The following is a 104,448-nucleotide window of genomic DNA, read 5'->3' as shown; positions in this document are numbered from 1 at the left end:
TTCCTGACGGTGGTCCTCGGTCTCCTGAGTTATATATTTGCCTTTTAAACCCAACCCGTTCAGATGGTGCCGATATTAACAGGAGGACGTGCGGTCTATATACAGAGAAGTCATCAGTACCTTCAAAAACCTTCTGCTTCTGCAATATCACTGACTCTGGGGGGGTGATAGGATGCCTTTCCATTCATCTCATTTTAGCCAGAAGTCTCCAAACGTTCGAAAGAAAGGGCCAGTTTATAGTCCTTCGGGGAAGGGGGGGGGTGGACTGTGCCCAGTGGGAGCAAGCAATGCCAAATCTTTGGTATTGGGGGAGAACAGCACCCCATTTCTGGTGTCAATGGCAGGAATGATGCCCCATTGTTCTTTTCATTGGAAGGAAAAGTGCCCCATATTGGTGTCAGTAGCAGGAATGATGCCCCATTGTTGGGATCAGCGGCAGGAGTAATCCATTTTCATCCATTTGTATCCAATTAAATCCGTTTTTGGTCTGTTTACATTGGTTTACATCCGTTTTTCATCTGTTTAGATCCATTTTCATCCACTTGTATCCAATTACATTCGTTTTTGGTCCGTTTACATCCGATGACATCCATTTTTCATCCGTTTACATTGGTTTACATCCGTTTTTCATCTGTTTAGATCCGTTTTTAGATCCGTTTTCATCCGTTTTGTATCCAATTCAATCCGTTTTTGGTCTGTTTTCATTGGTTTACATCCGTTTTTCATCTGTTTAGATCCGTTTTCATCCATTTGTATCTAATTACATTAGTTTTTAGTCCGTTTACATCCATTTTTCATCCGTTTACATTGGTTTACATCTGTTTTTCATCAGTTTTTTCATCCGTTTTCTTCCATTTGTATCCAATAACATCAGTTTTTCATTCGTTTACATCCATTTTTTCATCCGGTTACATTGGTTTACATCTGTTTTTCATCCATTTACATCTGATTTTCGTCTGTTCTGGGTTTTTTTTTGCAAAAGAAAAATAGGGTTTTGTTCCGTTCAAAAAAACGGATGTTAATGGATGTAAAAAAGATCTTCATCTGTTTACATCCTCAAGTCCATAGAAATACATGGGGGGGGTCTTTTTTTTCCTCTGTAATCAGATGTATGGAAGGGTGAAAGGGATGTTATAGGTCTGACTCAGTAGGGGTGTGTCGGACCTCTGCGGAGAGGCCGCTGTTTCCACAAATATATGGCAAGTGTCCTTCTTTGCAGCATGCTGGCAGGGGACAGGATTCTCAGGCTGTGTCTGCTTTCTAGAAAAAAAAAAAACCTGTAAGACCTCGCATACCTTTTGTCATCTTTGCGCACCTAGAATGTATTTAGTGACCTAAATTGAAAGTTCAGGTAAATTTTAATCTTTTTTATTAATATAGAAATCAGGAATGTTTACATTATAGTATTCTGGCGCCAATGCCCATCACTATGAGGAGCCAATGAGTGTCCTACACATGATGACACACATGATGACACACATGATGACACACATGATGATACGCATGACGATACGCATGACGATACACAGGATGATACACAGGATGATACACATGACGATACACATGATCATACACATGATGATACACATGATGACACACATGATGACACACATGACGACACACATGACGACCCACATGACGACCCACATGACGACCCACAGGACGATCCACAGGACGATACATATGATGATACACATGATGATACACAGGATGACACACATGATGACACACATGACGACACACATGACGACCCACATGACGACCCACATGACGACCCACAGGACGATCCACAGGACGATCCACAGGACGATACATATGATGATACACATGATGATACACAGGATGATAATACACATGACGATATGCATGATGATATGCATGACAATACACAGGATGATGATACACATGACGATACACATGATGATACACAGGATGATGATACACATGATGATACACATGATGATACACAGGATGATGATACACAGGATGATGATACACATGATGATACACATGATGATACACAGGATGATGATACACATGATGATACACAGGATGATGATACACATGATGATACACATGATGATACACAGGATGATGATACACATGACGATACACATGATGATACACAGGATGATGATACACAGGATGATACACATGACGATACACAGGATGATACACAGGATGATGATACACAGGATGATAATACACATGACGATATGCATGATGATATGCATGACAATACACAGGATGATGATACACATGACGATACACATGATGATACACAGGATGATGATACACATGATGATACACATGATGATACACAGGATGATGATACACATGATGATACACATGATGATACACAGGATGATGATACACATGATGATACACAGGATGATGATACACATGATGATACACATGATGATACACAGGATGATGATACACATGACGATACACATGATGATACACAGGATGATGATACACAGGATGATATGCATGACGATACACATGATGATACACAGGATGATGATACACAGGATGATGATACACAGGATGATATGCATGACGATACACATGATGATACACAGGATGATGATACACAGGATGATGATACACAGGATGATAGGCATGATGATACACATGATGATACACATGATGATACACATGATGATACACACGATGATAGGCATGATGATACACATGATGATACACATGATGATACACACGATGATACACATGATGATAGGCATGATGATACACATGATGATACACATGATGATACACATGATGATACACACGATGATAGGCATGATGATACACACGATGATAGGCATGATGATACACATGATGATACACATGATGATACACATGATGATACACACGATGATAGGCATGATGATACACATGATGATACACAGGATGATAGGCATGATGATACGCATGATGATACACATGATGATACACAGGATGATAGGCATGATGATACACATGATGATACACAGGATGATAGGCATGATGATACACATGATGATACACAGGATGATAGGCATGATGATACACATGATGATACACAGGATGATGATACACATGATGATACACATGATGATAGGCATGATGATACACATGATGATACACAGGATGATGATACACATGATGATACACATGATGATACACAGGATGATAGGCATGATGATACACATGATGATACACAGGATGATAGGCATGATGATACGCATGATGATACACATGATGATACACAGGATGATAGGCATGATGATACACAGGATGATGATACACATGATGATACACATGATGATACACATGATGATACACAGGATGATGATACACATGATGATACACATGACGATACACAGGATGATACATGACAGACTGCAATGTGAAAACATAACTTGCATTTCAATGTGTCAATCTAAAATCGCAACATGTTTCTAATTCCTAATTTGTTTCATTGTAAAGCGCTGAGCAAACTGTTGGCGCCATAAATCCTGTATAATAATAATAATAATAATAAAATAAGTGATTTATATATATATACAGAAACGCATTAAATGTGATACAGGAAGCCGAGACGTAATGAGATTTGTGCTCACAATGATGTGTTAATAAAATGATTTATTTTTCTTCCATTTCTTCAATGGATTTTTCTTGTTTCTATTGAGCCGACATTTTTTTTGCAGAGCTGTACAGAGGAGGCATCCCTCGCTGGTACACAGGCCAGTGCCCCGGTCAGGTATTTCCAGCTCTCCATTACAAGGAGGGGAACTGCAAGGAATGTAAGAGCCGGGCAAGTCGCACCTTGTTGCCCACCGCACCACTTTGAGCCCGGGGTCACACTGATGCGGTGAGGAATTTGCAATGGTTTCAGTACGAATTCTGCCCCGCATCAGAATTGCACCCCGTTCATGCGAACCACAGCGGGTGTGCATGTCAAGTTAACAACACCCCGAAAGCAGTCTGCAAAATGCGGTGCGATGTGCAGAATCGGATCACATAGGTGTAAATACCCGTGCGATCTGATTCTAGTGCGAACCCAAAAAAAGGGTCCTGCACCGTTTTGGTGCGGTGCAATTAGAGCCATACAAAATGTACGACTCCGATTGCACCGCACACAAATCGCATGTGATTGGCAGAGGAATGCGGTGCGGTTCCTGTAGGAATCACATGCGATATACCTCACCGCACGTACAGTACAGTTGTGTTCAAAATAATTACAGTGTGTTGAAAAAAGTGACTAAAGCTGCAAATCCTTCTAATCCTTTTATTTCCATCCACACAAATGCATTGGGAACACGACGCATTCTATTCCAAATCACAACATGAAGAAAAATACATCAAATTTGTGTTGTTCCTCTAAAAAAATGGAAGAAAAGTGAATATTAGACGGTTCAAAAAAAAATGGCCGTGTTTGTATTCTTCTTTACAAACTCCAACATTCACTATATAAACTGAGAAATGTTTGAAGATTTTGCTTTCCTTTGAATGACTTCATGAATATTTGGTTGTAGTCGCACTGTTTCTGAGAACTGCTGTACATCTGTGTTGCATGGAGTCACCCAACTTCTGGCCCCTGTGATCAGGTATTCCAGCCCAGGATGATTGGACCACATTCCACAGTTCTTCTCTATTTCTTGGTTTTGCCTCAGAAACGGCATTTTTGATGTCACCCCACAAGTTTTCTATTGGATGAAGATCCAGGGATTGGGCTGGCCACTCCATAACGTCCATCTTGTTGGTCTGGAACCAAGATGTTGCACCTTTACTGGTGTGTTTGGGGTCGTTGTCTTGTTGGAACCCCCATTTCAAGGGCATTTCCTCTTCAGCATAAGGCAGCATGACCTCTTCAAGTATTCTGATGGATTCAAACTGATCCATGATCCCTGGTATGCGATAAATAGGCCCAACACCGTAGTATGAGAAACATCCCCATATCATGATGCTTGCACCACCATGCTTCACGGTCTTCACAGTGTACTGTGGCTTGAATTCAGTGTTTGGGGGTCGTCTGACAAACTGTCTCCGCCCACTAGACCCAAAAAGAACAATCTTACTTCCATCAGTCCACAAAATGTTGCGTCATTTCTCTTTAGGCCAGTCAATGTGCTCTTTGGCAGATTGTAACCTCTTCAGCACATGTCTTTTTCCCAACAGTGGGACTTTGCGGGGACTTCTTGCAGATAGCTTGGCTTCACATAGGCGTCTTCTAATTGTAACAGTCCTCACAGGGAACGTCACACCTTCTTTCATCTTCCTGGAGCTGATTGTTGGCTGAGTCCTCACAGGGAACGTCACACCTTCTTTCATCTTCCTGGAGCTGATTGTTGGCTGAGTCCTCACAGGGAACGTCACACCTTCTTTCATCTTCCTGGAGCTGATTGTTGGCTGAGTCCGCCCCATTTTGGCTATTCTTCTATCCATTCCAATGGTAGTTTTTCGCTTTCTTCCACGTCTTTCAGGTTTTGGTTGCCATTTTAAAGCATTTGCCATCATTTTAGCTGAGCAGCCGATCATTTTCTGCACTTCTTTATATGTTTTCCCCTCTCCAATCAACTTTTTATCGCGGTACGCTGTTCTTCTGAACAATGTCTGGAACGACCCATTTTCCTCAGAATTTCAGAGAGAAATGCCCTGTAACCAGCATGTCCAACATTTGCTGCCTTCCTTCCTTAAATAAGGGCAATAATTGCCACCTGTTTTTCAAAGAATGAATGACGTCACTAATAGAACTCCACACGGCTATTATTGTGAACACGCCCCTTTCAATGAGTGATTCAATGACACAGAATCAGCAGCATGCATGTCATGACTGTCGGGTCTGTTGGATTTCTATGACTCTACTACACCTGCTAGGAAATTATTTGCCATGTAGAAATATCATTTCCACCAAAAACAGCGATTGATCCGGTTAGTGATGTCTGACTGCTAGTATTTTCAACACAACTGTATGTTCAGCCGTGCGAGACAAATACATTCTTTACAAATCATACAATGTGATCTCCTGAATTCTGTCCTCAGAGTGGGAATCCCCTGCAATGTGAATGTCAGACCCTCCATGATGGAGAAGTGGGAGAACCTGCAGAATCACAGGGGGTTCAAATACTTCTGTTCCTCCCTGTATATTGGTTACATCTTTTTCTGTAAATATTTTTATTGCACCCTTTTGACCTTTTTAGTAATAAATCTTACTTTCTGAAAGCGTTGAACTGTTTCTAAAGCTCTTTAATGCAAACTCTGAACCCGCCTCTGAAGAGCGATACTGTGTGTTAAATGTCGGTATATCTCTGCCTGCGGTGACCGCGGTGTACAGACGCTTATGCAAACATCCTAGTGTTATCGCTGATATTGCCGAGTCTCCTCTTTCTCTGTACAAAAAGGAGGTGGTGGCAGTGTGAAGCGTTCATTTGGAACAATGGGTGTGCAGGGTGCAGCTGGGCGTGGCATTGTTACCCACGTGACAGCCGGTTTCAGATTGGCTAGTCCTTCGGTCACAAGTTTCATGTTTTGCCAATGTGAACAGCGCTGTGTGCGGCCCCTAGTGTCATTTCCATAGGTGTTTGAGGAGCGTTACATCAGAGTCCCCCTTATATCAGAGTCCCCCCTTATATCAGAGTCCCCCTTATATCAGAGTCCCCCTTACATCAGTATCACCATCAGAGTCCCCCCTTACATCAGTATCCCCATCAGAGTCCCCCCCTTACATCAGTATCACCATCAGAGTCCCCCCTTACATCAGTATCACAATCAGAGTCCCCCCTTACATCAGTATCTCCATCAGAGTCCCTCCTTACATCAGTACCCCATCAGATTCCCCCCCTTACATCAGTATCCCCATCAGAGTCCCCCCCTTACATCAGTATCACCATCAGAGTCCCCCCTTACATCAGTATCACCATCAGAGTCCCCCCTTACATCAGTACCCCATCAGAGTCCCCCCCCTTACATCAGTATCCCCATCAGAGTCCCCCCTTACATCAGTATCACCATCAGAGTCCCCCTTACATCAGTATCCCCATCAGAGTCCCCCCTTACATCAGTATCACCATCAGAGTCCCCCCTTACATCAGTATCCCCATCAGAGTCCCCCCCCTTACATCAGTATCCCCATCAGAGCCCCCCCCCCTTACATCAGTATCCCCGTCAGAGCCCCCCCCCCTTTCATCAGTATTCCCATCAGAGTCCCCCCTTTCATCAGTATTCCCATTAGAGTCCCCCCTTACATCAGTATCCCCATCAGAGTCCCCCCTTACATCAGTATCTCCATCAGAGTCCCTCCTTACATCAGTACCCCATCAGAGTCCCCCCCTTACATCAGTATCCCCATCAGAGTCCCCCCTTACATCAGTATCTCCATCAGAGTCCCCCTTACATCAGTATCCCCATCAGAGTCCCCCCTTACATCAGTATCCCCATCAGAGTCCCCCCTTACATCAGTATCACCATCAGAGTCTCCCCTTACATCAGTATCCCCATCAGAGTCCCCCCTTACATCAGTATCACCATCAGAGTCCCCCTTACATCAGTACCCCCATCAGAGCCCCCCTTACATCAGTATCCCATCAGAGTCCCCCTTACATCAGTATCCCCATCAGAGTCTCCCCCTTACATCAGTATCCCCGTCAGAGTCCCCCTTACATCAGTATCCCCGTCAGAGTCCCCCCCTTACATCAGTATCCCCGTCAGAGTCCCCCTTACATCAGTATCCCCGTCAGAGCCCCCGTAACATCAGTATCCCCGTCAGAGCCCCCTCTTAAATCAGTATCCCCATCAGAGCCCCCCCTTACATCAGTATCCCCATCAGAGCCCCCCCTTACATCACTATCCCCATCAGAGCCCCCCTTACATCAGTATCCCCATCAGAGCCCCCCCTTACATCAGTCTCCCCATCAGAGTCCCCCTTACATCACTATCCCCATCAGAGCCCCCCCTTACATCACTATCCCCATCAGAGCCCCCCTTACATCAGTCTCCCCATCAGAGCCCCCCCTTACATCAGTCTCCCCATCAGAGCCCCCCTTACATCAGTATCCTCATCAGAGCCCCCCTTACATCAGTATCCCCTTCAGAGCCCCCGTAACATCAGTATCCCTATCAGAGCCCCCGTAACATCAGTATCCCTATCAGAGCCCCCGTTACATCAGTATCCCCATCAGAGCCCCCCCGTAACATCAGTATCCCTATCAGAGCCCCCGTTACATCAGTATTCCCATCAGAGTCCCCCCTTACATCAGTATCTCCATCAGAGCCCCCCCCCCCTTACATTAGTATCCCCATCAGAGCCCCCCCCCCTTACATTAGTATCCCCATCAGAGCCCCCGTTACATGACAGGCTGTATAGAGTCATGCAGGGGGTGACCCGCAGTGTGTAGTTTGGTGACCCCGGCTGGGTGACACGAATTCTTCTCTGTTTATTTCCTTTTTTATTTCATACATTTCTGCTTTTATCTGTTTTTAGTACTTTGTTCTGCTGATCTCCCGCAGCCACGGCCTGTCTCAGGTGATGGTGGCCTTTCCCAGGGCGGGATTCCTGATGGTGACAAAACTGGGCCCTTGTAGACTCCATTGGAAGCCAGTGTGACAGGGTGACAACACAGAGGGACAACTGGGTGATGGGCAGAGCGTTGTCACCCTACAACAGGAAGTGCCTGATCTTTGTGGTGGGATCACCGGGGGTGAGGTTGTCTATGAGAATGGTGGAGGGGTGAGGGGGGAGGGGACACACACGGCTGAGGAGGTACATGAACTTATATATTTAAGAGACACCCCCCCGGCCCGGAATGGTTCAGTCCGATCTGTGGACTCAGCTGAAATACTAGGTAACGGAAGATTCCATCTCAGCGGAGTATAGGGGGGGCTGGTGAGAGCACATGTCCAGCCTGGCCCCCCACCCGGCGGTATAGATGTGGGTGTATGGAGGGCGGAGATTATAAATGATGACGGGTGAGATCGGAGGGGTGGGTGTGTCCGGGGTGAGAAGGAAATCCTCTCCATGTGTGCTGGCTCCCCCCGCCGGCTGTGCGGATGGTTGGCTCCCGGGGTAAATGTCAGTCAGGCGGCAGGAAGATCACCGGAGAGGTTCGTCCATTCATCTCTGAGTACGGGGGGGGGACCTTCGGGTGAGGCACTGTGGGGAGCAGTGTGGGGGTGCAGTAGGGAGCGCAGTGAAGGAGCATTGTAGGGGTACAGTGGGGAGCAGTATGGGGGTGTCGCAGGGGTATAGTAGGGTGCTGTGTGGTGATGCAGTGAAGGAGCACTGTGGGGGTACAGTAGGGAGCACTGTGGGGGTACAGTGAAGGAGCACTGTGGGGGTACAGTGAAGGAGCACTGTGGGGGTACAGTAGGGAGCACTGTGGGGGTACAGTAGGGAGCACTGTGGGGGTACAGTAGGGAGCACTGGAGGTACAGTGAAGGAGCACTGTGGGGGTACAGTGAAGGAGCACTGTGGGGGTACAGTGAAGGAGCACTGTGGGGGTACAGTAGGGAGCACTGTGGGGGTACAGTAGGGAGCACTGTGGGGGTACAGTAGGGAGCACTGTGGAGGTACAGTGAAGGAGCACTGTGGGGGTACAGTGAAGGAGCACTGTGGGGGTACAGTAGGGAGCACTGTGGGGGTACAGTAGGGAGCACTGTGGGGGTACAGTGGGGAGAAGGCAGATCAGTATGGGGGTGCAGAATCTGACCCCCTGTACCTATTTATTTATTTCAGGTACTTATATATTGCCATCAATGTACGCAGCAATTTATATATATATTGTACATTCACATCAGTCCCCGCCCCCGATTTAGACAATTCACCTACCAGCATGTCTTTGGAGTGTGGAAGGAAACCGGAGGAAACCCACGCAGGCACAGGGAGAACATGCAAACTCCAGGCAGGTGGTGCCATGGTTGGGATTTGAACCAACGACCCGAGTACTGCCAGGCAGAAGAACTAACCACTCAGCCACTGTGCTGCCCTCTGTGACATGCTCAGTATTTCGGGGTCCCTGTACCCCCCACGTTTTGTATCGATACCTCCCGGGGTTCATACCAAATGCGAGTTTGAAACCTCTTCACTTGGAGCAGCGCGATTTCAGAGCCGCGGGCCCGGCGTGATTTCAGAGCCGCGGGTCCGGTGTGATTTCAGAGCCGCGGGCCCGGCGTGATTTCAGAGCCGCGGGTCCGGTGTGATTTCAGAGCCGCGGGCCCGGCGTGATTTCAGAGCCGCGGGCCCGGCGTGATTTCAGAGCCGCGGGCCCGGCGTGATTTCAGAGCCGCGGGCCCGGCGTGATTTCAGAGCCGCGGGCCCGGCGTGATTTCAGAGCCGCAGGCCCGGGGTGATTTCAGAGCTGCGATCCGGCGTGATTTCAGAGCTGCGGGCCCGGCATGATTTCAGACCCGCAGGCCCGGGGTGATTTCAGAGCTGCGATCCGGCGTGATTTCAGAGCCGCGGGCCCGGCGTGATTTCAGAGCCGCGATCCGGCGTGATTTCAGAGCCGCGGGCCCGGCGTGATTTCAGAGCCGCGGGCCCGGCGTGATTTCAGAGCTGCGATCCGGCGTGATTTCAGAGCCGCGGGCCCGGCGTGATTTCAGAGCCGCGGGCCCGGCGTGATTTCAGAGCCGCGGGCCCGGCGTGATTTCTCACGCACAGATGTCGATGCGAGTCGCACCCGGAATCACCGAGAATAGCGCGGGAACTACTTTCAATATCGCTGCCAGAGTCGCGCCGATTGGAAGAGCTCCGTCCCAGGCATTAGGTTGTGACTTTTGATGCGAACGAATCGCAATGGTGAAATCGCATGACAAGTCGCAGCCGTGTGATCCAGGATGGGCGTGCAGTGAGCGGGGGAGGGGGGAGCAGGAAGCGATGATATCCGAGATAACATTGTAACAATAATTGGATACATTGTATTCCCCACCGGGGGGGCCGCCTCCCACTGGTAGGACATCCGGAACTGCAGGATATCGGGGCTCATTCCAGAACACAGATCCATGATAATGATGTCATAGATGCAGCCAGGGGCGGACTGACAACTCATGGGGCCCCCAGGGAATTGGGGATCATGGGGCCCCTGTGTCCTCGCCCACACTGAAACCACACCCAAAAAAGCCTATGAAAGGTACCAGGGGCATCTCATGGGGCCCCTTACTGACCTCGGGCAGTGCCAGAGTTCCCAAATGGTCAGTCCGCCCCTGGGTGCAGCCAATCAGAAGTCTCTGTACTGATGGTGATCTCTGATTGGTTGGGCTGAGATGAGTCGTGTCATTTCCCCCTCCAGCTGCGTCACTGTGAGGATCGCATGCCTGTACCCCGAACTCCAGGTCAGTCAGTCATGTATATTCAATGATACAATGTATATATATAGAGAGACAGTGGATATAAAAGTCTTCACACCCCCCCCTTAAAATGTCGGGTTTCTGTGATGTAAAAAAATGAGACAAAGATAAATCATTTCAGAACTTTTCCACCTTCAATGTGACCTACAAACTGTACAACTCGGCTGAACAACAACCTGAAATATTTTAGGTGGAGGGAAGTAAACCTAAAACACTAAAATAATCTGGTTGCATAAGTGTTCACACCCTTACGCTCATCCTTTGTTGAAGCCCCTTTTGATGTGATTCCGGCACTCAGTCTCTTTGGGGAGGAGTCTATCAGCACGGCACATCCTGACTCGCCAATATTTGCCCGCTCTTCCTTGCAAAAACACCCCAATTCTGTCAGATTGCGTGTCATCTCCTGCACACAGCCCTGTTCACATCCCCCCACAGATCTTCCATCGGGTTCAGGTCTGGGCTCTGGCTGGGACATTCCAGAACTTTCCTCTTCTGCTGGTGAAGCCATTCCTTTGTGGATTTGGATGGATGCTTTGGATGGTTGTCATGCTGAAAGATGAAGTTCCTCTTCTTGAAACCGGAAGGTTTTGTGCCGATATTGACCGGGATTTGGACCTGATCATAATTCCCTCTACATGGACTAAGGCCCCAGTTCCAGCTGAAGAAACACAGCCCCAAAGCATGATGCTGCCACCACCATGCTTCACAGTGGGTATGGTGTTCTTTTTGTTTTTGCGCCAACAATATCTTTTGGAATTATGGCCAAAACGTTCAACCTTGGTGTCATCAGACCAGAACACATTTTCCTGCATGCTTCTGGGAGACTTCAGATGTGTTGTTGCAGAATGTAGCCGGGCGTGGATGGTTTTCTTCGTAAGAGAAGTCTTCCGTCTTCCACTCGACCCCATAGCCCAGACATATGAAGAACACGGGAGATCGGTGCCACATGGACCACACAGCCAGGACTTGCCAGATGTTCCTGCAACTCCTTTCATGTTGCTGTAGGCCTCTTGGCCGCCTCCCAGACCAGTTTTCTTCACGTCTTTTCCTCCATTTTGGAGGGACGTCCAGTTCTTGGTGTGGTCACTGTGGGTGTGGTCACTGTGGATGTCGTCAATGTTGGTGAGGACACTGTTGGTCTATGGGCTTGCAATTTTGCATTGAAGTCTATAGGTTTGTGATTTTGCATTGAAGTCACTAGGGGGCGTTTTTTGTATGAAAGTCTATGGAGATGCAGTTTTGCACTGAGGTCACTAGGGGGTGTGTTCGCATTGATGTCTATGGGCTTGCGATTTTGCATTAAAGTCACTAGGGGGGCATTTTTGAAAATCTATGGGGACACGATGTTGCATTGAAGTCACTAGAGGGGTGTTTTTTGCATTGAAGTCTATGGGCTTGTGGGTTTGCATTGAGGTCACTATTGTTATTGGCATGGATCTATTATTATGGGGGGTATTGTTAAGGGGGTATTGTTGCTGGGGTGGATCTATTGTTACGGGGGTTATTCTTTGGGGGATTATTATTGCTCTGGGGATCTTCTGTTATTGGGGTGGATCTATTATGGGGGGTATTGTTATGGGGTATTGTTGCTGCAGGATCTATTGTTGCTGGTGTGGATTTATTTCTATGGGGGGTACTGTTGCTGGGGGGTTTGTTGTTACAGGGGGTATTGTTGCTGGGGTGGATCTATTGTTATGGGGGGTTATTGTTCCTTGGGGGATCATTATTGCTCTGGAGGTCTATTGTTATTGGGGTGGATCTATTGTCATGCGGGATATTGTTGCAGGGAGGTTTATTGTTACGGGGGGGGGGGGGGTAATGTTTCTGGGGGATTATTATTGCTGGGGAGTCTATTGTTGCTGGGGTACTACTATTGCTATGGGGGTGTTTTGTTGCTGGGGGGTTATTATTGCTGGGGGGGTCTAATGTTGCTGGGATGGGGGGAGGGGGTATTATTGGTAAGTGGTCAATTGTTGCTGGGGGATTATTATTGCTGGGTGGGTCTGTTGTTGCTGGGGGGTTATTTTCGCTGAGGGACTATTGTTGCTGGGATGGGGGGGTATTATTTGTAGGGGGGTCAATTGTTGCTGGGGGATTGTTATTGCTGTGGGGAGGTCTATTGTTGCTGGTGGGAAATATTACTCGGTGAGTCTATTGTTGCTTGGGGGGGTATATTGCCCAGCGAGTCTATTGTTGCTGGGAGTGATTATTGCTGGGGGGGTCTATTGTTGCGGGGGTTTATTATTGTTGGGGGGCCTATTGTTGCGGGGGGGGTTTATTCTTTCTTGCTGCAGGGGATCTATATTACTGCTTTTCTTTTTATCATGAACACATTCCAAAAACAAAAACCTTAGCACCACAAAATGATACTTGTTTCTGTATTCTCTCTCTAAAAGGGACAGTACATGGGGGAGGGGGGGGTGGTAGGGGACAGTACATTGGGGGGGTAGGGTACAGTACATTGGGGGGGGGGGTAGGGGAGAGTACATTGGGGGGGGAGTAGGGGACAGTACATGGGGGGGGGGAGGTTGGGGACAGCACATGGGGGGGGGGGTGAGTAGTGGACAGTATATGGGGGGGTAGGGGACAGTACATGGGGGGAGGGGGAGTAGGGGACAGTACATGGGGGGGAGGGGGAGTAGGGGACAGTACATGGGGGGGAGGTTGGGGACAGTACATGGGGTCGGGGGAGTAGGGGGCAGTACATGGGGGGAGGGGGAGTAGGGGACAGTATATGGGGGGGTAGGGGACAGTACATGGGGGGAGGGGGAGTAGGGGACAGTACATGGGGGGGAGGTTGGGGACAGTACATGGGGTCGGGGGAGTAGGGGGCAGTACATGGGGGGAGGGGGAGTAGGGGACAGTACAGGGGGGGGTAGGGGGCAGTACATGGGGGCAGGGGAGTAGGGGACAGTACATGGGGGGGGGGAGGAGTAGGGGACAGTACATGAGTACATGGGGGGGGGGAGTAGGGGACAGTACATGGGGGGGGGGGGTAGGGGACAGTACAGGAGGGGGGAGTAGGGGACAGTACAGGGGGGGTAGGGGACAGTACATGGGGGCGGGGGAGTAGGGGACAGTACATGGGGGGGGGGGGGGAGTAGGGGACAGTACATGGTGGGGGTGGGGGACGGATACAAGGGATACAAGTGGTGGCTTGGATGGGAGGAGTACCTGCACCTATTCTCTGGTCATGGCCAGTGGTGGGATTGTCTGTTTCTAAGTTCTTGTCTTCTCCTGCAGATCTTCCGTGACCTGCAAGCCCTGAGGTTGAGGCCATGTGGCTCGTGGTTTCCCTCCTCGGCCTGACCGCCGCCTTGTTCTCCTTGCTGGATGTCTGGTATTTCTTCCGCGCTTTCTTCTCAGTCCTGAGAGCTCGCCTGCAGCCCGTGGTGAAGGATCTGCTGAAGGAACACGCGTTCTCCGGTCTGGTTCTGCCCCATGACCTGGACTTCCTCCTTCACATGAACAATTCCCGCTACCTCCGGGAGGCCGACTTCGCCAGATTGTCCTACTTCACCCGCAGCGGCCTGTTCGGAGCCATACACGGGCTGGGGGCCGGCATGGTGATGGCCGCCTGCACCGTCCGCTATCGGCGCTCGCTGCGCCTCTTTGAGATGTTTGAGATCCGCACCCGTCTGCTCTGCTGGGATGACAAGGCCTTCTATGTGGAACAACGCTTCGTGGCACCAAACGATGGCTTTGTCTGCGCCGTTCTGCTGAGTCGGCAGCACATCATAGGAAACACTCCAGACAAAGTGGTGCAAAGCATGTGCAAAAGAAAGGTGAGTCGGGGAACAGGGATGTGAGGTACTTTAGGGGGGAACTCCAGACATGGACATCTTTATACATTCTCTATGAATGTTCTTCAAAAATTCCAAATAGAAGTCTATGGCAAAGCGCAGCTAACCTCCAAGAATGCTCCAGGTGCCCAGGGTGCAGGTAAACCGCAGCTGTTCAGTGTGAAAGCAGTCTCTTATAGGGGGCTCAGGACACTAAGAGCTCCTTCACATCCATAGTTGAGGCCTGTTTTTACCACACACTCCCATGGGGGGGCACGGGCCTAGTGCATTACCTTCAACCACTTCCCGTCCGGCCCATGTATATAAACGGCCAGATGGTGGCAGTGCAGGGGCGGGTGGCAGTTTATAAATGTCCTCCCTGCTTGTGCGTTCTCCCTGGGAGCGCGCAGCACCACGATCCCGTGCCCGCTGTGTCCTTCAGGACACAGCAGAACACCGATCGTTGTACGGGACCTCTGTACGAGGTCCCGATCATGTGATCACTGATTGGCCAGTCAGTGATCACATGAAGAGTAGTAAGCAAGATGTCACTTCTGACATTATTGCTTACTACGTGTGAAATCTATGAATGATCACAGAGATCACATGGTACAGGGCTATTCACATCAGCCTTGTACCATGTGACAAGCTGTGGCCAATCACAGCTTTCACAGTAGTTCTCAATGGCTGCAAGAATGCAGCCAGAGAGAAGGAGAAATGATTGCTTTTACAGCCTTTATGGGTGTAAAAGCAATCAGTGTAAAAAAAAAAAATCTTCATCACCCCCCACAAGTAGTGCAGTGTCACCATGGTGATACTACTGCTAGGGTGACAGTATGTAAAAAAAATAAATAAATAAAAATGTAAAAAACAATTTTGAAAAATTGTAATTTTTGGTTATAAACTAATTTGGGTTATTTTTTTTTACTAAAAAGATAACTGAATACATTTTGGCCAAGATTTATTATGAAATATTATTTATTTGCAAAATTTTATAAGAAAAACACTTTTTTTCAAAATTTTTGGACTTTTTCATTTATATCGCAAAAAAAAATAAAAATCCCAGCGGTGAATAAATACCACCAAAATAAAGTTTTATCTGTCTCAAAAGATGCTAAAAAATTCCTCTGGGTACAGTGTTGCATGACCGCGCAATTGTCATTCAAAGTGTGATAGCGCTGAAAGCTGAAAATTGGACTGGACTGGAAGGGGGGGGGGGGGGTGTCCGGACTGGAAGGGGGGGGGGAGTGTCCGGACTGGAAGGGGGGGAGGGGAGTGTCCGGACTGGAAGGGGGGGAAAGTGTCCGGACTGGAAGGGGGGGGAAAGTGTCCGGACTGGAAGGGGGGGGAAAGTGTCCGGACTGGAAGGGGGGGGAAAGTGTCCGGACTGGAAGGGGGGGGGAAAGTGTCCGGACTGGAAGGGGGGGGGGGAAAGTGTCCGGACTGGAAGGGGGGGGGGGAAGTGTCCGGACTGGAAGGGGGGGGGGGAAGTGTCCGGACTGGAAGGGGGGGGGGGAAAGTGTCCGGACTGGAAGGGGGGGGGGGGAAGTGTCCGGACTGGAAGGGGGGGGAAAGTGTCCGGAAGGGGGGGGGGGGGAGTGTCTGGACTGGAAGGGGGAGGGGGGAAAGTGTCCAGACAAGAAGGGGGGGAAAGTGTCACAAAGGATGCAATGTGGTCCAAAAACCCCTAAAAGTGGTCTGGTGGGGGACTGTAGACCTCTGGATAGCTGGTGGCAGACACGTTTCGAGGTTGTACCTCTTCCTCAGAGCCCATTGACATTGTGGAGTCCACTGTCCAGCGCAGGAGTACATGCATTTGGTTGCTTTATTCTTTCCACACACTCCCAACCACTGGTGTAGCATCAGGGGTCACAGTGGCAACCATGCTCCAGGGGACCCGTGCGGCCTCCCTGTCACATTCTGTTTTACACCTGGACAGGAGGGGTGGTGGGGGCGGCATATACAGGAACCGATCCTCTCCATTTTCCTCCAACAGCCGCTGAAAGCTGACTTCTCCTCCTCTCCCTCCTGCTGGCATTCAGCGACTGCAGGAGGAAAATGCTCATTATGCTATTCAAAATTTAAAAAAAAATGTGAAATTCTGAACCTTTTCATTTTTATTGTGGCCCGCGACCGGTTACCAAATCACCTTACAGTGAAGGAAATGCGTATTTGCTCCCCCCTGATGCTGAATGTTCGCCCCTCACACAGAAATGATCGGTCTAACAATGGAATGTTCGCCCCTCACACAGAAATGATCGGTCTAACAATGGAATGTTCGCCCCTCACACAGAAATGATCGGTCTAACAATGGAATGTTCGGTGTAACACTGAGAGACAGAATACAACAACAAATTCAGCAGAAATGCGTCTAACAAATGATGACTGATCTGCATGTTCATGAGGGAAAGAAGGATTTGATCCCCTATCATTCAGCAGGATTTCTGGCTACCAGGTGTCTCTCATACAGGTAACAAGCTGAGATTAGAAGCAGTCTCTTAAAGGGAGTGCTGCTAATCTCATTGTGTTACCTGTATAAAAGACACCTGTCCACAGGAGCCATCAAACCATCAGATTCCAAACTCTCCACCATGGCAAAGACCAAAGAGCTGTCCAAGGATGTCAGGGACAAGATGGTAGACCTACACAAGGCTGGACTGGGCTACCAAACTATGGCCAAGCAGCTTGGTGAGAAGGTGACAACAGTTGGTGCAATCATTCACAAATGGAAGAAACACAAAACAAGTGTCAGTCTCCCTAGGTCTGGTGCACCATGCAAGATCTCACCTCGTGGAGTGTCAATGATCATGAGAACAGTGAGGAATCATCCCAGAACTACACGTGAGGATCTTGTCAATGATCTCCAGGCAGCTGGGACCACAGTCACCAAGAAAACAATTGGTAACACACTATGCCGACAAGGACTGAAATCCTGCAGTGCCCACAAGGTCCCTCTGCTCAAGAAATCACATGTCCAGGCCCGTCTGAAGTCTGCCACTGAACATCTGAATGATGCAGAGGAGGACTGGTGGGAAATGTTGTGGTCAGAGGAGACCGAAATCCAGCTCTTTGGCATCAACTCAACTCGCCGTGTTTGGAGGAGGAGGAATGCTGCCTATGACCCCAAGAACACCATCCCAACTGTGAAACATGGTGGTGGAAACATTCTGCTTTGGGTGGGGTTCTGCTAAGGGGACAGGACAACTGCACCGCATCAAAGAGACGATTGACAGGGCAATGTACCCTCAAATCTTGGGTAAGAACCTTCTTCCCTCAGCCAGGGCATTGAAAATGGGTGGTGGATGGGTGTTCCAGCATGACAATGACCCAAAACACACGGTCAAGGCAACAAAGGAACGGCTCAAGAAGAAGAACATTAAGGTCCTGGAGTGGCCTAGCCAGTCTCCAGACCTTCATCCGACTGATATGTGGAGGAGCTGAAAGTTCGAGTTGCCAAACATCAGCCACCAAACCTTAATGACTTGGAGAGGATCTGCCAAGAGGAGTGGGCCAAAATCCCTCCTGAGATGTGTGCGAACCTGGGGGCCAACTCCAGGAAACGTCTGACCTCTGTGATGGCCAACAAGGGATTGGCCACCAAGTACTAAGTCATGTTTTGTGAAGGGGATCAAATCCTTTTTTCCCTCATGAACATGCAGATCCGTCATCATTTGTTAGACGCATTTCTGCTGAATTTGTTGTTGTATTCTGTCTCTCAGTGTTACACCGAACATTCCATTGTTAGACTGATCATTTCTGTGTGAGGGGCGAACATTCCATTGTTAGACCGATCATTCCTGTGTGAGGGGCGAACATTCAGCATCAGCAGGGGAGCAAATACACATTTCCTTCACTGTAAGTGGCCCTCACTCTTCAGAAGCTTGAGCACCCCTGGTCTGTTGAGTGGGGCATGGCCCCCCAACAGGGCAGTGTCACCATACCGGTTATGATGAGAAGGGATTAAAGCAATCAAACCGCTAAACCAATTTCAAAAATAAATGCAAAATAAAATGGATTGAAAACCATTTTGCCTCCAAAAGGGCAGCTATTTGCCAATGGTTTATGTTCCTGTTGTTTTTTTGCGTCCTCAGGTGGAGTCTCCAGAATTCCCGGACGAGGTCCTCCACTGGATCGACTACAACGACAACAGCAGCCAGAAGCTGAGGGCAGAGAGCGGGATGGTTCACAGTAAAGACCAGTAGCGTCCATCGCTGGCCCCCGCCCCCCCCCATTATACGTGCTGACCCTGCCTGGTCTAGTGCAGCTAGTTTAGGATTGTGGCTCCAGTGTAGACGTGTAGTTCTCTGCTCCAGATCTGTAAGATAGAAGCTGTGTCATTCCCGCTGGCGAGCCTCCAGAAGAGCGCTGTGTACAGGTCAGGGGGGGCTCGGCCATCTGCGTCTCCTGGAAGAATTGTATCTTTCGTTTTTTTGTGTTTTTATTTATTTTGCAATAGTGCACGAGCGCCAACCCCAGGCGCAGCAACCCAGCATACAAAGCTTATTTGCACTCAGTCAAGCAACTTCTAGTCTTTGAGGAACTGCAGTTCCAGGGCAAGCTGGAAGTTTGTAGTTTTTCAGCATCTAGAGCAGCCTTTCTCAACCTTTTTTACCCCAGGGGGATCCCTAAAATATTAATCTAGTCTCGGGGAACTCAAAAAACTAAAAAAATATTCATTGGGGTTCAATGGGGAAAGGTCTCCTTACATTTCTGGTCAGTAGGAAAAATGCAACCCTTACAGACAGCTAAATGGATAATTGGGTCATACTGCTGGTTTTGCCAAGTAGCGTTGGTCCAGGAACTATGCAGGCACCATCAGATAGGAAGTCAATCTGCCACAGCTCAGGGAACCCCTAACAACCTCTGGAGGAACCCTCGTTTTCCACGCACCCCTGGCTGAGAATGGCTGATATGGAGTAGTGTTTCTGGACTACTCTCGAAGCTCCATGCATCTTCAGAAACCTCTGGAGGAACCCTCGTTTTCCACGCACCCCTGGCTGAGAACGGCTGATATGGAGTAGTGTCTCTGGACTACTCCTCTCAAAGCTCCATGCATCTTCAGAAACCTCTGGAGGAACCCTCATTTTCCACGCACTCCTGGCTGAGAATGGCTGATATGGAGTAGTGTTTCTGGACTACTCCTCTCGAAGCTCCATGCATCTTCAGAAACCTCTGGAGGAACCCTCGTTTTCCACGCACCCCTGGCTGAGGACGGCTGATATGGAGTAGTGTTTCTGGACTACTCCTCTCGAAGCTCCATGCATCTTCAGAAACCTCTGGAGGAACCCTCATTTTCCACGCACCCCTGGCTGAAAATGGCTGATATGGAGTATTGTTTCTGGACTACTCCTCTCGAAGCTCCATGCATCTTCAGAAACCTCTGGAGGAACCCTCGTTTTCCACGCACCCCTGGCTGAGGACGGCTGATATGGAGTAGTGTTTCTGGACTACTCCTCTCGAAGCTCCATGCATCTTCAGAAACCTCTGGAGGAACCCTCGTTTTCCACGCACCCCTGGCTGAGAATGGCTGATATGGAGTAGTGTTTCTGGACTACTCCTCTCGAAGCTCCATGCATCTTCAGAAACCTCTGGAGGAACCCTCGTTTTCCACGCACCCCTGGCTGAGAGTGGCTGATATGGAGTAGTGTTTCTGGACTACTCCTCTCGAAGCTCCATGCATCTTCAGAAACCTCTGGAGGAACCCTCATTTTCCACGCACCCCTGGCTGAGAATGGCTGATATGGAGTAGTGTTTCTGGACTACTCCTCTCAAAGCTCCATGCATCTTTAGAAACCTCTAGAGGAACCCCCATTTTTGACGCACTCCTGGCTGAGAATGACTGATATGGAGCAGTGGTTCTCCACTACTCCTTCTCTCGAACCTCCATGCATCTGCAAATCCCTTAACCTACCACAGTGCCTCCCAGCTATTATTGTGTCCCCTAGCCTCCCATAGTGACCCACAGTGCCCCTAGGCCCCCTAATGTAAAGGTCACTTTACATTTGTGGTCAGTCGGAAAAATGCAACCCTTACATACAGCTAAATAGATAATTGGGTCATACTGCTGGTTTTGCCAAGTAGTGTTGGCCCAGAAGCTATGCAGGCACCATCAGATAGGAAGTCAACCTGCCACAGCTCAGGTAACCCCTAACAACCTCTGGAGGAACTCTAGTTTGCCACGCACCCCTGGCTGCGAATGGCTGGTATGGAGCAGTGGTTCTCAACTACTCCTCTCGAAGCTCCATGCATCTACAGATCCCTTAACCTTCCACAGTGCCTCCCAGCTACTATAGTGACCCCTAATCTTGCATAGTGACCCACAGTGCCCTTAGATCCCCTAATGTAAAGGTCCCCTTACATTTGGGGTCAGTAGGAAAAATGCAACCCTTACAGACAGCTAAATGGATAATTGTGTCATACCGTTGGTTTTGCGTAGCGTTGGCCCAGGAACCATGCAGGCGCCATCAGATAGGAAGTCAACCTGCCACAGCTCAGGGAACCCCTAAGAACCTCTGGAAGAACCCTAGTCTTCCACACACCCTTGGCTGAGAATGGCTGATATGGAGCACTTGTTCTCAACTACTCCTTCTCTTGAACCTCCAGCCAGCTGCAGATCCCTCAACCCCCCACAGTGCCTCCCAGCTACCATAGTGTCCCCTAAAGTTCCATAGAGACCCACAGTGCCCCTGAGAGCCTCCAGCCACTACCGTGCCGCCCAACCTCTCCCAATGACCCTCAGCCTGCTGCAGAGCCTCCAGTCCTTGATGGTCCCCCAAACCTCTAACAGTGTCCTACAGTGCCTCTGCAGGGCCACCAAGTCCTCCACAACTCCCCATCCCCCTACAGTGACACCCAGTCCCATCCAAAGCTTTACAGCATGTCAAAACTTGTTCCCAATACATTTACTGTGTGAGTATAAACTTCATTTTTGGGGCATAAAAAGGTTTGAAAAGAAGTTACAGGACCCTGGTCTCCAAAAGGTTGAGAAACCCTGGTCTAGAGGAGGCTACGTAATGTACAAACAGGAGGACATTACATTGTGGGACCTGTGCAAAACGTTCCGGGTGCTGGATTTTGGGGTGTATTGGTCTTAATTTTTGCTGTTCATTCATTTGAAAAAAAAAAAAAAACCTTAAAGAGTTACTCCACTTTTGTTGAGGAAAAAAAAAACATTCCCCTCTGGGTGATCTATGTACAGCGCAGGGATTTTAACAAACTTAGTTGCAGATTCCTTCCCTTATGCAGGCCATGCATGCTTCCAATTCCGAACGATTTTTGTCCGAAAATCGAAAACGTTGTTTGCTCGGTAATCCGATGGGCCATCAATTATTTTGAAAATCGGCCGACCGAGTCATAAAGTTCACCCCATATAACAGGCGAAACGTCTGCGTCTTCCAGGTCACGGCTCATGGCGCATATTCTTTTCGGAAAAACAATCGTACGATTTGACAATCATTTGAGTCGAAAGTCTGTCGTTTTTCACGAATTTTCCAACATGCCCGATCACCGAAAAAGGGGAGGAACCACGAAAATGGGCCGGTGCCATTGACCCCACTAACAGATCGAAAATCGGCCGACTTATTCTGTCGAATTTCGACCCATGTATGGCCGGCCTTTGTTATTCTGAAGAAAAAGCTGTTTGTCTGTGTCCATGCGCAGAGTGAATATGAATGGGAGTGATTTTATAATTCGCAATCACCTTCAGGGTTCCAATGAGGAAAGTGGCAGGGTCTGCATCCCTTTAGATGTAACGTCCTGTTGGGAGTATCTCACCAAAAATGACAGACTTGTATCTTTGTGCAGACTTTTGGGAAAATCAGTAAGCCGATTGCACGAGCAGGAAATGATTTTTCTGGGGAGGGGTTCTGTATACTGTCTGTGTGCAGAACTCCTCCAGGCGGCCATATTGCATTTTACAGACAATCACAGCGCTGCAGATTGAAAAGGAAAGATCATTTTTAATAGCTTTCAATTACAATGTGACTTGTGTCGCAGTTGTAAATGCTATATTATTATAATTTTTTTATTTATTTGCTATTTTGTTTCCCCACAAAAGTGGAGTTACCCTTTAAAGCATTGAGCCCAGATGTCGGAGAACATTTGGCTGATTCTGTGTCTGTGAAAGTTGTCACTGATCGAGGTCATGGTCTGTCACGTTCAGCTGGACCTGTTCTGTAGTGTTGAAGACTTTTTACCACTCATCCAAGTTGCTGCTTTTAACTGCTACAGTACAGGCTGGCTGTGCAAAATCACGTGTGTGTATATATACGTGATATTCCTTATCTGGGTAGGGGCACAGGGAGACAAAAACCGGCACATGCTCGCTTTGCAGGCAGACAAAAACCGGCACATGCTCGCTTTGCAGGGAGACAAAAACCGGCACATGCTCGCTTTGCAGGGAGACAAAAACCGGCACATGCCTGCTTTGCAGGGAGACAAAAACTGGCACATGCCTGCTTTGCAGGGAGACAAAAACCGGCACATGCTCGCTTTGCAGGGAGACAAAAACCGGCACATGCCTGCTTTGCAGGAAGACAAAAACCGGCACATGCCTGCTTTGCAGGGAGACAAAAACCGGCACATATAAGGGGCAAGTGCAGTTCAATGGGGACAACTATTGCCAGTTGCCTGGTCTAGTGGTTTTTGCCAGATTGGGGAATTTTACCTGTTTGTGTAGACCAATTCCTGAGTCTACTTCGGAGTTGGTTGGGGTGTAATTATTCCTGGCAGTGCCCCTTTTACTTCTCATTATAGCTGAGGGAACTTCTTGGATGAAAGTTGAAAGGTCTTCAAAATAAGGGGCAAGTGCAGTTCAATTTGGACAACTATTGCCAGTTGCCTGGTCTAGTGTTTTCAGCCGGATTGGGGAATGTTCCTGTGTCTGTAGACCAATTCCTGAGTCTACTTCGAAGTTGGTTGGGGTGTAATTATTCCTGGCAGTGCCCCTTTTACTTCTCATTATAGCTGAGGAAGCTCCTTGGATGAAAGGTCTTCAAAATAAGGGGCAAGTGCAGATCAATGGGGACAACAACTATTGCCAGTTGCCTGGTCTAGTGTTTTCAGCCAGATTGGGGAGTGTTCCTGTGTCTGTAGACCAATTCTTCAGTCTACTTCGGAGTTGGCCGGGTGGAATTATTCCTGGCAGTGCCCCTTTTACCTTTCATTATAGCTGAAGGAGCTTCTTGGATGAAAGTTGAAAGGTCTTCAAAATAAGGGGCAAGTGCAGTTCAATGGGGACAGCTATTGCCAGTTGCCTGGTCTAGTGTTTTCAGCCGGATTGGGGAATGTTCCTGTGTCTGTAGACCAATTCCAGAGTCTACTATGGAGTTGGCCGGGGTGGAATTATTCCTGGCAGTGCCCCTTTTACCTCTTCATAGGCACAAACATGGAACATGCCAATGCCATCTTGAATATTTGCACGAGAATGTTTTTTTTTTTATTGTCTAAGGGCACCTTATATGTCACGCACTTCTCTCAGACTGTACTCCAAGCACCTTTTGTTGGTTTGCAGGTTGGGTGTGGATGTGTGAACACTCAGTCCGACTTGGCTGTACAATGTGCAGGGAACAGGACCGGAACAGCTTTGTCTGGTGCCCAGGGCAAGGATGCGGAACTGCGTCCCCTACCACACTGTTAATGCATGCCATAAATTTGGTTTAGTGCCCCGTGTCCATACACTGCCCCCTTGCTCCTCTGTGCCCAGGGCAGCTGCTCCTCCTGCCCACCCCTTGTCCTGGCCTGCAGGGAAATGTTCACAGATTCCAAATAATGGTCATGTTTTAGCGTGGCATCTTCATGTTTGGAGGGAGAACGTCTACAGCAATTGATGGCAGAGTATCAAAGCCCAGGTAGACCTAGCACCTTGGTAAAGAAGAAGTCTCAGTTCAGCTTTTATCGATGTGCTCTGTTCCTCGAGGGCAAAGTACATGTAGTACTTTGTCCCATCTTCCTATGTGCTGTATAAGGCTAGTGGTCAGATCAGACAGGGCACCCTTCCACCAACGCAACTAGCAAGGAGACCGTTGCTTTGACAGAAGGCACTTTTCTCCATCTCCAGGCACTTGCTTGAGATAGGCATCTCACGAGGAATGCTGGTGAAGGGGGGGCTTGTCAGTTCATTTGTTCCAGGCGAAAGTTCCAGGCAACCGGGAGGGTGCTTGGAGAAAGAGGAATACACCATCTGTCAAAGCAGCTGTCTCCTTGTTAGCGGCGTTGTTGGATGGCCATGGAGGAGTGCCCTGTCCAACCTCAGAGCTAGCCTTAGCCGGGGGTTCCACAGGCCATTTCATTGCAGGCCGCATAAGTATTATGGTTGTCCCCAAAGGGCCAGTTGTATCTGTAAGACTAGATGTCCACAGCACCCCATCAGATGTTAAGAGCGCCCCTACAATGTGAAGAGTACCCCATCCTCCCTTACATCACGGTGCATTCCTCCTTACCTCGTGCTGCTGCCGGGACGTAGCTGGAGGCGGAGGTGGGAAGCAGAAATTGCAGGGTCTGGAGGAGGGCTGGAGTCAGCTGGATGCTGAGACCAGAGGAGGCAGAGATGAGGGTGTGCTGCGGGTGCACAGAGAGGCCCAGGATCTGTAGGAGGCGTTCTGTCCTCCTCTTTGCTGATGACCACTGAGACAAGGGGTGGGGGGCAGAGACAAGCCTCTCCAATGACTGTACAGTGAAGTGCAGGCTCTGTAGGAGGAGTTCTGTCCTCCTCTTTGCTGATGACCACTGAGACGGGGGGTGGGGGGCAGAGACAAGCCTCTCCAATGACTGCACAGTGAAGTGCAGGCTCTGTAGAAGGAGTTCTGTCCTCCACGTTGCTGATGACCACTAAGACAAGAGGGGCAGCAGAGACAAGCCTCTCCATGACTATACAGTGAAGCGCAGGCTCTGTAGGAGGAGTTCTGTTCTCCACGTTGCGACGACCACTAAGACAAGGGGGGGGCAGAGTCAAGCCTCTTCATGACTGCACAGTGAAGCACAGGCTCTGTAGGAGGAGTTCTGTCCTCATCTCTGCTGTCAACTGCTGAGATGGGAGGAGCGGGAGCAGAGATGAGTGTAACGGAACCGGACCCTGACTGCACTAGGGTATTTCCGTTATACTCCCACTTCCCTGTCCGAACACAGATCCACGGACACCACCGCTGACCATACGAGACTAGACTTGAAATAAATCAGGAAATAGACTTCTTTATTTTAACAGAGACACAAGATATATACATTCAAGGGAACAATTCTCCCCTCCCTGCATAATGACACAGGGCGGGGCAAACCAAATCTAGCAACAAGAAACACATCAACAGACAGTCCCATCAGGGGGAAGGGCTACCGGAAACACCCCCCACCAAGCCAATACACAAACACATACATCCCATAATAGTTTGCTCCCAAGCAAGACACACAATAGAACAATGGGATGCACCACATGGCATTAAACAATCACCAACCCCCCACCCCACCCCACCTATACATGTCTATACAATATCAGGACATCTCACCCTGCACCCCTAACAGGCACAGGGTGACTTACACATAAGAGGGATATGGGGAGCTGAGACGGGTCTCCCCACCTCTCCAAAGTGAGCCGTGTTCCATGGGCCCCCCACCCAAAGTGACACCTGTCACAATGAGCCTCTCCGAGAAGCACAGGATTTTTCAGAGGAGTTCTGTCCTGCTCTCTGTTGCTGACTGCTGAGACAAGATGGGGGCAGAGACGAGGGGGGTGCCGCAGCTACAGTAGAGGTGCGAGGACCACATGAAATTCCCTGGAGGGCCGAATTCGGTTTCTTGTGTTTGACACATATACCTTAGCACGTAGGAAGATGGGACAAAGTACATGTAGGCCTTTGTCTCCGGGGGAACATCGCACATAGATAATGGAAATGGAAGTGAGGCTTTTTCTTTAAGTCCATGCCTGCCACGTGGCACATGTCCTGGGAGCATCAAGGAGGGAGGGGGCAACATGGTGCTTTGGCTTTGCAGTGGCTGCTGCCATTCTGGCAGGGTGGTGGATCCTCCAGCTGGAGTCCCCAAGAGGTATTGGAAGCCATCATGATCCATCCCACCAACTTGTATGCACAAATGCCAGATTGGTGCAAAATTGTCCTTTTAAAGAGTTATTTAAAATTTTATATAATTAACAACTCAGGCAAATGACCTTCTGAGTACTTCAGCTGAATTCATGTATTTATTGATAAGTTATGAATGTTTGAATACTCAGATAAGAAAAAAAAGATACATTGGACAACCCATTGTCCCTGTATAGTTGGAGATGTTTGATGGAAGCTGAACGTTCTGGGTCGGTGCTGTGTGGGATGGGTGCTCCTTTGTGCTCCTGTAATTCCCACTTTCTCGTCCCGGCTCAGGAGTCGACTCAGCAGGTACAGGACCCTGGACACTGAACTAGCAGCCAATGGCTGCTACACTCTATTTGAGAAACTTGAACGTCTTGTTAGTTCTTTAGGTGTATAAATAGGAAAGCCGAGGAGCATCAAAATATAGCTTTCAGTATTGGTGTCATAGAAACTTGAAGCTTTTAAACAAAAACTGTGATTGAGCATGTAACCGAAACCACTGGTCCTGTGTACAGGATCCCTATAGAAAAGTGTGGTCATCCCCCTGTCCATGGTTCTCCGAGATCCCATGGGGAGGTGCGCAAGGGCTGCAAGCTCTCCCGGCCAGATGCTCACCTTCTCTGCTTACGTGTAAAAGAATCCCTTTTATTCCAATGGAGAGATTGGAGGGGAATTCTAATTCATCCCATCAGTGGACAGTCTATAGGAATGGATGGGATATGTGGCATGGATCTCACAGGAGCATGGAAAGAGTCAATGTGACCTCACTATGGGAAATCTGGTGGAAGCAGAATCCTGCACGCTACATACGCTCCTCACTCTTTGCAGTATTGTCTATGTTTGCACTATGTACGTTGGTAGCCTAGCGGTTGTCCCAGAGACCACAAATGGCCCCACTGAAGCTCGCTCAAACCTTGTCTTATCAAGGCCCTGGTGTCCTGGGATGCCTGTGTTGTCCCGTCAACCCAATTCTCGCTGTATTTGTGCAGTTGTGGAATATGAAAGGTGAAGCATGTGTAGTTGCTATGGGGAGAACAGACTTGGTCCTTTCTTCGGGTTGAGGTTTTTCAGGCCCAATGTGACTTGTAGAGATTCTTCACGCTGTGCACGCTTAATGCCTCCACCCCTCTCCTCTAACATTTTTGGCACATTATATTTCGCTGGGATCCCCAAGGCCAGGGGTCTCCAAACTTTCTAAACAAAGGGCCAGTAAGCTGTCCTTCAGGCTTTGGCTTTGGCTAGAAAATGCCCTGGCGCCAGTGGGAGGAATAGTGCTCCATCACTGGTGTCAATGGTGCCTTACCATTGGTTTTAGTGGGAGTAATGGTGCCCCATTGTTGGTGTCAGTGGAGGAATGGTGCCCCATCATTGGTGTCAGAGCTAGGAATAATGTCCCATCATTGATGTCAGTGGAGGAATGATGCTCCATTGTAGGTTTTAGTGGGAGAAATGGTGCCCCATCAGGGTTTTCAGTGGGGGAATGGTGCCCTATTATTGGTTTTAGTGGGAGAAATGGTGCCCCATCAGGGTTGTCAGTGGAGGAATGGTGCCCTATTATTGGTTTTAGTGGGAGAAATGGTGCCCCATCAGGGTTGTCAGTGGAGGAATGGTGCCTTATCATTGGTGTCAGTGGGAGGAATAGTGCCCCATCATTGGGTTTAATAGAAGGAATGGTGCCCCATTGGTGGACCCGCTAAGGCCAGAGGTCCCCAAACTTTCTAAACAAAGGGCCAGTTATCTGTCCTTCAGGCTTTGGGGGGGCTAGTGGGATTAGAAAATGCCCTAGCGCTAGTGGGAGGCATAGTGCCCCGTCATTGGTTTCAGTGGAGGAATGGTGCCCTATCATTGGTGTCAGTGGGAGGAATAATGCACCATCATTGGTGTCAGTGGGAGGCATAGTGCCCCATCATTGGTGTCAGTGGGGGAATGGTGCCCTATTATTGGTGTCAGTGGGAGGCATAGTGCCCCATCATTGGTGTCAGTGGGAGGCATAGTGCCCCATCATTGGTGTCAGTGGGAGGCATAGTGCCCCGTCATTGGTTTCAGTGGAGGAATGGTGCCCTATCATTGGTGTCAGTGGGAAGAATAATGCACCATCATTGGTTTCAGTGGAGGAATGGTGCCCTATTATTGGTGTTAGTGGGAGGAATAGTACCCCATCATTGGTGTCAGTGGGAGGCATAGTGCCCCGTCATTGGTTTCAGTGGAGGAATGGTGCCCTATCATTGGTGTCAGTGGGAGGAATAATGCACCATCATTGGTTTCAGTGGAGGAATGGTGCCCTATTATTGGTGTTAGTGGGAGGAATAGTGCCCCATCATTGGTTTTCGTAGAAGGAATGGTGGAACCGCTAAGGCCAGAGGTCCCCAAACTTTCTAAACAAAGGACCAGTTAGCTGTCCTTCAGGCTTTGGGGGTGCTAGTGGGATTAGGAAATGCCCTGGCACTAATGTGAGGAATAGTGCCCCATGATTGGTTTCAGTGGAGGAATGGTGCCCGATTATTGGTGTCAGTGGGAGGAATAGTGTCCCATCATTGGTGTCAGAGGATGAATGGCAGTTCACTGCACATAGGGCAGGTACATTGCCTTGCATAAGTGTGAATGGGCCCTTAATACAGCCCACCAGCTTAAATATTGACCTTCCTCCTCCATCCAGCAATCTTCACCGTTCAACCCTGCCCCTAAACATCTTCATATTGTGCATGCTCGCCAATGTCCCCATTCATCCCTATGGGTAACCCATATGCTGCGGGAGGTCACTATGAATTAATATAAATATATATATATATAGAATACGGACAGAATTGTAGCATTTCAAATATATGTCAATATATTTGGGAAGAATAATTTTAAAATATATTTGAAATTTTTTTTTCTTGCATGAGGGAAGGTTTAGTTCCGCTTTAAAGGACAACAGTTTCAAAAGTACAGTTGTCCTTTAAAGACCGGACACTCACTTGGCGCTTACCCAGGGCTAGGGGGGTTTCCTCCGTCCTGAAGAAACAGCGCTAGGGGGGCTTTCCCCAGCCTGAAGGAACAGTGCTAGGGAGGTTTCCCCCGGCCTGAAGGAACAGCGCTAGGGAGGTTTCCCCCGGCCTGAAGGAGCAGCGCTAGGGGGGTTTCCCCCGGCCTGAAGGAACAGCGCTAGGGGGGTTTCCCCCGGCCTGAAGGAACAGCGCTAGGGGGGTTTCCCCCGGCCTGAAGGAACAGCGCTAGGGGGGTTTCCCCCGGCCTGAAGGAACAGCGCTAGGGGGGGGTTTCCCCCGGCCTGAAGGAACAGCGCTAGGGGGGTTTCCCCCCGGCCTGAAGGAACAGCTCTAGGGGGGTTTCCTCCAGCCTGAAGGAACAGTGCTAGGGGGGCTTTCCCTGGCCTAAAGGAACAGCGCTAGGTGGGCTTTCCCCTGCCTGAAGGAACCGCTCTAGGGGGGTTTCCTCCAGCCTCAAGGAACAGCTCTAGGTGTGCTTTCCCCGCCCTGAAGGAACAACTCTAGGTGGACTTTCCCCGGCCTGAAGGAACAGCTCTAGGTGGGCTTTCCCCGGCCTGAAGGGACAGTGCTAGGGAGGTTTCCCCCGGCCTGAAGGAACAGCGCTAGGGGGGTTTCCCCCGGCCTGAAGGAACAGCGCTAGGGGGGTTTCCCCCGGCCTGAAGGAACAGCGCTAGAGGGGGGTTTCCCCCGGCCTGAAGGAACAGCGCTAGGGGGGTTTCCCCCGGCCTGAAGGAACAGCGCTAGGGGGGTTTCCCCCGGCCTGAAGGAACAGCGCTAGGGGGGTTTCCCCCGGCCTGAAGGAACAGCGCTAGGGGGGTTTCCCCCGGCCTGAAGGAACAGCGCTAGGGGGCTTTCCCCCGGCCTGAAGGAACAGCGCTAGGTGGGCTTTCCCCGGCCTGAAGGAACAGCTCTAAGGGGGTTTCCTCCAGCCTGAAGGAACAGCGCTAGGGGGGCTTTCCCTGGCCAGAAGGAACAGCGCTAGGTGGGCTTTCCCCTGCCTGAAGGAACCGCTCTAGGGGGGTTTCCTCCAGCCTGAAGGGACAGCGCTAGGGGGGCTTTCCCCGGCGTGAAGGAACAACGCTAGGGGGGCTTTCCCCGGCCTGAAGGAACAACGCTAGGTGGGCTTTCCCCGGCCTGAAGGAACAGCTCTAGGTGGGCTTTCCCCGGCCTGAAGGAACAGCGCTAGGTGGGCTTTCCCCGGCCTGAAGGAACAGCGCTAGGTGGGCTTTCCCCGGCCTGAAGGAACAGCGCTAGGGGGGCTTTCCCCGGCCTGAAGGAACAGCGCTAGGTGGACTTTCCCCGGCCTGAAGGAACAGCTCTAGGTGGGCTTTCCCCGGCCTGAAGGAACAGCGCTAGGGGGGCTTTCCCCGGCCTGAAGGAACAGCTCTAGGGGGGGATTTCCCGGGCCTGAAGGAACAGCTCTAGGTGGACTTTCCCGGGCCTGAAGGAACAGCTCTAGGTGGACTTTCCCGGGCCTGAAGGAACAGCTCTAGGTGGGCTTTCCCCGGCCTGAAGGAACAGCGCTAAGAGCCTATCAGCCAATCACGTTAGAGGAAGGGTTGGAGCGAGTCACATGCTCAGCATTGCAGGATTTCTCTTTACTCCTGGAGACCGGGAAGCAAAGGAAATGCGACTGTGAGCTGCTGGTGTGGTTGACTTTAAAGGGAACCTGTCACCTTGTCCCACCCGGCTCATTTTAAACTTTTAGTTTGAGCAAATATACAATTTAAGCTTTTAAAAAAATATATATATTCCTATCTCAGCTTTTGCATATTTATTCTAAATAATAAAAATAAAGAAATCGTGTATTAAGTAAAATGTATCCAATGTACTGTAATAAAACTGTAATTATTCATCAGATCGTCCGCGTCTACGAAGAACAAACAGATCCTGTACATCCAGGGGAATATTTATTGATCTATCGAGGTGTAAATGTGTAATATTAGACGTATATGCTGCGTATTCATCCAATGGGATGCAGTGAGCCAAAAAAAAGAGAAATATTTAACTATTTATATAATTAAAATAAGAATGTAAAAGTAAACATTTCAAGTGAAATCATTTAAAATGTAAAAAAAAAAATCAAATAAAATGGTCAAAATAAACAATTACAATAAAATTTAAAAAAACGTTACAATTATTTAGTAAGAAGTCATTCTGTGATATGCCGCCTAGAGGACTTTATAAAAGTGGAAAGATTTTCATCGTCGTTTTGCCTTCTCTGTGTATTTATTTATATTTATTTCTGGTGTAATTTGATGCAATTTTGTTTTTCATTTCGGAATTTAAGAACGTTTGAAAAAAATAAATAAATAATTGAGAACGAAAGCTTCAGCATTTGGGACAGGTTTGTTCTACAGGTAATTGCTTGCTGCTGTCATAATGGGGTGTATTCCCACCGATTCCGATCTGGAGGATCTATGGATTTGGAATGGCTCCCCGTGCGTCGCCATGTCAAATAATCTGTATGTAAACGCACGGACATTTTGCAGAAAAGCAGAAAACAAACACTGTGGGGGAGATTTACTAAAACTGGTGCACTCAGAATCTGGTGCAACTGTGCATGGCAGCCGATGTGTGGACAAGGTCATCCAGCGCCCAGGGCAAAGATGCCAAACTGCTCCACCCCCCCCCCCATTCATGATGTGCAAGATTTGGGGACTCATATGCCCAGCAGTCACTGGCTTGTCAAAGTCACTGCCACTACTCCCATCAGAAGGAAGGTGCCCCCATATCTGTAGTAAACCATTGCGCCCAGCTGGGGTGGACTGACCATTTGGAAACTCGGGCACTGCCCTAGCGCCCGAGGTCAGTAGGGTCCCCTGGTACCTTTTTCATAGGCTTTTTTTGAGTTTGGCCAAGGACACAGGGGCCCCATGATCCCCTACTGCCCGGGGGCCCCATGAGTTGTCAGTCCACCCCTGGCGCCCAGGGAAGCCGCCCCTCCTGCCCACCCCTTGTCCCGGCCCTGATGATAGCCACTCAGCTTCTACCTTCAGCTTTTTCAGTAATGCAGGCCATACATGGGTCGTATTCCGAAAAACAGATGTAGACCAATGTAAACGGATGAAAAACGGATGTAAATGGATGAAAACACGTGACTGAACTGAAGAAAAAAAAAAACGGACCGCCCGTGTGACAGGACCCTCGTTCGCTCGGTAATCCGATGGTGCCATCATTGATAGAAAATCGTCCGACCGAGTCATAAAGATCACCCCATTTAACAGGCGAAACTGTTCTGTTCCTTCCAGGTCACGGCTCGCGCATATTCTTTTAGGAAAAACAATCGTACGATTTGACCATCATTGAGTCGGAAGTCGGTCGTTTTTCACAAATTTTCCAACACGCCCGATCACCGGAAAGGGGAGGAACCACGAAAATCGGCCGGTGCCACTGACCTGCTAACAGAGCGAAAATTGGCCGAATATTCTTAGGTCTGCTTTTTGGACGAAAAATCGGTCGAATTTCGACCCATGTATGGCCGGCATTAGTCATACGGTATTTTAGTAGTGAGACATTCATTCATGTTCCTGGTGTCAGTGAGGTTCCTGGTGTCAGTGGGGTTCCTGGCGTCAGTGGGGCTCCTGGTGTCAGGTTCCTGGCGTCAGTGGGGTTCCTGGTGTCGGGTTTCTGGTGTCAGTGGGGCTCCTGGTGTCAGTGAGGTTCCTGGTGTCAGGTTCCTGGCGTCAGTAGGGTTCCTGGCGTCAATGGGGCTCCTGGTGTCAGGTTCCTGGTGTCAGTGGGGTTCCCCGCCGACAGCTGAATGGAAAAAAAATTGTTGGCATTGCCTGACAATCCAAAAAAAAAATTTAATGTGTGGGGTCCCCCCTCCCATCCATACCAAGCCCTTCGAGTCTGGTATGGATTTTAAGGGGAGCCTCCCCCCACCACACCAAAATTTTAAAAAATAGTGTGAGGGTCCCCCCAAAATCCATAGCAGACCCTTCTCTGAGCATGCAGGTCAGGAAAATGGGGGGGGATCAGTGAGCGCCCCCCCTCCTGAATCATACCAGGCCACATGCCCTCAGCATGGGGGGTGCTTTGAGAGGGATCCCCCCAAAGCACCTTGTCCCCATGTTGATGGGCGGTGGTTGTGGGGGGCTTATTGGAAAAATTGGTTGAATTTAGACCCATGTATGGCCGCCATTAGTCATGCGGTATTTTAGTAGTGAGACATTAATTCATGTTCCTGGTGTCGGTGGGGTTCCTGGTGTCAGTGGGGTTCCTGGTGTCAGTGGGGTTCCCCGCTGACAGCTGAATGGAAAAAGAATTGTTGGCATTGCCCAACAATCCAAAAAAAAAAAAAGTAATGCGTGGGTTCCCCCCTCCCATCCATATCAAGCTCTTCGAGTCTGGTATGGATTTTAAGGGGAACCCCCCCCCCATCACACCAAAATTTTAAAACAATAGTGTGGGGGTCCCCCCCAAAATCCATAGCAGACCCTTCTCTGAGCATGCAGGTCAGGAAAAGGGGGGGGAGTGTGCGCCCCCCCTCCTGAACCATACCAGGCCACATGCCCGCAGCATGGGGGGGTGCTTTGAGAGGGCCCACCCCCCCAACCACCTTGACCCCATGTTGATGGCCGGTGCTTGTGAGGGTTTGCGGGTGGAGGGCGTATTGGAAAAATTGGTCGAATTTCGACCCATGGTATTTTAGTAGTGAGACATTCATTCATGTTCCTGGTGTCGGTGGGGTTCCTGGTGTCGGTGGGGTTCCTGGTGTCAGTGGGGTTCCTGGTGTCAGTGAGGTTTCCTGCTAACAGCTGAATGGCAAAAGAATTGTTGGCATTGCCCGACAATCCAAAAAAAATGTAATGCATGGGGTTCCCCCCTCCCATCCATACCAAGCCCTTCGAGTCTGGTATGGATTTTAAGGGGAACCACACCAAAATCTAAAAAAAAAAGTGTGGGGGGTCCCCCCAAAATCCATAGCAGACCCTTCTCTGAGCATGCAGGTCAGGAGAAGGGGGGGATCAGTGAGCTCCCCCCCCTCCTGAACCATACAGGCCCCCCAAAACCACCTTGTCCCCATGTTGATAGCCGGTGGTTGTGGGGGTCTGCGGGCAGGGGGCTTATCGGAATCTGGAAGATCCACCACAACTATACCAGGCAACGTGCCCCCAACATGGGGGGGGTGATTTTGGAGGACCCCCCAAAGCACCTTGTCACCTTGTTGATGGCCGGTGGTCGTGGGGATTTGTGGGTGGGGGGGCTTATCAGAATCTGCAATATCCACCAGATCCCCCCCCCCCCCTCCTCCATGTGAATGAGTTTGGGGTACATGGTATTGCTACCCATTCACAAAAACAAAAAAAAGTCCCCCGAAGCAGATCCAACATCAATCACGATGTCACCCCTGAAGGAGCTTCTTGTATGTTCTCCATGGGGTCCCCGTGCTTCTCCTCGCAGCCAGGCACGGTACATTTCTGCAGCCAGGCACACACTCCCGCTTCTTGTCTTCCATGACCAGCCTGGGGGAGGATTTGTTGTTGGAGTTTCATTGTAGAAGAGGGGACTGGAGGGGCTCCAAATCAGAACTCTTCACATAGAGGAAATCTAGGCCCCCCAAAAAACCACCTTGTCCCGATGTTGATGGCCGGTCTTTTTGGGGGTCTGCGGGTGGGGGGCTTATTGAAAAAAATGGTCGAATTTCAACCCATGTATGGCCGGCATTAGGCTTTGACAATAAAACCTGAAAGCTGATTGGTTGCTGTGTAGAGCCGCACCAGATTTTTTAAATAACCCCCCAATACCTTCCAGATCAATTTTCTCCTGCGATCAAATAGAAAAAAATGGAGGAAGGTGTGAATGAGGCCCCCGGACAGCGTCCGTCGGCTGTGCTGTGTACATCAGGAAATGATCTGACAATGTTCTATAATACTCATGTATGATGTCTGCAAATGATTGATTGTCTGCTATTTATTGATCGTTATTATCTGCAACATTGATTTCATGTTTACCAATAAATGTATTGATGATATTGGAGGATGGTGGCTGCTCTGTGTTCTCTATGTTCTGTTTTCTGTGTATGATTCTGTAGAGCCGTGTCCCGGTACAGAGACCACGCTGCGGATTCCCGGTACAGAGACCACGCTGGGGATTCCCGGTACAGAGACCACGCTGGGGATTCCCGGTACAGAGACCACGCTGGGGATTCCCGGTACAGAGACCACGCTGCGGATTCCCGGTACAGAGACCACGCTGGGGATTCCCGGTACAGAGACCACGCTGCGGATTCCCGGTACAGAGACCACGCTGCGGATTCCCGGTACAGAGACCACGCTGCGGATTCCCGGTAAAGAGACCACACTGCGGATTCCTGGTGGAGGGAGAGGAGCATAAATGTCACATAAATGAATTCCATATTACAGGTTGTACCATTTTTTATTTTCGAAAAATTTGTTTTAGTAAATAATATACAGTTAGATGATGAATGTCCATCGCAGGGAAAAGCCAGCCAATAGGAGCTCTTTCATACTAGCTTTTGGTCTCTTTTCACTCGGAAGACTGAAGACCTTTTGTGGTGAAGAGAACGGGCGAGAACGGTAACGTAGTGTTACTGAACCCACAACAGGACAATCAGTCTGTAGAGGCAGTAAGGCATGCTTGTTATACTCACTGTGGAACCTAAGGGGTTAATCCTCCGCATTGTGTAAAAAATCACAATCCTGTCTTCTCTGATCCTCCCCTTCTACTGTCCCCAATCCATCAGCTGATAGTACAGAGCCTTAGGAGTTGCTCTGCACATGCTCACTTTGATGTTTATTGCTAGAGGTTTGTTTTTTTTTCTTGGGAGAATGCATATGATCAGCACAGGGCCACTCAGCACTGTTCAGACAGAAGTCAAGGGTGCTGCATCCTCCTAGAGCAAAATGAAAACTCCTACAAGCTTTAAGCTGGACACTGATAGAAGTAACGAGACTGCTATATACTGCTGATGAGAAAAGGGATTTAGCAGTTTATATTTACTAAAATAATTGCACTTCTATGTTCTGTGTACTGTGGGAGACCAGATATAGTGAATGCGGGGTCCAGGGGGAGCGGATATAGTGAATGCGGGGTCCGGGGAGAGTGGATATAGTGAATGCGGGGTCCAGGGAGACCAGATATAGTGAATGCGGGGTCCAGGGGGAGCGGATATAGTGAATGCGGGGTCCGGGGAGAGTGGATATAGTGAATGCGGGGTCTGGGGAGACCAGATATAGTGAATGCGGGGTCCGGGGAGAGCGGATATAGTGAATGCGGGGTCCGGGGAGAGCGGATATAGTGAATGCGGGGTCCGGGGAGAGCGGATATAGTGAATGCAGGGGTCCGGGGAGGGCGGATATAGTGAATGCGGGGTCCGGGGAGGGCAGATATAGTGAATGCGGTGCCCGGGGAGAGCGGATCTAGTGAATGCGGGGTCCGGGGAGAGCGGATCTAGTGAATGCGGGGTCCGGGGAGAGCGGATCTAGTGAATGCGGGGTCTGGGGAGAGCGGATATACTGAATGCGGGACCCGGGGAGAGCGGATATAGTGAATGCGGGGTCCGGGGAGAGCGGATATAGTGAATGCGGGTTTTATACAAAAAAACTTATTCCAGCGCCAAAACTTTCAAAATAACACTCTAAAACTGCTGCTGTGCAAATCGTGAAAACAAAAACAATATAAATATAAATGAACAGCGCAAAATTAGATTATTAATCACTCATAAAATAAATAAAATAGGTGCATAAATTAATAGTGCTTATCCTTACTCTTAAACAAAACACCCAAAAGTCCATGTGCTGAAATATTTATAGTGAATGAGGGGTCCGGGGAGAGCGGATATAGTGAATGCGGGGTCCGGGGAGAGCGGATATAGTGAATGCGGGGTCCGGGGAGAGCGGATATAGTGAATGCGGGGTCCGGGGAGAGCGGATATAGTGAATGCGGGGTCCGGGGAGAGCGGATATAGTGAATGCGGGGTCCGGGGAGAGCGGATATAGCGAATGCGGGGTCCGGGGAGAGCGGATATAGTGAATGCGGGGTCCGGGGAGAGCGGATATAGTGAATGCGGGGTCCGGGGAGAGCTGACATAGTGAATGCGGGGTCCGGGAAGAGCGGACATAGTGAATGCGGGGTCCGGGGAGAGCGGATATAGTAAATTCGGGGTCCGGGGAGAGCGGATATAGTGAATGCGGGGTCCGGGGAGAGGGAATATAGTGAATGGGGGGTCCGGGGAGAGCGGATATAGTGAATGCGGGGTCCGGGGAGAGCGGATATAGTGAATGCGGGGTCCGGGGAGAGGGGATATAGTGAATGGGGGGTCCAGGGAGAGCGGATATAGTGAATGCGGGGTCCGGGGAGAGCGGATATGGTGAATGCGAGGTCCGGGAAAGTGGATATAGTGAATGCGGGGTCCGGGGAGAGCGGATATAGTGAATGCGGGGTCCGGGGAGAGCGGATATAGTGAATGCGGGGTCCGGGGAGAGCGGATATAGTGAATGCGGGGTCCGGGGAGAGCGGATATAGTGAATGCGGGGTCCGGGGAGAGCGGATATAGTGAATGCGGGGTCCGGGGAGAGCGGATATAGTGAATGCGGGGTCCGGGGAGAGCGGATATAGTGAATGCGGGGTCTGGGGAGAGCGGATATAGTGAATGCGGGGTCCGGGAAAGTGGATATAGTGAATGAGGGGTCCGGGGAGAGCAGATATAGTGAATGCGGGGTCCGGGGAGAGAGGATATAGTGAATGCGGGGTCCGGGGAGAGAGGATATAGTGAATGCGGGGTCCGGGGAGAGAGGATATAGTGAATGCGGGGTCCGGGGAGAGCGGATATAGTGAATGCGGGGTCCGGGAAAGTGGATATAGTGAATGCGGAGTCCCGGGTTTAGTAACACTTTAAAGTGGTAATAAACTCTTTAAAAAAATAAACATTTCTTGCTGCAAGGGAATATCATAGTGTGTTGTATGTATCATATAATAGCACAATAGCAAAGAAAAGTCAGCCAAGCTCTGTGCTATGTGGGAGAAGTAGGAGTGGAAAGCCGGTGATCAGGTTGGAACATTCACTTCAAGGTATATAGTGATTTAGCCGCAGCTCGGTCTCCTCTTCATAGAATCTTTATTGGCACACAACAGAAAATATATAATCCATAAAAGCTAACGTGTTTTGTCTGAAGCCTTCCTCATAGCATTCCTGAGGTTATGAGGAAGGCTTTGGCCGAAACGCGTTAGTTTTATGAATTGTATATTTTCTGTTGTGTGCCAATAAAGATTCTTTGAAGAGGAGACCGAGCTGCTGGTTATATTACTATATGCTATAAAAGACTTACCGTAGAATGAAGCCCTCCATCTGCGCGCCATCACCGCCTTCCTTCTGGGTTCGCGGGCTGCAGCTGCTTGAATGGCCAAGCCGCCGATGACATCACGGGAGTCATTCTTCCCACTGACCACCAATGTAAGGGACATTCTTCCCACTGACCCCCAATGTAAGGGACATTCTTCCCACCGACTACCAATGTAAGGGACATTCTTCCCACTGACCCCCAATGTAAGGGACATTCTTCCCACCGACTACCAATGTAAGGGACATTCTTCCCACTGACCCCCAATGTAAGGGGCATTCTTCCCACCGACCACCAATGTAAGGGACATTCTTCCCACTGACCCCCAATGTAAGGGACATTCTTCCCACTGATCACCAATGTAAGGGACAGTCTTCCCACTGACCACCAATGTAAGGGACATTCTTCCCACTGACCACCAATGTAAGGGACATTCTTCCCACCGACCCCCAATGTAAGGAGCGTTCTTCCCACTGACCCCCAATGTAAGAGGCATTCTTCCCACTGACCACCAATGTAAGGGACATTCTTCTCTCTGACCCCCAATGTAAGGGACATTCTTCCCACCGACCCCCAATGTAAGGAGCATTCTTCCCACTGACCCCAATGTAAGGGACATTCTTCCCACCGACCCCCAATGTAAGGGACATTCTTCCCACTGACCCCCAATGTAAGGGACATTCTTCCCACTGACCCCCAATGTAAGGGACATTCTTCCCACTGACCACCAATGTAAGGGACATTCTTCCCACTGACCACCAATGTAAGGGACATTCTTCCCACTGATCACCAATGTAAGGGACATTCTTCCCACTGACCCCCAATGTAAGGGACATTCTTCCCACTGATCCCCAATGTAAGGGACATTCTTCCCACTGACCCCCAATGTAAGGAGCATTATTACCTCTGACTATCACACTGATGTACCATGAATTGTAGATAGTCATTTTTAGTAGGGGTTCCCTGAGAACGGAAAGTTAAGTCAAGGGTTCCTCTGCGTTGAAAAGGTTGAGAGAGGCTGGTTTAGGAGATATTTATTGTACCTACAGGATGCTTCATTATAGGATTACCTGTAGGTAAAAATGACAACATTGACTTTACTACCACTTTACCATACCATAGACAGTTCCTGCTGAACCGGCCTTAATTCGAACCATATATGGGCAGGCTGAATGCATCGATCAACTTTGGTACAACCAGCCTGCCGGATTGTACATGCGATTTACATGTGATTATAACAGCCATTGGCAATGGTCACTGTGTCTCCTGCCGGGAGAACAGGATGGCTCCTCAGGAGGAACCCCCTGTCAAGTCTCTTTGTGTTCATGGGGGGGATTGAGCGAATTTCTTTCAAGGGTTGAAGGAAAGAAATTGTCACCTTCTATGGCTTGTCATACAGTAGATATAGTGGCCCCCCCACCCTGCCCCCTTCTGCTCCCAAATACTTGGATTCGATATCTGATTAGTTTTCCCTGGAAGGGAATCCCCTCTGTTCACAGAGGCCCTGTCCTGGGTGGAGGCACTCCCAACTTTTTTTATCAATCCCACTCTTCCATTTAGCGAAGGTTCTGGGGAGAACCATTTCTCATAACCCCCCCCCCCCCCAAAAGAGGACTACTATAAGAAAACCTCAGTACATGCTGGAAGGAGAAGGCTGGCACATGCTCATACTAATATGCATGCTCATAATTCTGCGCAAAAGCTCAATACAAAACAGGCATGGTCACACTCGAGCAAACGTATTAGCGTGTGCAGAAAACATGCGCACATGTATGAGCACTGCCGCCAAATGACCTATTTAAGCTTCACTCTGACATGGATGGATTGCTGAGAGGTCTTCAGCTCGTTCCTGCTTTACCTGAGCCTTGACCTTCTATAACTGCTTACCTGTTCATGACCAACCTGTCCTTGGATTTCTGCCTGTCTACTGTGACCTTGGTTTGTATCCTGACTCTGCTCCTGTCCTGCGTTCCTGTACCTCCCTGCCCGGCTGTGTACCGATCCCGGCTTGTATCCTGACCCCGTCTCTGACTGATGTTCCTGTACCTCCCTGCCCGGCTGTGTATTGATCCCGGCTTGTATCCTGACCCCGTCTCTGACTGATGTTCCTGTACCTCGCTGCCTGGCTGTGTATTGATCCCGGCTTGTATCCTGACTCCGTCTCTGACTGATGTTCCTGCACCTCCCTGCCCCGCTGTGTACCGATCCCGGCTTGTATCCTGACTCCGTCTCTGACTGAGGTTCCTGCACCTCGCTGCCCGGCTGTGTACCGATCCCGGGTCGTATCCTGACTCCGTCTCTGACTGAGGTTCCTGCACCTCGCTGCCCGGCTGTGTACCGATCCCGGCTCGTATCCTGACTCCGTCTCTGACTGATGTTCCTGTACCTCGCTGCCCGGCTGTGTACCGATCCCGGCTTGTATCCTGACTCCGTCTCTGACTGACGTTCCTGTACCTCGCTGCCCGGCTGTGTACCGATCCCGGCTTGTATCCTGACTCCGTCTCTGACTGACGTTCCTGTACCTCGCTGCCCGGCTGTGTACCGATCCCGGCTTGTATCCTGACTCCGTCTCTGACTGACGTTCCTGTACCTCGCTGCCCGGCTGTGTACCGATCCCGGCTTGTATCCTGACTCCGTCTCTGACTGACGTTCCTGTACCTCGCTGCCCGGCTGTGTACTGATCCCGGCTTGTATCCTGACTCCGTCTCTGACTGATGTTCCTGTACCTCGCTGCCCCGCTGTGTAGTGATCCCGGCTTGTATCCTGACTCCGTCTCTGACTGATGTTCCTGTACCTCGCTGCCCGGCTGTGTACCGATCCCGGCTTGTATCCTGACTCCGTTTCTGACTGATGTCCCTGTACCTCGATGTCCAGCTGTTGATGACCTTTTGGGTTGTGTCCTGGCTACACTCCTGTCTGCCAAGTAAGTGTCACCGTGTTCCAGTTCCTGGTCCTCAGCTGGCACTACCTGCTACATGAACCCTCGTGATATTCTGAGTCTCCACAATCCTTGTCATCTCTACCAGGGGTGTTGGACAAGAGGTACAAGAGAAGCCCCCTCTCTGACTCGATCTCCACCAGGCACGTGACAGCTACATTGGTAAGACCAGTAACAACTCAGAGGTCAGTAGCAGTGGCACTAACCCAACAAAGAGTCTCAATGGAGCCCAGCTTACCACCTCCTACACGATTCATCCATGTGGACTGTTCCTTATTTCCTTGTGGTCTCCCGACACCTCTCTCTGCCTGCCATGGGTTTTGCTGATGACCTCCAGCATCACACACAGTCCCCCAATACATCCTCCTAGCTGGTGGGCATGGTCATAGTCCGGCAACCAATCACAGTTCTCTCCTCATCTCCAGTCATTTGATCCTGTCGGCGACAGTGCGAAACAGGAGAAGGATGGGGCTGTGCGACTCCAGTGCCTTTAAGCAGCTGCCAGCCAGTACACTTGAGAGGGTTTGGACCCCCGTATCCCTCCCTTTATTTATGCTCCTGCCATCTTCATAAAAAATAATCATTAGGGTGTTATCATTGAGAACATGTGGAATATATAGAAAACAATGGTAGTGTACAATTGTTAGAACAATTATACTTCCTCTCTTTTTGTGGTTGTAACTATACAATATGTTTGGTTTTTAAAGGTTTGTTAAACATATAAATAAGCCAAGAAAGTTTGGCTGGATACCGGGGACTTGGAACCATGCTTTAAATAGCTGAAGATATGGTTATATCAGGGGCGGACTGACCATTTGGAAACTCAGGCGTTTATGAGTTTGTGAAAAGAAAACAGGGGCCCCATGATCCCCTATTGCCCGGGGGGCCCCATGAGTTGACTGTCTGCCCCTGGGTTATATGGCTATGGTTACGGATTAAAAATGTGTCCTCAGCTTTTTATACTTTTTTATATTGTTTAAAAAGCTTTAAAAACATTATTTGCACTATCAGGGCCCCCTTCTCTCTCCACAAGAAACACTGGTGGGATGCGTGAAGGATTGGCAACTGACGATATTGTTTCAGGAGTATGGTGGAGTCAACGATCCTTTGCTGGATACAGGTGTGTGTCCTCCACCAAAAAAGTGCAATGGATCACTCACCAGATAGATAAATCCCAAAGTGTACAGAGGTTAATCGATGCTGATCAGTAGACCATCCACCTGTGATAAAACAGAAGGCTCCTCTTTTCCACCTGAATCCAGCAAAGGTTTGCCAACTCTATCTGAAGCAGCTCCAGAAGCTGCAAATCCTTTGTGTCCTACCAGCATTTCACATGGAGAAAGCAAAAAGGACTCCGGTAAGTTCAAAAACGATTTTAAAACTTTGTATAAAAGTATTAAAAGCTGACCAGCGATACACATGCATATTAGCAGGTAAGTATATGGTCCATGTCCTGAGACCCTGTCCTATGCATTGCGTTCTAGGGGCCCCTGATGGCATCCTTAGCATGATGGAGGTCAATGGAGACCAATGTTCCAGGACTCACTAGTGGACATCTGTAGATGTTTGGGTCTACACATCTGCTGAGTGATCCGTTACACTTGGTGAAATGGATGGAGGACTGGTGGAGAGCTTGGACCACCAAGATCTTCAGAGTAAAGAGGTATCAAATTTGTGGGGACTTACAGTTGCAAGAAAAAGTATGTGAACCCCTTGGGATTACGTGGAGTTTTGCATGAATTGGGCATAAAATGTGCTCTGAACGTCATCTAAGTCACAACAATAGAAGAACACAGTCTGCTGAACATAATACTTCACAAACATTAGATGTTGCCATGGTTTAATTGCACATAACATGTAAACATTCACAGTGCAGGGAGGAAAAAGTATGTGAGGCCCTAGCTGAATGACGTCTCCCAAAGCTAATTGGAGCCAGGAGTGAGCCAACCTTGACTCCAATCAGTGTGATGATATTGGATGTGTTGCTGACAGCTGTCCTGCCCTTAAAAAAAACACACCTGTTTTGCGTTAACTGGTTTCAAGAAGCACTGTCTGATGTGAACCATGCCTTGCAGAAAAGAGCTCTCAGAAGACCTACCATCAAGAATTGTTGACTTGCATGAAGCTGGAAAGGGTTACAAAAGTATCTCCAAAAGCCTTGATGTTCATGTGTCCACGGTAAGACAGACTGTCTACAAATGGAGAAAGTTTAGCACTGTTGCTACTCTCCCTAGGCGTGGCCATCCTGTAAAAATGACTGCAAGAGCCCAGCGCAGAATGCTGCATGAGGTAAAGAAGAATCCCAGAGTGTCAGCTAAAGACCTACAGAAATCTCTGGCACATGCTAACATTTTTGTTGACACATCTACAATAAGGAAAACATGAAACAAGAATGGAGTACATGGGAGGACACCACGGAGGAAGCCATTGCTGTCCAAAAAGAATATTGCAGCACGTTTGAAGTTTGCAAAAGAGCACCTGTATGTTCCACAGCACTACTGGCAGAATATACTGTGGACAGATGAAACCAAGATTGAGTTGTTTGGGAAGAACACACAACTCTATGTGTGGAGAAAAAAAGACACAGCACACCAACATCAAAACCTCATCCCCACTGTGAAACATGGCGGAGGGAGCATCATGGTTTGGGGCTGCTTTGCTGCCTCAGGGCCTGGACTGGATTGTTGTCATTGATGGGAAAATGAATTCCAGAGTTTATCAAGACATTTTGCAGGAAAACGTACGACCATCTGTCCGCCAACTGAAGCTCCGCAGAGGATGGGGGATGCAACAGGACAATGACCCAAAGCATACAAGTCATTCAACAAAACAATGGCTGCAACAGCACAGAATACGCCTTCTGGAGTGGCCCAGTCAGAGTCCTGACCTCAACCCCATTGAAATGCTGTGGCATGACCTTAAGAGAGCGATTCACACCAGACATCCCAAGAATATTGCTACACTGCAACAGTTTTGTGAAGAGGAGTGGTCCAAAATGACTCCAGATCGTTGTGCAGGTCTGATCTGCAACTACAGGAAACGTTTGGTTGAGGTTATTGCTGCCAAAGGAGGGTCAACCAGTTATTAAGTCCAAAGGTTCACATACTTTTTCCTCCCTGCACTGTGAATGTTTACATGTTATGTGCAATTAAACCATGGCAACATCTAATGTTTGTGTAGTATTATGTTCAGCAGACTGTGTTCTTCTATTGTTGTGACTTAGATGACAGAGCACATTTTATGCCCAATTCATGCAAAACTCCACGTAATCCCAAAGGGTTCACATACTTTTTCTTGCAACTGTATATCAGACTTTGTGTGTGCTGTAAATGTATTTTGTGTGATTATCATCTTTTTATGTTAGGAAATTTGTATGAAGCCTGAGGAGGGGATCTAAGGTACCCCAAAATTCTTGTATCTTGATGATGATGTTGGCCTATAATAGGTACGACTTCAGCTCTAAATTTTCCATATACACTCAACTTGTACATTCGAAGGTCTCCTACTTCTGTTTTCTTTAGTTTTTCTTTACTAGGATACACAAAGAAGCTGCAAAGGTAAGGCAGAGGATGTGTTCAAAGTTTCAGGATATGAACCTGTTAGAGAACCTTGAAGGTTGAAAACAAAATACTAAATGAGAACATGGATGACTATAAGGTCATGTTCTGGGGTGCAGCAACCTTTGTTGACCCTAAAGTATACTCTGCATTAAGGGAAAAAGCCTTCCATGTCCAGGATCCCCCCCCCAGCCCCCCTTTATAGTTACCTTAGCCCAATCTCGATCCAGTGCTGTGCATGAGAGTAGTGTCTCTCTTGGCTCTCTCCCTCCTCATAGGCTCGGGAGCCATTGGCTCCTGCTGCTGTCAATCACAGTCAGGAGGGAGCAGGGGGCATGGCCAAGCACTGTTGTCTATGTCAATGGGCTCAGGCAGAGGGGCTCAGGGACGAGCCTGCAGGAGCTTCCCAATGGGGGCACTTTCCAAAGAGGAGGAGCCTTGATTGCCGACGGGGGACCCCAAAAGAGAAGGATTGGAGCTGCTATGTGCAAAACCACTGCACACAGCAGGTAAATATAACATATGCATGAAAGTATAAAAAATACAGTGAGCGCTCCAATGGTCAGCAGCTGAACATTCAAGGAAAACACATAAAAGTCCCAAAAAATATATATATAAAGAAAATGCAGCGCTGTGTGATGTTACTATATTGCGGGCAGATATAAATAATAAATGAAACCAAAGCAAATGAATAAATAAATCAATAAATAAATAAATCACAGTCCAGTAATGGTGCTCGCTGATTCCCAGTGCAAAAGTTAGAAATGCGCACTAACCAGAAATGTATTAATAATACGCATGTGTATATGATATGGAGATTCCCCTCTCTTTTCTGGTCTGGTAATGGGCAGGAGCTGGAGATAGTGTCATGGAAATTTTGTATTATTGGTCGAACTTTAAATGTGTCATATATTCGTGTTATTCATATGTCTCTCGTGTGGCTTAATTAAAGCTCTGAAGGCTGCAATTGGGCCATGCGCATGTACAATGTATGTATTACAGTACTCAGCTTGGTAATGGATGAGATGGCAGATCTGCGCTTATAGACCGGCATGTATACCACCACGGCATTCCATGCGAATGCCGCTGTTAGTATCACGCGGGCCTGTATCCACATATCAGCAGCATGGTACCACGTGGGCTTCATAACGCAATGCGCAAGCGGTGTGAACTCCACGTGTAGGCTTATGCATATCTTACAACCCATTACTAATCTGAACTGTATCTCGGATGGATGTGTTTTAATAAAGATCGTATCGGGCCCATCCAGGTACAGACTGATATTTTTAGGGAGTGCTTGTGCAGAGAATTTTACATACCAATAGAAGCTAGTAGGACAGGAAATATGACCTCAGATGGCTCATAGGGGGGAAGGGGAGGAAGTCTGCTGACCTCAGAAGACTCATGGGGGAGGACCAGTGATAGATAATAGCAAAGGCTATGCTCCAATTGGAATGTATATCCTCTGTATAGGCAATCCCCATTGTATTGTTCGGTGGGAGGGATTGACTTTATTCATGTGGGGGGCATGTGTGTATTCTTAATAAAAACAGAGAGCTGAGCCTAAAGCCGGCCCTTATGTGAGTTGCAACCAGCCTTAGAGTGTCGTGTGATCATTCTAGGGTAACGGAGCTCCATCACCTACAAATAAACAGAACCAAAGTATTTGGATGGGCAGGAATCGTGTAGTTTGGCTGCAGTCGTGGTAAGCGAGATTCGCACAGCTTTATGGGGGATTTCTGCGCATCCAACTGCGAGTACTCACGGTAAGGAGAAATTCGTTAAAGCGAATTTCCAAGACAGTTTGGCGAGCCTGGTGGATACTAACGCGTATTCTTGCGTAGCTAACCTAGAATGAGGGGGGAATGGCCATCATGAACTAGCAAAAAGTATGCCGGCACATTTCAGGTCTCTCTGCCATTAAGAGGATCGCTTTTTGCGTGTTCGTGTGGCTGATTTCGCTCTCTGTTAGCTAACAAGAAATACCGCTTAACAAGGACCTCATTTTTTGTCCTAAACTCTTGATTTGTGGGTGAAAGACAAGGGTTTGTCTCTGCGGAACGCAGCAGAGGGGGGGGTTTTGGTTGGCTGGATTTGGTCAAGTTTAAAAAATCTTCCAACCAAAAATTAAACGGGTATATGTTTTAGTGGGTAAAAGTTGTTGCATAGTGTTAGGTAAGTATTTGCGGGTTGTAGGTACTGTGGTGATTGCTTTACCCCCCTCCACGTGAGGTAATTATTACAGTGCTGAAAGGCTTAGGTTAATTGTTAACTGTTGTAAGATCTGTGTTATGTGGTCTGTACAATGTTTTGTGGTACTACTGCTCCCAGCAAGCATGCAGCAGGGGGTCCTTTTTGTTACATGTGCATGTTAGTGTGATATGTTGGTGTTTTATGTCCGTTCTGTGATTGTGCCCAAATTGTGTTGTATGTGTGCTTCATATTGTTGTGTAATTGTCCAGTGTATGTTCTGTCCAAACGTCTGTTTTATGTAAGAGGCAATTTTGAGGCTAGAGGCTGCCGTGTGCTTCCCTGTGGGGGGCCATTCTAGCGTTACCATGTGCTTCCCTGTGGGGGGTCATTCTAGTATCTGCCATGTGCTCCTCTGTGGGGGGTCATTTTCTTGACTAAACCACATGGACTCCTTTTGTTTGGTGGCCATTTCGTTGGCTACCAAATGTGCAGTAATCTCTATGCAATGTGCATGAAGTTTCCTATATGCATTTGACCCATATTGTGTTTTTAATCCAAATTTTTTACAGTTTCATTTGTTTGCTTTTAGCTTTAAATTTGCGTATTGCCAGCCAATTTAAAGTGTATTAAGCGAGTTTTCCCTTCACGTGTTCCACATTTAATGAGCGCGGTGTAGTCTGGGTTTTTGCACATAGATTTCTTGTATAGTGATTATGTTTTTCTTGTGTTTTTCCTGTTAAAAGTAGTTCCTTATTGTAAAGCGGGTTTGTTTTAAGCTGCTGTGTCGCGTGTTTCACGTCCAGCAGACTTTTTGTGTAAACGGTTCTAGGTGGTTGCAGTAAAGATTGCGTGTATAACGTGGATCGTTTAGCGGTGCTGATAGGAGTGATTTTTGCGTCAGCAACAAGGTTACTTTTGGCGCAGTTTTTCGGTTTACCTCTGTGTAATTGTTTTACTGTGAAACGTCCCGTGTTTTTCATAAGGATCCACTTTGTCCTTTTTAACAGTTTTTCAGGTTGAAAAGAGTTTTTTTTTCTGTGTGTATTAGGAAAGTTTTTTTCTTTACACAAATTTCCTAAAGGTCAGTTAGCAGGTTTCTGCCCAACCAGTGACCCCTAAGTAACATCCAAGAACCCCTCTTTTTGTTTTGACTTGTGTTAGCTACTGTGTGCAGGGAGAGAAAAGCCACTTTCATCATTGTGCGGTGTGGCCTGCCAAACACAGTGGGTGATGAGAACCACATAAATTACGCTGTGCGAGTGGGCGGTCCAGGGAAGTCCTGGTCACCACAAACACTTCGGGTGGTCAGGATCACACAAATTGCGCTGTGGGAGTGGGAGGTGTGCTCTCAGTCTGACCGCCACTTGATGCGCTTCGGGTGATCGATAAGTATCACATAAATTACGCTGTGCTGGGAAAGTGGTGGAATCAGGCCTCTCGGTAGGATCCCACCGAGTGCTCCAGGGGGTAAACAGGTACCCGGACGCGGGATATATACCAGTGACTAGTCACGATGGGCAGTAGTCAGTCCATGAAGAGAGAGGGGGAACCAGCCCTCTTCAGGGTAAGGACAGCTGCACAACTGATGAAGGTGAGTTTGGGGGGGAAGTCTACAGAACCCCTCAAAAGGTGGAATAAATGGTCGAAGGGTACCAGATGGGAAATTCCCCGGGAAGGTACATTTGACGCATGGAGGTGGGAAAAATTCATCTCTGAATTTGGACCACGGATGCAGGCGTCAGAACTAGAGATCGCACAGCTATGGCTTCACAGGTCAATCCGATTAGGGAAGCAGGGCATACATAAACTGGTGTCTGTCCGGAAGAACCAGGTGATGTATACCTGGCCTCCAGAGGGAATAAAACAGGAGGATCCAGTGTCAGAGGTGGAAGAAGCTCTTTCAGGGCTGACTCTACTAAGGCAGGCAGGATCAGGGTCTGCTGGGGTCCCCCAACAACCAACAGTGGCTGAGATAAGTATAACTGCACCTGTCTCTTCTGTTAGTGACGTCACTCTTGACATACCTTCTGTGTCTTCTGTCTCTATGCCTCAGCCTCTGCCTCTACCTCTCCCTTCTCCCTGCTTCACCCCAGCTCCTTCTGTTTCCAACTATGAAGCCTACTCAACAACCGATTTGCAGACTATCTGTGAATCAAGGGGAATAGACACCCGGTTAAAAAACAGGGCGGATTGCATCAAAGCGCTACGAACCACTGATCAGACCCCTGCCCCCCAGCTATACCCTGATCTGAGGGACCTCAAACCTGAAGGTGCAGTAAGCGAGGTGGTTAATCTAAGCCCACCGATGATGCTGGGTCAGCCCTTGCACTCTTCCCGGACCGAGGCCTATCCAGTCAGGGTGCAGCAATTTGAAGGTCCTCCCAATGCACGGGGGGAACGGACTTTAGGGGAACGGGTAGTTTGGCATGTCCCCTTCACCCCGGCAGAGATCCGCACTATTCTGGCTGAGCTCCCGGACTATCGAGTCAATCCGAGAGGATTTGCTCGAATGTTTGGACAAAACCAGTTCAGCTATGGTATGAGCGGGTCAGATTGTGCACAGATCCTACGGGCAAAGGTGGGCATGGAAGTGGCCAGTACAGTGATTGCAGGGTGCTCTATAACCACGCATGAGGAGATGACTTCAGGGGGCAAAGAGTTCTGTACACAGCTAAAGGCAAAGCTTCCAGAAATGTATGGTGCTACCTCTACTACGGACATGATGAAGCTCACCCAGGGTCCTAATGAGGAAAGCGCCTGCTTCTGGCGCCGTCTCAAGCAGACGGCACTGGATGCGGATCTGGAAGTTGGACCTGATGCTCCAACTGAAGGGGTAAAGGTGACCGCGACGCACATTCTGTTGCGGGCCAAATTTTTGGAAGGCATCGATACTAAAATTCGGGAAAGGCTGGTTCTGGCCCGACCCGAATATAATGAGATGTCTATCCCTGCTATCCTTTCCACTCTTGCGGCAATAGAGAGGGAAATGGATAGAAGAAAACAAGACAAGGCCAAAGTTCTTATGTCCCAGACCCCACACGAAAAACCAAGGGATCTGGGTCACAGGAAGGATAGGCCCCCACCCAGGTGCTTCCAGTGCCACCAAACGGGGCACATGAGGAGGAGCTGTCCCCAATTACCTAAAGGTCGGTGGCAGTTCATTCCTGATGAGTCCTCCGCCCCTATGACCACCATGGTAAGTAACTCCTATGAATTCTCATAGGAAGTTGACAAATCGGTGTCGGCCCAGATCCATCTTTTTCTAGAGGAATTAAAATATCCCCTCCCTTGCCTCACTGACACCGGTGCAGCAAGAACGGTCCTGCGAAAACAGGACATCCAAGGCAAGGTACCCCTCTCAGGGGAAAGCCCTCCTAACCCCTACTAACCTCACTATCAAACGATGCACTATTCTTAACCCAGCTTCTCTTCTTCCTGTGTCGGAAGATGAGAAGGGGGGGAGGACAGCAATGACAGTGCTGAATTTTGCAACACGACTAACAATACTAACACCTCTTCTGCTAACATGTCTTCTTTGTCCACTACTAATCTCTCTTCCAAAGGACACGACTGCATTTCTTTGGTGGAACTGGAGTCAGCGGCGACACACCCCATATCACCCCGAGAGTAGCGGTAAGGTTGAACGTCTTCCAATACCCAAAAACCTTGGCCTGAGTGTCTCCCCATTGCCCCCTATTCCATCCGGAATGCCCCTCGGCAACCACATGGGCTGTCACCCTACGAGGTGTTGTTTGGGGGACCTCCCAAAACAGGGTTGTACTTTCCTCAACAGTTGTCGTCTTTGCATTCACAGCTTACAGGTTATGTGCAATCTCTGCAACGGGAGCTGCAGAAGATACACCATCGGGTTCGCGAATCGCTCCCCGATCCAAATACAATAACAGGTGTTCTTTCTATTGAGCCAGGTGATTGGGTCGTCCTAAAGAAACATCAAAGAACCGGACTCGAGCCACGGTTCACCGGACCATACCAAGTCCAGCTGACGACACCTACCTCACTCAAACTCGAGGGACGAGACAACTGGGTGCACGCAAGCCACTGCAAGAAGCTTTTCAGCTACACCAGAGAATGAGGGGTGTCATTTTCCTTTTTCTTTTTGTTTGTATGTCATACATGTGTGTGAACGGAGGAAAAGACGGCAGATACCCCAACCTTTTATTTAAAATGCACCTGCGTTTAGCCAGAACCGCCAACAAAACCAACTGTTGGGTATGCTCTAAGCCCCCACCCAGTCATCACATGTCCGCAATGGCCGCTGTTCATGCCCTATATGACATCCGCGTCGGCATGAAAAAGCAAGGGACCCCTGGTCAGCCCCCACGTAGACATTTGTCGGTAGAACTTAATGACACATTTTTAGCAGGTAACATCAGTTTCAGCACCAATATTAGCTCTAGCTCCTGTAGGGCCCTCACCAGTCCATTATGGGTAACTGGGCAGCTAGGCAGCCCTCAGGTGTGCTTTAACATCAGCTTTGGCACAGGTAACAAGTTTGTTGGGATTACCACCTGCGAGGGAGGTATAACTGTCAATCTGACTAACCAGACTTCCTTTCTGAGTAACCACACTGACCGACCAGACCACGTGTGTTGGAAGGACGGATGTGATGTGCAGACTGAGGGAGCAATCCCCCAGTCTGTGCAACTGTTGCTCAGTACCAGAGGCCGAACGAGGAACTCCTCCTGTTCTGCTCTGACAGGTCCATACTATTTTCTGTGTGGTTCGGCAGCCTATAGAACATTTCCCCAGAACGCGAAAGGTTCGTGTGCCCTCATAAAGCTAGTCCCCGCATCCTATGTAGTGATGGACCATGAAGAGTTGATGGTCCACAAGAAGGTAAGGATGGCAGGGAGAGTTCGCAGGGAGCTGTTCTCTGAGGGCGACCAGGCATGGGCTTGGTTCCCCTCATGGACAGGATGGGGAATAGAACTTATGAAGCGCCTGAACAATTTTTCTGTCATCGTGGATAGTATGTTTAACGAGACCGTAGAGGCTGTCAGAGAAATTGCCCAAGAACAACGGCAGATGGGAATTTTAGTGCTTCAGGAGAAGATGGCCCTCGATTATCTTTTAGCCGCCAAAGGGGGGTTCTGTGAGTTCATCGGAGAGGATTGTTGTACTTGGATAGAAGACACCGATGACAAGGTCCAGGCCCATATGGACAAAGTTAGTGAACTACAGGGAAAAGCTAGAGCTATAGCTAGTGAGGGTTGGAATCCGTTCAAGGGTTTGGGAGGATTGGGAGATTTCCTGTTCTCCATCGGATCTTGGTTGAAGGAAGTGGGAGTGTATATCCTGATGCTTCTCTTTTTCATCTGCCTTTTATATGGCGCGGTGAGATGTTCCTGTTGCCTCATCGACCGTGTAAGCCAAGCTCGGGCAGACGACCACATCTCCATGCCCGCTCCTGGGATCCCACTCCAACCACTGATCGGAGGAAGACCTCACCAACCATCCACCTTCTCTACAGATCACGTCCTGGCTTCCCTCTAATTTATCTCTCTGAAGACCACATTCTCCAAGACCTTCAAGCAAGCTTCAAGCCTCATCATTGTTTGTGTCTGCGATTTGGAAAACCGTCTGGGTCGAGACCAGCCTTGTGTGGCCCCGTCTGCAGGGGCAATTTGAGAATCTGTTGCTGGATCTCCCCAGACCACCGTGGGATCACAAGCTTTATTCATACCACAAGTCTGTTTGTGGTTTTTGCAAGAGCCTTCCTGTAGTGAAGGTTCCAACGCTCTTGAGGATCATCGCTTCAATCAAGCCTGTTTGCGTCGAGTCTGCGTCGGGTCTTGTTGTTTCAGGTACCCCGTGGAGCTTTATTCTCAGGGACAACTACAGGAACTCTTTGAAGTTTGAGACTACACCCATCAAGCTGAAGAAGATCAAGAAGGGACACGAGGAGAATATGATAAAACAGGAGGGAATGTCATGGAAATTTTGTATTATTGGTCGAACTTTAAATGTGTCATATATTCGTGTTATTCATATGTCTCTCGTGTGGCTTAATTAAAGCTCTGAAGGCTGCAATTGGGCCATGCGCATGTACAATGTATGTATTACAGTACTCAGCTTGGTAATGGATGAGATGGCAGATCTGCGCTTATAGACCGGCATGTATACCACCACGGCATTCCATGCGAATGCCGCTGTTAGTATCACGCGGGCCTGTATCCACATATCAGCAGCATGGTACCACGTGGGCTTCATAACGCAAGGCGCAAGCGGTGTGAACTCCACGTGTAGGCTTATGCATATCTTACAACCCATTACTAATCTGAACTGTATCTCGGATGGATGTGTTTTAATAAAGATCGTATCGGGCCCATCCAGGTACAGACTGATATTTTTAGGGAGTGCTTGTGCAGAGAATTTTACATACCAATAGAAGCTAGTAGGACAGGAAATATGACCTCAGATGGCTCATAGGGGGGAAGGGGAGGAAGTCTGCTGACCTCAGAAGACTCATGGGGGAGGACCAGTGATAGATAATAGCAAAGGCTATGCTCCAATTGGAATGTATATCCTCTGTATAGGCAATCCCCATTGTATTGTTCGGTGGGAGGGATTGACTTTATTCATGTGGGGGGCATGTGTGTATTCTTAATAAAAACAGAGAGCTGAGCCTAAAGCCGGCCCTTATGTGAGTTGCAACCAGCCTTAGAGTGTCGTGTGATCATTCCAGGGTAACGGAGCTCCATCACCCACAAATTCAACAGAACCAAAGTATTTGGATGGGCAGGAATCGTGTAGTTTGGCTGCAGTCGTGGTAAGCGAGATTCGCACAGCTTTATGGGGGATTTCTGCGCATCCAACTGCGAGTACTCACGGTAAGGAGAAATTCGTTAAAGCGAATTTCCAAGACAATAGTAGAGAAGAAGCGCCCTCGTGTGGCGAAATGGAGGTCCAGCAGGTCACAGAAATCCTTACAGAAGTGTGTGAAGTGGAAAATTCCTCCTCTCAAAGGCTGGTGCAGGGATCAATCTGGGTCTGCAGAAGCTGAAAAGGCTCATCGCAGAAGACACAGGATAGAACCCATAGTGTAGTAGGTTGATGAAAATGATTTTATTCAAGAAAAACAGGAGTGTTCAGAAAAAAACTCACAATGGTGCCAGGTTTAATCAAATAACTGACCCTTTAAGATTAAGGATGGCCGCCGGGCCTCCACGTGGCACCGGCGGCGTAGTGTCAATGGCGTCCTGGGCTCCACCGACCTGCTGGACCTCCATTTCACCACACGAGGGTGCTTCTTCTCTACTATCTCCAGCTCCTGCCCATTACCTGACCAGAAAAGAGAGGGGAATCTCCATGATATCATATACACATGCGTATTATTAATACGTTTCTGGTTAGTGTGCATTTCTAACTTTTGCACTGGGAATCAGCGAGCACCATTACTGGACTGTGATTTATTTATTGATTGATTGATTTATTCATTTGCTTTGGTTTCATTTATTATTTATATCTGCCCGCAATATAGTAACATCACACAGCGCTGCATTTTCTTTATATAGGTAAGTATAACATGTTTAACCCCTTGACGGAGGCGTCTCCCAGACCTTTAAGGGTTTCAGAGGCGGGGCGGGGTTTTAGGGTCATGTGACTGCCATGATTCGATGTCACAACGGTCACATGATCGGGAAAGGTCCCAATCAAACGAGGAGATCGGGACCTTTCCGTGAGTACCGGACATGTGTGCTGGGAGCGCGCAGGGTGTGCTCTCAGCACATATTTTTTTCTTAATTGCATACAAATGTGTGGCCGCTCAGCGTCAAGGCCCAGATGAAGGAAGGGCGGACATTTGCGTGCGGCCGGCTTGAAGAGGTTAATATTTAAAAGAGGCGTAGAATCACTTTAGCTCTCACAAACCTCTGTGCTGCAACATGTCGCTCCTCCAGCCTTTTTAACTTGAATGGGTCATGTTCTACCATGGTACCGCCCAACAAACATGAAAGGGATTTCATTTTTGCTGGGTCCATGAAGCAAAGCACCATGGCATGTGTACAGCCCACAATGGCTACATCTCCTTGGTCAGGTAGATGGTTGGGGAACAGAAAACTGTGTCTGAACTGCCCACTTTTACCGCCCCCCCAGCCACATGTCTCAACAAGCCCAAATGAGACTCCAGCCAGGCTGCAGGCTGCCAAATTACGACTTCCACAAACAATGGTGGAAACTGTGCCAGGAGTCCCACAATGGCAGCCTACAGCTGGGGGCCAGGTAACAGAAGTACTAACAGGACCTCTTTACAGTGTAAATCAGATGCCACTGTGGTGTTTGCTGTAATCACCAGGGGCGGACTGACCATTTAGGCACTCGTGTGGTGCCCGGGGGTCAGTAGGGGGCCCCATGAGATGCCCCTGATACCTTTCATAGGCTTTTTTGGGTGTGGTTTGAGTGTGGGCAAGGACACAGGGGCCCCATGATTTCCTATTGCCTGGGGGCCCCATGAGTTGTCAGTCCACCCCTGGTAATCACCAACCAGTGTTACAGTGGTTGTAAACCTCAGGCAGAAAATATGAACACAGCATATCCCTTTATAGTGTGTTCTGGTCTCAGTCCAGAGCACTAAGTGTCATTTCGGTCTGCTGCCTCCTTCCTCTGCTATCAGCATGAATTACTTCTGACATGTTTTCCTGACACCAAGAGAAAAATGGTGACGGGACGGAGCTCCAGCAGATTGATAGCCTCTGTTCTTGTGACCTGGGTGGAGGGGGTGTCCCTTCCCTCCAATCAGCTCTCAGAATTCTCCTCACTGAGCTCTGCAGAGGGTAACACATGGGTGCTCAACCTGTGACCCTCTAGCTGTTGTGGATCTACAAGTCCCATCATGCGTCTGCCTTTAGGAGTCACGCTTTTAACCGTCAGTCTTGCAACGCCTCATGGGATTTGTAGTCCCACAGCAGCTGTAGGGCCACAAGTTGAGCACCCATGGTGTAACATCAACTTTTTTCTGAACTTTCAGACAAGCTTTACAAAATTCTGGAGTTCGAACAGCTGTAGAGTAGAGAATGCTACAGATAAACAGATACAACGTATGTAGAAGGATTTGTTTCATCTCTGTGTATCACCCGAGGCCGGTCACTTCACTGAGGATATGGAAGGGTTTACAACCACTTTAATTAAAGGGAAAACCCAGCAACAAAAAGTTTACTTTTATTTTTTTAACAAATTTTATTGTTTTTTTTTACAATCTGAAACAAGAGAAAAAGGTGTTCTGTGTTCCAATGCCTGACATGAAAACATCTCGAGAGGCACACGGCGCAGGAACGTTACACCTTGATTTCAGCAGGACAATGCAAATAATAACAAATACATAAACACAACTACAGGCCCTAGACCATTATTCAGGTGTGGTGGGTAGTTGTAGATGTCTCAATGTGCCACCCAGGGTTTCCTCTAATAACTTGGACTGTACTAACAATTTCTTGGCCACTATACACTCACCGGCCACTTTTAGGTCCACCTGTTTAATTGCCTGGTAACACAAATTGCTAATCAGCCAATCACAAGGTAGCAACTCAATGCATTTAGACATCTAGACGTGGTGAAGACGACTTGCTGAAGTTCAAACTGAGCTTCAGAATAGGAAAGAAAGGGTTTTTAAGTGACATGGTTGTTGGTGCCAAACGGGCTGGTCTGAGTATTTCAAAAACTGCTGATCTCCTGGGATTTTCATGCACAACCATCTTTAGGGTTTACAGAGAATGGTCCGAAATAGAGAAAATATCCAGTGAGCGGCAGTTGTGTGGAGCAAAATGCCTTGTTGATGTCAGAGGAGAATGAGCAGACTGGTTGCTGTGACATACAGATGGTAGGCTCTGAATTTGGCGTAAACAACATGAAAGCATGGATCCATCCTGCCTTCTATAAACGGTTTAGGCTGGTGGTGGTGTCATGGTGTGGTGGATCCATCCTGCCTTGTATCAATGGTTCAGGCTGGTGGTGGTGGTGTCATGGTGTGGTGGATCCATCCTGCCTTCTATAAATGGTTCAGGCTGGTGGTGGTGGTGTCATGGTGTGATGGATCCATCCTGCCTTGTATCAACAGTTCAGGTTGGTGGTGTCATGGTGTGGGGGATCCATCCTGCCTTGTATCAACGGTTCAGGCTGGTGGTGGTGGTGTCATGGTGTGATGGATCCATCCTGCCTTGTATCAACAGTTTAGGCTGGTGGTGGTGGTGTCATGGTGTGGTGGATCCATCCTGCCTTGTATCAATGGTTCAGGCTGGTGGTGGTGGTGTCATGATGTGATAGATCCATCCTGCCTTGTATCAACGGTTCAGGCTGGTGGTGGTGGTGTCATGGTGTGGTGGATCCATCCTGCCTTGTATCAACGGTTCAGGCTGATGGTGTCATGGTGTGGGGGAGATTTTCTTGGCAGTAGCAAGGTGGACCTAATAAAGTGGCCGGTGAGTGTACGTATATGTGTAATATCAATGGCTTCCAGTTGGAAAAAAAAAAACATTTCAATAAGTTTGTCCCCCTTTAGATGTGTTTCTCTCCACATTAGAGTTTGAATGGCCAATGTGGGACCCTTTATAGTAGGTAGTTCAGGCTGGTGGTGGTGGTGTCATGGTGTGGTGGATCCATCCTGCCTTGTATCAACGGCTCAGGCTGGTGGTGGTGGTGTCATGGTGTGATAGATCCATTCTGCCTTGTATCAACAGTTCAGGTTGGTGGTGATGGTGTCATGGTGTGGGGGAGATTTTCTTGGCAGTAGCAAGGTGGACCTAATAAAGTGGCCAGTGAGTGTACGTATATGTGTAATATCAATGGCTTCAAGTTGGAAAAAAAAAACATTTCAATAAGTTTGTCCCCCTTTTAGATGTGTTTCTCTCCATGTTAGAGTTTGAATGGCCAATGTGGGACCCTTTATAGTAGGTAGTTTGGGCGACAAAGTCGTTATTTCTCTCCCAGCTAAAAGAAGAACTGTATGTATCCATTGGGTCATTGTTCTGAAGACTTGAGATGTAGGTGACCAATAGCTTAATAAATGAATCAGTGCGAGCAAAGTACGTTTCTGGACCACACTGATATTTCCTCTAATTTTCATGGCATACATATTTGAAGTGGAGTCTAAGACTAAGACCGAAAATCGGGACTGAAATGCACCTAAATCAGCCACCTCGACACTACGGGTTTTTCTGAGCCAAGCATCACCTTATCAGATTTTAGTTATATGTGGTTAGATTGGAAAAAAAATCACTTCTGATTGGTTGTTTGGGGAAAAAAAACTGTCTCCATTTGAAGGTTTTCCCTCCTTTCCTTGTCCTATGACATTAAAATGTTAGATTTTAGCTCACGTTCCATCCCAGTGACATTGGTGACCAAGACAAATAGTGACTTATAGAGACACATATAGCAATAAAAACCACACAGTGGTTTTAGTTCTTCCACACCCCACCCGAAATTTTAAAAAAAGTTGGCTTTAGATACACTTTGAAGTTGGAGGATGGTGGGCGGAGCCATGCACTATCCTATCATAGCTTTTGGGAACTGGAAAGAAAGATCTCTCTGCCACATTTCCCAGCTCTGGATTTTTGGGCGTCTCGGTCCACCTTGGTTTTTCCAACTTCTAACATTACAAGCTGAGCATTAAAATATATTTAAATCCAGCAGAGAAAGCCTTGTAATGGGAACAGGGAGACACAAGTGCAAATATCTCACCAAAGTACCCAATAAATATTACGTTTGGGTGGACTTGCCCTTTGATAAAACGGCTAATCGTGTGTGAAAGAAACACTCAGCAGTAGCTGCTGGTGTATATCAGGCAATGCCTGTAGGCAATATTCATTAGGAGGTCATCCGCTGAGCTGAGGCTTGAATGGGTGGGTAGCAAGATTAGCAAGTTGTCTGAGGTTGTATTGGACCTGTCCGTTTATGATCAATTTTTTGTGCTGGGGACCAGTTTCCAAGCTTATGAGTTAGGTGACTTGGTATCAGAGTGGCCAGCAGGAATCTTGGCGAAGTATGAATTGTAGAAGGAGCCAGTCATGTGTGGGTTGGAGCCTTCAGAGGAAGAGGACCCAGATGTGCCAGGGTTGTAAGCAACGTTGGAGGAACCAGCAGAAGACCCAGATGTGCCAGAGTTGTAAGCAGTGTTGGAAGAACCAGCAGAAGACCCAGATGTGCCAGGGTTGTAAGCAGTGTTGGAGGAACCAGCAGATGACCCAAATGCACCAGGGTTATAAGCAACGTTGGAGGAACCAGCAGATGACCCAAATGTGCCAGGGTTGTAAGCAACATTAGAGGAACCAGCAGATGACCCAAATGCACCAGGGTTATAAGCAACGTTGGAGGAACCAGCGGATGACCCAAATGTGCCTGAATTATAAGCAGTGTTGGAGGAACCAGCGGATGACCCAAATGTGCCAGAATTGTAAGCAACATTGGAGGAACCAGCAGGGTTCATAAATGTACCAGGCCTAAAAACAACATTGGAGGAACCAGCAGGGTTCATAAATGTACCAGGCCTATAAACAACATTAGAGGAACCAGCAGTGGACCCAAATGAGTTATAAACACCTTTAGAGGAAGTTGGTGGGCCAGAATTATAAACAACATTAGAGGAACCAGAAGAACCCGAGGTGCCAGAATTATAAACTACATTAGAGGAACCAGGTGTGCCAGAATTATAAACAACATGGGAGGAACCAAAAGAGGACCCAGATGTGCCAGGGTTATAAGCAACATTGGAGGAACCAGCAGAAGACCCAGATGTGCCAGAGTTATAAGCATTGTTGGAGGAACCAGCAGAAGACCCAGATGTGCCAGAGTTATAAGCATTGTTGGAGGAACCAGCAGAAGACCCAGATGTTCCAGAGTTATAAGCAACGTTGGAGGAACCAGCAGGGGACCCAGATGTGCCAGAGTTATAAGCAACGTTGGAGGAACCAACAGAGGACCCAGATGTGCCAGGGTTATAAGCAACGTTGGAGGAACCAGCAGAAGACCCAGATGTGCCAGAGTTATAAGCATTGTTGGAGGAACCAGCAGAAGACCCAGATGTGCCAGAGTTATAAGCATTGTTGGAGGAACCTGCAGGGGACCCAGATGTGCTGGAGCTAGAGGTAGAGGAGTAATTGTTGGAATAGTTTCCAGAAGAACTGGTAGATGAGTAGATAGTTGAGTGAGTAATGGAGTTAGTGGTGGAGCTGCTAGCTGGACCGCTGGCTGAACCACTAGCTGGACCGCTGGCTGAACCACTAGCTGGACCGCTGGCTGAACCACTAGCTGGACCGCTGGCTGAACCACTAGCTGGACCGCTGGCTGAACCACTAGCTGGACCGCTGGCTGAACCACTAGCTGGACCGCTGGCTGAACCACTAGCTGGACCGCTGGCTGAACCACTAGCTGGACCGTTGGCTGAACCACTAGCTGGACCGTTGGCTGAGCCACTGGCCAAACCGTACGTAGAACCACTGGCTGAACCGCTGGAAGATCCACCAGCCATACCACTGGCTGAATTAGCGGCAGAGGCACCGCTATTATTGGCAGCAAAAGATGACACGTCTTCCAAAGTGTTGCAGAGCTTGTTGGTGCAGCAGACTGTGTCATGTTTCATTCCTGGGATGTTGAAGTCACTCTGTAGGCAGCTTTTAATGCAGTCTCTTGTAAACACATCCTTTCCATCTACAAAATAAATGAGAGAAAATGACTCTCGCCACAATGAACACAAAGTGCAGATCTTAAATCCTACATAATTCAAATGCATGAGGAAAAAAAAAGCCTTTTCTGTCATTCCTTTAGAAAGTGTCAGCTGGAGTTGGTCCTACGTTGTTTCTCTGCTGCTTAAAGTCCTTCTGAAGCTGCGTGGAGCTCCATCTGAACATCTGAAGTGCTGGAGTTGGTCCTGCGTTGTTTCTCTGCTACCTAAAGTCCTTCTGAAGCTGCGTGGAGCTCCATCTGAACATCTGAAGTGCTGGAGTGGTCCTGCGTTGTTTCTCTGCTGCTTAAAGTCCTTCTGAAGCTGCGTGGAGCTCCATCTGAACATCTGAAGTGCTGGAGTTGGTCCTACGTTGTTTCTCTGCTGTATAAAGTCCTTCTGAAGCTGCGTGGAGCTCCATCTGAACATCTGAAGTGCTGGAGTGGTCCTGCATTGTTTCTCTGCTGCTTAAAGTCCTTCTGAAGCTGCGTGGAGCTCCATCTGAACATCTGAAGTGCTGGAGTTGGTCCTGCGTTGTTTCTCTGCTACCTAAAGTCCTTCTGAAGCTGCGTGGAGCTCCATCTGAACATCTGAATTGCTGGAGTTGGTCCTGCGTTGTTTCTCTGCTACCTAAAGTCCTTCTGAAGCTGCGTGGAGCTCCATCTGAACATCTGAAGTGCTGGAGTTGGTCCTGCGTTGTTTCTCTGCTGCATAAAGTCCTTCTGAAGCTGCGTGGAGCTCCATCTGAACATCTGAAGTGCTGGAGTTGGTCCTGCGTTGTTTCTCTGCTGCATAAAGTCCTTCTGAAGCTGCGTGGAGCTCCATCTGAACATCTGAAGTGCTGGAGTTGGTCCTGCGTTGTTTCTCTGCTACCTAAAGTCCTTCTGAAGCTGCGTGGAGCTCCATCTGAACATCTGAAGTGCTGGAGTTGGTCCTGCATTGTTTCTCTGCTACTTAAAGTCCTTCTGAAGCTACATGGAGCTCCATCTGAACATCTGAACCAGAGCGACCAGGGCTGTCGCCAAAAGAGTGCCCAGGTTCATGTTTGCCACTCCCTAGGTTTTCACCAACCTAACCTAACCCCCCCTTCCCCCCATGCTACCCCATTTTTGCTGCCCCCTCCCTTTCGGTTAGTTTGATGCTGGCACGGCAACTAATAACACTGCGGCTCAGCTGCTAGTGTCTTAGCAACCAATGATTCTGTAGCCCAACTGCCAGCATCCTAGCAACTAATGACTGTGCAACATGGGTTGCTAGGACACAGGTGGCTGGGCTGTACATCCCAACCATCAGCATCCTAGTAACCAGATTGGCAATGCTACAGCAAGGATGAAGTGTCCCATATGGACACCCAAGCACAGTTCTGATGCCTCCAAGTGCCTCAGTTGCCTCACTTTGTCCTATTGGTGGCACACTCCTGGCTGTCACCCTGCTACAGGGAGTGAGCAATCCATAGATCTGCGCACAGCATCCGCCATGTTGTAACGCAGATCCTGGGGAGGACCCTTAAATAGCCCATTTTGTCATAGGTCTGCCTGTTCTCGGTGCACACTTCAGACCAAAGTGAGTCCATCCTTGGAGTTCCCACTATTCCTCTGCTGAGTTCCTTCATCTGTACACCTTCTGTGCCCATTATGAGGGGTTCTCACCATCCCTGTGCTGAGTTCCGGGGTCTGTACACCTTCTGTGCCCATTATGAGGGGTTCTCACCATCCCTGTGCTGAGTTCCGGGGTCTGTACACCTGCTGTGCCCATTATGAGGGGTTCCCACCATCCCTGTGCTGAGTTCCTGGGTCTGTATGCCTTCTGTGCCCATTATGAGGGGTTCTTACCATCCCTGTGCTGCATTGCCGGGTCTGTACACCCTCTGTGCCCATTATGAGAGGTTCCCACCATCCCTGTGCTGAGTTCCCGGATCTGTACACCCACTGTGCCCATTATGAGAGGTTCCCACCATCCCTGTGCTGAGTTCCCGGGTCTGTACACATGCTGTGCCCATTATGAGGGGTTCCCACCATCCCTGTACTGAATTCCCGGAGCTGTATACCCGCTGTGCCCAATATGAAGGGTTCCCACCATCCCTGTGCTGAGTTCCCGGGTCTGTACACCTGCTGGGCCCATTATGTGGGGTTCCCACCATCTCTTCACTGAGTTCCTGGGTCTGTACACCTGCAGCATACACAAGACCTGTAGGGCCCCTCCAGGGTGACCTTCATTGTGATTGGGTGATTATATAAAATGAAGAATATTGGTTGCAGTAGCGGCTCCAACCTGCAGTCCACAGATGTACAATCTTGCAGTATATGATCACATTTGTTGTACACTCACCTCGTTTGTACTTGGTGCTGATGCAGGCATTTTGTCCCGGCAGACAGGTCTTCAACTCCCAGCAGTTTGACTTTTCGGTTTGATCTTTGCAGAAGAAACATTGCAGGGAGCAGCTCACTGCACAGAGATCAGAGGAAAGCAGCTCAGTCAGGGAGAACACAATGATCGTAGATGTAGAACTATACTGGGTGACATATAGGGGGCCACAGAGGGAGATACCAAATCACATAAGTAAACAAGTCGTAGTGACCCAAAACTGCCACTAGATGTCACCAGATTACAGAACACTAAAAACCGGACACTATTCAATACAACACTGAAAAAAAATATATTAGTGAGACAGAACAATAGTCTTGATCATGGGGGGAAAATCGCTCAGTACGGGGCAGGGGTGGACTGACAACTCATGGGGCCCCTGGGCAATAGGGGATCATGGGGCACCTGTGTCCTCACCCACACTCAAACCACACCGAAAAAAGCTTATGAAAGGTACCAGGGGCATCTCATGGGGCCCCCTACTGACCCCGGGCCCTGGGGCAGTGCCCAAGTTCCCAAATGGTCAGTCCGCCCCTGATACGGGGCTACAATGAGCCGAGCTAAGAGTGCATTGGTGTTATATGTGAAATTAAAGGAGTAGTTCAGCCAATACCAGGGAATGTGTCCTGAGGTGCAAACCTGATCTACCTAGGAGTTGGTGGTGTCTAGCTGGAATCAGGTGTGTACTCCTGGTGGTGGGTTTATCCCCCCCCCCCTTATACTGTGTCACACTCCAGGTGTCCCCCATGTCTGATGGGCCTCAGGCATACAGACTGACCTCGGAACCCTAGCCTGGGCCGAGGAACATGCAGAGCCCTGTGGGAGACTTGTCCCCTGGGTGTAAAGAGGGTCGTGTGGAAGTGGATTAGGGGGATATCACCATCCATGTAAACTGCACCCGGATCTTAGTGTTCTGTAGTATGGTGACATCTAGTGGTAGTTTTGGGCTGCTACATGTTGGGGCCACTACCCCTCCTGTTTAGTACTAGTGTAGTACCCTCCTAGTTTAGCTAGGGGGGGGGGGGCTGATGTTTAATTGTCAGTGAGGAAGGCTGTGTAGCATCCTCGGTGTAATATCCAGAAGATCAAATCATGGTCAGGAGCTGAGAGGCTCTGCAGGCCGGCACCTCTGGAATTTCCTCCTGCCCTTGGGCTAAGGAGGGAGGCAGTGGGTGGATCTGAGGAGCGGCTGGTTGCACTCTTGAGGGACCCTATCCAATGCCTAACAGAAGGCTTGACAAGAGGTTGGGACACCCTTAAAAGTGTTGGAGACTGCTCAGTGAGTTCAGGTGGAAGATGGTGGACAAGATGTGAGGCTGAGGGCAGGAGGCTGCAAGGCGGACCAGTGGGATGGGGACTACCTGCAGGCCTGGAGCTGGAAAGGAGGAAAGCTCAGAGCTCACCAGCCCCCAGAACGAGGACCACCTGTATGGCAGGGAAGGAGTGGCCCAGCTGACAGGCCTCTTTGCAGGATCCAACCCATACTGGTTGATACCAGAGAGGATCTGAGTGCGTAGACCTGCACCCCCTGAGCAGATAGGGGAAGGAGCACTCTGGGGGAAAACCAGAATAGTCCTCTGCTAGTGACTGATCACCTAGTTAAAGGGACAGGAACCAGATCCCCTGTTCAGGGGTATCTCCAGACTGCTGGGTGAAGGGGAGAAGTTCATCTGGGGTCTGGGGTGGTGCACTAAGGAGACGCTGGCTGCCTCTCCAATATAGACTGTGTTGCAGTGAAGTCTTGGGAACAGTTGCACCCGTTTCTGTTTCAAATGCCGCTTTGTCCATTGACGTAGCACCATCGATGGTGGTTCTTGGGATAGGAACTGGCTGAACAAACCCAGCCCCAGGGATCGATCTGGAGATTCGGCCACATGTTACACCTATGGAGGAGGCCGCTTTCTCTCCTCTCCCACCACTGACACCCAGCATGGGATCCCTGCAGGGAGGTTTCCCTCATCGTTCCTGTGTGAGCTCCAGCTATGACAAGCCTGCGTTCACACAGGGGCAGTGCAGAAACCGCATGCGATGAATCGCATTCCTGTTCAAATCGCATGATATATCAAATCCATTAATGCAAATTGTACCACAAAGTGTCGGTTATTTTATGCATCACTTTACATATATATTGTACATTCACATTGGTCCCCGCCCCCGAGGAGCGTACAATCTAAGGTCCCTAACTCACATTCATACATACACATACTAGGGATGATTTAGACAGGATCCAATTAACCTACCAGCATGTCTTTGGAGTGTGGGAGGAAACCGGAGTAACCGGAGGAAACCCACGCAGGCACAGGGAGAACATGCAAACTCCAGGCAGGTGGTGCCGTGGTTGGGATTCGAACCAATGACCCGAGTACTGCCAGGCGGAAATGCTAACCACTCAGCCACTGTGCTGCCCATATCAGAAGTATTTTCACGAGTGCAAGTACACATGAAAATACTCGGTATCGGTGCATCCCTAATAATGATAATAATAAAAATAAAATACTATTAAATAAACATCATAACCATAACAGTAAATAATTAAATAATAGAACTAATAAGATTTATTATTAATAATAATGATAATATTTTTTTCTTTGGGGCTGGGTGTTAATAATAACAATAACAAAATATTAATAAACACCCAGACCCAAAGAAAAAAATATTTTTATTATTATATAATATATAATTATAATAATCATAATAATACTAATATGTGATTAATTATTATTATTAATAATAATAATAATAATAATAATAATTTATTTTATTTTATTAGGGTTAAGGGGTTAAGTTTAGGGGTTAATTACTATTTATTTATTGATGGATTTATTATTACATATTATTAATTTATTTTATTTATTTATGATGATTAGAATTTGTGTATTTATTTTACATTTATTTATGCATATATTATTACAATTTTTTTTTTTTTTTTTTTAATTTCTTCATTTGAGCAGAAAATGAGCAAATCACGCATTTCCAGTCGATTCTATGGAGCTCACAAACGCGAAAATGTGCCCGATTGGAGTGAGAAAAAAAAGCTGCAGAACTTGTTTGAGCTTCAGACATTTGTCTTCGGGCGACTTTGGAGTGGAGATGTGAACCGTCTCTATTGAGAATAATTTTTTTTTTTCCTCCTGGAGTGTTTTTGAGCTTCGAGCCACAAATCGCTGAGGTGTGGATGCGGCCTGAGCCTCTTTGGGAGCTGAAGGTCCTCGGCCAGCACTGTAGAGGGGCAGGGGCGGACTGACTATTTGGAAACTCGGGCACTGCCCGAGGGCCCGGGGTCAGTAGGGGGCCCCATGAGATGCCCCTGGTACCTTTTTCATAGGCTTTTTTGAGTTTGGGCAAGGACACAGGGGCCCCATGATCCCCTACCGCCCCATAAGTTGTCAGTCCGCCCCTGACCTTAACATTTTCTTTCAGACAGGTATAATTATAGGAACGATTATTTACCATCCTCTCCCCGTCACACACCTGATTGTTCTCTTGTATAGAGACGTGCCGTGGGGTGCCGGGTTGGGTGCCGGGTTGGGTGCCACGATGAACCAGTCTATCTGCTACCTGACGCTGCAAGCTCCACCAAGCTGGAATTCCACTCAGGAAGACAAGGCTCTTGTCGGAGAGAACATGTTTTATGGGATCTTCATCAGGGGGCATAACGGCCAAATCTTGATGGCCCCCTCGCCCAATGCCCTCCCTACCAGGGGCAGACTGACCATTTGGAAACTCGGGCGCTGCCCGAGGGCCCGGGGTCAGTAGAGGGCCCCATGAGATACCCCTGGTAACTTTTTCATAGGCTTTGAGTTTGGGTAAGGACACAGGGGCCCCATGATCCCCTATTGCCCCGGGGCCCCATGAGTTGTCAGTCAAAATGATGCAGCAGGCGGGTCCATGTTGGTGAAATGTCATTGCCATACTTGTCAAGACCATACTGCGCATGTGAGGCCAAACCTTCTGAGTCCCAGCTGGGAGCACCAACCTCAGGGTGGCTCCAGGAGACACTGCATGGTCGCAGAGCCACCCTACAGTAGGATGTGTGATGGACATAGACTATGTAGACGATGATTTTGGAAGGAATTTTGTCCCCTGCAGGAGCAAATTGCATCGTGCTTTGCTGGGTTTTTTGCCTTCATCTGGATCAACTGTGGGGGTAGGATTATAACTTAACCACCTCCCGTCCGGCCCATGTATATAAACGGCCGGACGGTGGCACTGCAGGGGCGGGTTGCCATTCATAAATGGTGCCCGCCATTTTGGACTGTGCGCACTCCCTGGGAGCACGTAGAACTGCCATCCAGTGCCCACTGTGTCCTGAGGACACAGCAGAACACCGATCATTGTACAGGACCTCTGTGTGAGGTCCCAATCATGTGATCACTGATTGGCCAATCAGTGATCACATGAAGAGTAGTAAGTAAAAAAAAAATCTTCATCACCCCCCACAAGTAGTACAGTGTCACTATGGTGACCCTACTGCTAGGGTGACAGTATGTTAAAAAAATAAATAAATAATAATGTAAAAAAATAAAATAAAAATGTAAAATAAAATTTTTTTTTTAGTTATAATTTTTGGTTATAAACTAATTTGGGTTATATATGGATACAGTGTTGCATGACCGCGCAATTGTCATTCAAAGTGTGATAGTGCTTGAAAGCTGAAAAATGTCCCTTGGCAGGAAGGGGGTGAAAGTGTCCGGCCTGGAAGGGGGGGTGAAAGTGTCCGGACTGGAAGGGGGGGGAAAGTGTCCGGACTGGAAGGGGGGGAAAGTGTCCGGACTGGAAGGGGGGGGGGAAGTGTCCGGACTGGAAGGGGGGGGGAAAGTGTCCGGACTGGAAGGGGGGGGGAAAGTGTCCGGACTGGAAGGGGGGGGGAAAGTGTCCGGACTGGAAGGGGGGGGGGAAAGTGTCCGGACTGGAAGGGGGGGGGAAAGTGTCCGGACTGGAAGGGGGGGGGAAAGTGTCCGGACTGGAAGGGGGGGGGAAAGTGTCCGGACTGGAAGGGGGTGAAAGTGTCCTGACTGGAAGGGGGGGAAAGTGTCCGGACTGGAAGGGGGGAAAGTGTCCGGACTGGAAGGGGGGAAAGTGTCCGGACTGGAAGGGGGGAAAGTGTCCGGACTGGAAGGGGGGAAAGTGTCCGGACTGGAAGGGGGGAAAGTGTCCGGACTGGAAGGGGGTGAAAGTGTCCGGACTGGAAGGGGGTGAAAGTGTCCGGACTGGAAGGGGGGAAAGTGTCCGGACTGGAAGGGGGGAAAGTGTCCGGACTGGAAGGGGGGAAAGTGTCCGGACTGGAAGGGGGGGGGGGGTGTCCGGACTGGAAGGGGGGGGGGGAGTGTCCGGACTGGAAGGGGGTGAAAGTGTCCGGACTGGAAGGGGGGGAAAGTGTCCGGACTGGAAGGGGGGAAAGTGTCCGGACTGGAAGGGGGGGGGGTGTCCGGACTGGAAGGGGGGGGGGTGTCCGGACTGGAAGGGGGGGGGGAGTGTCCGGACTGGAAGGGGGTGAAAGTGTCTGGACTGGAAGGGGGGGAAAGTGTCCGGACTGGAAGGGGGGGAAAGTGTCCGGACTGGAAGGGGGTGAAAGTGTCCGGACTGGAAGGGGGGGAAAGTGTCCGGACTGGAAGGGGGGAAAGTGTCCGGACTGGAAGGGGGTGAAAGCGTCCGGACTGGAAGGGGGTGAAAGTGTCCGGACTGGAAGGGGGGGGAAAGCGTCCGGACTGGAAGGGGGGGGGGGAGTGTCCGGACTGGAAGGGGGGAAAGTGTCCGGACTGGAAGGGGGGAAAGTGTCCGGACTGGAAGGGGGGTAAGTGTCCGGACTGGAAGGGGGGAAAGTGTCCGGACTGGAAGGGGGGGGAAAGTGTGCGGACTGGAAGGGGGGAAAGTGTCCGAACTGGAAGGGGGGAAAGTGTCCAGACTGGAAGGGGGGTAAGTGTCCGGACTGGAAGGGGGGAAAGTGTCCGGACTGGAAGGGGGGAAAGTGTCCAGACTGGAAGGGGGGTAAGTGTCCGGACTGGAAGGGGGGAAAGTGTCCGGACTGGAAGGGGGGAAAGTGTCCGGACTGGAAGGGGGGAAAGTGTCCGGACTGGAAGGGGGGAAAGCGTCCGGACTGGAAGGGGGGGAAAGCGTCCGGACTGGAAGGGGGGGAAAGCGTCCGGACTGGAAGGGGGGGAAAGCGTCCGGACTGGAAGGGGGTGAAAGCGTCCGGACTGGAAGGGGGTGAAAGCGTCCGGACTGGAAGGGGGTGAAAGCGTCCGGACTGGAAGGGGGTGAAAGCGTCCGGACTGGAAGGGGGGGAAAGCGTCCGGACTGGAAGGGGGGGAAAGCGTCCGGACTGGAAGGGGGGGAAAGCGTCCTGACTGGAAGGGGGGGAAAGTGTTGGGACTGGAAGGGGGGGAAAGTGTTGGGACTGGAAGGGGGGGAAAGTGTTGGGACTGGAAGGGGGGGAAAGTGTCCGGACTGGAAGGGGGGGAAAGTGTTGGGACTGGAAGGGGGGGGAGTGTCCGGACTGGAAGGGGGGAAAGCGTCCGGACTGGAAGGGGGGGGAGTGTCCGGACTGGAAGGGGGGGGGAAGTGTCCGGATTGGAAGTGGTTAATGGTTGAACTGGATGGACTTTTGTCTTTTTTCAGCCAGACTAACTATGTAACTATGTTTGCAGGTACAGGCTCAGAGACGAAAGGGACGGCATCAACAGCAGGACATAAGAGATGATTTTTGTTCTCATTCACACTGATTTTCTATATTTGAATTGCCTCAACAACCCCCCTAACGGGGCCCCTTCCACCTCCCAGGCCTCTTGACAGCCGCTTGGACTGTAATGGCTCTGGGTACACCTCTGATCTTCATAAATCCTATTACCTCGGAGTGTTGGGTTACTATGAGGACCAGGGGCGGACTGACAACTCATGGGGCCCCCGGGCAATAGGGGATCATGGGGCCCCTGTGTTCTTGCTCAAACTCAAAAAGCCTATGAAAAAGGTACCAGGGGCATCTCATGGGGCCCCCTACTGACCCTGGGCTCTAGGGCAGTGCCCGAGTTTCCAAATGGTCAGTCCGCCCCTGGTTGGGTTCCTATGAGGACATTTATTGCACGTGTGAACAGTTTATTAGTGTTTGTAAGTAGCTGTCAGCGTGTTCAGTGATGCGTACATTTATATACAATTATAGGAAGTTGTTAAACAGAGGAACTCCCGCCAAACCTTCTTTTATTTAGGTTTGGATAGATTGGAAAAAGTTTTAAAACCTCCGTCAGGTTATAATTGCTCCCTTTGTCAGTATCAGGACGTTGGGATGAGTAGGGATGAGCTTGGGTTAGGTCCAAACTTGGGTCCTGGCCAGGACATTCCCTGATCGTTGCTCCTACTGTTGACTTTCAGGTTTTTGCTTTCGCATGACCAACTGGAAGAAGGTGAGAAAAAGGTCTGTCCATTGAGCGTTCGTAAAATTGTATATAAGAGGTAGAGCAATGGGGGAGCCGGGGGTTCGTTTAGCCTTTCCTTCTACTGGGTGAAGTTTCTCTCATTTCTGAGAAGGTATTGGCCATGACTTCCCAAGAGGGACAAGCTGAAATGTGCTCTGGGGTCAGTCCTAACCCATGTCCTGATGAACCTGGAAGTCGCACATCAAACTCCTTTTCATGGCTGCATTAGTAATAACTCATCTGGAATATGCAGTTCAGTTTTGGGCTCCAATTCACAAAGAGAACATTGGGGAACTGGAGAAAGTACAGAGAAGGGCAACCAAACTGATACGAGGCATGGAGGAGATCAGCTATGAGGAAAGATTAGAGGAACTGAATGTATTCTCTACTGAGAAGAGGAGATTAAGGGGGGATATGATCTCCATGTATAATACATAAGGGGGGATATGATCTCCATGTATAATACATAAGGGGGGGACATGATCTCCATGTATAATACATAAGGGGGGGACATGATCTCCATGTATAATACATAAGGGGGATATGATCTCCATGTATAATACATAAGGGGGGGACATGATCTCCATGTATAATACATAAGGGGGGGGGATATGATCTCCATGTATAATACATAAGGGGGGATATGATCTCCGTGTATAATACATAAGGGGGGATATGATCTCCATGTATAATACATAAGGGGGGGATATGATCTCCATGTATAATACATAAGGGGGGGATATGATCTCCATGTATAATACATAAGGGGGGGATATGATCTCCATGTATAATACATAAGGGGGATATGATCTCCATGTATAATACATAAGGGGGGATATGATCTCCATGTATAATACATAAGGGGGGGATAGGATCTCCGTGTATAATACATAAGGGGGGGATAGGATCTCCGTGTATAATACATAAGGGGGGATATGATCTCCATGTATAATACATAAGGGGGGGATATGATCTCCATGTATAATACATAAGGGGGGATATGATCTCCATGTATAATACATAAGGGGGGGATATGATCACCATGTATAATACATAAGGGGGGATATGATCTCCATGTATAATACATAAGGGGGGGATATGATCTCCGTGTATAATACATAAGGGGGGGGATAGGATCTCCGTGTATAATACATAAGGGGGGGATATGATCTCCGTGTATAATACATAAGAGGGGATATGATCTCCGTGTATAATACATAAGGGGGGGATATGATCTCCATGTATAATACATAAGGGGGATATGATCTCCATGTATAATACATAAGGGGGATATGATCTCCATGTATAATACATAAGGGGGGATATGATCTCCATGTATAATACATAAGGGGGGATATGATCTCCATGTATAATACATAAGGGGGGGATATGATCTCCATGTATAATACATAAGGGGGGATATGATCACCATGTATAATACATAAGGGGGGGATAGGATCTCCATGTATAATACTTAAGGGGGGGATATGATCTCCATGTATAATACATAAGGGGGGATATGATCTCCATGTATAATACATAAGGGGGGGATATGATCTCCATGTATAATACATAAGGGGGGATATGATCTCCATGTATAATACATAAGGGGATATGATCACCATGTATAATACATAAGGGGGGATATGATCTCCATGTATAATACATAAGGGGGGATATGATCTCCGTGTATAATACATAAGGGGGATATGATCTCCATGTATAATACATAAGGGGGGATATGATCACCATGTATAATACATAAGGGGGGGATATGATCTCCGTGTATAATACATAAGGGGGGGATATGATCTCCATGTATAATACATAAGGGGGATATGATCTCCATGTATAATACATAAGGGGGGGATATGATCTCTGTGTATAATACATAAGGGGGGGATATGATCTCCATGTATAATACATAAGGGGGATATGATCTCCATGTATAATACATAAGGGGGGGATATGATCTCCATGTATAATACATAAGGGGATATGATCACCATGTATAATACATAAGGGGGGATATGATCTCCATATATAATACATAAGGGGGGGATGTGATCACCATGTATAATACATAAGGGGGGGATGTGATCTCCATGTATAATACATAAGGGGGATATGATCTCCATGTATAATACATAAGGGGGGATATGATCTCCATGTATAATACATAAGGGGGGATATGATCTCCATGTATAATACATAAGGGGGATATGATCTCCATGTATAATACATAAGGGGGGATATGATCTCCATGTATAATACATAAGGGGGATATGATCTCCATGTATAATACATAAGGGGATATGATCTCCATGTATAATACATAAGGGGGGATATGATCACCATGTATAGTACATAAGGGGGGGATATGATCACCACGTATAATACATAAGGGGGGATATGATCTCCATGTATAATACATAAGGGGGGATATGATCTCCATGTATAATACATAAGGGGGGATATGATCTCCATGTATAGTACATAAGGGGAGGATATGATCTCCATGTATAATACATAAGGGGGATATGATCTCCATGTATAATACATAAGGGGGGATATGATCTCCATGTATAATACATAAGGGGGATATGATCTCCATGTATAATACATAAGGGGGATATGATCTCCATGTATAATACATAAGGGGGGATATGATCTCCATGTATAATACATAAGGGGGGGATATGATCACCATGCATAATACATAAGGGGGGATATGATCTCCATGTATAATACATAAGGGGGGGATATGATCTCCATGTATAATACATAAGGGGGGGATATGATCTCCATGTATAATACATAAGGGGGGATATGATCTCCATGTATAATACATAAGGGGGGGATATGATCTCCATGTATAATACATAAGGGGGGATATGATCTCCATGTATAAATACATCAGTGGTTCTTATAGTGAACTCGGTGTAGTTATTCCCCCTGAGGTCATCACAGAGGACAAGGGGGCGCTCTTTACATCTGGAGGAAAAGAAATGTCATCTCCAAACACGGAAAGGTTTCTTCACAGTAAGAGCTGTGAGAATGTGGAATAGACTCCCTCCAGAGTTGGTTGTGGCAGCTCAGTGGATTGCTGTAGGAAAGTCCTGGATTCTTTCTTGGATACACAGAATATAACTGGATATAACATTTATAGGGAAAGGTGATCCAGGGAATATCCGATTGCCTCTCGGGGGATCAGGAAGGATTTTTTTCCCCTACAGGAGCAAATTGGATCGTGCTTTGCTGGATTTTTTTGCCTTCCTCTGGATCAACTGTGGGTGTAGGATTATAACTTTTTTTTTTTAATGGTTGATGTGGATGGACTTTTGTCTTTTTTCAGCCAGACGAACTATGTAACTATTCATGTGTCTCATGTACGGATTCTGCTGTTGGATTGGATCAGATTCTGTATAGTGAGGACTAACATACATAGTTATTCTTACTTGGATTTTAGAGTCTTTGAAATGGACTCAGCAAGATTTAGCATTCCGCATTGCTTAGAACCACCCAGTTTGCAGCGAGGTGAAATACTTCCTCTGAATTCTTTTCAGATCAGAAAGATCCACTTAGTTATTCACAGTATTCAAAAATGTACAAAAGGGTGATCTACTGGATGATCAAATCAGAAGAACCATCAATATTCAGATGAATATTCACACACAGGTCCACCTTCTATGAGAAGTCCCAATGCCAAATAATTCAAACACGAGGGACCAGTGACACCATGGGGGTCCCAGCCTACACTTTTGTGGCCCTACCATCAAACTGACAGCACACATCCATGGACCAAGGTAGATGCAGATCCCAAATGAATGAATGAGTTCTAGTTAGAAGCAGGGGTGGACTGACCGTTGGGGAACTCGGGCACTGCCCAAGGGCCCGGGGTCAGTAGGGGGCCCCATGAGATGTCCCTGGTACCTTTCATAGGCTTTTAGGGTGCGATTTGAGTGTGGGCGAGGACACAGGGGCCCCATGATCCCCTATTGCCCGGGGGCCCCATGACTTGTCAGTCCGCCCCTGGTTAGAAGTGTCACAATCAAAAGCCTTTTGGGTTTAGCAAAATCCTATTTGCACATTTTTTTCATTGTTTGCGCTGTCTCAGTGCTGCTGATCTCCTGCAGCCTCTTTGCAGACACACGGGGATGGATTTACTAAAGGCAAATAGACTGGGCACTTTGCAAGTGCAGATGCTCCAGAGCTTAGTAAATGAGCAGAAACTCTACATCATCCAATCATGTACAAGTAAAAATGCAGTTTTTGTTTCTCCCCTTGCATGTGATTGTGTGTTCCTTCCAAAATGAAGCTTCACCTCATTTACTAAGCTCTGGAGCTACTGCACTTGCAAAGTGCACAGGCTGTTTGCCTTTAGTAAATTAACCCCACAGGTCTACATGCAGTGCCGGGACAAAGAGGCCAAACTGCACCCCCCCCCCCAGGGGCGGACTGACAACTCATGGGGCCCCTGTGTCCTGTGTCCTTGCCCAAACTCAAAAAAGCCTATGAAAAAGGTACCAGGGGCATCTCATGGAGCCCCCTACAGACCCCGGGCCCTCGGGCACTGCCCAAGTTTCCAAAGGATCCAGTCTGCCCCTGCCCCCCCCCCCGTCCTTCCCCCTAGGGGATCCAATGCCCAGCAGTCACAATCAGGCAGGTGCCGGGGAGTGCATGCTGCACCGGGTGACACCTACCGCACGGGGTGACACGGGGTGACACCGGATCCGCTCCACGAAAAGGTAAGTTGTAAAGCAAGCCAACGATCCCCAATGGATCGGATCTGCGGATTAAGCATAATGGATCGGACTCCAATCCATTATGCTCGATCCACAGAACCGATCCATTCTGCGGGGATCGTCGGAGGGGGTGTCACCAAGTGTGATCGCACCTGGTGACACCAATCCTAGGGACGCCCCTGGTCACAATCACTGCCACTGTCACCACTCCTGTCCATTCTAACAGAAGGAAGGAGACCCCATCCCTACAGCAAACCATTGCACCAGGGGCAGCCGCCCCTTCCACCCACCCCTTGTCCCGGGCTTGGCTGCTCGGCCTTTCTAAGGGAGGTTTCCTGATGGTGACCACAGTGGACCATACCTGGGTTTTAAACAGGGGATCCTATGCCCAGCAGTCACAATCACTGCCACTGTCACCATTCCTGTCCATTCTAACAGAAGGAAGGAGACCCCATCCCTACAGCAAACCATTGCACCAGGGGCAGCCGCCCCTTCCACCCACCCCTTGTCCCGGCCTTGGCTGCACAGCATTTCTAAGGGAGGTTTCCTCATGGTGACCACAGTGGACCATACCTGGGTTTTAAACAGCCATCTGTAGTCTCTGTGACAGAGTTGCAAGCGTTGTCACCCTCACACAGGAAGTACCCACACAAGGACCTTCATGGCAGGATCGCCAGGGATTAATTAAATGAATGAATAAATAATTCATGAAATTCCATTAGCAGGTTAAAGCTTTCAATGATGCTCTCCTGACTGGGGTTACATCCATTTTAAAATGACATACAGCATAGAAAGTCCCGAAGACTCTTACCCAGATCCAGTGAGAGGGCCACAAGGACCAGGCAGGGGCCAAACCTTCTCATCTTGTCTTCTGAAGCGTGAGGTCTACAATTACGGAGTCCGGCTCTCCCTCGTTTATATAGAAGGATCCCGGTGAGTAAGTTTCATGGGTTTCATAAAACATTTCATAAATGAGTCGTCTTCGCAGGAGTGGCCCCATATTATTCTATTAATAATCTCATTATCATTCGACACAAAGGAACAGTCAAGGAGTTTATTGGAAAGATACAATCTTCAGGGCGACTCTCGCCAACTAGCCTCTCCCTTGCCTAGGATGCCACACCGCCTGCCACCCGGAGGTGGCACGGGAACGTGATCCTGGGAACGTGTTGGTGGAAACTGGAAATCTCAGCCTATGACTGGGGATGGGTGAATCTCCCCGGGGGTCAGTCTGCATAGGGTCTGGTGAATCTTGTTCGAAATCCAGTGAATCCCAAACGCTGGTTATTAAATGGTGGCCATTTTTCCTGCTAATAGGCAGGTAATCAAGAGCAAATCATGCTTTACTAGCTGCCTTCTTGGCCACAGCATGGAGGTCACTGATCTCCCTCTGCCCTACCTGTGACACCGGCCGTGGTCGCCCCAAGCCTGCAAGAGATGAGCCCGGGATACATGGTGGGGAAGAAGGGGGGAATTGCATGCAGGTGGGGGAGGGATGGTGATTTTTGGTGGCTATTGAAGTGATCAGGTGGCTGCTAAATCGCTTCCATCACGAAGCCGAGGCTTGACAAGTGTACACACAGATGGTGGAAATGCCCTTGCTGTGGTCAATGTAAGTCTTTCATAGGTGGCAGCAGGGCTGCTGTTAGAAACCACGGGGCCCCATACAGCCAACCTGACAGGCCCCCCTCCAAAGCCAGCAGATGATAGAGAAGAAGAAGCCAGCTGCTACAGAGGGAGCTGTACAGGGGATCGGTTCCAGTAATTGTTTCCAAACTGTGCTGAGCACCCTGCCTGCTCACATCCGATTCACCCAGCTGCCTGGACCCCCTGCTGGCCTGGGCCCCATAAAGGAGGACTGGTGGTACCCCCTTATCCAAATAAAAAAAAACATTTTATTATGCTTCAGTTATGAATGAACACAGTGAGTGATCAGTACCAGGGACGGACTGACCATTTGGAAGCTCCGGCACTGCCCGAGGGCCCGGGGTCAGTAGGGGGCCCCATGAGATGCCCCTGGTACCTTTTTCATAGGCTTTTTTGAGTTTGGGCAAGGACACAGGGGCCCCATGATCCCCTATTGCCCGGGGGCCCCATGAGTTGTCAGTCCGCCCATGATCAGTACCGATTACTCATTGTATTCATTCAGGAATGAAAGTGGCTGGTGAATGTGACATATTTACCAGACCAATTACTGGAACTGATCCCCTGTTGGCACTCTCTGCAGCAGCTGAACGCCAGCAGACAATAGAGGAGAAGAAGCCAGTTTTCAGCTGCTGCAGAGAGCCGTACAGGGGATCGGTTCCAGTAAATATTTCCCCACTGTGCTGATCACCCTGCCTGCCCACATCCGATTCACCCACCTGTCTGGGCCCTGTAAAGGAGGACTGGTGGTACCCCCTTATCCAAATAAAATAAAAAAGAAAAACATTTTATTATGCTTCAGTTATGAATGAACACAGCAAGTGATCAGTACTGATCACTCATTGTATTCATTCAGGAATGAAAGGGGCTGGTGAATGTGACATATTTACCAGACCAGCGGGGGGGGGACAATTACTGGAACTGATCCCCTGTTGGCACTCTCTGCAGCAGCTGAAAGCCAGCAGGCGATACAGGAGAAGAAGCCGGCTTTCAGCTGCCACAGAGAGAGCCGTACAGGGGATCGGTTCCAGTAATTGTTTCCCCACTGTGCTGATCACCCTGCCTGCTCACATACAATTCACCCAGCTTCCTGGGCCCCCCTGCTGGCCTGGGCCCTGTAAAAGAGAACTGGAGGTACCCGCTTACCTAAATAAAAAAAAAACAACATTTTAATAGGCTTCAGTTATGAATGAACACAGTGAGGGATCAGTACTGATAACGCATTGTGTTCATTGAGGAATGAAAGGGGCTGGTGAATGTGACATATTTACCAGACCAATTACTGGAACTGATCCCCTGTTGGCACTCCCTGCAGCAGCTGAACGCCAGCAGACGATAGAGGAGAAGATAAATCAAGGAAGTGCAGCGCTAATAGCATATGAATAAATATATCGATATATATATAAATATAAGTTCGTTCAGCGAACAAGGATCTGAATACGGCAGAGGTGATAATCTCCAAGACAGCAGATCTCTTACAGACTTGTGACAGGAATGAATGGTAACAATGCGCACTCACCGACTACGCGCAGGTAATGCGCATATAAGTGTATAACCAGCAGGTAGGACTTAGCTGCAGGCGGATGGTGGGCTTCCCTCTAGGTAACGGTCATCAAGCTTGGATGGAAATGAGAATCTGCCGGGTCCAGAGGTCCCGCCAGGATAGACGGGTTCACAGCCTGGGTACAGGGCTCCCTCCTCTGGATACTGGATGCAATAAGATCTCTCTGCGGGTTTAACAGCTCCACATTGGAGCCCAAAAATGTGCCAATAGTGTAGTATGTTCCAGTGATAATTTATTTGGTTCAAAGTTAAAAAAAGGTCAATATACATTGTAGTATGCAAAATAAATGCCAATCATGAAACAGCAGAGTAGTGCAGCACTGACCCTATGAAAGATGGCCGCCGGGGCCTCCTCGTGGCTCCGGCGGCGATGGCGTCATGCTCTGTCAGCTCCTCCTAAGGCCTTTCGTGCTAAGGCACATCATCTAACAGAAGCGTCAGTTCTATAAATCGAGAAAATGGCGCCTGCGCATTGAGCCGCCGCCATTTTCACGGAGATCGCGGAATGCGTATGCGCGCTCCCGGAGACGCCATTTTTCCGTGGATCATTCAACATCATAACACACTGGTCAAAGGCGGTGTTATACTATCTGTGGCATGCGAGCAGTCGGCGGTGCACTTCCTTTATTTATTGTAACTTTGAGGTTACTGAGTGTTCCAGCTGCTACCTTTGTGAAGAGCGCTCGCTGTATTGCCTTTTACTTGTCTGATAGAGGAGAAGAAGCCGGTTTTCAGCTGCCACAGGAAGAACCGTACAGGGGATCGGTTCCAGTAATTGTTTCCCCACTGTGCTGATCACCCTGCCTGCCCACATCCGAATCACCCGCCTGCCTGGGCCCTGTACAGGAGGACTGGTGGTACCCCCTTATCCAAATAAAAGAAAAAAAATCATTTTACTATGCTTCATTTATGAATGAACACAGAGAGTGATCAGTACCGATCACCCATTGTATTCATTCAGGAATGAAAGGGGCTGGTGAATGTGACATATTTACCAGACCAATTACTGGTAACCATTATAAACCACGGGGCCCCATACAGCCAACCTGACAGGCCCCCCTCCAAAGCCAGCAGATGATAGAGAAGAAGAAGCCAGCTGCTACAGAGGGAGCTGTACAGGGGATCGGTTCCAGTAATTGTTTCCAAACTGTGCTGATCACCCTGCCTGCTCACATCCGATTCACCCAGCTGCCTGGACCCCCTGTTGGCCTGGGCCCCGTAAAAGAGGACTGGTGGTAGCCCCTTATCCAAATAAAAAAAACATTTTATTATGCCTCAGTTATAAATGAACACAGTGAGTGATCAGTACGATCACTCATTGTATTCATTCAGGAATGAAAGGGGCTGGTGAATGTGACATACAGTATTTACCTGACCAATTACTGGAGTCCCCAGTTGGCACTCTCTGCAGCAGCAGCTGAAAGCCAGCAGACGATAGAGGAGAAGAAGACAGTTTTCAGCTGCCACAGAGACAGCCATACAGGGGATTGGTTCCAGTAATTGTTTCCGATTCACCCAGCTGCCTGGGCCCCTCTGCTGGCCTAGGCCCCGTAAAAGAGGACTGGTGGTAGCCCCTTATCCAAATTTAAAAAAACAACAATTTATTATGCTTCAGTTATGAATGAACACAGCAAGTGATCAGTACTGATCACTCATTGTATTCATTCAGGAATGAAAGGGGCTGGTGAATGTGACATATTTACCAGAACAGCAGGGGGAACAATTACTGGATCTGATCCCCTGTTGGCACTCTCTGCAGCAGCTGAAAGCCAGCAGACGATAGAGGGGAAGAAGACAGTTTTCAGCTGCCACAGAGACAGCCATACAGGGGATCGGTTCCAGTAATTGTTTCCACAATTTGCTGATCACCCTGCCTGCCCACATCCAATTCACCCAGCTGCCTGGACCCCCCTGCTGGCCTGGGCCCTGTAAAGGAGGACTGGTGGTACCCGCTTACCCAAATTAAAAAAAAACATTTTATTATGCTTCAGTTATGAATGAACACAGTCAGTGATCAATACCGATCCCTCATTGTATACATTCAGGAATGAAAGGGGCTGGTGAATGTGACATATTTACCAGACCAATCACTGGAACTGATCCCCTGTTGGCACTCTCTGCAGCAGCTGAACGCCAGCAGACGATAGAGGAGAAGAAGCCGTCTTTCAGCTGCTGCAGAGAGAGCCGTACAGGGGATCGGTTCCAGTAATTGTTTCCCTACTCTGCTGATCACCCTCCATGCCCACATCCGATTCACCCAACTGCCTGGGCCCCGTAAAGGAGGACTGGTGGTACCCCCTTATCCACGGTTCGGGTTGGCAGTGAAAGGGTTCGATTACCTTCTTGGGAGATACCTTTAAGGTGTACACAGTATTAAGGAACAGTACAATTTTCAGTGCTGATGGTCCCTGCTCTCTCAGTGCCGCTTCTCTGAATTTCACAGGAAAGAGTTAACATTGGATAGCACAGTGTGGGTTCAGTCTATAAGCTCGGAGGAGGGAGCGGGGAGCAAGGAGGGAGGAGCAGGGGAGTGCCTTGCCATCCTATGCTATGGGGCTGTGTGTTTCTATTGATGCACACAGTGTAGGGAGAAACAACTCTAGTCCCTGCATCCAAGGGTGGCTCCCTAGGGTGTTGCAAGAGAAAGGAGCCGTCCTGAAACAGGAAACCTGAGGCAGTGGTTATGGCACTAACTTAAACTGGAACAAGAACTAAAGATAGAAAAAGCTGCATGGTCAGTAAGTGATTAAATCAGCCGCTAAAAGTGATTAAAAACGGAGGGTGTAATATCACCTTAAATACAGCAGCCGCACCTCGATTCATTACAGCTGGGGAAAAAAGGTTTTTATAGGCAGTTTTGGCCGGGACACCTCATTTCTTTTATCCAACAGTAACAGGTCTGACCAGTGGAAGTCTCACCTAAATCACATCTAACAGCTATAGGAAACAAAAAGTAAAGCTAAAGCCCTCCACTTTGTACACACTGGCCAGTAGTACAACACTGCACTTAAAAAGCTTAATAAAATGTTAACCCTTCCCCCTTCTGAGGATTTACCCCCCTTTATGACCACGCCTCTTTTTGCTACTCGGCGCTGCACTAATTCAACTGATAATTGCGCGGTCATGCAACGCTGAACCCAAACGAAATTTACGTCCTTTTTTTTCACACAAATAGAGCTTTCTTTCGGCGGTATTTGATCACCTGTGCGCTTTTTATTTTTCACGCTATAAACAAAAAAAGGCTAAAAATTTTGAAGAAAAACAATATTTTTTACTTTCAGCTATAAAAAATATATAGTAAACTCAAAGTTGGTTATAAATTTAGGCCAAAATGTATTCTGCTCCATGTTTTTGGTAAAAAAAATCCCCGTAAGTGTATATTGATTGCTTTGTGTGAAGTTATAGCGTCTACAAACTATGGGATAGATACTGCAATTTACGCCATTTTTCTGCTATACAGCGCTGCGCTAGTTTAACGGACAATTGCGCGGTCATGCAATACGGTACATAAATGAAATTTACATCCTTTTTTTCCCACAAATTGAGCTTTCTTTCGGTGGTATTTGATCGCCTGTGCGGTTTTTATTTTTTGCGCTATAAAAAAACAATTTTGAGGAAAAAAAAACAATATTTTGGACTTTTTGCTATAAAACATGTCCAGTAAAAAAAAAATGCAAAAATCAAATTTAGTCATAAATTTCTGCCAAAATGTATTCTGCGACATGTCTTTGCTAAAAAAAAAATCCCAATACGTGTAAATTAATTGGTTTACGTGAAAGTTATAGCGTTTACAAATGGCGGGAAAGATACTGGGATTTTTAGGGTTTTTTTTATACTAATAATGGCGGCGATCAGCGAATTATGGCGGGACTGCGGCGGACATTCTGACATTGGGGGGTACTGACTTGGGGTCACTGATATCCCCAAAAACACTAATACAGTGATCAGTGCAAAAAAAAAAAACACTGACACTGTACTAATGGCACTGGGGAGGAAGGGGTTAACTTTATTTTGCAGGGAAGGGTTATAGGAGTGAGGGGGAGTGTTTTACTAGGGGGCGGGGTGCGGGGGCGTGTGCTGGACGGGACAAGGCTGATCAAGAAAGAGAAACTGTTCTTTCTCGATCAGCACATCCTCGAGCTGACAGGGAAGTGACAGACAGCACAGCTACTGCAGCCCTGCTCTCTGTCACTGTTTGCCGCCGATCGCCGGGAGATAGCCGCTAAGGAGCGGCTGTGACCCGGCGACTGACATCTGCTGCGGTGATCCGCGGGACAGATAGGGCGGCGGCGCGCATCGCGCGCCCCCTATTTGTTTACAAAACACACATTTTAAAACGTGGTTTTGCCTGCGAGTGCCGCCCTGCCGCCGTATATGTACAGTGGCTGGGCGGCATGTAGTTAAAACAAAGTGCACAAAAACACTTCAAAACCACAACCCCACATTCCCTGCACCCCGTAGGACAGAGCCCAAGCACTAGAAAAGGCCTCTGAGGGCTCCACAGAATATTTGTATTTATACTGAGATCACATGACACACGGGGGGGCTCTATTTACTAATTAGGTGACTTCTGAAGGCAATTGGTTCCACTGGATTTTAGTTAGGGGTATCAGAGTAAAGGGGGCTGAATACAAATGCCGCCACACTTTTCACAGATTTATTGGTCACAAATGTTGGAAACCATTTCTCACTTTCCATCCACTTCACAATTATGTGCCACTTTGTGTTGGTCTATCACATCCAATCCCAATAGATACATTTATATTTTTGGTTGTAACATGACAACATGGGGAATATTTGAAGGGGTGTGAAGACTTTTTCAAGGCAATGTACGCAGCAGGGGCGGACTGACAATTCATGGGGCCCCTGGGCAATAGGAGATCAAACCACACCCAAAAAAGCCTATGAAAGGTACCAGAGGTATCTCATGGGGCCCCCTACTGACTCCGGGCCCTCGGACAGTGCCCGAGTGCTTGAATGGTCAGTCCACCCCTGGTACGCAGGATCCAGCACCGAATGGTCGCATTACAGGCCAAAAACATGTGTCTTACCCTCTTCATTTACACTAGGGTCCAGGACAGGGGCGGACTGACCATTTGGAAACTCGGGCACTGCCAGAGGGCCCGGAGTCAGTAGGGGGCCCCATGAGATGCCCCTGGTACCTTTTTCATAGGCTTTTTTGAGTTTGGGCAAGGACACAGGGACTCCATGATCCCCTATTGCCCGGGGGCCCCATGAGTTGTCAGTCCGCCCCTGGTCCAGGTACTGTTCTCTTAAGCAATACCCCTGTAGGAATGGATCTAGATGACACCAATCTCCTCATCCCTGCTGGAACCCCCGAGATTCCTGGTAGCATTGTGCTGAGAGCTGCACAGCAGCAACCATCGCCTTCAGACACCGGCGAAAAAACTGAGGTAATCAAAAACTGTATGTTTACACCCCTGAAAAAAACGGCTCTAGCAAGACAAAATTATATATACCTGCCTAAAAAATAAAACCTTGATATATTCAGCACGGTATCCCGCCATCCTCTGATCACACCGTATGCTGACATCATCACCTCTGCATGGAGGACTGCCGGGAGAATATCCAAAGAGGAATAGCATCATGTGCATCAGTCTTCTACAGGTGTACCGACTCCTCCCCTTCAGTCTTCCACAGGTGTACCGGCTCCTCCCCTTCAGTCTTCTACAGGTGTACCGACTCCTCCCCTTCAGTCTTCCACAGGTGTACCGGCTCCTCCCCTTCAGTCTTGCACAGGTGTACTGACTCCTCCCCTTCAGTCTTGCACAGGTGTACTGACTCCTCCCCTTCAGTCTTGCACAGGTGTACCGGCTCCTCCCCTTCAGTCTTGCACAGGTGTACCAGCTCCTCCCCTTCAGTCTTGCACAGGTGTTCCAGCTCCTCCCCTCCAGTCTTCCACAGCATGCGCTGACCCCGCCCTGTCATGTGACGTGGCCTAACACTTGGTGGCTGAGTTGCTTTTGTTCCCAGTTGCTTCCACTTTGTTATAAAAGGGGAAAGGGAGAGAGAGGGAAAGAGAGAGGGAGAGAATAGGAGAGAGAGAGAACAGAGAACAGGAGAGAGGGGGGAAGACAGACAATAGGAGAGGAAGAGAGAGTTGAATGATGTCACTGGGGGGGAGGAAATAAAAGGTTGTAGTAGATTCCTGCGGGCGTTTCTACATTCTACCCCGAGCTCTGCTGACAAGTATTCAGAATAATCAGAGAGGCGTGTCTAGATGTGGACGGCTTCTCCAAAATCTTGTGAATTAGAGGGGGCTCTATATGTTAAGACAGATCTGAAATACCTTCACATATGTTGGCATGCGGTGGAAGCGGCCGGTGGTGGTGGGGGGCCCCAGGTCAACTTTTGCATTGGGGCCTACAAGCTTCCAGTTACACCTGTGTGAATAGCCAGGCTCTGCTTGTGTCTGGTGCACTGCTCGTGTTGCTACTCTGCTCATGTCTGGCGCTCTGCGGGTGGCTCGCACTTTTCTTGTGTCTCTGGCTCTGCTCGTGTCTCGTGCTCTGCTCATGTCCTGCTTGTGTCTGGAGCTCTGCTCGAGTCTGGAGCTCTGCTCGTGTCTCATCTCTGCTTGTGGCTCGTGCTTTGCTCATGGCTCGTGCTTTGCTCATGCTTTGCTCATGGCTCATGCTCTGCTCGTGTCTGGCACTCTGCTCGAGTCTGGAGCTCTGCTCGTGTCTCATCTCTGCTTGTGGCTCGTGCTTTGCTCATGGCTCGTGCTTTGCTCATGTCTCATGCTCTGCTCGTGTCTGGCACTCTGCTCGAGTCTGGAGCTCTGCTCATGTCTCCGGCTCTGCTCGTGTCTCGCCTCTGCTTGTGGCTCGCGCTTTGCTCAAGTCTCCTGCTCTGCTCGTGTTTCATCTCTGCGCGTGTCTCGTCTCTGCTCATGTCTCACGCTCTGCTCATGGCTCACACTTTGCTCGTGTCTCCTGCTCGTGTCTCCTGCTCGGCTCGTGTCTGGCGCTCGGCTCGTGTCTCGCGCTCGGCTCGTGTCTCGCGCTCGGCTCGTGGCTCTCGCTTTGCTCATATCTCCTGCTCTGCTCGTGTCTCACGCTCTGCTCGTGGCTCTCGCTTTGCTCATATCTCCTGCTCTGCGCGTGTCTCGTCTCTGCTCTTGTCTTGTGCTCTGCTTATGGCTCACGCTTTGCTCGTGTCTCCTGCTCTGCTATTGTCTCGTCTCTGCTCGTGTTGCATGCTCTGCTCGTGTCTTAAGCTCCTGTTCCTGACTCTGCTCCTGGTAGTCTCTTGCATGCTCCCTGCCTACCACCTCCATGACCTCTTCCTGGACACCAACCTTCCTTTCTATCTCCTCCTGTTTCCTCAGTATTGCTCCTTGGTATGGCCGCCCTGAGAGCCACAACATGGTGCCAGATTGCAGCAAGGTACCCCAGAGGCCACTACGGTCTCTAGCCCATCACTCCTTATTGGGCGCTCTGGTGGAGTCCAAGTTGTCACCTAGGAAAAAATGTCACCAGCACACCGAGGATCACCAATATGGGTCCAAAGGTTTTAATAGATGTGTGGGAACGTTTCGGAGTCTCGCAGGACCCCTTCATCAGGCAGGTCACATGCCTGATGAAGGGGTCCTGCGAGACTCCAAAACGTTGCCATGCTGTAACTATGTGATCGTCTATTGAAACCTTTGGACCCGCATTGGTGATCCTCGGTGTGCTGGTGACATTTTTCCTTGCTGATTTTGTTTGGTTCCAGCCGACGGTCGCTGCAGCACCCACTTATACACACCGACATTTTTAATGCAGGAACGTGTGCGTTTGGATTGTACACTTGCAAGTTGTCACCTGATCTCCATGCCTCGGTTCAGCCTGCCTCCCTTGCCCAGGGTGTCACCTGTTTCATTCACCAGACTGACACCCATTGATGGATGCCTTTAGGTATTTGCATAACTGCTCCCAACAGCCAGCCCACTGCTTGCATCAGGACTGGGGGCTCCGGGGAGGGGTACGGAGATGTTTTCAGGGAGCTATGTACAGCAGACCAAAAAGGGATTTGTGAAAAGAGATTCACAGAAAAGCGGCTACATCATGAACAGAATGCGATACTCAGAAAAATTTCCAAAAATTATGCTTTATTTCACATTAATGATTGACAATCGGGCAATCGCCCTGGTTTACCATCACCCCAGTATGAGACAATACACACAGACCTAAAACCATATAAAATCACACCAAGACCGGTCTGGGTATATGTGCTGCAAAGGCTATGACCACCTTAGTCTAAAGCATTTGCAGCACTTGCACATTGGTTACACTCCCTGTAGGGGGTATATTCAAAACATTATCCCATAGGTATATAATATCACATGCTGTATATATAAGCATATATTGTTACCATATAGGTTACACCCCATAAAAGGAGATTTTACCAAAAATTATCCCATAGGTATGTCATATCACATGCTGTATATATAAGCACATATCATTACCATATAGGTTACACTCCCTAAAGGAGTTTTTACGGAAAATTATACCATGGGTATGTAATATCACATGCAAGCAAAACAGACAAATGCAGTTACCACCTAGAGAGAAGCATAACCCTAAGCCTACATAAGGCAATGTGGGTAAACCATTGAATGAAAAGGGGGGAATAACCCCTGTCCTGCCTTCTCTGCAGTTATGAAAGGGTTACAGAGGGTTACAGGCAGTATAACCTTTGATATCCACACAGTAAGGAGTCGATGATTGATAACCGATGATCTTTTACTGATAACATGTGAACATAGTACATGAAGTGTGAATGTGAATACGAATGAATGAATGAATGGTAAAACTGGAATACAAACAGAATAAACAGACATGAGTACATATCTAACTTCCTAGCTATATGCATAACATTCCACAATACATAGGAGGGGTACTTACAGACTTTGGGGGTCTAATCAAGCCCATATATGAAGAGGGAACAGCATCCCACATCTACTCACATAGTAGAATTTCTTCAGTCTGAAGAGATGAGGTCACTTCCTCCCAAGTTAGCAAACAGGAAGTCCCTGGCCTTAAAGGGGACAGACACTGCTGAATGCTAAAGAATGCCTTAAAAAACAAAAAACATAGGAGTGCGGCGCTAATGAATATATTTCTCAGATGATCTAAAACACAATATGATGTAAAGCAAAAGATCAGTGCATCAAATAAACTAAATGATAAATAATGTCCAAATAAATGTCCAAATAAAATGAAATAAAATAAACGCAGGATCTTGCATAAAAGATAAAAGAACCAGGATCCAACGGTAAAATTGCGCACTCACCGGACGCGCTATGGAAAAGCGCATATGTAGTATGACCTTTAGGAAACCTTCATCATCTGGAGACGGTGGATAGCCATCCAGGAACAAGTGATCTCTGTGTAATGGACAATTTCAAATCCAGGAATCCCTTTAGGAATTGGATGACTAATGAGTGAGGAACTCCCTCCGGTGGTGAAGATGGGTAATTCCTGAAATATGTTAGCTCCAGGTGGGAGCCAAAAAATCTCTCATAGTGTAGTAAGTAAAATGTATTTATTCAAAAATAAGTATCATAAAAGCAAGGCAGAAACACTGTGACAGTAAAACATGAAAAAACTGAAGTGTAACTGACCCAAAAGTAAAATGGCCGCCGGGCCTCCTCGTGGCTCCAGGCGGCTAGATGTCACGCTCTGCTGGCTCCTCCTAAGGCCTTTCGTGCTCCAGCACATCATCAGAGGGGAGGCCTTGTGTAATACAGGGCAGCACAACCCCAATGATATAGTAATGGATTCATGCAGAAAATAGAAACTAGAAACAAGGCATACTACATATATTGCAACAGGCGGAAGACCTACTGGGCCTCATCTTGTTTCAAATATCAAAGTGGTTTGCAGTCCACATGTTGTGGTGAAGAAACCATATAAAGCAGCCTCTGCTATCTGCATCCATCTCTCCATCAAGACACCAACAGGGACCCTTTCATCTATAAGAATCCTTCTAACCATTCACGTATATTACAGATAAATGGGCCCCAACCACATGTACCTGTATAGGGTTGTACTGCATGAATCCATCATCATATCATTGGGGTTATTCCCCCCTTTTCATTCAATGTGTTACCCACATTGCCTTATGTAGGCTTAGGGTTATGCCTCTCTCCAGGTGGTAACTGCATTTGTCTTTTTTGCTTGCATGTGATATTACATACCCATGGTATAATTTTTGGTAAAATCTCCTTCAGGGAGTGTAACCTATATGGTAACAATATGTGCTTTTATATATAGCATGTGATATTACATACCTATGGGATAATGTTTTGAATATACCTCCTACGGGGAGTGTAACCAATGTACAGGTGCTGCAAATGCTTTAGACTCTGGTGGTCACAGCCTTTGCAGCACATATATATCCAGACCGGTCTTGGTGTGATTTTAATGGTTTTAGGTCTGTGTGTATTGTCTCATACTGAGGTGATGGTAAACCAGGGCGATTGCCCAAATGTCAATCATTAATGTGTAATAAAGCATCATTTTTGGAAATTTTTCTGAGTATCGCATTCTGTTCACAATGTAGCCGCTTTTCTGTGAATCTCTTTTCACAAATCCCTTTTTGGTCTGCATGTTTTTTGGCTACTGGATGGAAGCCATATATTGGGTGATACAGCAATTTATATTTGAACCTCTAAATTTATCTTTTACTAGCTATGTACAGCATCCTGCTGTCCCCTCCCACTAGCCATGATCTGCCTGCATTGCATTGAGAAGCACATAGACTCGGTGATGACATCTCTTCATTTACATTGCATAGTTTTAGCTGGTTGCTGTGACTGCCACACAAAGCCAAGGTGTCCGATCCCACGCACCGATCCTACACCGATCCCAAGCACCGATCCCACGCACCGATCCCACACTGATCCCACACCGATCCCACACCGATCCCACGCACCGATCCCACACCGATCCCACACCGATCCCACGCACCGATCCCACACCGATCCCAAGCACCGATCCCACGCACCGATCCCAAGCACCGATCCCACGCACCGATCCCACACCGATCCCAAGCACCGATCCCACGCACCGATCCCACACCGATCCCAAGCACCGATCTCACGCACCGATCCCACGCACCGATCCCACACCGATCCCACGCACCGATCCCACACCGATCCAATGCACCGTTCCCGCACCGATCCCACACCGATCCAATGCACCGTTCCCACGTAGGGAAGGGAAAGCATGCGAGAGCTGTCTGGGGAATCTGCTCTCTGCCTCCCCCTACAGTGCAGTGAAGAAAAGTGCAGTACTGAGAATTTTTTATGGGCTACTGTATGTGTATGTTATATGTATGTGTATTTACAGTGTATGTATTGTATGTATGTGTATTTACAGTGTATGTATTGTATGTGTGTGTATGTACAGTGTATGTATTGTGTGTGTATGTTATATGTGTGTGTATGTGCAGTGTATGTATTGTGTGTGTTATATGTGTGTGTATGTACAGTGTATGTATTGTATGTGTGTGTTATATATGTGTGTGTGTGTGTGTGTGTGTGTGTACAGTGTATGTACTATATGTGTATGTTATATGTGTGTGTGTATGTACAGTGTGTGTACTGTATGTGTTTGTTATATATGTGTGTATGTACAGTGTATGTACTGTATGTGTGTGTTATATATGTGTATGTTATATGTGTGTGTATGTACAGTGTATGTACTGTATGTGTGTGTTATATATGTGTATGTTATATGTGTGTGTGTGTATGTACAGTGTATGTACTGTATGTGTGTGTTATATATGTGTATGTTATATGTGTGTGTCTGTACAGTGTATGTATTGTGTGTGTGTTATATGTGTGTATGTACTGCATGTGTATGTTATATGTGTATGTACATCAGATTGTAGGCCCCCTCATTATCGTGTAGTCTCCATCACCACCTTGTAGGCCCCATCATCACCTTGTAGGCCCTCTCAACACTTTGTAGGTCCCATCACCACCTTGTAGGCCCTATTATCACCTTGTAGGTCCCATCATCACCTTGTAGGCCCCCTCGTTTTCTTGTAGGTCCCATCAACACCTTGTAGGTCCCCATCATCATTTTTAGGTCCCATCATCACCTTGTAGACCCCATTACCACCTTGTAGGCCATATCACCACCTTGTAGGTCGCATCACCACCTTGTAGACCCCCTAAAGTACCTTGTAGGTCCCATCACCACCTTGAAGGTCCCATCACCACCTTGTAGGCCCTATCACTACCTTGTAGGCCTCATCACCACCTTGTAGGTCCCATCACCACCTTGTAGGTCCCATCATCACCTTGTAGGCCCCATCATCACCTTGTAGGTCGCATCACCACCTTGTAGGCCCCCTCATTACCCCGTAGGTCCCATCACCACTTTGTAGGTCCCATCATCATCTTGTAGGTCCCATCACCACCTTGTAGGCCCCCTCATTACCTTGTAGGTTCCATCACCACCTTGTAGGCCCCCTCATTACCTTGTAGGTAACATCAGCACCTTGTAGGCCCCATCATCACTTTGTAGGCCCCATCACCACCTTGTAGGCCCAATCATCACCTTGTAGGCCCCATCATCACCTTGTAGGTCCCATCACTACCTTGTAGGTCCCATCACCACCTTGTAGGTCCCATCACCACCTTGTAGGCCCCATCATCACCTTGTAGGCCCCATAGCCACCTTGTAGGCCCCATCACCACCTTGTAGGCCCCATAACCACCTTGTAGGCCCTATCACAACCTTGTAGGCCCATCACCACCTTGTATGTGCCATCACCACCTTGTGGGCCCCATCACCACCTTGTAGGCCCCATCATCACCTTGTGGGCCCCATCACCACCTTGTAGGTCCCATCACCACCTTGTAGGACCCATCAACGCCTTGTAGGTCGGATCACCACCTTGTAGGCCCCATCACCACCTTGTAGGCCCCATCACCACCTTGTAGGCCCCAGCACCACCTTATAGGTCCCATCACCACCTTGTGGGCCCCATCACCACCTTGTAGGCCCCATCACCACCTTGTAGGCCCCATCACCACCTTGTAGGCCCCAGCACCACCTTATAGGTCCCATCACCACCTTGTGGGCCCCATCACCACCTTGTAGGCCCCATCACCACCTTGTAGGCCCCATCATCACCTTGTAGGCCCCATCACCACCTTGTAAAATACATCACCACCTTGTAGGCCCCATCACCACCTTGTAGGCCCCATCACCACCTTGTAGGCCCCATCACCACCTTGTAGGCCTCCTCATTACCTTGTAGGTCCTATCACCACCTTGTAGGCCCCCTCATTACCTCGTAGGTCCCATCACCACCTTATAGGCCCCATCATCACTTTGTAGGTCCCATCACTACCTTGTATTCCACCTCATTACCTTGTAGGACCCATCACCACCTTGTAGGCCCCTTCATTACCTCGTAGGTCCCATCACCACCTTGTAGGTTCCATCACCACCTTGTAGGCCCCCTCATTACATTGTAGGTCCCATCACCACCTTGTAGGTCCCATCATCACCTTGTAGGCCCCCTCATTACCTTGTAGGTCTCATCACCAGCTTGTAGGCCCCATCACCACCGTGTAGGCCCCATCATCACCGTGTAGGCCCCATCATCACCTTGTAGGCCCCATCACCACCTTGTAGGCCCCATCACCATCTTGTAGGTCCCATCACCACCTTGTAGGTCCCATCACCACCTTGTAGGCCCCATCATCACCTTGTAGGCCCCATCATCACCTTGTAGCTCCCATCACCACCTTGTAGCTCCCATCACCACCTTGTAGGCCCCATCACCACCTTGTGGGTCCCATCACCACCTTGTGGGCCCCATCACCACCTTGTAGGTCCCATCACCACCTTGTAGGTCCCATCACCACCTTGTAGGCCCCATCACCACCTTGTAGGTCCCATCACCACCTTGTAGGTCCCATCACCACCTTATAGGCCCCATCATCACCTTGTAGGCCCCATCACCACCTTGTAGGCCCCATAACCACCTTATAGGCCGTCTTGGACCCCAAAGTCGCTCCAACACCCTATTAGGTAACGATTTCTGTCTTTTCGGTGTTTCCATAATTGCGGCTGCATTCGTTTTCTTTTTTTAGGCTTTTTTTTTCACTCTATTATCACCCAGTGGTATGGCCAGTAACACACCTCCTCTATTAGAGCGCCCCCACTCTGGAGGAAGGAGCACAGGGGGGCACCTTTGGACAGCAGCATTCGGAGTCTGGGGGGGGGGGAGGGGAACGTTAGATGGACTAGCAGGTTTAGATACACTAACAAATTAGAGCCGCATTCCAGCTACTACCTTGTAAGCGGTTACAGCAAACAGGTTTTCTTTTTTCCTTTTTGGGATGCAGGCTGATCATTGTAAGCACCCCTGTCAGTGGTAAATGGTTTGTCTCATCCCTCTAAATGATACATATGCAGGACAGCTTGTTGTGTTGAATAACAACAGACTTACTGACTGGATCACCAGGAGAAAAAAAAGAAGGAAAGACCAAAAAAAGAAAACGAATGCAGCCGTCACATCTGGGGAGAGGTAAGCAGAGATATAATAAATGCTTGCTTTGGGGTTTAATACTGATTTAGGGCCACACCACAGAAATGCAGTCCAGATACGTTCCAGATGCGTTTCTGCATGCGCATTTTTTATGCGTTCTGGTCAGGGGCGGACTGACAACTCATGGGGCCCCCGGGCAATAGGGGATCGTGGGGCCCTGTGTCCTTGCCCAAACTCAAAAAAACCTATGAAAAAGTACCAGGGGTATCTCATGGGGCCCCCTACTGACCCCGGGCCCTCGGGCAGTGCCCAAGTTTCCAAATGGTCAGTCCGCCCCTGGTTCTGGTGCGTTTTTATGTGTTTTGCCCCGTTCCGGAGCGTTTTTTATACTTTCCGGTTCATTTTTTTCCCTTCTGGTTTTCTTCACTCTAAATAGAGACATGCATTCCAGTGTCGTTTTGGTGCGTTCCAGTGCGTTTTTCATGCGTTGCAACCGAAACGCACTGGAGCTGCAAACGCTGATGTGACCTATGACATTGGCAACCAGATCACCGACTTTCTGTGCGTTTTGGATGCAGAAATAAAGCAACTGAAACGCATGGAGTGTGATCTGACCCTTAGAGGCGGCTCACACTATAGAAATGCAGTCCAGATGTTTTCCGGATGTGTTTCTGCATATGCGTTTCGGTGCATTTTTTTCTGCATTTTTGACGCGTTCCAGTGCGTTTTTGATGCGTTCCAGTTCTTTTTCCCCCCTCTTTCTTCAATTTAAATAGGGACATGTGCGTTCGGGGCATTTTTGGTGCGTTTTACCGCATTCCAGTACAGTTCTGTGCAGAAAACAAATGCAGCCATACTTTTTTTCTGCACCTGGAATGCACTGGAACTGCAAGCACTGATGTGAGCTATGACGCTGACAGCCATATCACCAACTTTCTGTGCGTTTTGGATGCAGAAAAAAAGCAACTGAAACGCATGGAGTGTGATCTGACCCTTAGAGCCGGTTCCCACAATAGAAATGCAGTCCAGATGCATTTCTGCATGCGCATTTTTTGTGTGTTTTGTTATGCATTTTTTGTGCGTATCGGTGCGTTTTTTATGCATTTTTGATGCGTTCCAGTTCATTTTTCCCCCCTCTCTTTTTCAGTTTAAATAGGGACATGTGTGTTCCAGTGCGTTTTTTGATATGTTTTACCGCATTCCAATACAGTACTGTGCAGAAAAAAATGCAGCCCGTACTTTTTTCCTGCACCCGGAACGCACCGGAACTGGGAGCGCTGATGGGAACTATGACACTGACGACCATATCACCGACTTTCTGTGCATTTTGGATGCAGAAACATTGCAACTGAAACGCATGGAGTGTGAACTGACCCTTAGAGTCCAGATGTTTTCCGGATGCATTTCTGTATGCGCATTTTTTTGTGCGTTTTGGTGTGTTTTTGATGCATTTTTGATGCATTCCGGTGTGTTTTTGATGCATTTTGGATGCATAAAAAAAGCAACTGAAACGCATGGAGTGTGATCTGGCCCTTAGGGTCGGTTCACACTATAGAAACGCAGTCCAGATGTGTTCCAGATGCATTTCTGCATGTGCGTTTTTTGTGCATTTTTGGCATGTTCTGGTGTGTTTTTGATGTGTTCCAATTAATTTGTTACCCTTTTTCTTCAATTTAAATAGGGACATGTGCGTTTTTGATGCATTTTTGTGTGTTTCGGTGCGTTTTTGATGTGTTTTACCAGTACAGTGCTGGGCAGGAAAAATGTCACCTGTTCTACTTTTTTTTTTCTGCACACGGAATGCACCGGCACTGCCAGCACTGATGGGAACTATGACACTGACGACCATATCACTGACTTTCTGTGCGTTTTGGATGCAGATACATTGCAACTGAAACGCATGGAGTGTGAATTGGCCCTTAGGGTCGGTTCACACTATAGAAACGCAGTTCAGATGTGTTCCAGATGCGTTTCTGTATGTGCATTTTTTACGCAATTGTGGCACGTTCCGGTGCGTTTTTGATGCATTTCCCCCTTTTTCTTCAATTTAAATAGGGACATGTGCGTTCCAGTGCATTTTGGTGTGTTCTGGTGCGTGTTTGATGCGTTTTACCAGTACAGTGCTGTGCTGGAAAAATGTCGCCTGCTCTACTTTTTTTTTCTTCCGGAACGCACCGGAACTGCAAGCAGATTTTCCCAGGACAGAAAGCCGCACCGGAACGGCAAGCGCTGATGTGAAGTATGACATTGACCAGGGGCGGACCGACCATTTAGCCAATCAGGCACTGCCTGAGGGCCCGGGGTCAGTAGGGGGCCCCATGAGATGACCCTGGTACCTTTCATTGGCTTTTTCATAGGCTCTTTTGGGTGTGGGCGAGGACACAGGGGCCCCATAATCCCCAATTGCCCGGGGGCCCCATGAGTTGTCAGTCCGCCCGTGACATTGACAACCCTATCACCTACTTTCTGTGCGTTTTGGATGCAGAAAAAACGCAGCTGAAACGCATGAAATGTAAACCGGCCCTATGGGTCGTCTCACACCAGGGGCGGACTGACCATTTGGGAACTCGGGCACTGCCCGAGGGCCCGGGGTAAGAAGGGGGCCCCATAAGATGCTCCTTGTACCTTTCATAGGCTTTTTTGGGTGTGGTTTAAGTGTGGGCGAGGACACAGGGGCCCCATGATCCCCTATTGCCTGGGGGCCCCATGAGTTGTCAGTCCGCCCCTGTCTCACACTATAAAAACGCATTCCAGATGTGTTCTGGTGCGTTTTTGATGCGTTCCAGTAAATTTTTCCCCTCTCTTTCAATTCAAATAGGGACATGTGTGTTTTTTTATGCATTTTGGTGCGTTTTTGATGCGTTTTACCGCGTTCCAGTACAGTTCTGCTCAGGAAAATTGCTGCCTGTTCTACTTTTTTTTTTTTCTGCCACCGGAACGCAGGCAGATTTTCCCAGGACAGAAAACCCGGTGAACTCAAAATCTGGCAAAACCTCTAACTTTGAAGTCGCATCGGAAACAAAAGCGGTCGTGAGGTTTAAAAAAAATGGTGCGGGGTTTCACTTTAATATTGGAGCAGAGCAGTTCATTGGTGAGTCCATTAGGTGGCGCTCCGGTAGGTGCAGGAAATGTCATCCGATCCAGGAAGGGAAGAGAACAGTGAATAAACTGCCCCCCAGGAGGAGCCCCCCATACACGGCGCTCTGTAGGCGGTGGGTCGATGCCCCGTGGTGGTTGGTGCAGCTCGGGGCGACTCCATACCTATTGTTGCACAGATCGCCCTTGCAGCAATTCACGACGGTCTCCGAGCCCAAGTTCCCCAGGTCGCTGTTCTCGCAGTTCTCCACGCAGTCCCTGGTGACCTTCAGCGATGGTGACGTGAAGGGGAAGCCTGAAACACACAGAAAAGAAAAAAAAAGGATTACAGCAACGAAAACGCCGGTTTGGAGTGGACTGAGTCCTGAAATGGCGGGCGAGGATCCTCGGGGGAGGAGCCAATCGAAAACCAGACATCCAAGATGAGCCGGGACTAAACGGGCGCACAGCGAAAGAATTCTCTTCGGATCGATTCGTTACCAACGCCATTTTGTTACGTTCGCCATGGAATACGTTTGCCTTTTGTTTCTTCATTTCCAACCAGATTTGGATTTTATCCGACGGATTCCAAGTATTCCAATCAAATTTGAATCTAAAATTTCGAGACGTGAACAGGAGCGGACTGACAACTCATGGGGCCCCCGGGCAATTTGGGATCATGGGGCCCCTGTGTCCTTGCCCACACTCAAAACACACCCAAAAAAGCCTATAAAAGATACCAGGGGCATTTTATGGGGCCCCCTACTGACTCCGGGCCCTCGGGCAGTGCCTGAGTGCTCGAATGGTCAGTCCGCCCCTGGTCGTGAAGAATGGCTGGTTCCGGGGGCGGACTGACCATTGGGGAACTTGGGCACTGCCCGAGGGCCCGGGGTCAGTAGGGGGCCCCATGAGATGTCCCTGGTACCTTTCATAGGCTTTTTTGGGTGTGGTTTGAGTGTGAGCGAGGACACAGGGGCCCCATGATCCCCTCTTGCCCGGGGGCCCCATGAGTTGTCAGTCCGTCCCTTGCTGGTTCTGTTCTTTTCTAGATCCAAAGTCGAATGTTCTATTCTATTCTAATCTTTATTATTCTATTCTATAGACGACGGCTATATTCTTTATTTTTTTTATTTCAGGTACTTATAATGCGCCGTCAGTTTACTCCGCGCTTTACATATATATTGTACATTCACATCAGTCCCCGCCCCCGAGGAGCGTACAATCTAAGGTCCCTAACTCACAATCATACATACACATACTAGGGCCAATTTAGAGGAGCCAATTCACCTCCCAGCATGTCTTTGGAGTGTGGGAGGAAACTGGAGTACCCGGAGGAAACCCACGCAGGCACAGGGAGAACATACAGAACCAAACTAACGGAATAGATTCTATTCTAATCTATTCTATTTTTTTCTATTCAATCTTGTTTATTCTATTCTATTTGTTCTCTTCTATTCCTTTATTTTCCACTCTATTCTGCTTTATTTTATTCTATTCTGTTTTTTTATTCTGTTCTTTAATATTCTATTCAATTCTTTTCTTTTCTATTCTTTTCGGCTTTATTCTATTCTTGTTTCTATTCTTATTTATTCTATTCTAATTGTTCCCTTCTTTTCCTTTATTTTCCACTCTGTTCTGATTTATTTTATTCTATTCTGTTTTATTCTTTTTTTTTTATTCTATTCTTTAATATTCTATTCCATTCTTTTTTATTCTATTCTGTTTTATTCTATTCTTTTTGGAATTCGAATTTAGAAAGATGGCTATATTCTAATACTCGCAGTCTTTGATGGAAATCGGCAAACCTTGAGCTCATCTCTATTACCCATATATGGACTAGTCAGGGGCGGACTGACAACTCATGGGGCCCCCGGGCAATAGGGGATCATGGGGCCTCTTGTGTCCTCGCCCAAACTCAAACCACACCAAAAAAGCCTATGAAAGGTACCAGGGGCATCTCATGGAGCCCCCTATTGACCCCGGGCCCTCGGGCAGTGCTCGAATGGTCAGTCGGCCCCTGGGTCTAGTACAGGGGTAGACAACCTGCGGCTCTCCAGCTGTTGCAGGACTAAGGCTGGCCATAGACGGGCCTTTTATCGGCCGAACTATCGGTCGATAAACGAAAAATCGGTCGTTGCTGCTGTGGATGCTGCCACCAATGCTTACGAAAACCGTCCATTTTTCGGGGATTTTCCAGCATGACCGATAAAAAGAAACGAGAAGAACTGTGAAAAACGGCAGACGGCATTGCCCCACTAATGGCGTGAATATTGGCTGATTTTTCGTTTGGATGAAAATTCGGCCAATAAACGACCCGTCTATGACCTGCATACAAGTTCCATCATGTCTCTGCATAGCTCAGTCATAGCTGTAACTGCCAATTTTGCAATGCCTCATGGGAAATGTAGTTCCACAGCAGCTAGAGAGCCGCAGGTTGCCTACCCCTGGCCTAGTACATCCTCCCTATTGAACAAATACCTATGGATGGCCAATGGCGTCACTGGGGATCCCCAGCCCTGTATTCACATCACTGGACGCCATGATGGATGATGGGTTTACATTGGAGGGCATTGGTAAGTGCCGCCATGAGTTTATTTTCATTTTACCTCTTCTGGGAATGAGTAATAAGAGGTAATAATGTACCCCAGAACTCATTCCCGGATATTCAGGGGCCACTTATTACAAAGAGACTTCCAGATTCCTATATAAGTACCCTCACATCCTTTTTTGAGGCCCTAATCCCTCAACGTTGGTTGTGACCATATTCTGGTCAATCGGGATGAGTTAAAGGTTTGGACCGAACCTTGAGATCAACAATATTGACCATATATGGTCAATGACATCATCCCCACTGAACAAAAAGGGTCAATAACAGGGGCAGACTGACCATTTGGGAACTCGGGCACTGCCCGAGGGCCTGGGGTCAGAAGGGGGCCCCATGACATGCCCCTGGTATCTTTCATAGGCTTTTTTGGGTGTGGTTTGAGTGTGGGCAAGGACACGGAGGCCCCATGATCCCCTATTGCCCTGGGGCCCCATAAGTCATCAATAACATCACCCAGGATCCCCAGCCCCAATTTTACATCATGGGACACCTTGATTGACGATGGATTTACATGGGGGAGGGGGGGCATTAGTGTGACCGTGTGTTTAATGGCATTTTAGTCTTTCTGGAAATGAGAAATAACAGGCACTAATGTAGCCTGAACCCATTTCCCTAGGAAGTGGGTGGGTATTTGGGGGCCTCTATTATAGTTGGGCTTCCAGATCCCTTTATAAGTACCCCAACATCCTTTTTGAGGCCTTTTTCCCCCAACAGTGGAAGAATGCCTTTTTGCAGTGGTGGAGGGAAGCTTTGGCACTACCTCTTGCAAGGTTGCCACATGGATGTTGAATGGTATGTGACCTGAAATGGTGCAGGAAGTGGGTGGTGCGCTCTCGCCATTCTCCCTATCCCTTTGTAAGCTCCCCCACAAACCCCCACATCCTTTTTGAGGCCCTTAACCCCCAACAATGGAAGAAGGCTTCTTTGCAATGGTGGAAGAAAGCTTTGGCACTACCTCTTGCAAGGTTGCCACACCAATCTTGAAAGGTATGTGACCTGGTATGGTACAGGAAGAGGGAGGTGGATTCTTGCCATCCTCTATAAGTCCCCCCGCATCCTTTTTTGAAGTCCTTATCCCTCAACGATAAAAGAGAGAGCTCCTTTACAAGTGTGTGGGGGAGACATGACACCCCCTCTTACAAGATCGCCCCACCAAGGCTGAAAGGCATGTGGCCTGGAAGAGGGGATGCATGCTTGCCATCCTTCTTATCCTTTAAAAGTCTCCCAATAAACTCCAACAGTCTTTTTGAGGCCCTTATCCCTCAACAATGGAAGAAGGCTTCTTTGCAGTGGTGGAAGAAAGCTTTGGAACTACCTCTTGCAAGGTCACCCCACCAATGTTGAAAGGCATGTGACCTGGTATGGTACAGGAAGAGGGAGGTGGATTCTTGCCATCCTTTATAAGTCTCCCCACATCTTTTTTTTAAGTCCCTATCCCTCAACAATAAAAGAGAGAGAACTCCTTTGCAAGTGTGTGGGGGAGCCTTTGGCACCCCCTCTTACAAGGTCACCCCACCAATGTTGAAAGGCATGTGGCCTTCTATGGTGCAGGAAGAGGGAGGTGGATTCTTGCCATCCTCTATAAGTCCCCCCGTATCCTTTTTTGAAGTCCTTATCCCTCAACGATAAAAGAGAGAGCTCCTTTACAAGTGTGTGGGGGAGACATGACACCCCCTCTTACAAGATCGCCCCACCAAGGCTGAAAGGCATGTGGCCTGGAAGGGGGGATGCATGCTTACCATCCTTCTTATCCTTTAAAAGTCTCCCAATAAACTCCAACAGTCTTTTTGAGGCCCTTATCCCTCAACAATGGAAGAAGGCTTCTTTGCAATGGTGGAAGAAAGCTTTTGAAATACCTCTTGCAAGGTTTCCCCACCAATGTTGAAAGGCATGTGACCTGGTATGGTACAGGAAGAGGGAGGTGGATTCTTGCCATCCTCTATAAGTCCCCCCACATCCTTTTTTGAAGTCCTCATTGCTCAACAATAAAAGAGAGAGCTCCTTTGCAAGTGTGTAGGGGAACCCTTGACACCCCCTCTTACGAGGTCACCCCACCAATGTTGTGGCCTGGTGTGGTACAGGAAGAGGGGATGCATGCTTGCCATCTTTACTATCCTTTAAAAGTCTCCCAATAAACTCCCACAGCCTTTTTTAGGCCCATATCCCTCAACTTTGAGAGGAGGAACCTTTGCAAGGGTGGGGGACTTTTACACTCCTTCTGGAAGGTTTCCCCACCAATGTTGAAAGGTATATGGCCCAGTATTATTATTCAGTATTTATATAGCACCAAAAGGTTTGCTCAGCGCTGTACATTATAGTGAGGGACAGAACATGAGACAAGACAGTAACAAAACAATACATGAGGGGTGCGAGGGCCCTGCTCTTTCGAGCTTACAATCTAGGAGGGAGGGGATAGTGGTACAGGAGGAAGTGGCTGTGGGGGATGGAGTGGAGGAGATCAGCTGTTAGGTGAGGGTGGGGTAGGCTTCCCTGAAGAGATGGGTTTTCAGGGTTCGCCTAAAGGTGAGGAGGGTAGGTGACAGTCTGATGGAATGGGGTAGTGAGTTCCAGAGGATGGGGGAAGTCCTGGAGAAGTCCTGCAGTCGGGCATGGGAGGTGGAGACCAGGGAGCTAGAAAGTAGGAGGTCTTGTGAGGAGCGAAGATTACGGGTTGGGTGGTATTTGGGTATCAGGTCGGTGAGGTAGTTTGGGGCAGCGTTATGAATGGCTTTGTATGCTACAGGAAGGTACATCCTCACTTTCCTGGACACCCGGGCCTGGATAAGGGTCTACTTTAAATATTAAGGAGAACCCCACACCGATTTTAAGTAGTCTGTACTGCCACTTTAAAAAAGGCGATAACAGAGGTACATTTCATTGTTTATTACAAAAAATGTATCTGAAGGTTCAGTCGTTCTCCCACATTGCCACACGTATGACCAGCTTTATACCACCCACTTATCATACACAGCCACTATGACGCTGGTTGAGGCCACCATTGAATTGGGACACTCACTCACCCAAGTTTGGACTCACTTCGACGGTTCTGCAGTAAGTGTGGTTCTCCGGACAGGTCTTGATCAGGTTGCAGCTGTGGACTTCTGTCGGATAATAGCAGAAGTAGCACTGGTTTCCCTTTTCGGTGGTGGCTGGTCAGGGAGAAATAATACAAGTTAGTAACGTGTCAAAGTATATTACGCCATTATTCTTACTGAGAAGATAATTAAGGATTGTATTCTTTAATAGTATGAATGAAAGGAAAAACCGTACTTACCACCATACTTACCTTCCATCCAAATTGTCCTACAGAGCCCCTCGACAGAGAGAGAGAGCAGAGGGGGCTGGAAATCCAGCACTGGGAAGTAAGTCATACATCTCACCAATGGGTCTTTATCTGGCCCGTGACCCAAAGAATTTAGTTGCACAGAGATGACCCCACAGAAGATACATACAGTGAAGGAAAAGTGTATTTGCTCCCCGGCTGATTCTGAATTTTCGCCCCTCACACAGAAATGATCGATCTAAAAATCGAATGTTCGCTGTAACACTGAGAGACAGAATACAACAACAAATTCAGCAGAAATGCGTCTAACAAATGATGACTGATCTGCATGTTCATGAGGGAAAGAAGGATTTGATCCCCTTCACAAAACATGACTTAGTACTTGGTGGCAAATCTCTTGTTGGCAATCACAGAGGTCAGACGTTTCCTGGAGTTGGACCCCAGGTTCGCACACATCTCAGGAGGGATTTTGGCCCACTCCTCTTGGCAGATCCTCTCCAAGTCATTAAGGTTTGGTGGCTGACGTTTGGCAACTCGAACTTTCAGCTCCTTCCACAGATTTTCAATCGGATGAAGGTCTGGAGACTGGCTAGGCCACTCCAGGACCTTAATGTACTTCTTCTTGAGCCGCTCCTTTGTTGCCTTGGCCGTGTGTTTTGGGTCATTGTCATGCTGGAACACCCATCCACGACCCATTTTCAATGCCCTGGCTGAGGGAAGAAGGTTCTCACCCAAGATTTGATGGTACATTGCCCCGTCCATCGTCCCTTTGATGCGGTGCAGTTGTCCTGTCCCCTTAGCAGAAAAACACCCCCAAAGCAGAATGTTTCCACCACCATGTTTCACAGTTGGGATGGTGTTCTTGGGGTCATAGGCAGCATTCCTCCTCCTCCAAACACGATGAGTTGAGTTGATGCCAAAGAGCTGGATTTTGGAGTCATCTGACCACAACACTTCCCACCAGTCCTCCTCTGCATCATTCAGATGTTCAGTGGCAGACTTCAGACGGGCCTGGACATGTGCTTTCTTGAGCAGAGGGACCTTGCGGGCACTGCAGGATTTCAGTCCTTGTCGGCGTAGTGTGTTACCAATTGTTTTCTTGGTGACTGTGGTCCCAGCTGCCTGGAGATCATTGACAAGATCCTCACGTGTAGTTCTGGGATGATTCCTCACTGTTCTCATCATCATTGACACTCCACGAGGGGAGATCTTGCACGGTGCACCAGACCTAGGGAGACTGACACTTGTTTTGTGTTTCTTCTATTTGTGAATGATTGCACCAACTGTTGTCACCTTCTCACCAAGCTGCTTGGCCATAGTTTGGTAGCCCAGTCCAGCCTTGTGTAGGTCTACCATCTTGTCCCTGACATCCCTGGACAGCTCTTTGGTCTTTGCCATGGTGGAGAG

The 104,448-nt window shown here is 48.4% G+C and overlaps 3 protein-coding genes across 5 annotated transcripts in view; 1 reads left to right on the top strand and 2 right to left on the bottom strand.

Moving 5' to 3' along the window:
- The first annotated feature begins 8,975 nt into the window (after positions 1-8,975).
- On the top strand, positions 8,976-36,153 carry THEM6 (thioesterase superfamily member 6). Of its 3 annotated transcripts, none has more exons than XR_016308515.1 (4): positions 8,976-9,087; positions 14,572-15,113; positions 19,202-31,593; positions 31,662-36,153. XR_016308515.1 is itself a non-coding variant. In XM_089662792.1 (3 exons), the coding sequence occupies exons 2-3, from the start codon at positions 14,607-14,609 to the stop codon at positions 19,310-19,312; spliced, it is 618 nt and encodes a 205-aa protein (XP_089518918.1). In that variant the 5' UTR covers positions 8,976-9,087; positions 14,572-14,606; the 3' UTR covers positions 19,313-36,153. The 3 variants fall into 3 exon arrangements, 1 of the variants encoding a protein (XP_089518918.1); XR_016308514.1 differs by having other exon boundaries at positions 19,202-33,730; positions 33,895-36,153; XM_089662792.1 differs by having other exon boundaries at positions 19,202-36,153.
- Positions 36,154-57,334: 21,181 nt separating this feature from the next.
- Positions 57,335-77,293, bottom strand: LOC149435325 (uncharacterized). Its single transcript, XM_089662791.1, has 3 exons — positions 77,163-77,293; positions 64,162-64,278; positions 57,335-61,820 (listed from the first exon to the last, which is right to left on the bottom strand). Exons 1-3 carry the CDS (start codon positions 77,212-77,214, stop codon positions 60,106-60,108), a joined length of 1,884 nt encoding a protein of 627 aa, XP_089518917.1. The 5' UTR covers positions 77,215-77,293; the 3' UTR covers positions 57,335-60,105.
- Positions 77,294-97,109: 19,816 nt separating this feature from the next.
- LOC149435324 (uncharacterized) overlaps positions 97,110-104,448 on the bottom strand; it is a 20,364-nt gene continuing 13,025 nt past the window's right edge. Inside the window, exons 2-3 of the mRNA XM_089662783.1 lie at positions 102,779-102,907; positions 97,110-97,469 (exon numbers count right to left, since the gene is read on the bottom strand). Coding sequence (XP_089518909.1) covers positions 97,210-97,469; positions 102,779-102,907 — 389 coding nt within the window. The 3' untranslated portion in view covers positions 97,110-97,209. The remainder of the gene's footprint in view (positions 97,470-102,778; positions 102,908-104,448) is intronic.

This window comes from Staurois parvus, unplaced genomic scaffold (genome assembly GCF_062004578.1).
Source record: "Staurois parvus isolate SC_StPar_1 unplaced genomic scaffold, SC_StPar_1.0 ptg001542l, whole genome shotgun sequence".
In the NCBI taxonomy this organism is placed as follows: Eukaryota; Metazoa; Chordata; class Amphibia; order Anura; family Ranidae; genus Staurois; species Staurois parvus.
The sequence above is the reverse complement of the archived record's forward strand: the minus strand, read 5'-3'. Positions and strand labels throughout refer to the sequence as shown.

Coding starts and splice junctions, on each gene's coding strand:
- THEM6 (XM_089662792.1), top strand. CDS start 14,607: ATGTGGCTCGTGGTTTCCCTCCTCGGCCTGACCGCCGCCTTGTTCTCC. Junction 15,114..19,201: donor AAAGCATGTGCAAAAGAAAG/GTGAGTCGGGGA, acceptor TTGCGTCCTCAG/GTGGAGTCTCCAGAATTCCC.
- LOC149435325 (XM_089662791.1), bottom strand. CDS start 77,214: ATGAGAAGGTTTGGCCCCTGCCTGGTCCTTGTGGCCCTCTCACTGGAT. Junction 64,279..77,162: donor GGCCCTCTCACTGGATCTGG/GTAAGAGTCTTC, acceptor ATCTCTGTGCAG/TGAGCTGCTCCCTGCAATGT. Junction 61,821..64,161: donor CAGCACCAAGTACAAACGAG/GTGAGTGTACAA, acceptor TTTATTTTGTAG/ATGGAAAGGATGTGTTTACA.